The sequence below is a fragment of the Pseudochaenichthys georgianus genome, chromosome 21 (genome assembly GCF_902827115.2).
Source record: "Pseudochaenichthys georgianus chromosome 21, fPseGeo1.2, whole genome shotgun sequence".
Classification (NCBI taxonomy): Eukaryota; Metazoa; Chordata; class Actinopteri; order Perciformes; family Channichthyidae; genus Pseudochaenichthys; species Pseudochaenichthys georgianus.
The window spans coordinates 23726888-23871066 of record NC_047523.1 but is presented as its reverse complement, the minus strand read 5'-3'; the positions used below and the strand labels follow the sequence as shown (position 1 = coordinate 23871066).

At 40.1% G+C, this 144179-nt stretch overlaps 5 protein-coding genes and 1 pseudogene across 12 annotated transcripts in view; 2 read left to right on the top strand and 4 right to left on the bottom strand.

The window, feature by feature from the left end:
- Nucleotides 1-15215, top strand: part of tanc1b (tetratricopeptide repeat, ankyrin repeat and coiled-coil containing 1b) — a 105937-nt gene extending 90722 nt beyond the window's left edge. For all 3 annotated transcript variants that reach the window (XM_034109769.2, XM_034109770.2, XM_034109772.2), the window contains 11 exons: nucleotides 1-168; nucleotides 936-1121; nucleotides 1797-1875; nucleotides 6241-6374; nucleotides 7164-7287; nucleotides 7378-7553; nucleotides 8700-8832; nucleotides 9860-9951; nucleotides 10795-10941; nucleotides 12331-12431; nucleotides 12528-15215. The exon at nucleotides 1-168 is cut by the window's left edge and continues 69 nt beyond it. In XM_034109769.2, coding sequence (XP_033965660.1) covers nucleotides 1-168; nucleotides 936-1121; nucleotides 1797-1875; nucleotides 6241-6374; nucleotides 7164-7287; nucleotides 7378-7553; nucleotides 8700-8832; nucleotides 9860-9951; nucleotides 10795-10941; nucleotides 12331-12431; nucleotides 12528-14109 — 2922 coding nt within the window. In that variant the 3' untranslated portion in view covers nucleotides 14110-15215. The remainder of the gene's footprint in view (nucleotides 169-935; nucleotides 1122-1796; nucleotides 1876-6240; nucleotides 6375-7163; nucleotides 7288-7377; nucleotides 7554-8699; nucleotides 8833-9859; nucleotides 9952-10794; nucleotides 10942-12330; nucleotides 12432-12527) is intronic.
- Nucleotides 15216-35193: 19978 nt separating this feature from the next.
- LOC117466366 (WD repeat, SAM and U-box domain-containing protein 1-like) lies at nucleotides 35194-48042 on the bottom strand (annotated as a pseudogene).
- Nucleotides 48043-48697: 655 nt separating this feature from the next.
- Nucleotides 48698-94887, bottom strand: LOC117466481 (bromodomain adjacent to zinc finger domain protein 2B). 3 transcript variants are annotated; one of them, XM_034109741.2, is made up of 40 exons: nucleotides 94645-94887; nucleotides 88758-88801; nucleotides 85229-85342; nucleotides 71211-71372; nucleotides 69609-69794; nucleotides 69074-69205; nucleotides 68730-68914; nucleotides 68370-68582; nucleotides 67810-68099; nucleotides 67540-67687; nucleotides 66339-66930; nucleotides 65895-66173; nucleotides 65196-65256; nucleotides 63595-63703; nucleotides 63289-63390; nucleotides 62605-62815; nucleotides 61897-61989; nucleotides 61751-61812; nucleotides 61506-61571; nucleotides 60579-60644; nucleotides 60157-60201; nucleotides 59870-59896; nucleotides 58656-58721; nucleotides 58308-58448; nucleotides 57484-57738; nucleotides 56646-56869; nucleotides 56100-56174; nucleotides 55781-56012; nucleotides 55631-55693; nucleotides 55406-55544; nucleotides 54546-55165; nucleotides 53644-53914; nucleotides 53335-53490; nucleotides 52742-52896; nucleotides 52384-52589; nucleotides 51588-51723; nucleotides 50959-51105; nucleotides 50542-50831; nucleotides 50152-50295; nucleotides 48698-49924 (listed from the first exon to the last, which is right to left on the bottom strand). In XM_034109741.2, exons 4-40 carry the CDS (start codon nucleotides 71368-71370, stop codon nucleotides 49777-49779), a joined length of 6495 nt encoding a protein of 2164 aa, XP_033965632.1. In that variant the 5' UTR covers nucleotides 71371-71372; nucleotides 85229-85342; nucleotides 88758-88801; nucleotides 94645-94887; the 3' UTR covers nucleotides 48698-49776. The 3 variants fall into 3 exon arrangements, with proteins under 3 accessions (XP_033965632.1, XP_033965634.1, XP_033965633.1); XM_034109743.2 differs by having other exon boundaries at nucleotides 51588-51720; XM_034109742.2 differs by lacking the exon at nucleotides 85229-85342.
- Nucleotides 94888-100549: 5662 nt separating this feature from the next.
- On the bottom strand, nucleotides 100550-105834 carry cd302 (CD302 molecule). Its single transcript, XM_034110072.2, has 6 exons — nucleotides 105631-105834; nucleotides 104573-104698; nucleotides 104359-104469; nucleotides 103624-103806; nucleotides 101819-101839; nucleotides 100550-101715 (listed from the first exon to the last, which is right to left on the bottom strand). Exons 1-6 carry the CDS (start codon nucleotides 105719-105721, stop codon nucleotides 101516-101518), a joined length of 732 nt encoding a protein of 243 aa, XP_033965963.1. The 5' UTR covers nucleotides 105722-105834; the 3' UTR covers nucleotides 100550-101515.
- A 1776-nt stretch (nucleotides 105835-107610) lies between these two features.
- Nucleotides 107611-123401, bottom strand: LOC117466492 (RNA-binding motif, single-stranded-interacting protein 1). 2 transcript variants are annotated; one of them, XM_034109759.2, is made up of 13 exons: nucleotides 123100-123401; nucleotides 119524-119681; nucleotides 118001-118059; nucleotides 116577-116668; nucleotides 113393-113550; nucleotides 112488-112567; nucleotides 111828-111943; nucleotides 111475-111524; nucleotides 111291-111375; nucleotides 110972-111022; nucleotides 110294-110404; nucleotides 110051-110165; nucleotides 107611-109956 (listed from the first exon to the last, which is right to left on the bottom strand). In XM_034109759.2, coding segments are annotated over exons 1-13 (1128 nt in total). In that variant the 5' UTR covers nucleotides 123151-123401; the 3' UTR covers nucleotides 107611-109954. The 2 variants fall into 2 exon arrangements, with proteins under 2 accessions (XP_033965650.1, XP_033965649.1); XM_034109758.1 differs by having other exon boundaries at nucleotides 110085-110165.
- Nucleotides 123402-136750: 13349 nt separating this feature from the next.
- tank (TRAF family member-associated NFKB activator) lies at nucleotides 136751-142011 on the top strand. Of its 3 annotated transcripts, none has more exons than XM_071207070.1 (8): nucleotides 136751-137254; nucleotides 137769-137910; nucleotides 138135-138243; nucleotides 138382-138449; nucleotides 139577-139629; nucleotides 139715-139833; nucleotides 140345-140742; nucleotides 141378-142011. In XM_071207070.1, exons 2-8 carry the CDS (start codon nucleotides 137812-137814, stop codon nucleotides 141546-141548), a joined length of 1017 nt encoding a protein of 338 aa, XP_071063171.1. In that variant the 5' UTR covers nucleotides 136751-137254; nucleotides 137769-137811; the 3' UTR covers nucleotides 141549-142011. The 3 variants fall into 3 exon arrangements, with proteins under 3 accessions (XP_071063171.1, XP_071063170.1, XP_033966402.1); XM_071207069.1 differs by having other exon boundaries at nucleotides 136752-136919; nucleotides 139715-139839; XM_034110511.2 differs by having other exon boundaries at nucleotides 136752-137254; nucleotides 139715-139839.
- Nucleotides 142012-144179: the final 2168 nt, after the last annotated feature.

Below are 144179 nucleotides of genomic sequence, written 5' to 3'. Positions count from 1 at the left end.
GTTCTCTGCGTGCAGTGCCACCTCGGGCACCAGGAGATCGCCTCCCTGCTGCTGGAGTTTGGGGCCAGCGTGGACGTGGTGTCTGAGAACGGCATGAACCCACTCAGCTTCTCAGCCGCCGCAGGACACCTGGGAATAGTCATGCTGCTCTGCAAGAGGGGGGGCAAGGTGAGGAGTCACTAGTTTAAAGGGGACCTATCATGCCTATCACTTTGTTATGTCTTTTATACATCAACATGTGTCCCCTCTGTGTAAAGAGATTCTGAAAGTTTCAGGAAAAAAAGATTCGCTCACTGTTTGTCCGGATCCATTTATATAAAACCTGTCTGAAAATGAGCTGGTCAGATTTTGGCCACTTTATTATTATGATGATGTATTTATTTCAACAAGGACCATGCATACAAATACGTTCATTTCAGAAAAGAGAACATATGAATTATGCCAGATTATAGCTAATAGCTCATTTCCATCTGCTATCTGCCATCTGTTGTGATGTCATAACGATTGTTTGGCTTGTGTAACCATTAGCCAATAACCAACCAAGGTAACCCCCCCCCACCTTACCACCTGGATCTCCTCCTAGAGCACCATTGTGTTCTTTTTAACCAAATATCTCTCAGAGGGGCGTGGGGAGGGGCTCCTTATTTTCATCTAAAGTAACAGACAGAGAATCAGCACTTCTGAAACAGGGCTGAAACAGAGGGGATTATGGGATGCTACAATGATCTGTTTTGTGTTTGGAGCCAAACACAGAGACATGTTTTGTATATATCTCAGACCTATAATATATCAATGAAAAACAGTATAATTGGAGACCATTAAAAAATAAAGGAGTTGGTATTATCAAACTTGTGGTCCTTAAAACTGTCTTTCGGCGCAGACATGCTGCACTGTGTTTCGGTGCAATAAAACGAACCACGTTGTCTTCCCTCCAGGTTGATCACGTAGATAAGAGCGGGCAGTGTGCCCTGGTGCATGCGGCTCTGCGGGGCCACCCAGAGATCATCCAGTACCTGCTGGAGCTGGACTGGAGCGAGGAGGGGCCGCAGCAGGACTGCGCTCTGAAGAACAAAGCTCTGCAGCAGGCTTTGATAGCAGCATCGAGCATGGGGCACACACAGGTTCGACTCACACATGCACATGTTTTACTTTACACACAATTCATCCTCAACAGCTCACCAAACCTGGGAGTACAATAATAAAAAGGTACATGGAAAACACACTAAAGTCAGTTTGATACAATTTAGTATTCGAGGTTCACAGTACAATTATTAACCAGAAACGGCTTAGCACAACAACCATTCTTGCCTCTGTTTTTTTTACAACATTCTTCCTCAAAATATTCCAGATAGCAGAGAGTGCTTGAACCTGAGCACTTGTTGTTCTCAGTGATGAAGGCTGAAGGTTTGAAGTGTTCTTCAGCCTTGTATGTCTGCAGAATTCAGGGATGGATCTCAGCGCAGTGCCTTTGGAACGCCCAGGTGCGATTCAGGCTCAAGGTTTATTCTGTCTTCCTCATTAGTGGGAACCTGAAGCCCGGCTCAAGCTAAGCTGTCAACCCAAATGAGGAAGGAGACATTGTTAAAGTCAACGTATTAATCGGATTGGACTCACCTCACATGACCTCACGCACTAGTTCAGGGAGAAAGTGTTCTTGAAGTCTGCTGTAATTAAATTATAAGAATTTTCTCCGCGAGGAATGTATCCAAATGTGTTGTTACTCTGAAATGTGAAGGTTTATTTAATATCTTATGCTGACACAGTATGCCATTAATCTAAGTTTCTTTTTTTGGCAGGTTGTGAGAGGCTTGCTGGCATTGAATAATGAGCATGCTGTGCAAATTGATAGCCACGACACTCTGTGGGGAGAGACAGGTATGTTTCCATCCATCTTTTTGCATTACTTGGCTCCCTGGAATCCTCTCCGCTGTGCTTGCATGCTGCAGCGGAAGCTCTCGGGTCTCTCTTGTGCGCGGTAATGCTCTCTGTTTGATGTTTGTGGTTCATCCCAAATGTGTGTGCATTTGTACGGCTGGTCTCCTGCGCTGTACATTCTGGTAAAAGCATCACTTATTGTGGCTCATGTGGGTTTTTACTTACTTTAGTCAACACAGCATTTCCTCTGAACAACGATTTTCCAATATGCCGCAGGATTTCAGCCACATTTCCCCCTCTGTGCTGTTTGGACAGGATACTGGACATGTTGTAGTCACTCCACCATCTGTCGTATATATTGACAGCCACATGTAGGTTTACTAGGAATGTTGTGTCGAGTTACATTTAATCCACTTACATGTTGATGTCTACATGTTGATATCAGATGACCTTGTTTCTTAGGAGAAGTATTGGTAGCTAATGGTACGTTTGTGGTTCAGTCTTTATGATGATAGAAGAGAGAGACAGAGTTGGCTAATCAGTGGTTGTAGACGGTGAGTGTTGTTGATGGTCTGCTCAAAGCCATTTGAGATTGAAGAAATGGTGCAAAAGACAGAGAAAAATATACTGTTAAAAGCAGGAAATTGCTGTCAGGAAAACACTCCAGGCAACATCCTTTTTGCAGAGACGATAAATGTACTGTTTGTAATTGTAAAATATAGTAATTATCAAGCTATAAAGTACTACAAATAGTTTGAAAAAGCATTCTTATTTATATTGTGCGAGCGTCAGACACGCGTTTCTGAGCTGCTGCATTTCTTGTAAATGTTTTTGAAATGTTGGACCCTTTGGAAAGGTTTGCCTCTGATCTTCAATGTGAGCTTTTGTTGTGAGATGTAAGTGATCTACTGTAAAGCTTTAAATGTCCAAATCAAACCCTTTTTGTTTTGAGGAGGATATTTGATGGTTTTTGTGAACAATCATACTACGATTTTCTAAAAAAAGATTTAAAATAATAGTCTCTCTGTGTGTCAGTCTAAGCCAGCAGGATTTAGTGCTAAACGTGTGGTGCTACAGGAATGTAGGTCAGCCTATTAGTGGAGAGGCTGTCCACAGAGCGGCTAAATGACTGCAGGACTTCAGACCGTATTGCAGCCCTGGGACAAAGAGTCGTCCCTCGGAAATATTCCTTTGTGGAACCGCTGCTCCGTTTCCTCTGATATGAATCTGTGTTCAAGGACAAAAGAAACACCGGCCTTCTTGTTGTTTCAAACATATATTTGATCAAAGCTTTGAGTTATATCACTAAACCTGATCTGTAACCAGGACATGACTATTGCTGTGAATAATAATAATCATACTCCCATAAACTGTGTTCAGCTTTTACGGCTGTAGGACGTCCCTCTCAGCTCTATTGGATGTGAAACCATAGCGGCACCCTCTTGGCTAGCTGTCCAAAGTAAATGTAAGGTCACATGGAGCAATATAAAGGTGCCGTCCTGAAACAAAGTGACTCCAAAACCCTCGCAGAGACACTCATTTAAAACAAGATCCAAACTAATCTGCATTCAGGGAAATATGTCAGTAAACACAATTGCAAAGCGGCTTTTTCTGCAGAATGTGTATCCACTGGTGTTTTACAGTTACACACAGACAGTAAGTAACAATGCTCATGATGGTTCGATGCCAACAACTGAAATAATTAGCTCCGACTAAAATATGAAATCTCTGGTTCACCTGGAATCCCTTTTATTCAGCGTGTAGATTAAATATTCCAATCTGGTAACAGACGGCACGCTGATGAAACGATGCCGAAACTAGAGAAAAACGTCCTGCAATATCCATTTGAAAAGGCAGTCATTTATTGCTGTGTCTGAAACAACTCTCTGATAGCAACCTGTCTCTGTGCGGATGCATTCCATATTTACAATTCAATGGAATAATACATATCTATGCAAATAGGACAACTGAAATGCACTTCCGTGGAAGCTCCATCTTTTAAAATCCTCTCTTAGGATGCAAAACTCTTCCTACATTATGCAAAGAACGATAACTGAACAGCACAGAGTCACTCTCTTCGTTGTGAACACCCAGCAGTCGGGTTGGCTCGAGGCAAAGCCTGACAAATAGCGGTTTTGCAGAACTGTAATCCTACATGTTGTTATGTTGACCCTCTGGTATGTACAGATTAAATGTTATTAGGCATTGTTAAAGTAAATATATGAATGGCATCTTATGACAAATGAAGTAGCCAGTGGCTGCCCACAGCTCCTTTCTTAATAATGGTTTAAATATACGTGACTAAATGTTCTGTAAAAGGCTCTGCTGTTATTTTCTTCACAAGTATAATAAGAGCACAGCAGGAGCTAACCTGAGCAGCTATTTATGGCTTTGCCCAGGTCTCTAGGGGAAGGATGCTCTTTATTCTCGCATACAGTGACAAACACCTGCTTTGAAACCTACACACTTTACTATTTATCTCTGTTTTGTAAATAAGATTCTTCATTCAAACGCTTGTGCTTCATGACAAGAAGTCCAAACACGCATGCGCATTTCATTTCACTAATTCCTTTCTTTCAATGTGAAATATCTATTTGTTCACAAAGGTGAAGGCTACGTTTGCTTGTGTCAACAAAAATATATTTGTTCTATTGTGTGTCTGTGAAGGCAAGGAAAATGCTATTTTACTAAAAATAATATTTGTTTTCTTAGTGCTGCCTTCAATGAATTCCATTGAACCTTTTGAAATTCATACATTATAAAATTATACTCAATTAAGTTATCTATTTATTTTATTATAACATTAGCTAAAAAATATATAAACCTTATAATTAGCAAGAAAAAGATCCCAAACTCCTGGTAAAAAGTGTATTCACTACACTGTCAAATCAGCTTGAAAGGTGGGCTACAGGAGAAGGCGAATCGGAGTTGAGACGCTGCGAATAATAGGCTGATAACAACTTTTAATTAGATTTCAAAAAGGCAAGGTTTAGTTCATCATATTAAAGCAGCAAAAAAACAAAAATGACCACAGGTAGAAAAGGGCTCTCCATCTCTGAAAGGTATCCGCGTAAATAATGTTGACTTCGTGTGAGAATATGGGAATGGCACTTAACATGAAGAGCTTTTAAGAATACACTTGGTTACGTAGAAACAGGCGCCGCGTTCAAACATGCTCAATCTGCACAGCTGTTGAGAGTTTGTTCAGTGTAATCCGACTTCATGGGAGGTGTTGCTAATGCTGCTCCCTGGAGCCCTAGCTAAATAAGTTTAGCTGCTCCCTGCGCTGTGAGTGAGGATATATTCATATTTTGAGCAGATGGAGGGCGTGGTAGTGTGGCTTTGATGACTGTTCATCCAGATGGATGGTTTTAGTCTGATAAGGAGGCTCAACGGCACCTCAACTCTCTCCGAGGTGAATGTGAGAGCAGAGCTGTTCTGATTCGTACGCTGGATCTCACTCTGTTCTGACAAACGCCGCTGATTTAAGACCGGCCCATCTGCTGTCATACATCAGCAGCAGCCGTTGAATGAACATCAGTTATTTTACTCTTATTTTTACTCATCTCCTATTTTCATAGTCTTTTATTATTATTATCATTATTTCCTTGATTTTATGGTATTTCTTATTTATTTTAGATGTTATTGATCTGTGTGAATCTTTGCTGTACTGTTTTTGTTCACGCTTACCCTGTTGCTGCTTTGTACAACTGAATTTCCCCTCGGGATTAATAAAGGTTCATCTTATCTTATCTTAAGAATCTGTCTTTGTTTTCAGACAAGAACACAAGCACAACATATTAATTCCTTCTTCATATAAATAAATGATGCACAGTTAATTCCACTTAATCGGATTAGGCAACAGATACTAAATATAAAGAAGAATGGGTGTTTAACAGAACTGTTTGACTGTCTAATGTTTGTCTGGTGATGCATTAAATGACTGGATTCTCATCTGGCTGTAGAAAGCCCGGGGAGCTTTAGGCTGGAATTTAATGAGTTTAATAAGCATAACATTATTGTTATAAACTCAATTAGCACCAAATATAAGCCTGCTTTTCTCTGCTTGTCTTTGAGGAATAGAAGGCATTCTGGGGTTGCAAACTCTATTTTTATCCAAGCCTTTTCCTTTTCCACATACTTGGGTTTCTAAATACCCGCTGATAAACAGAATTAGTCTCGGTGTACTGCACATGTTATCACTTATCTTCTGTACAGTGTCCTGTTGTTAAGTGGGATGGTTTGATTTCCACTATTATCTTACCACTGTGCTCTATCCTTACCTTAATGTTGTTCTTTCCTCTGTTTAGATCTAGATAAGGAAGTATCTACATTAATCCTAACATTTCTTCCTCTCTTCTTCAGCTCTGACGGCAGCGGCAGGCCGGGGGAAGATGGAGGTGTCGGGCTTCCTGTTGGAGCAGGGGGCGGTGGTGCAACAGGTCAACCGGCGGGGGGTGTCTCCTCTTTTCTGCGCCGTCAGACAGGGACACTGGCAGGTGAGACACGCTGAGCATCTGTTTAGTTCAGGACAACCCACCCCCCTGTATCCACGGCGACCACACAATATACAATCATACCTTTCCTCTGAATCTTGTGTTGGTCAACAGTGTGTGTTATTTTATCGTTTGCACAGAGCAGTTTTAATGTCCTGCCCTTAGAGCTCTCTGGTAGGGCTGTACCGAAAAGGTTAAAGTTGTAACATTGACAACATTCAAATGCATTTTTTTGTAGGTTAGTTATCTTTGATGGATTGTTTACAACTAGTATGATCAAGACGTTTCCAATAACCCCAGAGCTTTGTAAAGTCTAAAATACTTAATTTGTAAAAAAAAAGTTTAAAAAAAATAAAACATTTTGGAGATTTAAATGTTTTTACGCTTCAAAACGTTTTTGTTGGAATGTGTCCTTTTTAAAATACAAAATGATCTCTTTGGTCAAAATGGTGCACTCTCCCACTTGCTGCACAGACACACACTGATGAGTCATATTCATTGATGAAAGTAGTTTTGATTTAAAAAAAAAAAAGACTACATTATTTAATCAAATGATTCACTCCAAATTAAGTATTTAGTTTGAGGTTTTTCATTTTTTTTAGAGCGATAACTTCATCAAATTGGCGAAAGACATTCAAAGCTTCCTTTATAAATATCAATAGAAGCTACCAATACAAAATACATGTTGTACATTCAGCCCTAAGCCCTGGGGCCTGCTTAATGAGCAGTTCAGTGTGCGCTCTGTTCACCTTGGTGTGATGTCTGTTCTCTGACCGCTCCTCTGTTTCCCAGATTGCAGAGCTGCTGTTGGAGCACGGTGCTGATATTAACATCAGCGACAAGCAGGGCAGGACCCTCCTCATGGTGGCAGCCTGCGAAGGTCACCTGAGCACCGTAGAGTTTCTGCTTTCTAAAGGTGAGCCGCAACAACCCCCCCGCCGCAGAGCAGTCAGTGCTGGATGTGTTCATCAGTGTGTTGATATAATGACCATTGTTCTTTTCGAAGGTGCATCTTTGACTTCGATGGACAAGGAGGGACTGACCCCCCTGAGCTGGGCATGTTTAAAAGGACATAAGAACGTAGTGCAGTTTTTGGTGGAGAAAGGGGCAGTCATCGACCACACGGACAAAAACGGGCGGACTCCTCTGGACCTCTCTGCCTTCTACGGAGACGCAGAGATTGTAAGTGAAGTTTGTTTTAGAGGTCACATATTGTGCAAAATCCACTTTTCCTCTCTTTTCAAACTCTCTCCATGTTTGCTTCAGTCATTTTCTAAATGTCCAGTCCATCTCAAATAGTCATTTCATTCCTCATTCTGTCTGAACACTGGAGGAGAACTAACAGGAATGGTCTCGGCACAGTTACACTCTGGAGTGAGCAGACAGGCTGGCACAGGCAGGATCTGAGATTGTTCCACAAGAAGATTTGAGGAGATTTGAGTGGACTGCCCAGTGCGCCTCCTTCCTGCTTCCATCTGAGCGCTAACAAGCTTCCCCTGCCCACACATGCTCTGATCATACCACATGCTACAGACCTAATCACACATGTATCTTTTCCTTTAAAACAATTGAGGATTGTTCCCAGGCGACGTCCATCCCTACCCAAATAACCATTTAATGGTGCCCTTTAATGTTCTGTAATCACTGACAAATAAAACTCCTGTTATTGAAACAGCTCATTTAAAACATTAAAAGGTCACCTATTATGCAAAATCCACTTCTTCATGTCTTCTATACATCAACATGTGTCCCCTCTGTGTAACGAGATTCTGAAAGTTTCATGAAAAAAGATTCTCTCTCTTTGTCCTGATCCATTTCTATAAAAACCTGTCTGAAAATGAGCTGATAAGATTTTGCCCACTTTATGAAGTCATAACGATTCTTTGGCTTGTGTAACCATCAGCCAATCAACAACCAAGGTATCACCCGCCACCTTATCACCTGAATCTCCTCAGATATGACTTATTTTTAACCAAATATCTCTCAGAGGGGCGTGGGGAGGGGCTCCTTATTTACATCTAAAGTAACAGACAGAGAATCAGCACTTTTGAAACAGGGCTGAAACAGAGGGGTTTGTGGGATGCTACAATGATCTGTTTGGTATTTGGAGCCAAACACTTCAGAGACATGTTTTGTATATATCTGAGACCTATAATAAAGTAATGAAAAACAGTATAATAGGAGACCTTTAAAAGAATGCAGCACCACCATTCATTGAGCCTTTAACTAAGAGCATCCCTTGGCCGTTATTGAACACACACCGTTCTGCGTTCGTCCAGCTCATGACTGTGGACCCAGTGAGTTTTAACTGTTGGTGCTCTCCTGCAGGTCCAGTATCTGGTGGAGAAAGGAGCAGTGATAGAGCATGTGGACTACAGCGGGATGAGGCCTCTGGACCGCGCCATTGGCTGTCGCAACACCTCGGTGGTGGTGACTCTGCTGAAGAAAGGAGCCAAGCTGGGTACGCACTGTGTTTGTATTCTCCTCTGACCTAGATATAGAAGCTACTGCATGCAGAAACGTATGGGTATGTACATGACGTGTTGTTTTCTTACACGCAGTCGTCAGCTGTTACTCCTGCGGTCTTTAGAAACTGTCCGTAGTGCGCCGAGTTCTTTCATGTCTCAGTTTAGTTTTGCCTCCACGATGCGCTTGTTTCAGCATCTCATGGTACTAAGAACAAGATCAGACTCATGTTCTGGAATGCTGTGGAAAAACCCTGTTTCCATTCCTGCTCCTCTCTCACTGCTTGTGTGTGTGTGTGTGTGTGTGTGTGTGTGTGTGTGTGTGTGTGTGTGTGTGTGTGTGTGTGTGTGTGTGTGTGTGTGTGTGTGTGTGTGGTGTGTGTGTGTGTGTGTGTGTGTGTGTGTGTGTGTGTGTGTGTGTGTGTGTGTGTGTGTGTGTGTGTGTGTGTGTGTGTGTGTGTGTGTGTGTGTGTGTGTGTGTGTGTGTGTGTGTGTGTGTGTGTGTGTGTGTGTGTGTGTGTGTGTGTGTGTGTGTGTGTGTGTGTGTGTGTGTGTGTGTCCTCTTCTCCCTCATGTGCTTGGCTAATTTAAGAATGTGACTCATCACCTAAATGACCTTCACAGCGCTATCTGGGTCTGCGGCTTCTCTCCAGCACTCTGCTAACATAAAGAGTAGTGGGCAGAACAGTTAACTCTCTGCATGCAGTTACTGCTGAAAACACAAGGCTATTTAAAGTAGAGTGACACACTGTTGACACGTTGTAACTCTTTTTCCTTTCACCACAAATGACTACTCTATTCTTTTGCATGACCTCTCTTCTCTTCACTCTTTCCCTCCTGACTCTTTCTTAACCGCCTTCAATAAACTAAGGCTACAGAACGTCACCTTACGATCGATCAGGTACAATCTTTAGGTAACTTTACCTTGTACCAATTTCCAGAGAATACAGTGTGCACCTGTTGCCGCCAGTATCAACAAAATAACTCTCTGGACTTCTCTCTCTCCCCCCTCTCCTCCCACAGGGAACGCCGCCTGGGCCATGGCTACTTCAAAGCCCGACATCCTGATCATCCTGCTCCAGAAGCTGATGGAGGAGGGAAACCTGCTCTACAAGGTACACATGGCAAAGATATCACTTTCTGTCAACAGTAAAGAGCACTCTCCTTTAATAATGATAATAATAATAATTCCTTATTATTATAGCGCTTTTCCAGATGCTCAAAGCGCTTCACAAATACACATTACACATACATGCAATGGTCATGTACTGTGGACAATACCCACAGGAGCAAGTTCAGGTGAAGTGTCTTGCCCAAGGACACACCGAAATGCTGTATGTTAAACAGACCAGCTGAACTGAGAGACGTGGATAGAGCCCGAGTTAGTATCAGATGATTTACGGTGTTCTTCCACTGGCAGTAAGGAAAGCTCTAAACAATATGATACTGCTCAGCCCAACAATGAAGTGATAACACTCGTGTTGTGGCTCAGTTAAGAGCAGAAGACAAATGATGTGTGTTCCACACCACTCACCAAAGGAGCGATGATCGATGTCCGACATTTAACAGAGTTTGTGGGGAAGGAGGACAAACCTGTCGTGTGTGTGTGTGTGTGTGTGTGTGTGTGTGTGTGTGTGTGTGTGTGTGTGTGTGTGTGTGTGTGTGTGTGTGTGTGTGTGTGTGTGTGTGTGTGTGTGTGTGTGTGTGTGTGTGTGTGTGTGTGTGTGTGTGTGTGTGTGTGTGTGTGTGTGTGTGTGTGTGTGTGTGTGTGTGTGTGTGTGTGTGTGTGTGTGTGTGTGTGTGTGTGTGTGTGTGTGTGTGAGATGAGGGCTCAGGCCTCAGAACAGTTATTGCTGGAGTATCTGCTGAATAACTTTGCCCTGCTTCTCTCCCCCACATGTTCCTTCCTGGTTGTGTCCTCTTCCTCACTGCATGTCTGCCCTCCATGTGTCCTCCAGAAAGGGAAGATGAAGGAGGCGGCGCAGCGGTACCAGTACGCCCTGAGGAAGTTTCCTAGAGAAGGCTTTGGTGATGACCTGAAGGCGTTTAAAGACCTGAGGGTCTCTCTGTACCTCAATCTCTCCCGGTGTCGCAGAAAAACCAATGTAAGTCCTTCACTCTCTGTTCCTCAGACAGTGCTGTGTTTTTAACGTTCTCCTTTAAAGGTCTCCTATTATTCTGTTTTTCATTACTTTATTATAGGTCTCAGATATATACAAAACATGTCTCTGAAGTGTTTGGCTCCAAATACCAAACAGATCATTGTAGCATCCCATAATCCCCTCTGTTTCAGCCCTGTTTCAAAAGTGCTGATTCTCTGTCTGTTACTTTAGATGTAAATAAGGAGCCCCTCCCCACGCCCCTCTGAGAGATATTTGGTTAAAAATAAGTCATATCTGAGGAGATTCAGGTGATAAGGTGGCGGGTGATACCTTGGTTTGTGATTGGCTGATGGTTACACAAGCCAAAGAATCGTTATGACATCATAAAGTGGGCAAAATCTTATCAGCTCATTTTCAGACAGGTTTTTATAGAAATGGATCAGGACAAAGAGAGAGAATCTTTTTTCATGAAACTTTCAGAATCTCGTTACACAGAGGGGACACATGTTGATGTATAGAAGACATGAAGAAGTGGATTTAGCACAATAGGTGACCTTTTAATGTTTTAAATGAGCTGTTTCAATAACTACTATATTTGGGTAGGGATGGACGTCGCCTGGGAACAATCCTCAATTGTTTTAAAGGAAAAGATACATGTGTGATTAGGTCTGTAGCATGTGGTATGATCAGAGCATGTGTGGGCAGGGGAAGCTTGTTAGCGCTCAGATGGAAGCAGGAAGGAGGCGCACTGGGCAGTCCACTCAAATCTCCTCAAATCTTCTTGTGGAACAATCTCAGATCCTGCCTGTGCCAGCCTGTCTGCTCACTCCAGAGTGTAACTGTGCCGAGACCATTCCTGTTAGTTCTCCTCCAGTGTTCAGACAGAATGAGGAATGAAATGACTGTTTGAGATGGACTGGACATTTAGAAAATGACTGAAGCAAACATGGAGAGAGTTCATTTCTAATATTTTCTCTCTTTATTTCTGGATAGTTGTTTCTACTGAAAAGCTCTTCATGAAAGTTTGGTTACATAAGTCTTACTTTTGACTCTTGTAGCGACCCTGCTGTGAGGTAATTACCTGCCGCAAGCCAGCAGGAGGTCCGAGCCAAAAGGCCACCATGAAGGTTATCTGTTGTGTGTTTCCAGAGGAACGGCACCTGGGGGCCTGCAGGTTATTTAATCACTTAACACACGGAGCAGAGATGTTGTGTTGGTCACATTCAGCCATCACTTAGGTTGAAAATACTGTCCTCAAAACAATACATAAGATATAACAAGCAACAAGGAAACATTGTGTAACCTGCATATTTCAAAAATGTTTATGTATGTGAAACAACCACATTGAATATCAACTGCTTAACAATTGTTTTGATGATGTTCCTTCTGTAGGACTTTGGGATGGCTGAGGAGTTTGCAACAAAAGCGCTGGAGCTGAAACCCAAATCCTACGAGGCCTACTACGCCCGCGCCAGAGCTAAAAGAAGCAGCAGGTAAATGTTGAGCTCCTGCGGTTGTTCGTGCTGCTGAATTATGCAGTCTGGATCTGGTGACAATGTTTCCCTCCGTTCTCTCTCTCCGGTCCACAGGCAGTTTGCGGCGGCCATGGCTGACCTTCACGAAGCAGCCAAGCTCTGCCCCAATAACCGGGAGATCCGCCGCCTGCTGGCCCGAGTGGAGGACGAGTGCAAACAGATGCGCACTCAGACTAAAGGGGGCCCCGCTGCAGCTTCAGGCCAGGCGTCGGGGGGCCACGAGTCGGACCAGGAGCAGGACGAGCGGCAGGAGGACCCCTCAGAGCACAGCCTCGCCAGGAGCGTGGAAGGACAAAGAAGCATCCTGGAAGAGGAGGAGGAAGAGGAGGAAGAGGAGGAGGAGGCCTCGCTGCACGACAGGACAGCTGAAGCCTGCTGGTCCCAGAACAGTTATTCCTACAACAGGGTCCTCCCCCCCGAGCCTGTCAGCAACAGTTTGGGGCACCAGAGTCAGAGCCCCAGCTCCCCCCCGGGCCCCGGCAGGCTCCCCCCCCACCGGTACCCCCGAGAGCACCGGGAGGCCCAGCAGGGTCTGGTGCTGCAGCCCACCAAGCAGGCCCAGATAGTGAAGACCAACCAGCACATGAGCTCCATGCAGGGAGCGGGAGGGGGTGTGGGGGGCCGGGTCCCAGGTGCCAAATCTCAGTACGGCCCCTCCAGTCCCTTACCGAGCAGACGCATGTCCAGCCTGCTGAAGCCGGGCCCGGGCATCGACATCAGCCCCCTGCCCCCCCCAGCTGAGGAGCCCGTGTACGGGAACAGAAAGTCGCTGGCGGCCGCCCACCCCTCCATGGGTCAGAGTTGTGAGATGGAGAGCGTCCACTCCTCCCAGGCGTCCTACTCGTCCTGCAGCAGTAGCTCCAGGGGTCCGGGGCAGGACCGCCTGTCCGCCCACTCTGCCTCCTCCCTGGAGGGGTTGGCCTGCTCTGGCCCCGCCCCCCAGGGAAACCACACAGATGTAGGAAAGGAAGGGATGTGTGGGGGAGGGGGGGGCATCAGCATGCGAGTGTCCAGCTCCACCAGCAGCCTGGCGTCCAGTAGCAGTCTGTCGGACAGCGGCAAACTGGGGCCTGACGTCCGAACGAAGACCTCGGAGAAAAGCAAGCACAGCCAGCAGGCCAGCTCCGCATCCAAACCCAGACCCTTCATGGGCGTCATGGACAAGAAGGCCCGCTTCCTGCAGCTCCAGCAGCAGCAGCAGCAGCAGCAGCAGTTTCAGCTCCAGCAGCAGCACAGCTTGCAGGGTCACCCCAGCCTGCAGTCGGTGGGCCGCAGCTGGCTCAACCACTCCTCCGACGGTCTGGTTTGTCACAACATGTCGGCGATGGGCCTTCTGCCCGTCGACTGTGATCCGCCTTACGCCAAAACAGTGAGCACTTACCAGGAGCAGCACAAACCTCCGCCACCTCAGGGGGCTATGGCAATGAGCAGCTTACAGAACGGCATGCACGCCAAGGAATTCACGGAGAAATTCTGCCAAGCCGCCAACTGTTACAAAGAGTCCAAGCCAGCGCTGGCGATGGCGCACACGTTCATGGACAGCAAGCCCAAGCAGCCGGGGCTCAACCGAGATAATCCTGCCATTCACGTAGCTTCAATGAAACCAAAGCGATCGTTTATAGAGTCGAACGTGTAGAGATGTTTGTTTTATCTCTCGTACAGCCCTGAACGCACACTAGCAAAAATCTAAAGTAAGGAGGTGTTGTTTTTTAACCAACCACCCAGCAGAATAGTCCCACTTTAAGAGTTGTAAGAAGAACAAGCTGTTTGTTTTCCTGTGTGAATACAGACTGCAGGCAGTGTACTAAATGCTCCAGATCCCCCCCCTCCCCAACCTGCCGCTTGTGGCTGTCAGCTTCTGTTACATGACAACATGTCTGCCGTCATTCAGCCAAGCTGGAGACATTGCACTGAAGGAAGTATTTGGACATGTGGTGGACAGTCCTCATCAACGCAACAGTGACAGTGAGCACTTTATACACACTTAGGCCACTCAACACTATTCAGTTACAGCTTAATGTTATTACAAAAGAGATTTGAGTGAGTTTAATGAGGTTTGATCTGTGTTCATTTCGTCCATGATGCTGAGGGAGAAGAAAAAAGAAGGAAGTCCTAAGTGACGGCGCCAGAAAGTGGAAAAGGACGGACATTCCTGTGTTTTACAAAGGATGTTTTAGATCCTCTTGTGTATATTATATAAATATGTATTTTTCCTTATTTTCAGTGAAGATCTATGTTAAGTGTATTGACGAGTTCAGAATTGTGTATTTTGAGTTTTATGCACAATGTTGTTTAAATGGTGTTCTAAAAAAGCATTTGTTAAATGTGTTTGTACATTATATAAATCACCATTAACATGGAAATCCTTTCTGTATCTGCTTGTTGTTGCTGTCTAGTTTAATTTATTTACAGCGCCAATGGCTTGGTTAATTGTAAAAGCAATATATTTTATATAGTTATTTTTGCACAGCTAATAATACATTTAATGATTCTCAATAATGTTGAGTTTAAGTGTATGCTACAATTGCAGTTTATATTACAGAGTAAAAAAAATCTATAAAAACAGAAGTGGTTTTGGGGCACAGTGCCATCAGCTCTATTTTAATATGTACGTTCAATGCAGTTGTTGCCATGTTTTCAGTATTGTGAGCTTTATTAGCTGTGATCACATACTGTTATAGAACATTACTGCCATAGCCACCATGGGAGAGAGAAATAAAGACTCACTGAGGAAAAAACCAACTGGTCTGCTGGCTGTTATTTTAAAACATGAGGCTGCCTAAGTTAATAGAACATTTAATTATCATCGCAAGCCTATACACATTGTACACTTATTAAATCACTGCCCAAAAGTTTCAGGTACTAAAGCTAACTTTTGTGAAAAGTCTCATTTCTTTTCAATAGCTTCCATGTCATGTGACCCATTCATTCAAATCAAGACAGAATTGTAATTACTCACGCTGGGCACCTTGCTTATTACTGGATTTTAGTGTTTCATAAAGCTCATGTTATGTGACCTTTTCAATCAATCAATGTTTATTTATATAGCCCAATATCACAAATGTTACATTTGTCTCAGTGGACTTCACAGTTTGCACAAAATATCAGTATGACAATACAACACCCTCTGTCCTTAGACCCTCACATCGTACAAGGCAAGGCAAGTTTATTTATATAGCACTTTTCAACACAAGGCAATTCAAAGTGCTTTACAAAAAATGAAAGACATTAAGAAAATGGCATTTAAAATCAGTCATTAAAAAGAAAAGCTAATAAAATAAACATTAAAAGAAAAAATACATTGATAAAAGTTACAGTGCAGTTTAAGATATGAATAGTTCAATTAAAAGCAGCGACAAAAAGAAAAGTCTTCAGCCTGGATTTAAAAGTAGTCAGAGTTGCAGCGGACCTGCAGGTTTCTGGGAGTTTGTTCCAGATATTTGGAGCATAATAACTGAACGCTGCTTTACCATGTTTAGTTCTGACTCTGGGGACAGAAAGCTGACCAGTCCCTGAAGACCTGAGAGATCTGGATGGTTCATAATTTAGCAGGAGGTCAGAAATTTATTTTGGGCCTAAACCATACAGAGTATTTTGAAATCTATTATTTGACACACAGGAAGCCAGTGTAAAGACTTCAGAACAGGAGTGATGTGATCCACTTTCTTAGTGTTAGTGAGGACTCGAGCAGCGGCGTTCTAAATCAGCTGCAGCTTCCTAATAGATTTTTTAGTGAGACCTGTGAAGACACCATTGCAGTAGTCGAGTCTACTGAAGATAAAAGCATGGACACGTTTTTCCAAATCCTGCTGTGATATTAGTCTTTTAATCCTAGATATATTCTTTAGGTGATGGTAGGCTGATTTAGTAACTGTTTTAATGTGACTGTTGAAACTCAGGTCAGAGTCCATGACTACACCTAGATTTCTGGCTTTATCTGTTGTTTTTAACATTGCAGACTGAAGCTCAGTGCTAACTTTTAAACGTTCTGCCTTGGCTCCAAAAACCATTACCTCAGTTTTATCTTTGTTTAATTGGAGAAAGTTCTGACACATCCAGTCATTGATTTGTTCAATGCACTTACTCAGTGTTTGAATTTGTGCATAGTCTCCTGGTGAAATTGTTACGTAAATGTGTGTGCATTTGCATAGCTATGGTAACTTATTTTGTTGTTTTTCATTATCTGAGCCAGTGGTAGCATGTAGATGTTAAAGAGAAGAGGCCCCAAGATGGAGCCTTGAGGAACCCCACATGTCATATTTGTCAACTCAGATGTGTATTTACCTATAGAAACAAAGTTGTTTCTGTCCTTTAAGTAGGATTCAAACCAATTTAGAACTGTTTCCGAAAGTCCCACCCAATTTTCCAGTCGGTCGAGTAATATATTGTGGTCAACAGTGTCAAACGCAGCACTGAGATCTAATAATACTAACACTGAAGTTCTGCCACTGTCTGTGTTTAAGTGGATGTCATTAAAGACCTTTACAAGAGCAGTCTCAGTGCTGTGGTTTGGACGAAAGCCTGACTGGAACACATCGAAACAACTATTTAAATGCAAGAAATTACTCAACTGTTGAAAAACAACTTTTTCAATGATTTTACCTAGAAATGGGAGGTTTGATATGGGCCTGTTCATTACTGAAGCATCTAGATTATTTTTTTTTAAGAGCAGTTTAATGACTGCAGTTTTCAGGGCCTGTGGAAAAATACCTGAGTGAAGAGATGTGTTTACTATATGAAGTAGATCTGAGGCCATGCAAGGCAAAACATCTTTGAAAAATCCTGTTGGAATAATATCAAGGCAGCAGGAGGAGGATTTCAGAAGTTGAATAATGTCCTCTAGGTTTTTATCATTAATCTGATGGAATTGTGTCATGGTGTTTGACTTGATGTTAAGTGGACACAGAGACAACACATTTGCTGTTCCTGATGCAGAGGCACTGACTGCTTGTCTGATTTTCTGAATTGTGTCAGTGAAGAATGAGGCAAAATCATTGCACGCCCTGGTGGATAGAAATTCAGAGGCTACTGACACTGGGGGGTTAGTTAGTCTGTTGACGGTAGCAAACAAGGCACGTGCGTTGTTTTTGTTAATGATGTCAGAGAAGACCGATTGTCGTGCATTTTTCAATTCCAAATTATAAAGGCCAAGTCTCTCTTTATAGATTTCAAAGTGAACCTGGAGATTTGCTTTTCGACATTCTCTTTTTTCTGTTTTCACCAACCCAGTCTCACAAAAAAACGTGTAATAACTACGTTGGTCCACAACGTAGGACGTAGTATTTCTACAAAAACGCCTCTGAAATTGTAAGATCCCTACGTTTTTTTTCACCATTCATTCCAATGGCTGGCGTCTATGTCACGTGATCTTCACATTTCTCCCTGCAGAAAAAAAAAACATGGCCGAACTTCGTTTTATTCTCGGTGTAAAATGCCTATTTAAAGTTACTTTGGCCATTAAAATGCGTTTTGATGTCATTTGATGCGAGAAATATTAGTTGTTATTTCAGATTATGTGTACAGTGGATGTACATGATCTTTAGTTTGCTAGTTATTACAAAGATTACTTCAGGAAATGTTGTCTATACAACGTTTTCATTGTTACCAAGGTGGTTGCTAGGGACGCTGCTATCGATATTATTTCTGTTATGTTGTGTAACTGTTTAATGGTGTTATCTTTATTGCTACCCCATTCCCCGTCAAAGTATAGTGTTGTTCCACAGCGCAAACGTATTAGTTTAACAAAATCCGCATCTAAAATGGTGCAGAAACGTTATTTTCCCCTGTGCAATTCCAGTCTCACATCTCACATCGTCATTAACAAATACCGGAAACAGACCGAAAACACTTTATTCCGAGTATGCTTGCTTTTCTCTTTGAAAGTCATCACATAACGACATTGTAATACACGGTTCGGCTGCTTTAAATGTTACATATCTGCCGTAGTTCTGTATTTATAGAGCCCTGATGAGAAGACTTCTAGACAAACATGAGGAACTGCCGCCAACACTGGAAACGTGACGTGGATCATAAATATATCAGCCATTAAACAACATCTTACATTTCTTTTCACACAATTTCATTTCATTTCAAACCTTTATTTATACAGATACAATCCCATTGAGATCATTGATCTCTTTTTCAAGGGAGACCTGTTCAAGTAGTTCCACATGAAACATAAAAGCATAAACAGAACAACAAAAGGACATCATACAGCATCATTTACAAAATTATCCACATAAACAGGTACCAATAGCTTCTGATTGACTAGCATCCAACCGAGCTTTAAAAACATTTAGTGGCACCAGATTGTTCAGTTTCCATTTAATTTGCAGACTATTCCAAGACAGAGGAGCTGCGCATCTAAAAGCTGTCTTCCCTAAGACAGTCCTAGCAGTTGGCACATTTAATAAAACCACAGCATTCGATCTCAGGCAGTAGCCACTTACAATTCTCCGTGAGATCAGGGAGCAGATATAAGATGGAAGTTTCCCGAGCATGGCTTTGTATATAAAAATGTACCAGTGACTGAGCCTCCGTACAGTTAGTGAAAGCAAACCAGCCCTTGCATACAGGGTACAGTGATGGGTTAATGCTTTACAGTTTGTCACAAATCTCCTTTGTGACCAGATCCCCATAGTCCAGCACAGGTAAAAAGGTCACAGTGACTAGCCTTTTCCTGGCCTCAAGCGAGAAACAGGACTTGTTTCTGAAAAAGAACCCTAGCCTAACCCTCAGTTTTTTTAGCAGGTTATTGACATGAAGTTTAAAAGAGAGACAATCATCAAGCCAGATAACAAGGTATTTGTAACAGGCAACAACTTCAAGTTTTGTTCCTTGCGTAGTTACAATATCTAAAACAGGCTCTGGTGTCTTTTTTGCTTTTGAAAAGAGCATTACCTTGGTTTTATCCACATTTAAAAGAAGCTTTAATTCAGAGAACTGAGTCTGAAAAATGTTAAAAACAGCCTGTAATTTAACAACAGCCTCTTTAATGGTGGGACCTGCACAATATATCACAGTATCATCCGCATAAAAATGTAAAGTAGCTTCATCCACATTATCATCTAAACTGTTAATATATATGGAGAATAAAAGTGGTCCTAAAACAGAACCTTGTGGTACACCATTAGAAATGTTTAACCACTCAGAAGACAGTCCATCAAAATGAACACATTGGGACCTTTCAGAGAGGTAGTTCACAAACCACCCCACTGCATGGCTGGATATGCCTATACTGGCTAGCCTCTGCTTTAAAATGTGATGATCAACGGTGTCAAACGCTTTGGAAAGGTCAATAAACAGAGCTGCACAACTCTGCTTATTATCTAAAATACTAGTAATGTCATTCACCACTTTCATTGTGGCAGTGATGGTGCTGTGTTTCTTTCTGAAGCCTGACTGATGTTTAGACAGGATGTCATTTGTACATAAAAACTCCTTTACCTGTTCACTCACTAGGCGTTCAAGAACCTTAGCCAGAACTGACAATTTAGAGATTGGCCTATAGTTATTTAAAATAGTTGCCTCCCCTCCTTTCAGTAAAGGCAAGACATAAGCAGACTTCCATACTTTTGGAATTGTATTTGTGCTGAGGGAGAGGTTAAAAAGAGAAGTAAGAGGTGGAGCAATAAAGTCTGCAGCTATCTTTAAAAAGAAAGGTTCTAAGTTGTCCGGGCCAGCCGGTTTCCTAGGATCTAGCTTAGATAAGGCTTCATGAACAACATCAACAGTAAAAGGGGTAAAACTGAAAGGGTTTTCCAGACCACGGTGAGATCATTACGGATCTCACCGGTTGATATCGATTGTATTGCTTTCCAAAATTTCCTAGGATTATTTAGGTTTTCTGTGGTAACTGACAAATAGTACTTCGATTTTGCACTTTTGACATTTGAAGTGAAGCTATTCCTTAGCTGCCTAAAGGCCCTGACACACCAAGCAGTCACCAGAGGACTAGCCGACGCTGAAGTAGGCTGTTGCTTGGCCGTGTTCTCCTGCGTTTTGGCCATGTGTCGCACGGGAACACACCGCACAGACTTCAGTGCATGAGTGGCAATAACTCTCCTTACCAGCAGGCGGCGGTAGTGTGTATTCGTCATTCAAAAGAGGCAACAACCGGAAGACAGAGAAGAAGAAGAGTATCTTTTCTCCGTAATATCATACAGAGCTGGCCTCTCCTGGATCAAGGTGATGAGCAGGTCTTCGTTTGCATCATTCCAGATCGCCATGATGAGATGAAAATGAATAGCAGTCTGTGTGTGCCTTCTTAAATCGTTTGTTTACGTCCCTCACTTCCGCTTCGCTTCTCATGCACTGATTTGCTAGCTGAACAGCCAATCAGAGTGATTATTTGGTCCGACTGCCAGACCCGATGCATGGCCGATTCAACATGTTGAATCGGCCATGCATCGGGTCTGGCAGTCCAAATAAGGCGTGTCACGGTCGACGGTGCGGGACACACCAACCTGACTACGGCGCCGCGAATGCCCGACAGCCTCTGACGGCCTCTGACTCCCAAAATCGGGTTGGTGTGTCAGGGCCTTAAAACGCAGCCATTCTATCTCTGAGCCTGATTTCCTAGCCTTTGCCCAGGCCTTGTTTCTCTCATGAAGGAGACTAGACAGCTCAGCAGAAAACCAAGGATTGTCTCGTCCCTTTACTCTAAATGTACGCAGGGGTGCATGTCTATCAATGATCTCCATAAAACCAAGATAAAAATAAGACCATGCGGTTTCAACATCAGCACACAGATCGATTTTACCCCAATCAAAATCAAACAGATCATGCACAAAACCCTGCTCCACAAAATGTTTTATGTCTCTCTTGATGATAATGCGAGGTTTAACCTTTTGGACCTTAGTGTCCCTAATTGTGGCTACAACACAGTGATCGCTCAGATCATTTGCAAATACTCCCACAGAAGAATATTTATGGGGAACATTAGTTAAAATGAGATCAATTAGGGAGGATTTATTAGGGGACTTAATATTTGGGCGAGTAGGACTGTCCACAATCTGAGTAACATTCAATGAGATACAAAGGTTTTTAAAATCCTCTGACACTGCAGTTAACCAGTACCAGTTAAAATCTCCAAGTAGCACTATTTCCTTATAGTCTAGTTGTGATAAAAGATTTGCTAGTGAAGACAAGGAGTCTTTGACAGCTGAGGGGGGTCTGTAGCAGCCCACCACCATGACCTGTTGACCCTTTGCCACTTCTATATTTAAGGCTAAAAATTCAAATGGCTTACTGATCGATTTGGAAACTAATGTGGTTACACTGAACTTATTCTTAACATAAATTGCAACGCCACCACCTTTATTAGGCCGGTCGGTACGATACACATTAAAACCATTTAAGGCAATGTCAGAGGCCAAAATAGACTTATTTAGCCATGTTTCAGATAAGACAATGACGTCAGCGTCAGTCGATTTTGCCCAGATACGGACAAAATCTAGTTTACCTAACAGACTGCGCACATTCAAGTGGATGAAACCCAACCCAGATCTAGCTTTAAAATCAGCAGGAGTAGCGATCTGACTATTATTACTGGGCGGACCAGGGTTAGGTTGTACATTTCCTGACAGTAATAACAACAAAAAAAACAGGCATCTTTTCCTCTTAAATGACACACATACATTGTCATCTAATTTAGAAACACCGGAAAAGTCTGCGAGAGTGTGATTAGAGCTTAAGAAGTAGTCCTGAAGAACCATCATTGCAGGAAAATAAAAAAGACAAACATATTTTGTCGAGCAGATTGACTGTGACAAGGCAACCGGTAATTGTTTGAGCAACACATCCGAACCTTTGCAGGGGATGCCCACTGCAGGTGGCAGAACAGACCTGAATCCAGTAGTCTTCTCAGAATGACTAGAGATCTTCTCACAGTCCAAAACAGTTAACAGGCACAGCAGAATCCCGATATGGGCCATTTTCCCAGACCAGCAGAGCATCCGGATAGGCGTGCAAGCAGGCCCGAAATGTGGAGGCGCTCCGTTCTCCTCGCGATATCCCCGGTGCAGAACCTCCTCAGTACAGCAGGATAGGCAAAGCAGGACCAGCTCGAGGCGTAGAGGCGCTCCGGTCTCTCAGCGATATCCCCGTGGTAAAACGTCCTCGGCACCGTAGAGCACGACAGGTGGAGCAGGTGGATACAGGCCTCCGCTACAGCAGGTGTAAAGCAGGCCGCAGCCCGAACACGAAGCCGCTCCGGTCTCTCCGTTACGCCCCCCGGGGTAAAATCTCGCCAGGACAGCAGCACACGACAAGTGGAAGCAGGTCCCTGCCACAGCACAACTGGGCAGGTGGAAAAAGGGGGCCCAAACAACAACGTGCAGCCGCTCCGTCTCTCCGCGACTTCCCGGGAAAAACCTCCCCACAACAGCACAGGTGCACAGGTAAACCTCCTATCCACGCCGACGGAAGAGAGGCAGCCCTGCCCCTCACTTTCCACGCTCCGTGAGGCGGATGAGAAAATGCGCTCCGCTCGCTCTGATCGACGAGTGTAGAGTGACAATACGTCTCCTTGCAGTATCAACACTAATTCGGCTGACTTTTTTATTCGATCCAATTGGTAGATAGGCTGTATTTATACCATAAAGGTGCACAGCTGATATAAAGGGACACCTAGTGGTTAAAGCATGTTATTGAATTTCATTATTTTTATTATTAGATATTAATAGAATCCCTATAAAGTATGTTCATTACTCGTTATTCTCTACTAATAGTTAATTAAAGACTGTATATAATGAATATTTTGCACATCCCTTTCAAGATTTTATAAGGTTTATTGACATATCATATTCACAAACGGTGTAGTTATGCAATGAATGTAAAACTTTGTGTATACTTCCAGCAATGTTAACTATGTTGAAGCACTTATTTTAACTGATATTATACTCTTATAAGATGTATGTAGATAGTATAAGAAATGTGCAGAATATGACAATTTAATGGTGGAGGTACACAAATATTGAAAGATGTCTTGTGATGCACTGTTGAGGAACCTGTGACCCACGTTTTTCATCTCCGGCCTTGTCAGGTATTGAACAATCAATAAATAAAGAACACAGAATTATTAAATATAAAACACAGAATTTGTGTGATTATATTAAATGATTTACAAATAAACACACATTTACAACTATACACATGCTGATGTAACGCAAATGTGTCTAACTTGGGATCAATAAAGTACATCTTATCTTAAGATGATTGATGGCTATGGCATATTTGCAAAATTTGCCTCTGAACCTTGACAAGTGCTTGTTTCAGGCTCATCAATGAACAACAGGAGGGGTCACAAACATAAGACCAGCTGTTAAAATAAATCTCTTATGACCTTAGCTGTCGTGTGGGTATATATTAATGCTGCCCATTATGGGCACAAGCAATTTTCACCCATTTATTAATTATATGTTTTAAATTTGAGTGTTTCCTATTCCCTAAACCTCCAGGGATGTACACAGTTTAATACTGGCAACTTTTTATTATGGGAAATATGAAAACTTCTTTTAAAACTACAATTCCCAGTAGAGACGTGCCATAGATAGAGAACATGTTGCGAAACACAATAGTCAGCATGTGCAGTTCTGGGGACGCGGTGGACCCGTTCAAATCCATTTTTGGACAGTCTGCCGTGGTTCCATCCCATTTCAAGTGCTGTTCGACGCTCTGCACACTCTCCAATCACAGAGCTTGAGGACTATCACGGATTCACGGGGTTTGTCAAGCGAAGCGGAGAGAATACTTACTTCCGGGTGTAATATTCTGTAAAGCAAATGAGCTGCTCCGACCCTCGGTCCTGACGGACTCCAACTTGTGTTTATTAATCAAAAAAATAAATAAACACAAGGATAATTATGTGTTATTGTTGAGTAAATTGAGAATTGCACAGGGGAAAATAACGTTATTGTGGTGATTGACATTATTCACCCACGGATCTATGGGTTAGGGTATTGTTCTGCACGGACATTTTAGTGAGCCGGACTTCCTGTCTCCGCCGGTCTTCGCTTCCTGGGCATGAAGCTGTTTACATGTGTTTTGAGATGCTAAATACAAGTCTAGCTTGTACCTTTGATACCCCGCCTCCGACTCCCATCTCTCGGCACCACACTATGCCACAATTTTAGATGCGGATTTTGTTAAACTAATACGTTTGCACTGTGGACCAACACTATACATTGACGGGGAAGGGGGTAGCAATAACGATAACACCATTAAACAGTTACACAACATCACAGAAATAATATTGATAGCAGCGTTCCTCGCAACCACCTTGGTAACAATGAAAACGTTGTATAGACACAATTTCTTGAAGTAATCTTCGTAATAACTAGCAAACTAAAGATCATGTACATCCACTGCACACATAATCTGAAATAACAACTCATTTCTCGCATCAAAAGGCATTTTAATCGCCAAACTAACCTTAAAATAGGCATTTTCCACCGAGAATAAAAGTCCATAGTTATCAAGAACACAAAACAGTTCTTTTGCCCCTCTGTCCTGGGGGTTCTCAACATGGATGTTAAAATCACCAACAATGACTAGACGGTCAAAGTCAATACACACTATAGACAGCAGTTCAGTAAAATCATCAAAAAAGCTTGCACAGTATTTGGGTGGTCTATAGATATTTAGGAAGAGAGCTCGAGAGGAGCATTTCAGCTGAAGGGCCACATATTCAAAAGAATCAAAGTTCCCATAAGATGTCTTCCTGCATTGAAGGGAATCATTGAACAGAATAGCAACTCCACCCCCTTTCTTATGCATTCTTTCCTGACTCATAAAACTAAAGTTGGGAGGGGTTGATTCGATAAGAACAGCCAACCCAGTCTCACGGCATTTCGTGTTCACCAACACGTATTTTAATCTATTGATTCGTGTTCACCAACACGATTTGCCCCTTTTTTTCGTGTTGCACAGCACGATTTTAAAAGCAATGTATTTCTACTGGTAACGTGTTTCGTGCCTGCAGGCTGCAGCACGTCTTGTTCTCCGGTCGGGTCGTGGAATACCGGAAGCTGTGTGGTTCATAAAAACATGTTCCTACTCAATATCAAGCCACAGTTATTGCTTTTATTTTAAATCGTATAATTTCGGACTTTTGTTGTCGTCTGTGAGGAAAATAAATGGGGCTCAGAGCCTCAGGATACTGAAATCTGTATTTTTAAATGTTTTTTTCCTTCTAATTTGTTATTCTTTTCAAAATAACACACTGTTATTTACTCACCAATAACACACAATTATCCTTGCTTTTATTTATTGGTTTAATTCCATAATCTCGGGCTTTTTCGGCATCCGTCAGGAACTGAATTTCAAAATAAATATAACCGGAAACAGACGTAGGCATTTCAAGCGATTACCCAAGATCCTCAGCTATGGTTTTAAGCTCGCTGATTGGATGTGTTAGCCGCAATGCATGCTGGGATTTGGTGTTTATATTATATGAAATCCGGAAAACATTTAAAAAGTATAAAATAATACTTAATTCCGAGTGCTCTTGTTTTTCTCTTTGAAAGTCATCACATAACGGCATTGTAATACACGGTTCGGCTGCATTACATATTACAGATCTGCCGTAGTTCTTTATTTAGAGAGCCCTGATGAGAAGACCTTTGGAAAAACTGGAAGAAATGGCGCCGAAACTGAATACTTGACGTGGATCATAAATATATCAACAATTAAACAACATCTTCAATTTCTCTTCACACAATACGTCTCCTTGCAGTATCAACACTAATTCGGCTGACTTTTACATTTGATCTAATTCATAGATAGGTTATATTTACACCATAACGGTGCACAGCTGATATAAAAGGACTGTAGTTTTTAAAGATATTACTGATTTTCTTTGAATGTAAGAATGTAAATACTGAGTCTGAAATAGTATAGCAATATGCTGTAAAATGATGTGAAAGCATGCATAAAACTATACATCTTCAGATGTTGTACATACACACTAATAATACAAAGTTATTATGGCTGTGTGCACTTCTCCTAGTGGTTAAAGCACGTTATTGAATTATTGTACAGAGTACATACTTTCATAGGGGGAAAGTATAAATATAGAAATATAGAATATAAAAAATCAAGAAGATACTATAAGTGATCTCTACAATAAAACAGTTTAGTGCAGGATGCACAGATATTACTAGGAGGAGGTGCAAAACAGAAAAACGGATTAACCTTTATTTAAACATGAAATATTAAGCCTGACAAAGTAATTAACGTCTAATATATTGCTTTCCTGCAATGTTAACTATGTTGAAGCACTTATTTTAACTGATATTATACACATTAATTATACTCTTATGTATGTAGATAGAATAAGAAATGTGCAGAATATGACAGTTTAATGGTGGAGGTACACACATATTGATAGATGTCTTGTAATGCACTGTTGAGGAACCTGTGACCCAAGTTTTTCATTCATTGCATAACTACACCGTAGTTGTGTATGATATGTCAATAAACCTTTGAAAATCTTGAAGGGGATGTGCAAAATAGCCATAATATACAGTCGTTAATTAACTATTAGTAGAGAATAACGAGTAATGAATATACTTTATGACTTGTTTCCATTCATGTCAATTGCAGATACATGTTTAGTCTTCTCAAGCACCAACTATCAAATATCTCTCCTGATTGTTGGCACTTGACAATCACCTTACCTGAATTTTACTCAGGTGTAACTAAAGTCTGATTTAAGGGTTGTTTATATTTCACATAATTAATCAGAATCTGCAAAGTAACTCAAATAAATGCAGTGGAGTAAAAATACCAGCTTAACCTCTGAATTGTAGTGGAGTAGAATTACAAAGTAGCAATGAGCTGTCATGTGGGTATATAGTAATGCTATATATTAATGCTGCGCATTATGGACAGCGATTTTCACCCATTTATTAATTATATGTTTTCAGGGGCGCCGTAAGGGGGTGAAAAGTTAGGACGATTCTAAGGGCCCGTGACTGATAGGGGCCCCAAAAATTGTAGAACATTAAGAAAACATTTTCAAGTAACCTTTCATCAATCATCAATAATTAACATTAATATAACATTATTGATAATATAATCACTAAACTTACGATTCATTTCACCTTTTTTGTTCGAAAAGTTAATTATCCAAAGCATCGAACACCCCCCTCTATTTACATGTAATGGTTTGGTCCTGTCTCCAAACGCTGTGCGGCACCACATTTTCTAGCAGAGTGAGAGCATGTGAGGCAGGGATGCGAGTACTTACGTGTGTATGATGTCTCAACGACTAACAAAGTCAGGCTTTCAAAAAAGAAAAGAAAGGAGAGAAAGACAAGAGAGTTTTGCTCTGATTTAGCACCACCATCAGGCCTTTTCATTTTCATTTCCATTTCCGTTATGTTGTCCATTTACACTTTAATACTCGCTTATTTTGTAGTTGGTATGTATATTTAATTAGAAAATCTGCTGCTTATGTTATGTTATAAATGATAATATTGGTGTTAATGTTCACTTTATTTTAATTTAAGAGGTCATGTATATTTAAGTTATACTTATTTGGATTTTTTAATCTTCCATTCAAAAATGTTATTAAAAAGGCATGTCCACCATAAAAGATGACTATTGAGGTCTATTGTCAGGAATGTTAGTGTTATATCAAATAGTGAATTCTACTGCAGCAGAATGTTGCAGTAGAATTTGCAGTCTGCACAGTGTTATATTTTCACAGCTCAGTGTCAGTAAATATTGTGCAGTTAGTATTGGACTAAGATAGATGCAAGCCTGTACAGATAGAGATATTTAAAGCATAAATGAGTCGGTTGGGTTCTGGAGGTGTGGTTACAGCAATTGTGCTTGGTTTGCGTGGCCTGTGCCTGGTGGTGGGGCCCAATGTGATATATTTTCATGGGGCCCAAAATCCCTGGCGGCGCCCCTGTATGTTTTACATTTGATAACACCAATGTGTTTACTAATGGCAACTTCTAATTGTGGGAAAAACGAAAACGTTCAGTAGAGACGTGACGTCCCATAGAACATCTTGCGAAACACAATAGCCAGCATGTGTAGTTCTGGGGGGGTGTTCGATTCCAGTTTTGGATAATCTGGCGTGGTTTCGTTCCATTTCACACAGCTGTTTGACGCTCTGCGTAACCTTACGGGAACTGTAGTCCTAAACGATAGCTGGGGATTATGGGTAGTGTAGTGTCTTCGGCCATCCTAAACTCAGAAATGTTGACAATCGCAATGATGCTCGAAATGTCCCTTACAGGCCTACGTCTGTTTCCGGTTATTTTTATTTTGAAAAAGGCTGAGATTATGGAATTAAACCAATAAATAAAAGCAAGGATAATTGTGTGTTATTGGTGAGTAAATAACAGTGTGTTATTTTGAAAAGAATAACAAATTAGAAGGAAAAAATATTTAAAAATACAGATTTCAGTATCCTGAGGCTCTGAGCCCCATTTATTTTCCTCACAGACGGCAACAAAAGTCCGAAATTATACGATTTAAAATAAAAGCAATAATTGTGGCTTCATATTGAGTAAGAACACGTTTTTATGAACCACACAGCTTCCGGTCTTCCACGACCCGACCGGAGAAAAAGACGTGCTGCAGCCTGCAGGCACGAAACACGTTACCAGTAGAAATACATTGCTTTTAAAATCGTGCTGTGCAACACGAAAAAAAGGGGCAAATCGTGATGGTGAACACGAATCAATAGATTAAAAATCGTGTTGGTGAACATGAAATGCCGTGAGACTGGGTTGTGCAGCCTGCAGGCACGAAACACGTTACCAGTAGAAATACATTGCTTTTAAAATCGTGCTGTGCAACACGAAAAAAAGGGACACATCGTGATGGTGAACACGAATCAATAGATTAAAAATCGTGTTGGTGAACACGAAATGCCGTGAGACTGGGTTGGAACAGCTGCACTGTTATTTTGTTCAATCCAAGTTTCTGTTAAAAACATAAAATCGAGATTGTGCTCAGTGATAAAATCATTGATTACAAATGTTTTTCCTGCCAAAGACCTGACATTTAATAAAGCTAGTTTAAGTTTGTTAAACACACTATCAGTCAGGTTTTTTGTAACAAGCTGTGGCTGACATGGAATCACTGCTAAATTAGATAAACTCACACAAACGAGCGCTTCCTGTATCTAAGATGATTCACCGCTCTTAATCTATTACCTATCAACACAGATATCGGCAAAGCTACAGGCAGGCAGGCAGGGCCCCGGCATGTCCTGGAAAGAGTTGAGTGCCATACGCCCTTGAGCCTGGACCCAGAAAATATCAGTTTGCAGCGTTTTGTACACACACATCCCTATCAGGCTTTGAAGGGGAGGGAGGACCCACCACCCTGCTCCTCTCATCATAGGAGGGCAGGGTGAGGGCTACACTGTAGAAAGGGGGGTTTGGAAATCTGCTTCCATCTTCCTTGTATTGTTTTGGTTTGGATGATTGTGGTAGGCATGGGGATGAAGCCGGGGGAGATGATGCGCGTCTCTGCTTCGGTGATTTTGGTGGGCGTCGTTGAGGGGCGGGGGTAAAGGACATGCTGCCAACCCTGCGTGTCGCCTTCATGCGGTCATCGAACTCCAGGGGGGAGGGCGAGGGTGAAAGGGTGAGCGGAGAGTAGAGAGCTGGGGGATGAATGAAGAGTATCCTCAACGGCGTTGACAGGGAGGGTGACCGGCAGTGGAGACTCCTCCATTTGTGTCATATAGGTCTCCCATAATCAGAACATTCCTCAGGCGGGTGCAGTGATACTTCTTCAGGGTTGTCTGCACAATGTGTTGTGTCTTTCTCCTGTTTTGATTCCTCTTGCCGCTTGTCCTTGGCAGAGGGAACAGATTGATGACGTAGGCAGTTGAATATGTTAGAGATAAACAATTTCACTCCGGACTTGTTCAGACAAACTCCATTTGCCTTGAAAAGATGTCTGCGATCCCAGAAAAAGTTAAAATTGTCAATACAATTGACAGAATGGTCAGTACAGACAGTTGAAAGCCACGTGTTCAGTGCAAACAATCTGCTGAATCTCTGCACTCCTCTTCTGACTGGCGGTAGAGGGCCACTGATGAACACCTCCACATTTAGAGAGCTGACAGTTTCCAACAAACATTTAAAGTCTTCTTTCAGCACTTCTGACTGTTGTTTCACAACATAATTTGTTCCAATGTGCAGTACCACATTTTTCACAGTCGGATGTTCAGCCCCAATATGCAGGATCTTCTCAGTCAAGTCAGAGACCATATCCTTGGGAAAACGGAGTACTTTGGTGTTGTTCTTACTACACAGACCTTTTACATCTCTTACAGCAGAGTCACCCACAATCAGAGTTTCAGGCCCAGTCGTTAGCTTTCCCTCTAGCCTTTTACTTTTGGAGTAGCTATTGGTCCTTACCCTGCTGTGTGAAGAGGACAGGTTATCCAGATCATCAGAAAGAGATCTCCGGCTCTCAGTCAGCGGAGCGTATCTGTTCTGGATTGGCACACTTGGTGGTTTAGGAGGATTGTTTGTAGTTCTCCCTTTAGCAGCTGTCCACTGCTGTTTCCTAGTAGGAACAGGGGTTGAAGAGGCGCTCTTCCTGGGTGATAACAATGCAGGCCAGCCGGTCGCATCACAGATTTCAGAGCGCTGGGCTCTGCCTGTTATCCGTCCTCCCAAATCCCATGAAAATGATTTACTCTTAGGCTTTGCACCCAGAGAGTTCCAGGGAGGACTACCACTTGTATATTTATTACCCAGTACACTGCCCTCCTGTTCCTTGCAATCCTTGTAGCTGCTAACTAGCTGTGAGTTAGCATACCCTTTTCCATTATTTTGCAACACTGGTAAAGTGGTGTCATTCCCACGACATAGTCCATTCACTTCCACGTTAACTTCCAACCGTTGCATTTTCATTTCCAACACAGCCATTTTCTGTAGAAGTTTGTGGAAGTCATCTGTAGAGAACGGAGGCATTTTGCTACCAACTAGCTTAAGCTAAATAGCATGCAGTAGCCTACCAGGCTTTAGCTGTTGCTAGGCCACGCTACTGTAAGACTGAGGTCGTCATAAAAATGTTGAAATATGGCTGAAACCCTCCCACTATTTACGAAGATGAACTGTCCCAGTGATAAGTTAAAGGTGGGGTAGGTACGTTTCAGAAACCGTCTCGAGATACACTTTTTGTTATATTCCATGGAATGCTCTTAACATCCCGATAGCAATGAATATCTCAAGTGCTTTGACAAAAAATCCATAAAAAAATTTCATCTGTAGAAGCCGTAATACTGCCGGGCCGTAATACTGCCAGGCCGGCTAAACGGATTGGATGGCCTACCTGCCTGTCAGGCTTCCATCGGGCACAAACCTATCTCGTGCCCTCATTGGTCATGTGCGCGTTCGTGTGTGTTGGAGGAGGGGCTCTATAAGGAAGTGGCAGATTTTCTCCGGTTGTGTATTTTCAAATTCTAGCGATCTCGAGCCGGTTTCTCAAACTTACCTACCCCACCTTTAATGTCCAGGAGCCGCTGCTCGAGGTTTTCAGAGAATAAGAATAGGAAAATCAGCATAAAAAGTAAGCAGAGGCAAGAGCAAGCAGAAAAGCGTCTGCACTGTAAGAAAGATAAGCAGAAGCCAAGGAAAAACTTCCGGAGAAAACCCACAGTTTTAAAGGGAAAAATGGGAGAAACCTCAGGGAGAGCAACAGAGGAGGGATCCCTCTCCCAGGACGGACAGACGTGCAATAGATGCCGTGTGTAAATTGAAAAGATAATACATTTGCAACATAGGTAGTCCAAATATTTGGAAATGCATGTGTGTATAATAGGAAGATGAATCCACGAGGATATCCATCCAGGACCTATGATCCAGGACCACAGCCACGACTCAAGATCCAGGGCTTGCGATGCAGGACACAGGATCATCCATGACTCCGGATCCTAGCGTATATAGACACCAAAAAGAAAGAAATGTTGGGAAGCTGGGTTAATCGGAACATGAGAGTACACAGGTATAGACAGAGAGAAGGAAGAAGTAAGATGTCCCCCGACAAACGAAGCCTATATCAGCAAAACTAGGGGCTGAATCTAATCAGCCCTAACTATAAGCTTTATCAAAAAGGAAGGTCTTAAGCGCACTCTTAAAAACGCATAGGGTGTCTGCCGCCCGAACACAAACTGGAAGCTGATTCCACAAATGTGGAGCTTGATAAGAAAAGGCTCTGGCTCCCATTGTACTTTTAGAGACTCTAGGAACAACCAACAACCCTGCATTCTTGGAACGCAATGCCTAGTAGGACAGTAGGGTATAATGAGTTATTTAAGGTAAGATGGCGCCTGCCCATTAAGGGCTTTGTAGGCGAGAAGAAGAATTTTAAATTCTATCCTGTGTTCTATAGGGAGCCATTGTAAGGCAGCCAGAACAGGAGTAATGTGGTCCCTTTTCCTAACTCTGGTTAGTATACGAGCTGCAGCATTTTGAATCAGCTGAAGCGACTTGACTGACTTCTTGGTAAACCCTGATAATAAAGAGTTACAATAATCCAGCCTTGAAATTAAAAAATGCATGGACTAGTTTCTCTGCATCGTTTTGAGGCAAGATATGCCTGATTTTTGCAATGTTACATAGATGGAAGTAGGCGGTCCTTGAAATTGATTTTATGTGGGCGTTAAAGGATAAATCCACGATCAAATATAACACCAAGATTCCTTACAGTCTCACTGGAGGCCAAATTAATGCCATCCTTAGTTAGTATATCTTTAGATAATTTGTTTCGTAGATTCTTCGGGAAGTCTTGAATTTTATTTAGATGATTAATTTCATCAGGCTTGATTGATAAATATAGTTGAGTATCATCCGCATAACAATGAAAATGTACAGAATGATTCCTTATAATATTGCCTAACGGAAGCATATATAATGTGAACAAAATAGGTCCGAGCACTGAGCCCTGTGGCACTCCATGGCTCCATGACTTTGGTTTGCGTGGAAGATTCATCATTGACACGTACAAACTGATTGCGTTCAGATAGATAGGACCTAAACCAGCCTAAAGCAGTTCCCTGTATGCCAACTAAGTGCTCTAATCTTTGCAATAAGATATCATGGTCGATAGTATCAAATGCAGCACTGAGATCGAGCAAAACAAGAATAGAGACATGTCCCTTGTCAGAGGCTATTAGAATGTCATTTGTGACTTTAACCAGAGCTGTCTCTGTGCTATGATGTGTTCTAAAGCCAGACTGAAAATCTTCAAATAAATCATTGTTTTTTAAGTAATCACACAACTGTTTTGTACGGAGCCCTGGAGGGTTCACAGAGAGAAAAATAAATAAAACGTGCGCACGAGTTACTAAAGCGTGCGCACGAGTTACTAAAGCGTGGCCTCGTTTTGTGTGTATGTGGGCATTTGTTTATGATAGTATCGTTCGTTCCGGTGCACTCCGGCAGGACTATAGCACATCGAGATTAAGATTCAACGAATTTCTTTCACTTGGGAATACACATATAACTATGGAGAACCAGATTTGTGTAAATTACTGTTCGTGGTAATTTGAAAACAAATGTCGGGGGTGTCGGACACACACAAACACACCGAACACACACACACACACACACACACACACACACACACACACACACACACACACACACACACACACACACACACACACACACACACACACACACACACACACACACACACACACACACACACACACACACACACACACACACACACACACACACACACACACACACACACACCCCGGTGACAGGACATATCCTTCATAAAACGAGGGGGAATACTCTGGTAGTTCGATGTGTGTAGAGGTGTGTGTGGTTGAACGTAGCAGCCTCGATCTCTATTCAGCGGTTCCAATGAAGGGCAACGCAGTGAAGTAAACAGTAAAAGGCACCGCTCTTTGCAGCTGGTGCTGCTCTTCTCAGATTCTGCTGAATTACACGTTACTGCCTCCAGTGCCCTGTACGACGAAGCCAGTTCAACTGACCCTGGATATGGTTGATTTACCCGGCTTAACTAACCCTAACAAACGCGATGTCGCTAAGCGGTCCTACGAAGCTGGTTATTAACTCAGCAAATCAACCAGGGTTTCTCTGTCCGGTTGAGAGCGCGTTCACGTGAAAGGGACGGGGTTACCAACATTTGACCAATCACAAACATGGAGACGCATGCTGACAGCGCAGCGTCATACTTCATGAATGAATAGTGTAAATAGCAAATCCTGCTTCGTAGTACAGGCCACTGGTGCCACAGAGATTTCATAAAGTGAAGGATGTTTTCCTTCTATAAAACAGCTGTGGGCAGCAGCATATTCTGTGAGTCATGGACAGGAATCCCTCAATATAAATAAAACGAGGCCATGCACGAGTTACTAAAGCGTGCGCACGAGTTACTAAAGCGTGGCCACGTTTTATTTATTTTTCTCTCAATGAACCCTCCAGGGCTCCGTAGTTTTGCGACCGCTTTCTCAAGAATTTTTGAGAGGAACGGAAGATTAGAAATAGGTCTATAATTGGCTTTTGACCATATATTAATGCAGCATTGAATTATTGAACATGTAGAACAAACCTCTTTTTAACGGATGTTAGTCTTTCATCTTAGGCACAACAAGAGATGATGCAACCGTCGAAATCGAAAATGATATAACTACTGAACGACTGCAGGAATGAGATCAAAGATTCAGATTATTTGTCAAATTTATAAAGATACCCAGAACAAAATCTTATTTGCAGTAATTACTTTTTCCAATTATAATAAGAGCACTTGTTATCAGATGAGCAGTGTAACGTTGGATTCTGACAAACAAGTTCAAAGGAGCTGCTGTCAGGGGTGAGGAGCAGCAGGTTCTTCATGGAGCTGGTTTTAATCACACCCATGATTCTCTATGGACTCGCGCTCATAGGAATATCTGTCTGTGGAATAGATAAACATTACATTACATGCCACTTGTTATACGCTTTACCCAAAGCGACTTAAATACTGAGCCACATCCTCCCTATCCATATAAACATTGTGACTTTATATACACACTTGGATATGACTGGTGAGTCTGTCTTCGACTCAGTTTGAGACAATGAACAGGTGTTGTAGTATTGTCTTCTCACCTGCAGCTATGACTGGATCTTTCTTCAGCTCTCTTGTGATTGGACACAGAAATGTATCAGGGGTGTCTTAACGACTCTTCTCCGACTTTCCTTAGGGAGACGGATGCCCATAGGTTCTGAGAAACCAACCAACTGTTCAGTAAGTATGACTCATAAATACAATAACATCTGACACATTGAACTTCTTATGATGTTTTTCAAACATAGTGAATAAGTGATTTGATTCTATCCATTTGTTCATCGTCAAATACTTCACATAAACCAGCTGAACTCTATTTTGTGTTTTTTCTGTGAGTCAGTGAGGCGACAGACAGACTTTGTCCTCTGATAAAACAAAGGCAGGAGTACATCTGGATCTCCACACGATCAATCTGTGGCGCGATACAAAGAGCCGAGCCAGACCCTCACTGTGAATGTCTGAGGTCTTGGTATTGGTTGGTAGTTCAAAAGGGACAATTTTTTCAATATTATACTAGAGAATAAAAACAGAAAAACAGCACAAAAGTGAAAAATAAATCACTCTGCACAAATCCGCTCATCTCTGCCCAATGACTGCACCGTGTGAATTGGTCATGAGCTGCAAATATCACCACCAGCTACAACTGAGGAAGACCTTTGGAGCCACTCATAAGTAAGGAGACGGTGTAGGAATCGATTCAGAGAGCAGCTGCAGGGACATTTGCAATTTCAATCCTGGAAATGTGTCTCAAATATTATGTTTTCAAAAAGACAAATGACATTATATCAATAGTAATAAGTCATTAGAACATGGGAACAGTGATCCTGCTCTATTCCATCCTGTTTCTGGTATTTCACTCTTATTTCAGATACTTTTAAATACCTGACATTAAAATTCTATTTCTTTTTTATAATTTGGATTCTTCTTTTATCATTGTATCATTGATTCTTTTAATTCGGCCAAAGAAAAAACAGAATTTCCTCAATACAAAAAACAACACTTTCATACTAATGTTTATCAGACTCTTTCAAAAATCACCCAATTTAGATTTTAAAACAATTCCACACAATACTCCTTTATTTAATAGCCGCAAATGAGTCAGAATTGAATATACCAGGTCTAGTAAAAGACTGGAATCATATTATAAAATATACTCTAGACCCTAGAGTATATTTTATAATATGATTCCAGTCTAGAGAACATACTGTATCTACCCCACGTTGCTGAACAAACTGACATTTCCCAGAGAGAGACACTACTGCTACAGACTTCCGATTCAATTGGCTGCGAATACTAAATAAAACATCTGGTTCTCGCACAGAGTTTATGACCTTGGCAATGCTGTCAGGAATATCAGAACAAAAAGGGATGCTTTTTGGAAGACGTGATATAACTGCAGTATAGGTTAGAGCTGCATCTGATGAATATGTTGACACACAAGAGTTGTGGATAGATTTGGTGCAGTTTTATTTTGAAATCATTGTGTAGGTGAATTGAATTAAATGCTATCATGGTGAACACTCCAAAGCTTCAACCTCATGATAAATAGGGGTACATAATGAAGAGATCTTTACATCAGCTACTGTTCGTTGAGGACCAGCTTGTTCTCTTACTGCGGCTTTGAATTTGTACTCTTGCACTTATTCATAATGGAGAAATGCAAGATAAAGGGATGAAAGCATTCAAGCACACCTTAAAAGACTGTCTTCCTCGCACTGTGAACTCTGTTCCTCGCCTGCATTCACAGTCTTTATCTTAAAGTAAAACAGGCAGATGCTGCTGTCGCCATCATAAATACATTGAATCCTACGAGGAAAGTGGCGTTGCTCAATCAAAATGTCTGCTCTCGATGAAACACGTTGAACCTATTAAGTCTTCCGATTCATCCAATAAATTTCTCTTGGATAGAAAAACGGCACTTAGCAGCTCAATGGGATTTAAGATTTCCATAAGCTCCAGCATTTTTCATGGGGGCACAAGCCATTAGTGCTATACAGTCCACTTTACATTTAGATTGATAATGTGATGAGACGCTACAAGGAAACTGCAGAATGAGGCTGTCTCCACAGAGATACAGCGAGCCATTTCCAACAGGAACTTTTTCCTTCCATGCCCTTACTCAAAGATTCATGAGTATTTCATTAAGTAAAGTGCGCTGGAATCTAATTTGGGTGTGTGTTCTATGTGGAAGTAAGTGTGTATCTATGCACGCACACTCTCATTTACACAAACAGCAAGCACGGGAAATGATTGTTGTTGGTACACAACTCAAATAGGACAGGAAATGTGGCAATCTGCTGTTTCCTGTGTCCTTGTTCTGTGGTAATGATGAGCAATCCTCCATACTAAACACATGGAGAGAGATGCTCACTCCTTAAGACACGCTTTGCATTGCTGAGCAGCATGCAGGGGAAGTTGGCTTTACCGTCGTTTTTTACAATGTCTACTGCTGTCCAATTAAAGCAAACTAAACCGCCAACAAGGCGTTTTACTGTGATTAAAGATGGGACAGTGATGCAGCTGCTTACATGATTACAGTCTGCACAATGTACTGTAATCAGAGTGAGGTCATTATGGCATTCATGTCAGCTGTCTGCTACTGTACATTCAAAACAGAATGAAAGATGTGCTTAACTTAAACTACATATCCAGCGATAAAAAATGAAAGTAAATTACAACTTTCTGTGCTAAACTTTTTGTAAAGTATAATGAAATCCAGAGATCAAATCTAATAATTCGACAATAATTGAGGTTTATAAAAATGTCACTAATTGTATCTCATCATTTTGGCTTGTACTTCTGCTGGTATGAATAAGTTGCCAATTACAGTTGAATTAATGAAATGGACTATAAGTCGTCACATGCACAGTTGTGGCACAAGTGTCTGTACAAACATGTACAAAAATGGATTGGCAGAAGAGCGTTCATTTTCAAAGCCCCAACAGACTGGAATACTTTACCTGCTGCTATTAGATCACTTGCATCATTGGGTATGTTTAAGCATGCATTGTTATCTCACTTTCAACTGGTCTGTACTTGTTAATAATGAAACTGATATTGATGAAACTGATTTGCTCGACTGTCTCAAATTGTAATGATTGTGTGCATTGCTTGAATTGTACTTAACAGACTGTATTTTGTCTTTTTGTTTATGTATGTCTGTAAGTTGTTGCTATTGTCGGGACCCCCTTGAAAACGAGATGGTGCATCTCAAGGGGGTTTATCACAATGAATAAAAATGTCTATATATATATATATATATGTCTCTTTGTAAATAGACTTTAAAGTGCTTTGTAAAAGTACAAAATGATGGTACCATCAGCACCAAAAAGGGAACTTATTTTGCCCAAGACCTCACTTTTTACTAAATGTAATGCATTACAATGTGCTCAATAAAGGAAAACTACTCACCAAACCCATACAGGCTCTCAAGGAAAAGTTTAGAGAAATATATTTGTTTACTTTTTTGCTGTGCGTTAGATGAGATGATTAATATCACAATGTGTCAAAATGTGTCAAAATCACTTGTTATAAAGAGTGGAACGTGGGAAACTAACTAACTTGGCTGTGTCTCTAGTTAAGAAAATGCACCTGCAAGCCCCTCTGAAGCTAACTAATTTACATCATATCTCATTAGTTTGATTTGTACAAAAACTGAAATAAAGAAAACGACTAAGCAAAGCTAGGCAAGCAGACAGACAACGTTGGTATGAATCAATCATTATGTTAAATGATGCCTTCAAAACATAACTTCCTTGGTTAAATATTGATTCTGACAGTACTTTGTTAGCGGCTGTACTATAGTGTAGCAGGGACAGATTGTGTTGTTTTCTGGCCGCAGTTTGTGCACTGGCTTTCCACGCAGACCTTGGACGACCCTGAATGGACTAATCTTATTTTCAGAGGGATTATCATTGTTTGTGACGTAAAGGTCGTCCCGTGGGGTTCTGTTCTCACAGCATGATTTGTGATTGTATGAGCAGATAGAAACACTGCGGCTTCACATCGCTAAATCAGATCACTGTTTGGGAAAGAGTTGTGGGACGGAATAATAAAGGTAGAGCATCGATAAAAAAAGAGGCTTATATCATACTATCCAATTGAAGCTTGTCATGTTTTTGGATCAAACAGTAAATCCTCACAAAAAACACTGAGTCCCAGTGTCCCTGTGATTGTGTGTGTACTGCACTAATGTACGTGACTGTGTTTCATATTTGATCCTCACCACTTCCTAGCTCTGCTGCTGTATCGCTCCGTCAATATTGTTAGTTTTAAAGATGCTGACATGCTCTTGTAGTCCTTCCCCACACACAGTCAGGTCTGCACATCCTCCTCTGGCCAATCAGCAGCCTGGACTGGAGTGACCCCTCAACTTCCTTCCTGCAAAATGCACAACAGGAAGGGAGGAAGGGGCTCTGCTATTACAGCCTCCTGATACAAACAAACAATCTCCCTCACACTCAACAGAAAAGGACACACTCCCTCTGTGCTGATAAAGGATTGACAATTACACACACACACACACACACACACACACACACACACACACACACACACACACACACACACACACACACACACACACACACACACACACACACACACACACACACACACACACACACACACACACACACACACACACACACACACACACACACACACACACACACACACACACACACACACACACACACACACACACACACACACACACACACAGAGATCCCTGACCTAGCAAACAAGCATGTGATCTATCATAGGGGAGAAAATTGAAGCTAGGGCTGTGCTACTTTAGATTGTGCCAGTGTGCAGCTCATCAACCTTCACAGGACACCATGTGAGTGAGCGGCCATCGTTTATCATACCAGGCCGAGACAAACCGCCCTGTGGTGCGCCGGCCCGTTAATGACACCTCGCAGCATCTTCCTGGAGCCCATCACCCATCAGCCGTGCGACTGGGAGGAGTTGCTCATTACCATGCTAAGTATCCACATGTAAGCCCCCCCATCCACTTATACTACCTTTGCTAGTCCAGACAATTCATAGTCAATGGGTATTATCCTCCACATTATATTGTATTTTTGAAAAAAAAAACTAAAACATGCCTGCAATTGGGGGGAAAAAAGGCATTCCTTATTCAAATTGTATCATGTCCTGTGGCTGCAATGCATTCTGGTCTAGAGGTTTTAATTAAGCTGGCATCGCTGCATGATTACTTTCTTTGTGTCAGATTGTTGACAGCACATCTAGAGGTTATGTTTATTTGTTTTTGGATACCTTTTATACCTAGCATGCTGATGTTTATCAGACATCTTGTACACCATCTTGGTTTTAGTGGGTTGGCATCTTTGGTTGGCATGCTAACATTAGCACTTAAGACTAAGTACGGTGTTGTCAAATGTGATTTTCCTTTTTTTTTGGCAATAGTAAAACTATGCAAATAGTCCTCAAGCAGTCATACGGATTGGATTTACCCACTTAGTAGCATATGCACGACAATGAGCAGAGAAACACCTCCTCTCTGCAGCCATGGCTAATATAGTGAGTGGAGTCTCTCAGTCTAGGAGGCTGAGTCATGGACTCACTGTGCCAAAGCATGAAAACCTCAGAGCCTCACTGCAGACTGGGATCGCTCAGACTGCTGTTTAATTACTTCAACGGATGCACATACAGTATGAAGATTGCCTCACTCCCTTATCAATCCATTTACTGCTTCTTATCTGGGTCTGAGTCCTGGAAGAGGAACCTGAGGCGTTCCCAAGCCAGACCAGATATGTAATCTCTCCAGCATGTTCCTGGTCTGTTCAGCATCCCGGTTATTTCCAGGAGAGGCTAGTTATATTGTCAACAAACTAAAGACGGATGTTGCTAACAAGTATTGTATTGTTCCTCTCTGTCACAGACCTCCACTGTTGTTCAAAATATACGTAACATCTTACTTCATAACCAGGTCAACTTCCTTTTGCCAAAAATGCTCACCAACATGCCTGATGTGTGTCAATCCAAGGCTGGAAATAGTCTCAAACTAATCCAATCCTTGCGTTTGTGTACAATTCAATTCCAAATGTAAGTTTATGAAGCACTGAGAGGTCAGTTCATCCTGCTCACAAACACAGGTGTTTCTAATCAGTCTGATTGAACTCTGTATACATCTGTGCCAACTCTGTCCAATAAGAAGACTGCCAACAGGGTTGGAGGTCCCGCCCTAACAGGTGCGTGAGCAGAGAGATCTCATAAACAATGTGAAGTGAAAACACCTTTAGTTATAAGGTCCTGGCATAAGGGGGGGAGGGGGAGTTAAAACGTTGAGGATAAAGTTGAACTTTCATGGTGAGTGACCCATTCTTATGGGCTTGAAAGTGTTGAGAGGAGGACACACATATTGCTGTTGGAATCCTTTCATGGGATTTGCTGGCATTAAGAAAAACGTTGAATAAGAATCTTTGTTCACCAAAGCACCTTTGTTCATATTATTTAGGTTCACCTATCAGAGTATACCATTTCAAATCCCTGGACGAAATCACAAGAAAAGCTTTTCATCACATGCATAAAAGACTCAAAAGACAAGATGTTTCCAGGACACAAAGACAAGAAATGATCCAAAACACCTTTGCAAGACTCTAACTATATATATGAACATAAAGAACGAAACACAGTAAAACAGCAGGGGTTTTAGTGCTGCGAATAACTTTCTAAAAGAAAACAGAGTGATAGATCTATTTACCTTGGCACACTGTCTGCCTTCATTTATCAGCTGCAGAGAAAGCTCAAAGGGAATAACTTCATGTGAATAGAGAGAACTCACCGAGATTAAAAGAGAGGAGGATAAAGAGAGGCAGATCTTCATTGAGGTGGAATCTGCTTCATCACATCAACCTGACTGACTGATGAAGCTTCGAGGCTTCCAGATGTCTAACGATTGCTAACTTTTCATTTAGTGTTTCCAATGTTTGCTTTCATGTTGGGTTGGGACTTTTTTTTAAGGAGGATTCACCTCCATAACATCAGCTCTCTGAGGCTTGGAGGTAGTTAGCCCTGCTGCCTCAATACACATGAATCATAACTCCTCCTCTAGACAACGACACTGCAGTCAGGCAGCAATACACATGCAATATGAGCTTCTCTGGCTGGACATCTTCCCAGATACTCTTCTGGGAGTCTTAAGCACTCACTCCTGGGCTTTGGACCAATGCTAACTGACTGTTGTTTGAAGAAAGGAGGAGTGATTGTGCATTTGTAGGCGCCACCTTAAACAATTCTCTGTCACGTATTTACCAGTTCTGTCGACTCCATTTCCTATTCTCCACACGTTTATGGTTCTGTCTATGGAGCCGGTTGCAATCCACGTCATAATGGGAGACAGCAACAGCAGTCACGTACCTGCAGGAAGCACAGAGATGTGAACGATGTGTATGACACTTACGTTTGCAGAGAAGAAGATATCTGCTTTTAAATGTAGCTTACCCTTAAAAATGAAATAAAAAATCGTAAGTATCTTAAATCCTTTCAAGCACTTCAAAGCGCTCTGCTGATGCCTACCTGCGGTGCCACTTCATTGACTGTCTGGATAGTAGCGCTGGAGAATAAAATATTGCATCACTGCACCGAGGGCTTCTGGGTAAAACTAATCAAGCAAAAATCACACATTTTGATGTGAACCCTTTGACTCCTGTTTTGCTGTTTGTCTCATAGCTGCAGAGATTGCTTAGCAGCGGGAGGTCAGGTCGTTTACATTTGGTGCGGTTTCAAAGTGTGGCGCAGGAGTCCCAGGTTCTGTAAACAAAGTACAAACAAACAGAACAGGATGTTTGTCATTTAAGTGTTTGCAGCGGCTGGGATTTAATGTTTAGAAAGTAGTGGACTGAGGCAGCATAGCTAAACAAGAAGTCTACATTTTGTATTTGTGCTTCAATTACTGCATCATAATATTGTAACACTTGTATCCAAAGAAATGTAGAATAATAGAGTAATGTGTGTTGGTAGAACTCAAATGCAACCTTCTCATTAAAGAATAATGAAATACAAAATTGGATTCAAACAAAAACACAGATGAACCTTCAGTGTGTTTGAAGTGAAGCCAGAGAACAGCAGAGCATGCAAACACAACACCACTCCTCCTGTGGCGGCTGAGAGAACAGCAGGATCCGTGCTCAGCAGTGGCATCTGCTGTTTACAGAACAAACGAGAGATCAGTTCAAACTACATTTGTCCCAAATGTGCATATGATTTTAACAAGTATAATACATCAAATTAAATTAGAAAAGATAAGTATGACAGGCACATAAGTCAATATTTAGTTGCCAAGGCAGGAGGCGTTTATCAGCACTGCCTACACACTGTTGTGTCTGTGTGTGAGTGATGAGTATGTGTCTTACCCCGAGATCAGCAGCTCTCGATCATAAGAGACACACACAAGACACAACTGGAGCTGAATGACAGGTGGGAGTGTGTAGCAGCTTCACATCACAGGCTGAGGGAGAACACACACACACGCAAGCACGCACACACGAATATGTATATATTAATATATATTAAATACACAAACTTTAGTCAGTTTTCCTCGTGTTGTGCCACCCGTGAAATATTCTCAGCTTAAGATACAAAAACACTGAGTAGTATGCAGTAATACTTCATCATACAATAATCCTACAGTATGTTACATCAATTGGTCTTCAGCTGCATTGAAATGATCTGTGTGTAAATACATGCGTTTCGAAATGTCCTCTCCATCATTGTAAAAAGCTGTTTTCGGGCTCGGCAGGAGCCTCATTTACTATTTGCCTGCATTCTCATTATTTGAAGTGAAGCACTCTCACATCTCAGTGAGGAAAAAACATATTATTAAAGCCGACGAAGTCAAAGAGTCTACACTTTTGAAATTAAACTAAATGTGAGGTGTGATTGAAAGGTAAATCACACCAGTAAATTAGAAAAAAGGCTGCAAATCTGACAACATGAAAGATGTGACCCTCGCTGCTGAAATCCTCTGGATATGGAGCATTAGAACATGGGGCTGCAAACACAGTCAGCCAGGATGAGGAACATGTTCCATACAGAGTGGCCACAGCTGCAGGAAGGGCACCTTGCTCCCCTGAATCATCTGCACTTAATAATAATAATAATTCCTTGCATTTATTATAGCGCTTTTCCAGTGCTCAAAGCGCTTTACAGATACACATTACACACATTTTATATACATGCAATGGTCACTGTGGACAATACCCACAGGAGCAAGTTCAGGTGAAGGGTCTTGCCCAAGGACACACCGGCTTTACAGACGCAGCAGCGGCGGGTTTCACCCCTTGATCTGATGATCATTGCACAGTGCACTGCGCCACACCGTCCATCTTTACGCCTCGAGGTCATCGAGGAGCTTTTACAAGTACACATTGATATTATACATGTACTGTGGACAATACCCACAGGAGCAAATCCGGGTGAAGTGTCTTGCCCAAGGACACAACGGCCTGACGCAGTGGCGGCGGGAGCGGGTTTCGAACTGGAGTTCCCCAGCAACCCCCCTTGATCTGATGATCAGATGCACAGACCACTGCGCCACCTGTCCCATTAGGGCACTTCAGTCTTTGTGCCCTAAAACAATGCAATAGGGGTTCAAGCACGCAATCCTCTTTCATAGACAAAAGAGAAATGCACATTTCAGTTAGGCGGAGTCCTTGAAACCTCCCAACAGTAAAAAACATTATGTGAAAAATACATTTAAACAAAACGAAACGAGGACCGGCCTTGTTCTGTGTGTTTATACAAGCTGCACAGAGATTAAAAAAGATCCCAGTGGACGCAGCGGGTCACCACGTGGGACACATCCAATCCTCCCCAGATACGGACGTTACCACGGCAACTCATCTTAAGCACTAACAACATGGAGTGTGTTCAAACGCTAACGAAAATCCAGTCTGCAGGCAGGTTACACAACGCATGAACATACACGACATGTTCTTGTTCTGCTGCGGCTCCTACAAGATATAAATGTCAAAGTGGATATACTGTGTGCACCTGACCTCTTCTCCAACTTCCACACACACACACACACACACACACACACACACACACACACACACACACACACACACACACACACACACACACACACACACACACACACACACACACACACACACACACACACACACACACACACACACACACACACACACACACACACACACACACACACACACACACACACACACACACACACACACACTTCTCCGCAGCTGCTGTATTTCAGCAGGATGTCTTAAAGTGATCCATTATTAATGATTCAGTCTGCAGCTGATTTATTCCACACACTAATACAAATCCTCTATTCTGCAGAGCGATTTCAAGGTTAAAGCAGTCGGCAGGTTCTCTCTATCTCTCTCTCTCTCATGGGAGATGGAGGGAGGCAGCTTTTAGTTGACGAAGCGGACAGAGGGGTCGTCCTACCTGCTCCTTCATTCTGGGAAACAACTCGGATGTTCAGCTGGCTGTCCTGTCCACAGGAGGCCAGTCGAAACTCCACACGGCATCCATCTGCAGAATGAAAAACAGCCACATTTCTCAATGTTCATGCTTGACGGATTTTAATATAAAAGGAAGACAAATACCCTCCAATGGCCTGTTTGTGAAGGGTGTCAACACTAGGCAAGCATCGTCTTGTATATGGGATATATATTGTGTTTGGATTAAAGGGATTTAAGGGCTTTTTATTCCCAAAACTGAAAAATAGCAAACACTGTCTGACTGTCATTTGGATTTGTGGGTAGAAATGCTAAAGGTTGCTTTTAACTGTCTGCTAACTGTGAAAGGATTATTTAATTTTCTGTTCAGAATGAATTTATGTTATGAACAATGAACTAGGGGAAGACGGAAAAATAAAACACTTTCTTTACAAACTGAAGGATAAGGGGACGCAAAAACCCAAAAGACTGAAGTACTTGTGTAGCTTTCTCTTCACTTAAGAAATACTGAAAATGTTCACCGTGAATATCTAAGATAGTGTTCCGTTTCAAGATACTGAAACTACTTTCATTTAATTTTCAATCTTTAAATTAGACTGTTTCTTATGATAAATCAATTCCATCTAGCTAATGAAAAGTCAGAAAAAAAGACAAAAAATGATGTTTGCCAGTTTACATGATAATGTCTTCAAATGATTTGATTAGTTTGTCCACAACACAATGATTTTTCAGTTAACAATGATTAACAGGAAAAGATAGCTATGAACACAAAGCTTTATTAGTAAAGCATGTTAAGACACCAATATGGATAGGTAAATAATAGGTGGAAAGGTATTTTTGGTGGCATGGGTAGACTGACCCTTTTAACACTGAAATATCTCACTGACTTTAAACTGTGGTGCAAATCTGCAGGTGACTCCGAGGTCATGGGCGTCCTTCTTGCAGGAGATCGATGTCCTGGTCCCACAGTTCGAGGTCTCCATGGGTGCAACCGGTCACTAACATCTGGCCACAGGGAGAGAAGCAGCAGGCCATAACACTGGCCTTGCACTGACTGGACCTGTAATAGTCACAAAAACACCACCATTTTCAAACTAAGGGATACAAGACAGCAGCCTCGGGGTTCCTGTAAAAGCTGTGATCTTCTGATAAAGACTTGTTAACACATCAGCATATACGTACTTGTCTCGCTGGTTGTGGTTACTCCCATGCTTCTGCATTGTTTAACCAGCGAGCTCTAATCTTTCTATCTAGAGCATTGAGTGAAGGCTGAATGTAGGACTAACCCAAACAAGTCTGAATTAAGTTGATGTTTGTGGGCTAGGCCTAATAAATGTTATTTAAACCACCTTTCATGCAAGATGCAGCCCAAAGTGCTTTTCTGAGTAAGACAAGATACAAAATAAAGAGTGAGGAGGAGCATAATTAAAAACAGTCTGTAAACAAACAGAAATAGTTTTTATCACAGAACCATAAAACAAATTAACATGAACACTGATAGCTAAGCCTACCGCTAAAATGGCCTATAGGTCTTTAATTTAGTTTTAAAAGTTCCAATGGAGTTTGTTGTTCTAAGATCCAATGGGACTACTAAGGACTTGCTCTAGTCTAAAGTTACCTCCAGTAGGCTACAGTATTCATGTTAATTGAAATAGGCCTACTTAAGATAGCAGCTTTAAAATGTTACTGTGAGGCTGGAACTAGGAAACAGGACCTTATTTGCTCTTTAGAGCAAATAAATAAAGAGCATATCTGTCTGATATGCAGCTTTAACTCTGTAGGCCTACGTGATTGTCTGGCCCACACTGTACCACCTCCAGTCCTCACCTGCCTGCGAGCCCCCCCATGGTGGATACGTCCATAAAGCAGCAGCTAAAGGCCGTAATAGTGTCCCGAAAGAGCAGAGAAACGAAGCTCCGAGAGGTGTGTGCTATAAACACGGAGTTTCATCTCCCGAGCAGGTCGCGAGGAGAGCGGGAGAAAGCTCCATAGCTGACTTCGGCTGTGTAGTGAAGAAGAGTGCGAAGTATTGACACCATCTTGTGACTGGTTGGCTCCGAGCGGTTCACTCACAAGGTGGCGCAAAATACCTAAATATCCGCTTGTAAAAGAGGAGAGTTGGCGGACTGAGTCAAACTGTTGCTCCTCATGTGGCCACAGTTTCAAGTATTTATTTCTTCTTCCAAGTTACAAGTCTTATTATCTGGCACTACTACTATCAGTCACGTGAGTAATTAGTTGCATAATGTTCATAGTCCATTCCTATTTTATTGAAAGCATTAGGCCTACTAAAGTATCTGCTAAATTCAAAAGGTAGCCTACTCATTATCCAGAATGTCTCTTTTTTGTGTTTAATTGGATTATAATTGACAGAAAAAACATGTGAAAACTGCTTTAATGTCGATGGAGGTGGTGCCAATGTTAAATACCTTTTACCTTGGGTAGTTTCATCCTAAACAATTCTCAATATGTTATTTGATGATCATGTTTTGTATGTTAATTTGACTCTTGAGGTTACTAGTGTGAAATGAAGGTAGGCCTATAGCTGTGAAATGCCTGTAGTGGATTACACGTATAATACTGTCTCCTTAAGTGGATTACAATTAAATACAATAAATAAAAAGGTGCCTAGTTTCAAATGAAGTCTTTTATTCATAAATACCAGATAAATAAATAGGGAATACAGTAAGGGCCTTGTTTTTGAAAAACAGGTTTATTTTTTCTGTGCCACACATCCACTATTGAAAAATAATACTCCCACAAAAGTTGCTACTCATTTCACAATATTCATAATAAAATACAGTTACTTCTTCAAGTCTCCTGACTTCAGCTGTCTGGAGACGTCTCCGATGGACTGTGACTCTGTCCGATTCCCAGCTGGATTAAAGCCCAGCGCAGGTTTCACGTCCGCCCTCGGGATGTCTGACAAGACTCCGGCTGAGGGGAATGCTTGGAGATGAAACACATTATATGCACCACATCAATTCATTTTAGAAGAGAAGTTCAGAAGTGTTTTACATTTTGGGTAAGGGCTCTATACAGTATACTGTGCAGGACACACATACAGTACACATAGAAAAACAACGCACCGCTCCATACACTGTTTAGAGGTCAGAGGTCAGGCACTACAATACTGAGGAGAGCAGTGTTGTGAGTGGGTATTCAGCACAGGCAGAGTACAGTATGAGACATATGAAGTGCTACAATCATCCTTATGCATTGACAATATTTTAACAAGACTGTACTGTATTTACACACTATCTAAGAAATAAGTCCTGTAGATAGTGACAGTGATACCTCCTTGTATATTACACAAATAACAGTAGAACTGCTGGCAACCTAAAGTCAAAAAGCTGTAAACATTTTTTTGATTGGCTTGTTTAAAGCTGTGTGCCATTTCCTGTTTTTTTCTTAGATGAGACTGACGGTAACATAAATACTTCAAAAAATAAATACACACATATACAATAAACTAAAGTACTGATGTTAAAAAAAAAAAGCCGAAGGCCTATCTACTATGGCCATCTTTAATTCCCAATGACAATATTGAGTCCAAGAGTCAGTGCATTTTGATGAAGAAAACTGTATTGCACTTTCAGATATTAATGCTTGAAGTTGTTTTCCCTTCAGGAGAATGTGTCCTTTCACATTGCAAATCAGTGTCATTTAAACCTGTTTATGGATTTAGTGTCTCAGGTGAAGAAAAAGGCCTCCCACACCAAAGATGAAGTTTAATATGTAGAGGAGCGTAGAAAGTCAACACTGAAACATTTTCAATCCAGCAGTTCAGTCCATCGTTTGTCAAAAAACCTCCTCATGCTGTGGCCACCTCGTCCAATTTCTGAATCATCTTCGTTGAATTTTTCACAGTTATCAAAAATCAGGTTCACATCAGCGATGAAAGTTTCCAGATTCAAGTACCTGTATCAGGAGAAAGGAATTTGTTTACTTATATGCACCATTGACATTTAAAAATGGGAAATATAGATTTTATACATATAATGTAAGACGGCATGATAAGCGCAGTATAGTTTAAAAAAAAAATGGAAGGGAAGGGGGTTACAATTTCAGAAAAAAAATCACACATTTATGATATACAGTAAGAAATACTTCAATTATATCACATGGTATGAGAGTAACACACATACTGGTTGTTGGTGAGCTTTTCTCTGATGGTGGAGAGGTCCATGGGCTTTTTGATGACCTTCCTGTATCCAGGGACGGCTTTCTGGGTGACGGGCGTGAGGAAGGGCCAGGCGTCCTGATGAGCCTCCAGCTCCGCCAGCAGCACTCTGGAGAGAACAAATGAAAGTTGAATGGAAAATCATTTAAATTGAGTGACACTAGTAAAAAGAAACATTTCGAAACATATTAGATATGATATAAAAGGACAGGATGAAATTGTCATGTTGGTTCATGACTGCCTGGGGAGATTCTTTCTTGAATATGTATCACAGGAGAATAGTTAAAAATAACTTCATTTCAAACAGTGATAAGAGGAAATGCTGCTATGCTTGCAATGAAGATGTGTGTCGTACCGGCACTTCGTCAGCCCATGTGTGTTGCTGTCTTTGGCCGTTTTGGCTTTCTTCACACAGGGGACAGGACTGTCATGTCTGGCCTGGGATCCGGGCGGGCTGTCGTCTCCTCTCCTCTTTTTGAACTCCTTGGTACCTTTCTTTGGCACGCTGTTGCTGCCGGCAGCCTCCTCTTTGATGAGCTCTCCCACCACAGATGGTTTACCGTTTCGTTTTACCTCACTGCCCTTCTTCCCTCCTCCAGCTGTTCGGCTCTGCTGCCTCCTACCTCGGGGGGATAGACCGCTCTCCTGAATGACAGAGCACACAGGAGACTGGTGAAGAGACACACTAAACATATCATATTATAATCACTCATGATACGGCTATATCATCATGTGTCAATTAGATGTACTGTTATAGTGGATTCTGGTGTACCTTCTCTACACATGTGGGACAGAACCAGTCACCGTCCGGTACCGTGGTGATCTTGGGTTTCTGGCAATAAGTGTGGCAGCCTTTGTCACAGCCATCACAGAGTAACAGCAGCTCTTCATTATCCCCCTTATGACAGAGCTGGCAGTGCTGGAAACACCAGATATATGTTCACGGGTGTGAGGTCAAACTACTAATGCATTTGAAATTTGCCTCATTGGATTTCATGTTCACCCTATTAAATTCGAACAATTTATTGTACTAATACTGGCTAGATGCCAAGGTAGTGAGAAATATTGTTAAGTCAATGGTGAAAAGTGAAATGATGTCAAACGGCATAGCATCTGTGGAATGCTGAAGTGAAAATGAATCATAATGTACAATTCTGTGCTGTCGGGTATATTGCATGATGTTGATTTGTTAATGATTGCCTATTATCTGATAATGGTAATGATGGAGTGTACAGATTTCTTGTGTTATCTTTAATTGCCTTCTAGAGGCTTATGTACTAGTATTTGTATTCGATATTAATATGAGATGTAATGAGACTTATGCTGTAAATTGGTGTCTGAATTTATATCTGATGAAAGGATTTAAACTCTTCTGTGATTATGAGAGCGAGTGACACTTACCACTTTCATGATGGATCGTTCCCAGGAAATGGATTTCTGCAGCTGCTGGACGCAGAGCGACAGCTGAGCCGAGCTGCGGACTTCACCGAGGGCTTTACGCCACAACCTCATCCCCGGGGCAACCTCCTCCTCTCTGCTTTGAGGTTACAGAAAGAGAGACTGCAGTCACTACAGTCTGGGACATTATCACACTAAAGGATGATAAGTGCTAACACAAGACCTTTGTCTACGAAGAATACTGTGAGATTAAAAATGTCTAAAACGAGTGTGGAAGAAAGCTACGACGATAAAACGCTTGACAGAAAAACAATCACTAACTATTTTGCTAATAATTATTCTTTAAAGTAATTTAATAATCCCAGATAAGGCTGGTTTGTTTAACCACTCAAATATTGAGTGTTCCTGCTTCGTTTGTTTTTTAATGTATAATATATCAAAGTTTATATTGTTAGGTGATGAACTGACAAAACAAGACATATAACAAATAAAATGAGACTTTGAGGAACTGGGGTGGGATGCTGCTGCGTTTATTGTATAACTCTGGCACAACAATTTCCTTCGGGATAAATAAAGTCCCATCTTATCTTATGGAAATTATTGAATTTTTTCTGACGTTTTATAGACCAAACAATTCATCTATGAATCTAGAGAAATAATCTGCAAATCATTTGAAAATGAAAATACTAGTTTGGTATGAACCTGCACTTCACCGATGCACCACAGTGAGGAGCAGGTAGAGTGACCTTATCCCATCTGAAGGTTGTTCTTAAAGAGCTGTTTTTTTTTTTCTCCGTACCTTCGCTCGATGTTCCTCTCCAGCTCTGCCAGCCTGATGACAGCTATATCAAGAGGATTGTCGTGCCGTCGCACTACACTGCCAGGAAGTTCCTCCTGGCTGCTTTCTCTCTGTCCTTTCCTTTCTGCAGCCGGGGAAGATAAGAGCTTGTGCTCATGATAGACCAGATCCTCCCTGTCGGACTGCCGCTCAGGATGCATCCAACACTGAGAGAGACATCATCACATTTGATGACACAGTAATTAATATGAAGACAAAGTGAAGGAACCGGACAGGGACAAGCATATATTGAATAATTACTCATGAAATCTAATTTGGATATGAGCCTAACAAAGATAAGAGAGTAGGGTACAGGTACCTTAACCTGCAGGCTGGCAGAGACCACCCTCCTCTCCAGACCCTCCACCTGCTGCAGTAGGCTGATGTCCTCCTCCATGGCCTGCTCCTCCACACACCAACTCTCCACCGCCTCCTCGCTCACCTCCTGCTCCTCCAGCTCAGACACATCTATCGCTGCCACCACAGCATACATAAAACTAATTACTGTCTACTGTAAGCAACTGTATGATATTTAATGTAAATCATAAAAGATCTGATATCATTTAAATGTCACTGCATATCGTTTGATATTTTTTCTATCATTTATTAACAGCACACAATGACTGTTTTTAAATGTCATTTTCTTAATGTCTTTCATTTTGAATTGCCTTGTGTTGAAAGGTGCTGTATAAATAAACTTGCCTTGCCACACTTATGTATGTGAAACCTTGTCAAATGTAAATTGAAAATGTACTGGCACAATTTAACCTGTTGTTTTCCTTATAGTGTGTTTTATTATATAATCCTTAACACCTTTCTTTCTTCAATGGGATTTCTATTTATATGTGTAAAACAACCAAATAAATAAACCAATAAATAAAAAAAAAGAGAGCAGAGAAAATGTGCACCAACCATCTTTGCTGTTGGCACAGAGCTGGGTCCTGTACTCGATATGTTTTTGGATCTGTTTTTGCAGGGCCTTCTCTCTGATTCCTCGGCTATGGAGGGCCTTGACCAGACTTTGCAGTTCCTCCATGTCTGCCACCCTCCACCAGCCACACAGCATCTCTGCCAACACACACATTAAAAAAACTATTCTCACAAAATGGTTTATTTTTTCTTTTGAGCAAGATAGAAACGTTAAACTGAGTGACAGTCTGTCTGGGCAGTGAACAGACCACCATATTTGACTTGTGCGTACTGGCAGTGAGCCGTTCTTACCCTCGGGGACCGGCTGAGGACGAGGGTAGTCCTGGGTCTTGGCCACTTCCTCAGCAGGGGACGAGGCACACTCGGGCCTGTCACTCAGGGGCTCTGGGGTCTCGCTCTTGTTGACAGAGCTGGTGTTTGCCAGGGAGAAGACCCTGTTGCCATTACCCTCGGCATGCTGGGAGGACAGATCTAGCAGGAGGGGTAGAGAAGACCCCGAGGAGGGCAGGATGGGACTCGCTGCTGTGGACACGTTGCACCTTCTGCTTTGATGAAGGCCAGACTGTATTTGTTGAGGGGGAGAATACACACACTTTAAATGACCATCAGATCAACACATAACGTATAAGGATGTTGTAGTTAAACAGTCCAACAAGTGTATTAAAGGTCACCTATTACGCAACATTCACTTCTTCATGTGTTTTATCCATAAACATGTGTCCCCTCTGTGTAAAGAGATTCGGAAGGTTTCAGGAAAAAAGATTCGCTCACTTTTTGTCCTAATCCATTTATATAAAAACCTGTCTGAAAATGAGCTGATCAGATTTTGGCCACTTTATGATGTCATAACGATTTTTGGCTTGTGTAACCATTAGCCAATCACCAACCAAGGTAACCCCTGCCCACCTTATCACCTGAATCTCCTCCACGGGCACCATTGAGTGGCACCTCATTTTCATCTAAAGTAACAGACCCAGAATCAGCACTTTTGCTGAACAGGGCTGAAACAGAGGGGATTATGGGAGGCTGCAATGCACGATCTGTTTGGTATTTTGAGCCAAACACTTCAGAGACATGTTTTGTATACTTATAATATATTGATGAAAAACCATATAATAGGGGACCTTTAATAAAAAGCACAGCGTGATCTAAAATAATCGTTACTGGGATTATTGTTGAAAAAAAAAACCGACCTGAAGGACAGACATGTTATTAATCCCAGCAGAAGCACTGAAACTGGCTGCAGCTAGGGGATTAGGGGAGAGGGAGGGGGGGGATTTGGTGCTGACGGTCTGCAGTGGAGAGGCGGAGGCTGATGGGCTGGAGCCGGGGGTGGAGGAGGAGGACTCGTCGCAGGAGGAGCGAGGCAAAAGGCTGAACCACTGGTTGCGCTGCTCCATCAGCATCTTGGAGAGCTGGTCCTCGTGAAGCATAGACTGAGGGCTGCAGGTCATCCAGGGACTGTTTATGAGCAGAGATGGCACTGAAGTATCGGTTTTATCTATCAGTCCCTGCTGAAAAGTGGGATATGAGGGATAAAATGCAGTTGTAGGGATTTTAGAAGAATGACCGTTGTGAGAATTGATGTCCGAGTCTTGAGCCATTTTGGCGACTTCCAGGAATTTGCTGAGTTTAGAGAAGGAGCCGGGTTTCTGGAGGAAGAGATTGAGACTGTCCTGCTGGCTCTCCTTTGTGGGGGTGTCACACTCTCTGCTCTGTGCTGGGCTCTTTGTCTCTTCCTGCTCCTCTTCTTTTACCCTGGCTGTCTGAGCAGTTCTCAGTTGTTTCTCCTCTTGCTCTTCCTCTTCAGAACCTGAGTGACAGGAAAAGGTAGCTCAGGCAACGTACAACAATGTCATTATATCTCCTAACTCACATTTGTAAACATTTTCTCGTACATGTATACAGTTCATTTGCTCGAGGTTATATCACTTTTAGATTGACATGTAAATCATATTTCTCGTTGTTTGAAAAGTGGCAAATAAATTGTTAATTATTATCACAATAATTAAAGGCTAAAACGAAAAAATGAAATAAAGGTTTGCTCCTTCACCGCTCTCCATGCCTTCCACAAAGAGGCCACTGCACTGCGGAAGGACCCAGTAACGTCTCTTGTAGCGGTCCTGCCCAATCGTCATGGAGCGCAGTAGGTGGGAGGAGTCAAATAGCTTCTGTCTGATCTGACTTTGTTGCTAAAGAAACACAAAAAACAGGTTAAATTATACTTTAGAAATTCCTCGGATGACGTGATATGAGGGGAAAAAAGTATTCAACTCACTTTGTATGTTTTCTCTATCTGCTTCTCCAGCTCCTCCATGCTGGCTGACTGTACGCTGTCGTCCTGATGGAGAGATGTCATTAGTGAGAGGCCAGTGTCGCGGCTGACATTCACTATAACAAACACTATGAGCATCATGCTGTCACTGACCTCCTCTTCACATATTTCAGATTTCTTCCCCTTCTTCCCACCCGATTCTTCTTCATCATCGTCATCTTCGTCTCCTTGGTCCTCACTGTCGTCCTCCTCGTCCTCTTCCTCCTCGCTGTCCCCTTCTTTCCTCTTGCATTTGTTTCTGGCAGTGGGGGTGACAGAGGTGTGGCTGTCCTCTCCTCCCACACTGTCTTTCTTCCCGCTCTTCTTGGCGTGGATGCTCCTCAGTCTTTGAAGTCAAAATGGACAGTCAGTTTCATGTGCTACATTTTTTTCCTTCTTCTGATAATAGCTTATATAGGATGCATATACTCACTTGCGAAGTTTTCCCTCGACAGCCCACTTATCCTTCCTCAGGTTGGTCATGTGATCAATGTTTTTGTCGATCTCACTGCAATACATCGGACAATATTTAGACAGAGGTTTCTGTGACCGAGAAGACGATTTCTTTACGCTCAAAGTGTAAGCAGTGATACTAAAACATGTATGACAAGATTTGATGCAACACTGTGAAACTGTCCATCAGACCCCGATTTGCGTTATTCCTTTTAGTACTTCTGTTAATACATCAAATGTTAAGCCACCATGAATAAAACAAGCCAATTTGTTTGATCTCCCAGGCAGAGATTAACTTGTTTGCTTGAGGCACAGAAGGAATACTTGTCAATCAATCAATCAATGTTTATTTATATAGCCCAATATCACAAATGTTACATTTGTCTCAGTGGACTTCACAGTTTGTACAGAACATCTTACTTGTTCATTAAGAATCCCCAGGATTACTCTCCATTTAGTTCACTGAGACTACAGCCCTACCAAACGGAGAGTCTGCCTGAGGTTCAGAAGGAGGCAGGACCCTCACCTGATCACTGCCTTACTGCAGCAGAGCTCATTGACCAGGAACGCCAGCATGGAGGCCTTCTGTGAGGGGCTGTGGGCCTGGAAGGCTTTGGTCCTGAGGCTGAGGGCCAGAGCAGCCAGCTGCGTCTGCTCACAGTGAGCCTCCATGTAGATGTGCAGGATCTCAGACACGTTGTCTCTGTTGATCCCCACATTAGTCAGGTTCTCCCCCAAGGCGGTCTTATTCTGATAAAAATAGGGTGTTTCAAAAAGAAAGAGTTAAGTGGTTTTTCACAAACAAATGCTCTCCACATTTAAAAACAGATGTTCTTTATTTACTGTGGCACCTGAGATCAGGGCTTAGGTTGTAGCCCATGAGAGTGCAATGGGAGTAAAACACCAACATTTTGAGCAATTATCTCTTCAAGCAATCTTAAGTGCTTAAATGACCCCTGGGATGTGTGCGGATTATTATTAAAAAAAAAAAAAAAAAAATCATGTTTTAGTTGACAGCCATCTTTTGCCTGAGAAAGCCTCTTCATTTGAAGGGGTTTAATAATGCAATGTAATGTTAAATAATGTAAAGACATAATGACACCGACAGCACATCATGGACAAATGAATGGTAGGTATATGTGTCCAGTAATAATTGTTAATTATTCAGTAAATATTATTCATTGTAATGTCATTGTTTGTTAAAACAGAACTTAACTATTAACTAGAGTTTAATTACCATTAAGTAATGAAGGTTATTCCAAAGTGTCACCCAGGTCAGTGCTTGTTAGTGGATGTATACACACACACACACACATGTAGAATTCAGAGCAGGAATATTTTATAATTCAACAACACACTCTCACCTTGTGCCCTGCAGGTATGCCGGGATCAGACACAGCTGCGGACAGCATGCTCACCAGCAGGTCCTGCACTTTGCCCAAACTGTCCCCAGTGTTGAGCAGCCCCTTCTGGAGGTCATTGAGGTTGAGCATGTTTGGGTTTAGGTCCAACCTCAGCACCTTCCCAAAGCTGCACAGAAACTGCAGTACCACCAGACAGTCAGAGAAGGTACTTCCCGGTAAAACTAGACCAGGGATTCGGGACAACTTTGGAAGTGGCTGTAGACAAGATACAAACAAGATTTAAAAATGAGGTTAATAATAAATATCGTCTCTGAATTATTTGCATTTGATTCCTATATACAAGGATCCATTTATATACAATTTCAAAATAAATGTTTCTTACAGTTTCAGACTACTTTTTTTTTTAAATGTATTTTTAAGTCTAGTTATCTTGAAATCTCAAAAAGGATAACCTGATTTGTGTTAATTCTAAGTATCTGATCAGTAATACTCTGGTCTGTGTTACGGCGTGAGTAACCACTTGGTGGCAGTATTTGTACCTACCCCTGCTTCCATTTTAATCAATTGAAGATGCTTTCAGTGATATTACAAGTCTATTTTGGTAAATCTGATAGTGAACAAATGAAACCATAAAATATGTGTCAAAAGCATGTCAAATCTTTATGTGCATAGCTCCTACAGTGATTAAACGGATTGATTTCCGTGTCAAAAAATCCTCATGCTAGTGGGAAAACCTTCCCCTCACATCTACTCCACAGAAGGAGACTATACACGCTCACATGTACTCTTGTTCTCATCTGCCAGCAGTACCAGTGTGTGAATACCTCATGATCTGCTAAACACAAGTCTTCATTTGGTTTCTTCAGCTCCTTTGCTTTTTCCACTTCAAGTCTCCTGAGCCTTCGTTTTCTCTCCCTGTTCAACAATTTCTCATCCTTCTTCTCCTTCTTCAGACGCTCTTTCTCCTATAGCAGAGAAAGTGTTATTGTCATCGATGCAAAAATATTATGCTTAGAGGGTGGAGAACACATACTGTGACCTCAATTAGCACAGTGTTGAAACATAATAAATGTAATTATTATGGCAAGGAAAACAGAATATAAAATGTAGAACAACACAGGCACAGTAATGAGCAGGAAAAAAGGGATATTAAAAGATCAAGTGTCACTCACCTCTGCCTTCTTACGGGCGTCCACAGCCTTCATGAGCATCATGTGCTGCCTGCGTCTTTCCCTCTCCTGGCAGAGCACACACACAGTTTATTTTCTATTCACAGTTCCTAACATTTTCTGATAAGAAAAAAGGAGCTCATATTTATGCAATTCACAGTATGAACATGCATAGATGAAGAAACACAGATCACCATTTGTCACACAATCAAAGTGTTGCACTGTACTGTAGTTAAAGAGTTACAAACAGTTAAGGCAAACGGAACAATGATTGACGAAAAGCCACATTGCGGGTAGTGATGCACACACAAAGCACAAGCTCACAGTTAGAACAGCCATTATTAATCTGAGTGTGTCGGCAGGAAGGCACACTGAAAGTGGCCAAGAGGAACTATAAGCAGTACATACAGTATTACAAGAAAAACACATAATTAATTATCGACTGATTTATAATATCTCCTGGAACTCACTGGATATTGAATGGAAATGATAATATCTGAACTCTTACTGGTTTACTTTTTGTCTTTATTTGTATTCAATTATTACTAATGTGTGCTTTTCTTCCCTATTTTTTTTTTACTGCTATGCCACTTTTTGCTGTAACACCGAAATGTATTTCCCCACTCATAAGGGAATTCTGATTCTGATGTACAGTTAAACCTAAACAATGAAATCCATCATTGCTTCTCTTACAATTAAGATGTATTAAGTGAGACTGATAATGCAACGGAAAAAAATGATGATAAAATATTTAAATCTCTAGTGAGGAAAAACAGGAAATGTGTTTGCTATAACGCAGTGGTTTAAATAACTATCAAGAACACAAACTGCAAATATGGACTTCTCTCAGGTATTAAAAAGTCTGCTCACACGCTTTAGAGTAAAAGGATCTTGAGCCGCTACATTTAAATCAATACAAAGACAAAAACATTGTAGTGTGTAGTTTGTTGTTTTTCATTTTTCACTGCTTTGCATCCTGTTATATGTTCTGTGGAGTTCAGGCGTTCTCTTGATCGGATTGGCCAGATAATGGATGTGTTTTTCTTTGGAAGACAAATAGCGCAGACGAATGCAGTGCACTGTTGTGGAAAGCCATGCAGAAGGATGTAGTATGAGTGCAGCCGATGCTACACTTTACGCTTTGCTATGATGGCAACCATTTATCACAACACGTTCACAATATGCTGTTAGATGTACAGAAACAAACATACCCATACCATATCTAGTCTATGTCTCTCCAACTCCTGGTAGAAATTGTTGGCAAAGTTAAGAAATAGAAAATCACACGGGAAAATCAATGCAAGAATGATCCAACCTGTGGAAAGCTCAATTAAAAATACACCAAAGAGAACCCCAAAGCATCATTTGACAGGGTAAAGTGGACAAAATAATTCCATTAGGGCACCTAAAATGCTCATTACTTAGAGACACAGAGTAATGGCTTTAATCAAATGTGGTTGTGGATAATAATAATAATAATAATAATAATAAAGAAACAACATACCTGGTGCTTTAGAAAGACAGCTTGCATTCTTCGTATCTCCTTATCCTTTAATATTAAAGTCAATCAGAAACTAGATTTAAGATTCTCTCACATGAGTCACACACATGAAATATACTGTAGAGAATGACGTGTTCACACTCAGGGAATGCAGAGCAAAGGTAGAGAATATATAAAAACAAAACAAAAATGGACTATAATCATAATTTGTCAATTAGACTCAAATTGACTAGATTAGATTACTTTATTGTCATTACATAATGCAAGCAGAGTGTAATGAAATAGGAGGGTCTAACCAGAGTGCAAACAGTCAGTTATATACACATATATCAGCAGTCTGTACAAAATAAATGCAAATAAAAGGTAAATAGATGTAAAATGTATAAATAAGAAGACTATAATCAGAGTTTGTCATTTACACTCACCTTTGTTCGCCTCTCAGCCTCCATCATTTTGGCATTGACTGCTTGTTCTTTCCGCTTTCTTTTTGCCTGTAAAACAGGTGGTAAAAGGTAATGCTAAGGAAGTAATAGACTCACTAAAACAAACAGTAGAGCACATTGACCACAGGAAATGCTATTTTATAAATTGACATTTGATTGAGACATAAAACTCTAATTACTGAAAATCTAATGGAAATACTTTTCATAATTAAAACATGAAGCGAAAAAAATAAAACAATAAAATGATCTCTAATATAATAAACAAACATCTGGTTTAAAAGAAAAAACGATTAGTTAAGTGTTGCACTTGATGTTATGTATTCCACAAAGAAAAAGCTAAATAGAGCCAGCGGCTTACTGATAAAGTTACATCTAACATATTGAAACAACATATTAAGCAATGAGATGATTATTTACCCCCATTAACATTGAAAGACAAAATGGCTGCAGTTATAATGAAACACCAGCAGGCAGAGAGAATAAATTAAGCTACATTTCTATCAGTAATTATAGCCACAACCAAATCCTGTTAAGAGCTGCTTGCCAAGCGTGTCAACTGAAATTTGATTTATAAAAGCTAAAATACTTTACAGCCTCTATTAGTGAGAGAATGCAAAATAGGTGTTTCACCTAGCCATGGTAAACTCTGAGCCACCTCTTACTTAATGAAATACTGTCGGGTGTTTTTTTTGTTTTTAATAAGCTCCATCACGGTCTGAAGAGATTTTCATATTCAATGGCACTTTTGCAGAAAACCAATTAGGCATTAGTCACATGTACTCACTAGATGTGACTTAAAGTGGGAGCACATCATTTAGGAATAGCCTTTGGTTGGGTTTTTAAAAAAATCCCATCAACAGCAGAAAGGAAGTGTTTTAGAATGTTTCTGCAATAACTTTTAGGACGAACCTCGACAATTTGCTGTGCACGGACTTCTTTCTCCATACGAATTTGCTGAATGCGCTTGATCTTCTCCTGGTAAAAGGATGAGTGCAAGATCAAATGAATTAACTGTTAAGTCATGCATGTTATAGAGTGTGGGGGGGGGGGGTGAAGAAGTACAGTGGGTCTATGCAGATGGAGAAGGTGCAGGATTTAAAGGATAGCATCTTCCTTGTAGAAATTCGAAAGCAATTCAACAGAAAAGTCCTTACTTGCTGTTTTACCAACTTCATCTGCTCCCTCTTCTTCCTCCTCTCCTCGGCAGCCATTATTGCTGAGACACAAAAAGAAATCAGGCTTGCACACGGCGTCATGATGCAGTGTTAGAGAAGAGTGAGATTAGAGAGGAGCTGTTTACCTTGTTGCCTCCTCGCCTCTTTGACTGCTTGTGCCATGGCCTGCTTCTCAAGTTTCCTCATCATTTTAATCTGAGCTGCCTGTCGAGCTATTTCTGCAACATGATGCAATAAGTTACTGAGATCACAAGCATCATTAGAAACAACAAGGTGACCCACAGATCTTTTTACAATCCCTAAATCTCTTTTTGTGTGTATTTCAAATTCAAAGTAGCTGGCCCTTCTGTGATTATAGAGCCTTTTACAAATGGTTCTGCAAAGGTCTTGTGATATATTGGTATTGACGTAACCATGATACTTATGAAAATGAAATAGATATCATATTAATAACATACATATGAAGATATAACAGTGATTATTTAAATCATCAATCATTTTACTTTTAGTTTGCTTTTATACAGTCTCTCTCTTCATCCCTTTATTCAATTTTGATTGCATTTCGGCAACATTTAATTTGCCGAAAAGGAAATAAAATTTCCAACAAACAAAGTGAATGACTCCTTTGACTGATAGCACATTCATTATTTTCTATTATATATTTGTTTTCAAATTTTCCAGCGGGAAATATACTTAAGTGTTAATTTAATCATCAATCATTCCACAAAGATAAATGCCAAAACAACTGATAAAATACATAGGCAGCAGTTGATGGTGTTTAGTGGTTAATTTGCCACTAGACTAGGTGTCTGACGCTCCAAAAGTGAACTGACCTTGAGCCTCCAGTTTCCGCAGCAGCTTTGTATCACTGACATCTTGGAAGTTATTTTCCCCAACATTCAGAGGGTAGGGTTTCCACTGCCTGGCTGCGGGGCCGTCACCTAGCGACCCTCGCTCAGACTGAGGGCAGCGGCTGCGCCTCCCGTCCATCGCTATGATACTGGGAGCGACCTCCTCCTCTGCCAGCAAGAACCACTGCAGACCCTGGGTCATCAGATGGAGAAGACAGGCAGATTAGGACAAATATAGAAACTAAATAAATTGCTTATCTACTTATTGATTTAATGTATGGATTTTTATATACAGTAGAAGCATAACTACTTAAAGCTCCAGTAAAGCTGTGTAGGGAGTAAACAATATGCACCAGAATGCATGTTTTGTGCTTTTCCTGTATGGATACCTGCAAACTAATCTTTCTTAAAAGATATTTTGAAAAATCGTGTCATTTTATCAAAGTGTTTAATCTCTTTTTAGCTTTCAAAACAAAGATGTGCAGGATTTGTTAGGCTGTTAAATCAATAACAAATAGTAGCTTTAACGTGCACATTGGACACATGGCAAAACTATTACACTGAAATGTACGTGAGAATAATTTAAGATGTAAAAGTAAAACAATTTCATAATGCATGTTGACATCCTACAGTGATTAATCACAAATAAGAAGTAGCAACATTTACCTCTTGTCCTTCTCTGGCTTCATAGAAGTCACCAACTTTAATTTTTGTACTGAAGCTAAAATTATCCCGCGAGATTTCAGTTATTCCATTCCGGAGTAAGTACTGCAGACAAAAGAATAATACATATGAATTAAAGTAATTCATTTGATCCATTGAAATCAGTCAGTCACCACACACTTCATCATGTCTTACCTGAGGGCAATTACTTAATGCTAACAGAATGCAGTGAGCAATGTGTAAACCTTTAAGGCTTTACATCTATTAGCCAATTTACCAAAGAAATGAAGCTACACAATGTAGAGTTACCTTCATTATATCAGGGTACTGACGCAGCTTCTTCCCACATGGTGCAAAGTAAGCCACCTCTCCCTGCAGACGACCTGCCACAGTCCTGATTCTGGTTTCTCTCTGCCACCTGAGAAACAAAAATGTAAAAAATAAACTAAAGCATACTGAACATGGTATCATTTACATGGAAAGATGGCGCCGGTGATGATGGCTGCCGTGTCTTTGGCTCCTCTCCAAATCTTTGTATCGTTATATTTCAGTGTTGTTTACATTTCGTTGTGTGCTTTTATATACTTGCACATCAAAACATTCTCTTGCACTATTGTATCCGTTTTATGTCCTATATATATTCTCTTGCACTATTGTATCTGTGTTATGTCTTGTTATTGTTATTGTTGGAGGTGCCTGTGACTTCAGTTTTTCATTGCCATATCTACACTGTAGCTAATGTGCCCATGACAATAAAGCCTTGAATTGATTTGTTATATCATCTGTACAGCTGTATTCAATCCTCATCAATCTATATACATCATTTAAAGCTTGTTTCTCTCACATAAGTTCCCTCTAATAACATTGTAGGGTCAATGTTGTCACAACAGCAAGCAAGGAGATAAGCTATGTAAATGGCGCCTGTACAGTGGAGTCGTCTGTGGCCTTGTCGTCCTCTGACCCTTCGTCAATCACACTCCTAAATGGCCAGGCGCCAACTCGGGCTACCCCCCAGTTCCCATGAGCTCCGCTGGAGAGCAGCCATGGCTTTCACACAGGACGTACAGGCTGTTATCCCACACAGAGCAGGGGCTGACATACAGTCTGATGGCCTCTGTTTCCTGCAAACACGCTGATGAAAAACATCCCTAGGAGATGAAAGGCACTCTGATCCAAGGCTGCACAATTTGTGGGCAGGGAGCTGCAAATGTTGCATGTCTGTGTTGAGGCTGGATGCAATTAACCCATTGATGCTGAAGTGCTGGGCCTCATTTCATTTCCTGCCTACTGTTCAAGACGAGGTTTAAGGACTCTAAAAGGGAGGTAAGGGTTTTTTTGTTGTGGTCTTTTCATATTAAGCTCTTTGTGAAGACCTCACTGTTCTTACATAAATAAATAAATAAATAAATAACTCTAGTGGTGCCTTTTAAGGTCAAATGTACAGTATTTACCCTGGGGAAATTGTCAAAGCATGATTAGCGCATTCTTGCCTGGTTTGATTTTTATAGTTACCCACTTTTATATGTCCATCTGCCAAGACCGCAGATAGAAATCGTGCTTTTAGTGCCTTGATAACAGCACTTGTTGAGAGAATGCTTTTTTTCCCATTTTCAATCTGGCGTGATTGTGTCCTATTCAATGTTCTTAATCCCAAATAAAGTTTCTAAAATGCACCGTCTGTTGTATGTGGCTAAGCCTGAGATATGATAACGTTAAACATTCACAAAGTTAGGTAACCTTTTAGGAAAGGTCACTCGTTAGCCCACAGTGAGTTGACATTTGACTACAACACCAATTGTATAAACACAAACACTGCAGGAAGTATAACAGTGAAGACGATTGGAACATGGTCAGACTGTCAAACCTTAACGTTTGTCTTTTAATATGAAGTGCATGCACCAATATCTCACCCGAACTCAAGAGGCATCCGCAGAACTCTCTCATCCGTTACTCTCCTCCTTTTCCCTGATCCTAGAAAAACAGGGGAAATGACTCAGCGCTTTTCACGCCTCCAGAGGGACTTTAGCAAATCAACAAACCTGCCAAGTTTACAGATATTTCCACTACACAAAACAAGGAGGGGGGCCATTATCACAAAAAGGAGACCCTGTTAGACACATAAGAGAAGTGCTTAGAAATGTTTCATTAAGATCAGCCAAAGTAATTCATGGCATATCACAGAGACATGACTCTTCAAGTGCCATTAAATAGAAGAACACATTTTCCATTAAGGCAAGGCAGAATCTCTGTTGGTAGCGTACTATGCTCCATGACTCATCCAGTATCAGATATGTCAGCAGTTGTCTGAGTTATTAAAGCAAAAGCACCTGGGGACCATCAAAACGAAAACGCATCAGATTTCTTCCAGAGAGCTTACTTAAACCTAGAACTATTGAGACGATCATGTATTGGTAATGGAAAGAACGTTTATTTTTTATTTTTCCACTGATGGTTGTATAATCTGTATAAGCAAAGTGAGTGCTGGAAAAATAAAGACCATGCTGACTTCACTGATGATCTAACTTTGTGATCCGAGTGAGTAACACTTTCCTGAGCCCTGGATCACACATGTAAGTATCCAAGTAAAGTGTTAGCTGAAGCGCTGTTACCTGGCAGTGTGGCAAACGTGTAGGATGGCGATGGAGTGCCATGGTTACTCAGTGCTCCTGAGCTAGTGGAGGTGAGCAGGCTACTGGGTAAGCTAGGAGGCTTGATGATCTTCAGGTTAAGCAGTTTGCCGTTTGCCGAGAGCTTCGAGGAGGACTTGTGAGTAGACAAGGTCACTTTGGTGAGTTTCACGGGAGTCCTCTCTGCATCGCTGTCTGCTTCCGTCTCGCCGCGCTCCTTCACATCATCCTCAGAGTCGCTATCAAGATTGCTCTCCGACTCTGCAGGGATCCCAGCGTGACACAAGTAAACAGAGAGAGGGCAAGAATTATAACCTCATTAGCATTCTACTCACATCCAAACCCCATCTCGCATCTTACATCTGCAATAACATGTTGTCAATGGCATTCATTTATTCAATTAAGGAAAGGTCCGTTTAATCTTACCTGACAGGCTACTGCCAGAATCTTCATCCTCAACATCATCATCATCATCATCATCATCATCATCAAAGTCATCTCCTAAAGAGTCGTCCGAGTCCCTGCTGCTGCTGTGGATATCAGACTCACTGCCTCTGACCAAGTCTGCAGGTGGACAGGAAGTGCTGCTTTTAGAGAGGCTCTTTCCTGGGAGGAACTTGGGAGTGTTAGACTTCCTCTGTCTGTGAACTCGGCCGGGTGAGGCTGACGAGTTAGGGGTTGAATCTGAGCTGCCGGTGCTCAGGTTGATGGGCATGAGACAGGGAGGGCTGGTGGCTACTAGTGGGGGTTTGCTACAGGGGGTGCTGCTCTGGCTGCGGGGTTTAGTGATGAGGGCCAAAGGAGCATCTTGCACTGCGCCGTGGATCATTCCGTTCAGGTGATGGCTCAGGAACAGATTGGTGTCATTGATGTGTGGGAGAGACATTAAGTGACTGCTCAACGTATCCGACGAATGTTTATGTTGAGTCAGCGATGATGAGGCTGAACTTTTGAGACGTTTATAGGAGTTCTGGCTCTTAGGTTGCAGAGACAATGCCTGCTTGATGGAATCCTTGGACTTCACGAGTAAAATGTAAAAGAAAGGGAAACAAAGGGAAAGAAAGAGAAAGTAATTACACAAACTGTCACTCACATTGCATTACTGTGGGCTGTGGATGATGAAATGTAAGGTGCAATAAGAGGCAGGGACAATGAAGAGCAGTCTCATGCCTGTCAGCCACAGGAAAAACAAAAAGGCTGCGGTGGAAAATGTTTTCAAATTATTTGGCTTGCTGCCATTGTGCGACTCTAGCTGTCATCTTGTATTTGTTGCCATTGTCATACTCAAAAAGAAAGCCTGTATTTAATGTACCACCATCATATGAATTAAAACACTCTTGTTACAGACTGTTATTGTCATTATTTGGAAAAAGAGGAAAAATAAAGCAGAGTCCTTTAAAAAGAGACAGATTTCTCCTCTCCTGATAACAAACATCCCAAAGCGTAACAGAGCTAATTGCTTGTCAATTTTCTGAAGTATTCCCAATAGAGCTAAATGCATTGTCCCTTCTCGTAGGACTACATGTAGTATAATAAAAGCCCGAAATGTGTGTGAATTGTTTTTTGAACCTCAGGCAGGATTCTGATAAAAAATAACCTCAGCAATGTGAATAACAATATAACTCACCGTTTTTAATTTAAAACTTTGTAACAGTCTTTCATCTGGGACGTTTGCACTGCTCTCCTTCGCGCCATCAAGCAGCTGGGCATGATTCAGAGAGGGCATCAGAAACCTAGGTTTATGTCGAGGCTTTGAAGATAACAGAGTTGGTGGTCTGAGTAAAGAAAAGATGGAGAGGCTTTGGTGAGAAACACAGAGACAGAGGCTTCGACAGAAATGAGGTAGGAGAATATAAGTGTTTCGGTGAGTTAGAGAGGGAGAAGGTTGGGCGAGGACCTGGAGGGCAGAGGTGACGCCTCCCTGTGGGATGGTGCCAGGGGACCGTTGCCGCCTGCCAACCCTGTGGCCTGGATAACGCTGATGTGCTGCTGGCCTTCCTCCTCCGCAGTCCTGGAGCTGTGGAGGAACAGCGCTGCAGACTGTGACAGGCCAGCGGGATGAAGAGAGGACTGCAGGTGGTACGGGGAAGTCAAGGGAACAGTGTCACCATGTCTGTCTCCAGTTGGATCCCCATCAGCAGAGTGAGGTCTCTTCTTTTTACCCTCAGAAATGTTCTGTGTCAGCCGCTGAGTAGGAGGATGAGGAAAAGACAGCATGTCATGTCAGCTCCTACTGGGAGAGCCTCACAGTGGCAGCTCTGTCAGCTAGCACATACATCCAGTCTGCCGCCCACCACCATGGCTGCTTCTAACAGTCCAACTAACATTTACTGAATAGAGAGCAAATGGTCAGACAAAGCCTAGACAAATACATTATTTACCATTGAATTAACGCACATTTTTCAAAAAGCAACACAAAAAAAGGAAAATCTTTGTCAAGTCAATGTTATTACTCACCTTGACTTTTCTTTCAACTTGAATGTATTTTTCTGAATCAAAGTCCTCACTGTCATTGCTCTGGTCATCTTCATCTTCATCAATATCCTCCTCTTCCTCCATGTCGTCGGGATCACTGCTGCTCTCCTCACCATCGCTGGAGGAGCAATCTGACAATGATCCCGATTGGCTGCCACTCATGCTAGAGCTCTCAAGTGGTCTTTTGTTGGGTTTCTAAAATCATAATAAAAGTCCACATTTTTTAATCAAGTTAAATGAGAGAAAGGGTGCCAGGAACAAAGGGATGGTGAACAATAGAACAGTTAGGGCGTTTTCATGCAGCGTATTGTACTCAAGTGCTTGAGCAAAAACAGCGTTAACCTTGTCTTTTGTTTTCAGGGTGATCTTCTGCTGCAGCTGGCCCAGTTCCTGGCTGCTCTTTTCAATCCGACTATTGTTGGCTTTAGTTTTTCCCGAGTTTCCCTTTGTTGGTAATGAACTGGTGTTCCCAGCAGAGTTCTCGCTTGGAGAAGAAGCGCTTCTACCATTTACTGCTCCATTAACGCCTACAGAAACACACATTGTGCATTTTGTTAGATGGATATTCATGAGAACAAGCAAGACAATAGGTCTCATAATTGATGGCATCTTTTATTTTAGAGTGCATTACTTTGAACTATTATGTATGACCCATTGCAGGAGCGGGATCTTTTTTTTTTTTTTACCTGAGGTACGTGACTGTAAGAGAATTTGATTGTGGCTTTTGAAGGCTGACGCAAATACAGGATGCAGACCAAGAAGAGGAGGAAAGAAGGCTGCTGGTCCTATGGTTTGTGTCTCGGAGTGCCGCCACCAGTCTGGAGTGGGGGAGCAAAAATACAATCCACAGTTAGCCACACACAGCTAGCTGTTCAACCTGTCAACAGCACACATCAATTAGTAGAGTAACTAGTAGCTATGGGTATAGTTATAGTTTTGCATTGGTAACGAGGGCATTCCAATGACTGTGATTTGTTCTCTTTTGGCTAGTTACTACCAGACACTTCACAGCTGCGACCGTTTCTCAAGAGTAGCATTCTTCTGAAACACCATCTGCTATCTTCAACCTCCATTTGCTTTGTGCTGAGTGTCAGGATATCACGTTTAAAAGCATGCAATCCGATACCATTGAGAATTTCTTTGATCCTTTTTGACATTAAAGTATGTATATCTCAATCTTTTATTAGTGTTGCTGCGGAGTTTCCTCATTGCATTGCCTACCTGGAAATGCACCAAACTGTGAGTGAGCAGCCAGGGCAGACAAACCCAGACTTCCTAGGCCTCCGAACTCAGAGCGACCTGAACTGGACGCGAAGAGCCCGAAAGCCGGATGGCTAACCAAAGGAAAACCATTGGAGCTGCCAGACATACTTAAACGCTCTTCTCCGGCGACCCGGAGCAGATTTCCTGCAGAACAAAAAGGACACAGTTCAAACACTCCTTAAAATATAATCTATTGATTTACATATCTATCATTCGGGTATTCTCACTATCTACAAAGACCAGAGGGGTCCAAAAAGCATGTCAGAATGAGTGGGCAGATATACAAATAATGCTTTACTGTTGTTAAGATTGCAATAAAGTCTTTGGATATGGGACATTTGGCAAATGTCTGCATCCTCCCGAGAGCCCTCATAGTTCTAAGAGTCTGTAAATGTTTTAGCGTTGGCTTCATAGAAAATACTCCTGCTCTACTGGAACTGTGACATCAATCACCAATTCTTTAAACTAACCAGGTTATGCTTTTTCTTGGGTGACAAAATGGAATTAGACGTGCAGTGCTGAATAACCATGTTTTTTAGAAACATTATACACTCACCCAGTTGGAGCAATTACAAAGCTTTCGAGAGGTTGAAAGCTTGAGTATAATGTGTTACCATCGCTGGTTTGTGATATCATTCCCAACAAGGTATAAGAAATCTCTCGTAAGTACTCCATTTCCTCGATAATCATAGGAACGATGTGACTACACAGGTGCCAATGTGTTTTCAGTATTTAGTGTTCAGTCCAAACTAAATGATCTAGGACATTTCTGTGCACGTTTGGTGTGGGGGTATGAAAATGAATAATTTATGAGAACGTCTCTAATGTGTTTGTGAAAGCACGACAAAAAAATACTACTTTTTGGGGCATCTTATCATGAAGGAAAAAGAATAATCACAAACCACAGTATGTAAATGTGCACATTATTTTGTGGTCAGGGGTAATCTGACAGCTTATGCATCACCGCTTCTCGATGCATAATGGCTCTGACCACAATTAGTATTCAGAGAAAACAAGAGGATGTTGGCGCTGACAGACATGTCAAATCACACGGGATAAACTGGAGCTAAAGGTTGTCAAAAGATATTCACAAGGGTGTACAAAGCCTTTTAATTGTGGACATTCATTAAATCAACAGCCTTTCCATTCCTATCAAAATCGTCTGTAACATGTTAAGACTGGGAGAGGGTGACTTAAGCCCCCCTTTTGTTGCACAATTTTAATTCAATGTTTCCCACAAAATCTACTTGGACGTCTCCTCTAAATCGATTTGCTTCTTCTTAATGAATATTTCTTTTAAAAGTATGTGTGGAAGTGTGGTTATAAAGTGCATACTGATTTTAAAGTCAGTCGGAATGGTGCATTCATTAATAGCTTGTGACTTTAATGCTGTTTTTTATGCATCTACTAATGCAGTTTGCACACACGAACCTACCTAGAATAAATCAACCTTCTTCAATATCAGTCCAAATGATACTAAATATCCACTTGAAACAAAAAAAGGAAATCTTAACGATTAACTTTGAGGCTTTTTTGCACATCTAATTAGTGGGTACATACCACAGCTGGTGAGGGGGGAGCTGCCCACGGGGCTGGGGGCCGGGCTAAACTTTGTGGAGGGGGTCTGGGGTGGAGCAGGGGAGGAGCTGGCTGAAGAGGAGGCCATGTGGAGGGAGGACAGGGCTGAAGATGGGCAGGCCAGCCGCTCTCCAAACTCCATATCTGTCAAACACAATCCATCCAACACTTAGAGATGCATGAGGAGAAAAGAAGGGGAGCAACAACAAAAAAGCCACACACCCCACTGAGACTTAGTTTCTCTCCGACACACATCTGGATTACTTCTCAATGTGTACGAGTCCTTTGAGGCTGATCATTTATTGGTATTTTTTAATGACTTTGAGAGGTATTGTTTTGTGATGGTATGATTAGGGGCAAAATGATTTGTCGACTAAACCAACCAACCGAAAACTATTTTTCCTTCAAACATATTTACAATCGAGTAGAAATCCCTATGCTGCCGAGAGGTTCTTTAATGTTATGATGTGCTTATTTCTCTGTTCAATTTCAAGACGTCCCCATCCAACTTGTTATTGAGTAAATGGTCAATCAATTCATTGTAAAATGAAATGATCAACAATAACCTTTAGTTACAGCCCTAGATCAATGAATACTGTGTTATCGTTGAATTTCTTGTTATTTGGAGGTTTCCTTGTAGATATTTGAAGAGTTTTCTTTAATTATTCTTAGTTCATTATAATACAAATCAACATAAAGATTTAAAATGGGATTCAGTTGCACTTATATGCAGGATGATATAGTTTAAAGTGACTCTCACACCCACAACACATCTAATCCACCACATGCACAGACACACAGACGCAGAACAGTGACGTGCACACGGTGCTTTGACTGCTTGGTCATATCAAAGAGCTTCACAGCCCTTTCATGTAAAACTATCTAAAGAAGCAGGCAGCCTATCTTCAGTGTCCCAGGAACACATTTTCTTTATCCTTCCACAATCTTTACATCAAGTCCATACGGATGAACAAACAAGAGCTGTAATCACACAGTCTGCGCCATTTTCTCTGATGACTCTCTGTTGTTCTGCCCATCGTCCAAATCACGCCACAGAGAGAGTACTACTGTGCTCCTTAATCAGCCCATTTCCCATTATTCATGCCACTTCACATCCCTCTGATCACAAAAGCCCACATCTCAAATCCTCCTTGACCCACGTTCCCAGATTGTGTTTTACAGCCTGCCTTTGTTATGGTATTGAACATCACACCAACACTTTCTAGATCTCCCAGGTGATTCTCCCCTGCACAAGAAAAAACAGCAGCAGCTGATTAATTTGAGGAGACAAAGCTAGCGTCTGAATATCAAGTATCATCCCTCACCAGGAACAGCCCTGACGAGACGTAAATGACATGAAAGCTGCAGCCATGCTTCGCTGGAAAGGCCACTGATTCCTGCCGTAGTGGGAGTGGGGTTTTGTGCAGAGAAAAGAACAAAGGTGCTTTCATATTTATAAGGCTACATTAAAAAAGAAAGAGAAAAAATAACACATTTGGTGTCAATTTGACATTGCACCATCACGCTTCACCTGTCATTCAAAGATGTCCACTATGCTAATGGTCCACTCAAAAACCTTTTTCTGTGAATCACTTACAGTATGAATCTGTTTTAATTGAATTAAACATTTAACAAAGTGGCAATCATTTTTGGAAGGATTAAAGCATAAATGGTGTCAAGAATAGATTCTGCACATTTTTGGGCCCTAATGTTAATTGACATCTTCATTTTACAACATTATGTGCAGATATGATCTTCTCGAATTGTTTCTTTAAAATACTGCATATTTAAATATGAGATTAATCTGATACCTGTATAATGATTAAGGTTGTCTTTCCTTTGTTAATGTAAAAATCAGATCTATAGTGGATTATTAAGTCAAATCGCAAATACAAAAAGATATATGAGCAAACCACAAAGGATGGGAAATACTGTTTTACAGCATTTACAAAGCTGATATTCAGATATTACCAGAATTGAGCAAATCTGGGTGTTTTATAATCTACATTACCCTTTCAAATGCATTTAATGAATGTATGTACACCACCTCGAGCTAATGTAAGCATGTGAGGTAAAGATAAACAGTGCATACATCCCAAACAGCAGGATACACTTCTTAGAAAAGCATGTATATGCTAATAGCATAGGCTGAAACACCAGATAGGATTTACAGAACAAATGACTCTGATTGAATCCTTTCACAGATATGAAGCATGCCGCAGCTTCTCTGGAAAGAACAGAATGGCATTCTAATGAGACAAAGTGCAAAATGCAATCAATCATTTTATTGTAAGCTTATAACTTTGTAAATACGCCAACAAATAATATGATTAAAGCAAGACACTATGCAAGGGTTGTGATGACGCAGTATCTCAGCCTGAATCCTCGTCTCTGGGCCCAGATTCACATTTCTTTCATGGTAGATTTTATATTTGTCTGTGTATAAATTGCAATAATGTTTTCTTGACATTTTGTGTACACAAACTGGCGTGTATAATAAAGTTAGGTGAACAAAAAAAAAGATGTATGTTAACAGGCAAAACTAGCCTGTACCCAAAATGTTGGACCGGATACAAAAATGGCTATACATAAAACATAGGGCTTAATGCATATAAAGTGAGCAAAGTGTTGTTGTTTTTACTTTTTTCCATTGTCTACAATTACCGGTTTTATTTGGACCTTTAAAACAAAAGCCCAGCATCCTCTTTTATTTGGTCCCTCGCTGAACTGGCTCTTGTAGTGAAACGCATCATATCAAATGAAAGCTTTCAGTTAGTTGTATTATTATCTTAAATGAACCATTTCACATTCCAGAAATTATGATTTGCTCATAAAGGTCTTTAATTAAGAATGATTTTAATCTGCTGATAATTTTGTCAATTAATGGTTTATCATTTAATCTACTTATCGTTGCCCACCTACTTATCATAAAGACTGGAACCGGGGTGTAACAGCTAGCCTGGCTCGGTGAGAAAAAGACTGTCTAACCAAAAGGATTAACAAACGAGGCAACATCGTTCATTAGAGAGCTTTAAATGGTTCTGGTAGACGGATTTGATTACGTATTGACGGAGCCAGGCTAGCTGTTTCTAAAGAGTCTTTCTCATAATGTAAATGGATGTATTTCCTGTTAAGTATTTACTCTTTCCTGTTAAGTATTTGTGTGTGTGATGGATCTGTGGATAGATCTGACGAGTAGCTTAGGCATTTGTTTTCTGTTGTGTGTTCCTCCTTGGCCATGTTATCTTCTTGCAAAATAACAGATGGCTGATGCTAACAATGATAATCCAGTAACAGAGTCATCAGCATGGATCAGCAGTATTCTGACTGCAAACACAGAGCGAGATGCACACCTCAAAATCTGTTCTCTGGAGATCTGTGATGAACTGACTGAAGATTTCATTGTCTTTAAAAAATATGTCAGGTTCTGACTGTAATTGCCATGCACGCTGGGTGGCCAATAATTAGCATTACATCACAATGATAAATCCACCTCCTCCGTCCTCCTCAGACACGAACGTCTTTCTGATTGATTCTATAAATGATGGTTTTGAAACCAACTTCAGACTCCCAAGCCTCACAAAACCCTGCTGGTGTCCATCATCCCACTAAACCATCCCTTCTGCTACAATGGGGAAAATAGCAATGCCACTCAGTGCCTGGCCTCAGTGGTTTTCTAGCTGGTTGGAAATAGGATGTAAAAAGCAGAGGGACTAAAACCTTCCCAGTGGATGACATCACCAAAGCACATTTATAAAAGCCATTCACCCACTTGCCGTTCTCTCTTTAAGGTCACCCAGCAGACCAGCTTAGAGTCAATTATTTGTGAAGGCTCCCCCGACCCCCCCCCCATCCTCCTATTTGTGGACGTGCAGGATGAGAGCTCACTGTGGGGCAGGCTTTTATGGTCCACGACCGACAGAAAATGGAGTTAGTTAGGTGGCAGTACACAGTAGGTGGAATGGTACACCCGCAGTTAGACTAGAGTACCATGGTCATACAGTAGATGCAGGGCTATGAGTTTCCATCAGTGCTTCATTCTGCCCAGGTCTTCTCATGACATGTTATTGTCCCTGGCCTTGACACCTTCACTACCTGGGAGGTGATGAAGTGTTCCGTCTCACCCATCCCACCAGCTGAGGAAGGGAACTGCAGACTGACCTGCATCAGAGACAACACTGCAGTAACACACAGCATTACTCAGAGAAGGCAGAAGGGGGGTTTGAAGGCCAACTCATGCCTTTTACATTGAATGATGACGCGGAAGGGGATTTATGTAACTTTGAAAACATTTTCTTTTTTTGTTCCTATGGAAGTACTTTTAGAAAAACAAACTTTCTGCAAAAAGGTCAAAGGAAACGGATATTTAACGAGGTGAGACTACATCATTTTTAAAAAAAGGCACATGATTGCATCCTAGCATAAACAGAACATCTATGTGTCTCTGCTTTCTATAACGTTATAAACTTAAATGTCTTCCTTATTTTATGATGTTCCTACACATACTGTAGGAACACATCGGCTTTAGATCGAAGGCGTTCAAGTACTGTACACTAAGCATGCTGTCATGAGAACAGAGCACAGTGATTATAAAGGAAAACATGGCATTACTAAACAATCAATACTCTGCATCAAGGGCTGATTTACCATTCATCTCATGTTTGTTCTCAGCAGCGAGGGCCCCTTTTTTTTTTAGGGATGCCAGCGATTATTCGAATATTCGTTACAGTCTCCATAATCGAATATTATTTTTAAAAATCGATTTTATTTATATATATATTTTTTATTATTTTTTTTATTATTTATGTATTTTTTTTTTTTCTGGCTTAGTTTCAACCAAAATATATATATATAAATATATATATGCTAATAATAGTAATAGTATTAATAATTGTAAATGGCCATTGGTCACACCACCAGTTTGTTTTACTGTAAACTTGGAGGAAGCCTGCGTGCAGAGCAGACTGCTGCTGCAGCACGCTACACACCGACCCCACCCCCCCTCTCCCTCACACGTGCGACTAAAGATGAACAAAGCGGCAGCCGGCAGGTAAAAAGAGTTCCTCGTGGAACTACTTCGAACATACAAGTCCAAAGGAAGTTAAATGCAAGCTCTGCGAAAAGACGTTGGTCTATCACAGCTCAACCTCAACAATGCGTTCGCATTTGAGTGCGAAGCATGCCAAAGAGGTTACAGAGAAAGACGCAGCACAGCCGGCCATTACCAACTTCACTTCAAGGCCACGTTGTTGTGATGACATGCTTGTTTGTTGTTTGTACTGTTAAACATGTTTCAGTAAAGAAGTTTTTTTTTTTTTTTTTTCTTCTCCCCTGGGGGGGGGGTCGAATAATCGATTATTATTCGCCAGGGCTGCCGAATAATCGATTTTGATCATGGTCAGTTTCTGGCAACCCTACTTTTTTTATGAGCATGCTGGGAGAAAAACGAAACCATCTGCTTTCCAGAGGTTGTGTTCATGAGTGCACGTAAAGAATGGCTGTCATCAAGGAGGAAAGGGTCAGATGAATCTACTGAATGTTGCTTGTAAATAATAAATCTATGGAGCAACTGATCGACTGACTATTACTTTTGGGTGGCTGATGGCAGAGACTGGAGAGCCTATAGGACGCTCTATGACACTGATACAGTCCTAGTGTCAGCTAATGTGTTCAATAGCAAAGCCGAGTGTTACTAAACACTTTTGAACACCATCTATTCACTCATTTACCCGTCTCAGCCAAAGTCTTTTATGCATCTTTGTAATCACATCTTTGACCTCCTATGCAAATGTGCCAATAGCCGGGCATAGAGCCGTACCTGCGCTCGTACTGCCAGGATAATAATCATTTTCTGCTCTTGAGAATTACCAGCAAAACACAAAGCGTAGGCATTCTGTTATCATCATTCTTCCAGGCTCATCCATCTTTTAGGGAGACCTTCACGGCAAAAAACGAATTTGTGTTTGCATCGACCGCTTCAAACACGTATTGAAAGCTACCCGGAATATAGTGAGTGGAAAGGCTGGTAGTTAAGGAGGAAAATGGACTGATGAATGGGGTGAGGCTTCAGTATGACAAATGTTTCAAGAAATGCATTTGTCCTTCATAGTAGTGTTGGCACAGTTTTCCGTTTGCATGTGGATCATTTTCATGAGGAGTGATCTGGGGGTGGGAGTCCCACATGTTCTGCACAGACTGACATCCATCATGAACACATTCCTCGAGCTCCTGCCTACTGCTGCCCCATCGGCAGCGAGCATTAGCCATAAATTGTGTAGCTCAGCCTCCAGTTTTAATTAGACACATACAGAGAAGGAGGAAGAGAGGGGGTAGAGAGAGTGAAAAGGACAAGTCATTTCATGCACATCCCAATCAGCTGCTATTAATCTGTTGTTGTTGGCTGAGAAATGCAGGTGGTACAGGGGGAATGGAATCCCCTGAATGTCATTTTCATTGTTAATGTGTTGCTATAGCAGTATATTTTCCAATGGAATGCAACGCTCAATATACGTGGCATACATTATATAAATGAACCATAACTGAGAGCTATGGTATACCTGGTAATGGCTTTACAATACACACAGCCAGTTTCCTTGTATTAGCAATGAAGGACGCGGCAAGGCAAGCAGATAATCACACGTACACCATATTATCACCGCACATTACAACATTCCAACATTCCAACAAAGCCTCCTTGTTTACTCCTGCATTACTGGTCACCATCGCTGAAAGCATCTTGTTGGACCGAAGGTTATGTCCATGCTGATGTTCCATTGTTTAATAAATAAAGGTATTTCTAGTGTTGCTGATGTAGAATTCTTGCACACTTTCATAACAATGATTATAATGAACTGGAGAGAAGCAAAAAAAAAAAGGTTTTGCCTTTCGGTGAAGAAGCAAAAAAAAGGTTTCTGCTTTTTGGTGGGAACAATGTGCACTTGACTTTAAAATAGTATACAAAGAGAGGCAAACATGCGTTGGTTTCCTTTGCCACTTCAGTCATTCTCTTTAGATCAGGGGTGTCAAAGTCAAGGCCCGGGGGCCAAATCCGGCCCGCGACTTCATTTCATGCGGCCCCACAAGATCAAAGAATATAATGTGTTTATTATACGGTTACATGCTGCTTTACAGAAGCACATTGCCCATAAACTACATGTCCCACAATGCATCTCAAATATGACTTTTTTCAAAATGTTACTTTTTTTTCAGAATTTCACTTTTTTGTTTTGTTTTTCCAGAATTTGGCTTTTCTTTTTAAATCATTTTGTGACATTCTCACTGAAGAGACTTGCAATTGTTTGCCCTAGACTTCTGCTTTCAGACGTAGTTAATTATGAAGTGATTAACCTATCCGATAATAATCCAATGCATATAATGTTATATAATAAATGATTTTACATATATTAAATATTTATATATTTATTGTTATATAGTCTTATATATAAAACTGGCCCTTTGAGTGCAACCATGATGCTGATGTGGCCCGAGTTGAAATTGAGTTTGACACCCCTGCTTTAGATGAATGAAAACCTTGGCTATTTAAAAACACACTGATAAGAACCAGAGTTATGTGTGTTAACTTAGTGGACACTTGTTTTTTTTTCAAATACTTCCTGACACAAACAAAGTGTTCATGTGTATGATAAAATGTCAATTTCAGGAAAACATTGGTCGCATTTTGCAGTTGGTCGTGTGACTGAAAATGTTACACAAATTCAGCAGGTGAATGGGTCAGCTCATGGTTATTGGGTTGTGAAAGATGTGTTTTTCATGTAAACAAGAAAAACAGCCTAAAATCAGGTACAAGCATCTGACAGGAAACATAGCTACAAATTAAACACCAAGGTAGGGTGCAAAGGTTATCCGTCATTCTGCACAGCTAAATAACAAGCAGCAGAGCAAAGGACACCTTCTGCTATTTTAGATCCTTGTGACAACAAGAGTGTTGCTTATTTTCTTGTTAGCCAGTTGTCCAACCCAGCACCCTTTTGTTGTTTGTATAGGCGGCAGGTGGGGTGGTTAAATCTGACGGCATGATGGATCATGCCAGAGACAGTGAAGATGAAAAGTCCAAGGTTTTGTCAGTCTTGGAGGATAAACAATGCCATTCCAATAACACTAATGCTTTAGATGATCAAAAAGGAAATGTACAGGAAAACATGGGGCCTCACAGGGCTTTTAACCCATTTCTCCCCACTGTCAATGTCCAAGATGAAAAAAAGGCAGCCAGGATCAAGGCAAACATCCCCATCACGGCTCTTTCATTCCCGCCTCCTCTCTCTCACTCTCCAAAGAGCACAACATAAATCACATGGCAACCATAATGGGAAGTGGGACTGCGGTGTGCCAAATGAAGCAATAAAACAGATCCCGAGTGTCCCTTTCAAAGCATTAGTCACACAGTGTCCATATGTCCACTGCTTTATTGAAGCAGGGCAATGCTGGTTACATTGAAACAAACACCTGTGCACATGCTGAATGTCCTAAATGAAGGTCAATGATCGAGAAAGAACAGGAATATAAACCTCATAATTTGGCGCTGCACCCATACAGCTAAAAAACACTAACGTTTTTGATAGCTGGACTCTTGCATCAGCCATCTAATGGAGACGCATAGGAACCGACACATCTCATCTCTACACTTTGATGTGGGCATCCATGGGACTATAATCCCATAACAGATTCTTGGAACAGAAAGAAACAGGAAGGGCCCTCAACACTCCAGACAGGAAGGAGCAGGCAATGATTAAGACAACACAGAGGAACATGAAGAAGCAAGAGACCTTTCAGCTTGCATACCCTTTACACTGTAGGAGAACAAAAACACTTTGTAGAGTCTACAGAGTGTTTCTGTAGTCAGTAACCCATCTTTACACTATTGTGTCTTTAGTAACAGTAAGCGTGGTAAGTGATTATTTCAACCATCTGCAAGTGTGTTGCGAGTAGGAAAGCTAAGCACCTCACAGGCTACTGTATTTTTCACCTTTGCTGTATGTCATTTAAACCCTCAAAATATCATTAGCAGTGGAAGTGGCAGTGATATAACTATAGCCTGTAGAAAAAGGAGGAAATGAAGTGAATACATTAAAAAAGGTGTACTTTATAGGTCACACCTCTAGACGAGCTGTCATCGGTTGACATGCTTTCCAGGCATTTGGAAGCCATATAACCCAATATAGAGACAATGAATTCATAAAAGGAGCACAATGCAACAACGTTTTTAGACTGCAAAATGTATTTCATAGTTTAATTCAGTTCCATTGCCGACACCAATGATTTACTTTGAAACCATTGGCAGAGGAGTTGCAAAAACGTGCCTGTGATGAAGCCCGCTGCTACATTTCCTGTTACAGCAACCTTACACCAACACAAAAGGAGAACAATCAAAGGAAATAACCCTCGAAGAAAATGTACCGTTTAACCAGCTTCCCCATTTGGGACAAATATTATTATTATTTAAAAGATTTCTTACTTATTATATGAATAATGACATTTTAGTTGGGCCAAATTAATATGTATTTTTGGCATTTGCTGCATATTTCAGGCTTTATAATTGTGACGCACATCAAAGCGATATTACCGACTCCATCCATAATGCTCTGGCAAGTTGCTAGACAAGAGGCACAAACTGAATTTGGCACAGAGGCAGTCCCTGTAGGCACTGTGATGTTTCTAAGGTTATCAGGAAGTGTGAAAGGCAAATGTCTTACAGTGTTGCCATCCAGAATTCTTTGTTCTTGCCAGGATGCAACTTTATTTCATTTCATAAGAAATGGTCATAAAATGAAATGGGGCAAATCATTATTTTAATTTGTATAGGATAAAGCACAGGACAATGGCTTTGAGATGAGGAAGACGAAACAAATAAGTGCTCAAAAACACCTGAAATTCATAGGAGAGTTCATACAAAGCGCATGCAGCTGTGGCTTCAATAGATGTGGGAGAGTCACTTGGGATACTCAGACTATTTTTATTTTTGATGAATGTGTGGTGAAAATAACTAATTTCCTGTCTGCCTCTGAGCCATCTTCACAAAAAGAGCTGCTAAATGAATATTTCCATCACCTGCTGCCTAGCTCTACTTCATTCTGTTACTCTCCAGTCAAATGGAGTGCTATCGATGACTATATAAAAAAGGTACTGACACCACTAACCACTTAAAGTAACCATGATGATAGGTGGACCATAGCCGTGTTATATTATTATACTGGTATAGCTACAACCACCATCAAAACGTTGGGCCTCCTTTTTAAAAACTAAAAGAATTGTAGCGGCTTCCCCGTTATTTGCAGACATCTTACCACGAACCTAATCTTTAGACCTACATTTTCAAATTAAACACACTAGTGTTGGACTATATTTTTTAGAATGATATAATACAATTAGATGACAACACTTTTCCACGGAACTGATGAACCTTTTTGAATGCCAAAAAAACATTTTGCTTCCAGTACTCAGGGTACTGAGGGAAGAAAAAGGCATCCAATGTATTAACATTTTTGTTTTCAATAATTGTCGACAGCCTTGCCTTCAGGACAGTATGAGATAAGTCTTATAGGCCAAACTGTCATACATTATTTGAGTTAAATGGCCTCCACCTGTTAGTCCAACGAGCAGCAGAGCAGCAAATGTCCTTGATAATATTGTCACCGCAGGACAGTTTCTGAAAATGACCACACAGAGCCTTACTAATAGACGTTTTTTCACACAGTACCCGTTAGTGAAACTTGACAAGCACTGCTCTACTATTCTAAAAGCTATGAGCAGCCAGGCCTGAAAGAGGGGAGGGAGCTTAAGATGAAACTCCTTACAGATAGGAAAACAGCTTGCTTGTGGGGGCGCTATTTTATTACTACGCTATCAAGCTTATAGGATGCTTACATTAAAACGCACGTAACGTGATGATCTGAATTTTGCACCACTGACATGTGAACCATACTGTTAAGTATATGAATAGAGAAGTCGTATGCCCACAGGGAGGTGACTGGCCAACATGCACACGGCTAGCATGCTAAAGATATTTCTTCCGCTTTGAACTAAATACCTAATTGACAGATTCCTGCCAGTTAGCCATACAATTTACATACATATTTAGATTTATTGTAAACTAAACATTAATTCAATTTCACTTGATACACAACATTTTGGTTGTAAGAACAAAAATATCAAAACAATGAATGAAGATCAACATGTTGTTCAACCATCAACATGATGAATATTCAGGATCTGGTTGAGAAGGCAACACTGTTACTGAAGGACACTACTCAAATCCAAACATTTCCTCCTGAATATTCAGGCTACGTGAATACAATATCCATTTTACTGCAGGGGGACAGTCGGTGCATAACAATGAGACCTGCTAATGAAATCAACATTCAAGCTGAAAAACATACATATTAAACTGGGGTCTCAATGTCATTTGCATCGTTTGTTCCTTTTCATCATTTTTACCCGGGTTTATTAAATATATTCAATTTTGACTTAAACTTGTTTACAGCTAAAATGATTGACCGCATATCACAGTTGTATTCTGTGTGCCTGTGTTTTCTGTGTAATGAGAAGAGCAATTACCAAATGAACATTGTTTGCATAAACATTTTCACCTTAGCAAATGATCTATTGCGAGTGAGACAATGCTAATGAAACCCACTTGTTAATATATATCTGTACGCCCGAGGAAGGTCTTCTATTAAAAAGTGCTGTTTAAGGAAAATCAGTAACAAGATTTCTGGAGCTATAAACAGCTGCCATGGATTGGATTTAAAATGCGTCAATCTTACATTGATTTTATTGTTTAAGTTTTCAAAACACAAACTACATTGAGCATGTTAATGGTGCACCAACAATAACATATCAGTTTCATGATTACATATGCAATCTTTCGCCACAAAAAATGACATTCAAGTCCTTTTCCACTAGCTTTGTAAACAATGGAGGTGAGATCATTGATCATGTGAGAGGGGATCTCTTTGAGCAGCAGAAGGTCACCGCCCGCCAGACGAGCTGATAGGGGAAATGGCGTTGATGCTCCCGAGCTGCCATTTTTCTTCCCTGACAAAGACTCCATCTGCCACCAAGCCATTTGCAGCCTCCGAGTCAGAATATCAATGATTTCTAACCATTCTACAACTCGCCGTTCACCTTGGCGTCACCTACACACCCGTCTGAACGCTGACACTGCAGATCCTCTCTGCTCTATAGGCTGCCAACAACACTGTCATCCAGCTAAGTGACATTTGTGCCGCTCAAGATTGGTGAGCATCTTATTAGCATTGATAACATTTGAGTGTTTTGAGATTTCAAGAAGCTGCAAGGTTTCAGATTGTCTAGGTTATAATCGAAACAACACATCTGTGCTCATAAAAGACTTTGGAAGGTTTTTTACAATACACACTGCAGGAACTTTATTATGTGATGCATAATGTTGCTGTACTAATGAAGTCAGGAAGGGACTAAGGATCCCTGAAGACTTAATGCCATCAGAAAAGAAGGAACAGCAGGCAGCTGGCCATGCCACCCAAGAAAATTCAATTTTCTTCAATACCATCTGCACACCTCGGTGACGCTCTCGCAGGCCTACAGTCTTCAACAAGCTCTCTTGTAGATTATGTTATGGTTGTACTTAAACCCAGCATGTCTAACCTCTCACCACCGAATAGAAGCTTAAATTATGTAATTATTCCACTTTATTGACAACAAACTAGCCTCTGTGTCTGCATCTGTCTAGAACTTGAACAATTATTTTCATATGACATTCCTTTCAGCGGCCTTATCCCATTTGAGCACAAGTTCTCCACATAAATCCACATGGCTGCCTCCATTGTGTTCATGTCCTAAATATTAAAATTACTTTCTTAAAACTGGCAGGCTATACTGATCTGAGAAACCCAAATAAAACATAAAGGAATGAGCTTCAGCCAGTATACACAAGTCACACACACATTCGCCACTTATGGGTTGGATTGGTGTACATATACACTGAACAAAAATATAAACGCAACACTTTTGTTTTTGCTCCCATTTTTCATGAGATGAACTCAAAGATCTAAAACATTTTCTATATACACAAAATAACCATTTCTCTCAATTATTGTTCACAAATCTGAAAAAATCTGTGATAGTGAGCACTTCTCCTTTGCCGAGATAATCCATCCCACCTCACAGGTGTGGCATATCAAGATGCTGATTTGACAGCATGATTATTGCATAGGTGTGCCTTAGGCTGGCCACAATAAAAGGCCACTCTGAAACGTGCATTTTTGCTTTATTGGGGGGGTCTGGGGGGGTCCGAAAACCAGTCAGTATCTGGTGTGAGGGGTAGGGTTAGGGTTAGGGTAATGTTGTGAATAGAGTGGCCTGTGTTCGTCGTCCATAACATACGCGTGCCCATACCATAACCCCACCACCACCATGGGCCACTCGATTCACAACATTACCCTAACCCTAACCCTACACCTCACATCAGATACTGAGTGGTTTTCGGACCCCCCCAGACCCCCCCAATAAAGCAAAACTGCACGTTTCAGAGTGGCCTTTTATTGTGGCCAGCCTAAGGCATACCTGTGCAATAATCATGCTGTCTAACAAGCATCTTGATATGCCACACCTGTGAGGTGGGATGGATTATCTCGGCAAAGGAGAAGTGCTCACTATCACAGATTTTTTCAGATTTGTGAACAATAATTGAGAGAAATGGTTATTTTGTGTATATAGAAAATGTTTTAGATCTTTGAGTTCATCTGATGAAAAATGGGAGCAAAAACAAAAGTGTTGCGTTTATATTTTTGTTCAGTGTAAGAAGTTGTTTGGTGCTTTCATTTATCAATTTATTATGCTAAAGGTTCATTCTTTAAGTTCCTTTGCTGCTAAATAAAGTGGTCTTACATATATCATCTAAACATGCACACTTTCAACTGCCAACCAATCCCCAAAACCCTCTAGAAGACAATACTATTTAGTACTTTAGAACTATTCTACAAATCAATATTACAAAGACTAACCTTGAAATGTGTTATTTCCACAGATGACTCACTGCGATGTGTTGCTGAATTTTGGATCTGCTCTGGTCTCTCTTTGTTCTGCCTTGACTCAATCCTTCATGACTTTATCAATCACTAAAGTTATGTTGTAAAGAAGAGGGAACCATGGTAAACATTCAAAAGGAATAATGACTGAACAAAGCTAACAATATAAATATGCTAATAAGTACAAATTGTAATGCAGCAACAAATACCTGGATTTTGCACTCGTTTTTTCATTGGAGAACTTAAAGATCTCATGGTATCTTTATGTTGTTGTAAATACATAATTCTAAAAAATGTGCCATCTTAATAAACTGAGGAGTGGTCATCTGAACTTTCTAGTTTAATCCAGGATTTGGTAATGTAAAGATCAGCAATCTCCTAATGCCACATTAATTAACCAGTGGTTCTGGATTAGTAACATAACATTACACACTTGGGCGGCTCGATTATGGCAAAAATCATAATCTCGATTATTTAAATGTAATTGTAATTATTAAATGCGATTATTCATTGACTTTGAAAACATCAATTTATTGGAGAAAAAACATTTGAACAGTATGTTTTTAACAGTTGATTACCCTGAACTTTAAGTATAATTCAACTGAAAAAAAAAAAAAAACATTTAAAAAAAAAAAAAAAAAAAGTAATAATAACAAAATAATAGTTTTATTTCGATTATTAATTGAGCAGCCCTATTACACACAATGCTGCCATTATTGGAACCTAAATAAGTCTCAGTATTAATTGAATGTCTTAACACTGTCAGTGGGAAAGAAGTATCCATACAGCATAAACAAAACATCTTACAGTTTAGATTTGCCATAGACAGAGACCTTTCATCACTTCAGCTTTCTGTCCTGCATGTAGGTGCTCCTTTGGGCAGAGATATGCAGAGACCAAAAGAAAAGTGGGCCCTGATAAGTAATACCTCATCATAATATACAGCCACAGCGATGGCCTCTTTTGGTCACAAAATATAGCCTATACTCAATAAAGCTACACTATTAACTACAGCACAAGCACATACATATATTAAAAAGAGGGGGGGGAACTGAAGTAGCTCAACCTCTTACACATACAAAATACACTTTATAATGATGCATATAAAAACACACATGACCATAAAACTAGCCTCCCTCTCATTTAAGACTGAAGAATCAGCATTTTCCGAATAGCACTACTTTTTATGTGGTATGGAAAAATATAATATGACTGGCAAGTGGCAACACACTACCAACTCATGTCCACCTTCTTTAAAGTACTTTAACATAAAAAAGAGGAAATTGTATCATTCCAATATTCAAGCAAATCTAATTATTCATAAAATAAAAACTGTAACACTTATTTGTTTATTGGATTCGAATTAACTTGACATTTGAACAGTGCAAGGAAAATGTCCTGCTTCACTTTGTCTCTTATTAAAATATTGTTTGAAAACAACCACGTCTGCTTTGTCCGGGGCCAGACATGCCCTTTGTGTGCTTTGCATCTCCATTGTGTTGAAGTGGTATAGAAATGAATGGCAGCACGGCCTGGCTCTTGCTCTAAAGCAGCTGCCGGCACGAGGTACAATAAAGCACTGATTTAAATGTATTTTCTTGTTATTAAAGTTAGTCTCGCCCTCTCTGTATATGTGTGTCCTGTCTCTCTTTTGTGGTTCAGTTGAAAACATTGCTCGGGAGAGTTGAACTAAGAAAAACGGATCATTGTGTTTAGAAGAAATCAGGTAGGGACATATTGTTGGAATCATAACACTCACATGTTACCAGCTAGTTCTGTTACTTTTGTCACCAATTCTTTCTTTACCTTTTTAAAGAAATCCTTTGTACTTGATGTGATTTGAAGTGTTGTCTTTACCGAGAATAAAGGCTACATTACAGTAAAGGGATTTCAACTTCCAAGACGACTAAAGCTGTTCTATTATTAGCTTTCATCAACTTATACATTATATACACACGACTGACAACTATTTTTCAAAAGTATCATTGAGTAAATATGTTTGTAAAAGCACCAAGAGTGAACTCTCCAATATTTTTGTTGTATACATATTGAAGTATTTGGACACAAATTATTGAATTGATATTTGATTTTGTCTAAATAGCCCATCTCTTGTTGAAGTAAACTTAAACACAGTATCAATAATCATAGTTTTGTGAGAGCAAGGTAATGATATGTTAAATATCCTTGTGTCATCTTTTGGCAACCAAAACAATTGCTGACTAAAAACTTGCCAACGTTTCTGAAACTTTCTGTTTGAGTGTGCAGGTAAGCTGAAGGTTATTCATAACTGCAATAATAAATCCTTGAGGGCTTTTACTACACACAGATAAAAGGTGGGTACTCAGGTTTAGAGATGATGGGATTCCTGTGGCCAGGCTCATTTTGCCATTGCCATTTCGACTCGGTTTGTCTGCAGCGCTACAGATGACCTGTCTCTTTCCAGGGTCAGTCACATAAACAGTAGGAGACATTTTCCTCTAGATCATGAGGTGGCCGTGTTCATGCCATCAATTTCATGGCACATTTTCAGCATTCTTTGCTTCATAAAAAGTGTAAGTGGCCAGTTTCACTCATCTTTAGGATTTCACTTGATGTTAAAAAGAGCTGAGAAGTACAAAAGGAGTAATGACGATGCAATGAGGAAGTATTAGAATTCCATCGTAGGTAAATGTGAGCACACATCCTTCTAGAAACTATAGCATTGTTCACTAAACTACATCTGATTTTCCATAAACACAATTAATAAAATGATTACTTTGCTTGCAGCACAGATGATTTAATCTCAAGTGTGTCTGCTGTACACCTGTGTTGATTTAGTGTGAACTAAATTAAAGTGTAATTATCTTCATATAGTCAAACAGTTTCATGATAAATACCTCTCATTAATTAACACCGACTCCACAATGGAGCATGTACAACAGAGAAAGATTAGCTGCACTTGCAAGACTGCAAATTAACACTCTCGTAATTTGGCAGCAAGTTTGGCAGTCGGAGAAAAACACGTCGCACTTCCTGGTAGAGCTCATTTGATATACTCAACATCTCTGTCCTAAGGCCATTTTAAAACAAAGCCAAACAAAAGCTCCAGCCCCACCAATTACCCCTGTTTGGCTCAGTCATTTATCTTAATGCACCACTAAGCCAAAAAAGTTTTATTTTTTCCTCCCAAGAGATTTAAATATGTTATGAAGCGTTGACACTCCAATTCTAAGAAAGACAGGAATTAATTAGATACACACAAAATGAGAGCACAGCGTAATGCAGCACAAACTAATTTCATAAAAGAGGACTTTGTTAAATCTCAACCTAATTGGAAATTCTAATCCTATGCCCAAAACATGTTTTAAAATGAAGTGTTCTGCTTAGTCCTGTATTACCATTCATGAGTTACTTTTCCAATGTAACAAATCAAACTGTTTTTCCCCTTGCAATATCAAAAAAAGGCACTTCAAAGAGCACGGAGGCAGAGATGGACAATGGGCAGCTGATGTAACAAAACACTTACTTTTATAAGACTGTCTTCAGTTCCGTGACATCACTGGTCTGCACCTGAAACACGAGACAACAGCAGTCAGATTTATGGCTTGATTTTATCGATTTACTCATTCAGCATCGTTCCTATCTGAAAGCTCTGTGAAAATAAAATAAAAATGGTAATATGCACCCCGAGGGGGGATGAGTTATCCATTCTAAACATCAGCAGAAAATCAAACGGCTGCTCAGAGAAAACCATAGGGCAATGGGACATAGACAAAACACTTTGAGGAAATTGGATTATGGTTAAGTAAGTATAACAAAGGTAGCTATTTGATTTTGCAGAAATCCGATGACCTTAGGAAAGTGTATCAAAAAATGTCTAAAAGAAACATTCATATCCAAAATATACTTACTTACCCTTCTACTGAAATGTCTGTTTTAAATTCTGTGTACACAAAGCAACGTTCATTCTTAATGTTCATACTTTGACAACGCTGCTCTCGTGTTCAAGATATTTTATAACGTAACACACAATGTGGGTCAGAAATGACACTGCAAACATTTCTGACCCACATGTAAACTCTTTATGAATTTCCATCTGGGTTGTTTGGAATGTAAAGGAGATGGAGACTGAATCTTTTTGATCCTTTCAAGTCTTCTCCATACAATATCACTCGAATAAACTGACTAAAAAGGTGTCTCTACAAACATACAGTATGAGTGTTGAAGTCATGGTCCTGTATTTTGCTAAAAAGCCATACCACTGAATTATAGCACCACAAACTAACAAAAACATGAGTTATTGCCAGGCCGAACTTTGTGGTTTTATTTTGAAAAGGAATTTCAAATCAAACTAAGTCTCATACTTATGACAATAAAACACCAACCTTGTACTCACTTTGTCAACACTGTTTTGGTTCTAGATTCCACCTGATAAGACTAAAGGGATGGAGTGGTGTGCAAAAGGACAGCAGTGTGCACGATTTTGGTTTTTGTCACAGTTACAAAAGCAATTTTCAAATAGCAAGAAGGTTGTCAATTCCCACTAACCAGAAGCAAGACACTAATTGAATTAAAAAGCTATTTGTTAAAAGCTTTTTTTTAAGCCCATATCAGTCAGGTTTTAGGAAGCAATCACACACGCAAATGCAAATGCAACCGAGTGACTATTGCCTGCTGAGACATGGTGTTGCTGATGTCTCTCCAACTCTTCAGCTTGTGGACTCAAGTCAATCACCTTGCCTTGAGATGTATAAGCTGTAATGTCCATGGCAAACATCATTGTATTTGCTGGTCTCCTAGAAAGACATACATACTCAATAGTATTTTTATATTTATTTGCCCTTACTGAAATACAAATTGCTTTGTCACTCAGATGGGCTCAGACTGACTGGCTTGTGCTTCATGTTCCACAAGATAAGTCTGATTTGAAGAACTGCTTTTAATATAAGTGCACCCGTCTCCTGGAACAAAATACAGAACTTTCCTAAAATAAATTCACTTATACCTAATCAAAAACGGGGGTTTTCGATGATCAAAAGATCTTCCAAGACAGATGCAATGAACAAAATGTTTCCATTAATGTCTCGACACAACTCGAAAAAAGGTCAAAAGTATTACAAAACATGTATTTTCTGACAGAAATATAGAAATATGTTTACTCACTCTATGCTTTGTTAATTAGCTGTACACATATGAACAGAAAACACTGGATCTCTCCCAACTTGAGTAAGACCTCCATGCGGTAATACAGCAGGAGCAGCAACACTTGTTGTGCGTCATCTAGACGCGGGTCACCTTACAGTTCCATCTGTTTCATGTTGTAGTGTGAATACCAGTGTCAAAGAGATTACTGTCTTCTGCACTTGCATGTTTCATACAGTATCAAGAGGAGAGAAGGTCACTCTCTAGTTTCAAATAATTGGTTGTTGCAACGAGCCTTTGAACTACTACAAGGCTCTCAGGTTACTCCGCTGTACATCTATCTGGCAGATAGCAATGACAAAGCTGTTGGTTATGACGAGGAATATCCAACAGTCAGTTGGGTACCAAAAGTAGCTCGTTTATGGTCTATTTGACAGTCTTTGCATTAAATGATTTGAAGGTCTCAAGCTCGCGTGCCATTGAGGTCAGGGTGAACATTGTGTTTGTTATGACTCTTACATCTTAATATTCCCTCTTTAAGTTTGAATCTCAACCTCTCAGCTCTGACAAACTAACAAACTATATTTGGAGCATTTTTCTTTTGTAACAATATAAAATTAAATATTGAATAACAAGTCTTCAGCACTTTCTGGCCATTACAATATTAAAACCAATGGGATCAACATGGAGAGTGCCATATGTTCATGTGGTACCTTATACAGATTATTTACGCATAACCTAGACATGTGGATAATATTCAACCATTCAGCTAAAACACTTTATAGCATTTCAATAAAAAAAGAGTTTGTAAAAGGTTAAAATCACATTATGATAACCAAAAACGCTCGCCCACTGACTGTGCAATGTCTCACTTTGGCGCGTAGAATTTACTCAATTAGGGTCACTAAAAACTCGATTTTGGGCTTTGCTGATTCAAACATTTTACGGGGGAATGATTTTTCTCTCGTCTTTAAGACCTGCCAATGTTGAGTGAAAATGTATTATTTAAAATGAGGCTGCAGCAGCCTGCCTAGCGCAGTTCAAGTGGGAAGTGTTTGGGGCAGCAGTGACCAGATTTTAAATGGACAAGGATCAATAAATAGGAGGCTGCTAAGGCACAGTCTTTGTTTTAGAGGGAAATGGTTTATAACAAAAACTGGATGAAAGGTTTGTATTAGTCCTGTAACTATCTGACTGAAAATATGGAGCCGAATCATTCATTCTCCACTGGCCTGGAAGGAGGAGAAATACTAAAACAAACAAGCAAATAGACTTCACTAGACCACTTGCATTTTAAACATCAGCCCCATCTACACAGCAGGGAGACCTCAATCTCAACATCATTGGTTTAAATAAAGCACTACGAAAAGCATCTCCAGGCGGAGAGAAAATAGATCAGGAAGATGAGTGAAAAAGAGTAATCTCCCTGACATATTCCTAATAATCCACCTCCCTCGTGCCGGTCCCCCCAAGCTCACCCAATCATAAAGTGTCAACACTGACCTACAAAAAGGGACTCCCGTCAAGCCTTACATGTTTAAAAACATCAATCACAGCAGACAAAGAGGGTACATTGAATTATACAGCATTAACCTTCAGGGTTTGCATATAAAGACCATAGATTTATTTATGCTTGTGTGTTAAGGTCCGTGGCACTGTTCCTTACAGCAAGCTGGCTGCCAAATTGATGAACCTGCCCAGCCCTCAGCAGGAGGCCACAATCTTTGATTAATGAGTGCAAACTTGTGGAAAGGGTAAGAATAGGAGACAAAAAAAATAAATGGGAGAAAACACAATTATTAGCAGTCCTTTTTTTTCCCCCTTTCAAAAAGGCCAACGGAAAAAGGGGCACTTTTAAAAGACCCAAGGACGGGGAGCCCCTCATATTATGTAACAACAAGAGGGGCTACAGAAATTGTTTTTGTGATCCCCACTCAAAATGTTGAGCACTGTTCAGCAAAGCACAACCAATTGCACATTTCACAGCTTCTCTTAAAACTGGGAAAATATTTAAAACCACTTAATCCACACTACTGTTTAGACCTCACACACAAAACTTTACCCAATATATGTGATGTATTGCTATGAGAATTAAGATGATGTTTATAGTATCTATTTGAAGTTAAAGAATAAATAGTTTCTAATCAATTAAACACAACTTGAATGAATAATTTAGCAATTATAGTTTGAAAGCAGAAAGAACAAAATCATTTAATATCGTTTTAACATTCAAAGCTGCTGACTCTTGAGTTTTTTTATGTTAAAATTGCATATTAAAATCCAAGTATACAGCATCACAACATTGTTCTCTCTGCAGAGGTTTTCAAGGACATGTGCTCTGAATAAATATGAGGCAAATTTAGTGACCTTCTACCTGTGTTTTGATTCATTGGCAGTTACTGGATGCATGCATAACACATCAAGGATGTGATCTGATTTATCTCGCTGCCTTGGCTACTGAGGCCATTTAAATGATGGACTTTACCAGGAAAATGTTTACTGCCATTTCACTTAGGACTGTGTGTGCAAAGGGCACACTGGATTTTATTACTATCAATTATATCTGAAAAGGCATGTCAGTTCAACTGCGAAAACAAAAAATGTCTGCCAAAACAGTCAGACATGGTAAATGTACAGCAACAAAACACGATTGTATGAGCCCAAATTGTTCACAACATCACACACCGTGTAAAAAATCCCAGGTTCTAGATAAGCTTTAACGCTCTTATTGTAAATGCTGGCTGACTGTCATTTGGACACCTGCATGCAACAAAGCCATCGTTAACGCCATTAGTAACACCTGTGCTTTACTAACTGACAAGTAAAGATGAATGCAGTGAAAATATGTTTACCTTTTCAAGCATGATTTTAATTCATTTAAGGTAGAATAGGTTGTAACATGTAACACAGTTGTCTTTAATGTTGCAATTTTAATGTAGTAACATGTTGTCATGTATTTGCTTCGTGGCCTGTGTGTTTAGAATTGACGAGGTACTTTTTGTTATTCAAATATACTGTATGTTTTTCATTTAGAGCAAGTGAAGTAGGCTCAGCAATAAGAAAGTGTTTTGATGATTATTTGTCTACTGTCACTACAAGGGTTACAAGCTGAATTACTTAAACTAAGCCAAACATGTGAGTGACATGTCATCACAGGAAAAGGAAAGTGGTTGGATTGGAGTTTCATAACATACTCTATCAGTTTTGAAATCTTAAAACTCCAAACCCTATTTATTAAAATTGTTTGATTAAAACACTTCTTTCACTTTCAACTCGACATAAATAGAGGTTGTATTATTCATACGTTTCCTCCTCCAAAGTTTCATAACTTTGTTACAGATAAACAGAGTTTAAATAGACAGCGCTAATCTAATTTAAATACCCCAAAATGGCGAATGCCTTGTTGTTAATATGAAAGCAGAAAAATGGAGGGTATTGTCATAATCTCAAAGGGTAAATTTCAGCCCACACCGCAGCTGCAGCATTAGCTGCGCTCTCCATATAGGAAGAAACAACAAAAAGAGAAGATAAAGAGGAGACTACCACGGCGGGCAGCCCCCTTTAAAACACTCACAACAAATGATTTAATGTTAAGATAAAACATTTAAAAAGCCCACCTGTGTTATATCCAGTTATTTGCCCTTTTTTTAAAATGTTGTCACGCGAAGCGTCCACAACAAGCATTAGCCAAAACCATACACTACTTTATGATGCACTCCTACGTGAGGCGTACTTTGAGATTTAAAACACATTTATATGTGCGAGAATCAAACTTATAGACATGTTTTTATCACCCTGTCCTGTTAACGTTTTCGGACAGACGGTGGATCCGCAGAGTGGACTAGCTGGCAACAAAGACAAGATCCATGCTGCAAGGTAATGACAAGACTGAGCAGCCTGAGCCAAGTACCGGTGACATGTTAACGTTAGTTTCTCTATGTCCGAACACTCTTCTTGTGACCAGGGTAAAAGTGCAGCATGACAACAGTTACATTCCGAACAAAGTTTGAATCAGAAACATCCGTAAACTGTGTATCTACTTTGACGCGAACTTTCTTTTTCTTCTTAAATAGCCGCGTTGAACTCACGGAGTCGATAACGCTTCAATGAGACAAGTGTATGAACCTATGGTATGAACAGATGCTACTGGTATAGCTAACAAAAAACGTTAGCTTAGCTGTTAGCCCAGGCGACCGAAATCTGTGAAATAACACATTAACTGAACGTACGTTGGTGACAAACACCTAGCAAAAACAGACAATTAAACTCACCTCATCTCTGAAATTGGATGTAATCCTTTGGAGAAAAAAAAGCGAAACAAGGTGATGATTTACTTCCCAGTTGTGTGCAGTTTTTGGGATGTTTAAACAACAGACATGAACGGAGAGATTGGTCAGTGTTTAGTTGGCTCCGGGTGTCAGTGTGACTAAGTGTGTTGCTCTCTGGTCGCAGATTGAAGAGACTCTGCTCCGCTTCACTCGGAGCAACGGAGCAACTCAAGACAAGTGACGTCAGCTCCACGCTCCGACAATGCAAACTTTTGTTTCCCAAAAACTGCAGCCAGCAAGTGCACAAACTGTCAACATCAGCAAATATACTCCTCACATCTGTATGAGGCGTGCATCTGATGCCCTGCAAATGTAAACAATAAATGAAATCATAGCTCACTGATGACGATGCATCCATTGTCAAAACGGTATTGAATATTGATATATTAATAATAATAATAATAATAATACTACACTGCTCACCAGTCTTTAGCAGTAATGGACGAAGTAGTTAGATCTTTGAGTATGGTAATACTAAAGTTTAAACAACTATTACAAGTCAAGAGTTTAAAATCTTGTTTAAGTAGGCTAACAAAATATAAGCTTCAAAATGTACTTAAAGTATCCGAAGCAAGTAGTCAATATGCAGAATGGCCTATTTCAGAATACACATTTGTATAGTATTTGATTATAGTTATTGTTGGATGCATGTGTTCAACACTTTATCTAAATATGTAACTTGTAACTTGAGTTGTCAAATAATTGTAGTGTAAATAGTGATATGAATAATAATAAACTATATTTTACATTTTCAAATGCTACACATTTTCAGGGTTTATTTAGAACTCTTCAGAAGGGTTAAATTAAAGCCAAAGTTTAAGGTTATGGTTTTTGTTTATCAATATAAAGGCGAAATAAGGTTTAGGGATGGACTGTATTGCATGGGATAATACATTATTGTGCAGACATTCTAATAGTCTGTTTTGTTATTAATGACCTAAGGAGGCTGGGTGAGTGGCATTGTCTTTCTGACTAAGGCATGGAGAAGATACTGTAGAGTAGAGTATCATCTGAAAGAGAAACTGACAGACAAATAACTAAATAATGTCTTTATTTTTTTAAGTTTTAATGGTGCTTTAGTTGGTATCCCTTCAGTGCAGGCATCAGTTCAGGTCAGTCTTATTGTTCCCAGGCAACATTTAGATTGCAACATTACAAAAACAGACACATCAAAACACTGACAAAGCTCTGTGAAGATAAGTCTTGCTATGTAAGGCTACGTCAAAGCAAACTCATCCAACATCAAATGCAGTAAAATGTCAAAAGTATAAGATGAACATGCAATAGCAGTAAGAATAAAAGGTGTGTGCATAAGTAAATATAATCTAAAAAAGGAAAACCACTAAATAAGAGCAATTTAAAAAAAATGAAAACAGTAGATCTGTGACAGTCTCAAAGGGAGCAGCGTAAACTATTTGTTCCTTTTTTAAGGCATAGTAGTTTGCTAAAAAGTGTGAACTGCTTAGATTAAGTAACCAATCAAACCAAATGTTTAAAAACCCATAGAGAATCCATTAACAAGGCATTGCAATACATCCTGTTCTTCCAAAAAGTGACATCAGTTTCGCAACCATCTGCCTTTTTTCCTCATCGTTAAGCAAGCATACAATCTGCAACAGGAAATGAGGTGCATTTTATCATTAATCTCACCGACAAACATCTACAGCACATTGTAATTAAACATGTAACAGTATGAAACTGTAACACTTATGTGGACTGATTTAATTGTGTAGATCCAGTGTTTAAATAACACCAAATATGATACAGCTTTTGTAAGGAATTGTTATAGAATGAGACATTTGCGTTGTGGGAGGTAAGGATTAAGGTAATGAGATTTCTGTGTTTATTTCTGGATGAATAAAACAATGTCACTTGTAATAAGAGTATCTTGCATTACATTGTTCTGTTTGAAATATGTGTTTGTTTTAGTGGATGGAGCGGATTTAAATGTATGCCATCTTTAGCCAAAGCACATTGGACATGACGTTTAGCTAATTAGATACAGTAATTAAGGCAAGCATATAAAGCAGTGGGGGATAAAAACATTTGACAAATAACAATTTTAAAAGGGTGCTTGTTCACCATCCCTTGTGTTCATTGATTTTTCTCCATCCCCCCTCCTCTATTCTGTCATTTTAGATGCTGCAGTCACAGTCAAAGGAGCTACTGACTGGACTGAGTGAAACATGCATGGCTGGAAGAACACACATGGTGAAATGGGGGTAAAAAAACTGTTAGATAAATGTGTCAGCCGAGCCACAGGATACCTGTCTTTTTAATTGTATTGGACACATTTTCATCAGAGTGAATGAGCGATGAGAGAGATCAGGCAGCGCCACTTCCAAAAGCCTTTTCCGACCATGGTTTTTCACATTGCACACTCAAAATGTCAGCCTACCTTGGTCATTTGTAACATACTAAATCGCAGTCGATGGCTGCAATGCAGCAGCATGCTGGGGGAAGGGCAAACAGTCTGTCTCCCTTTTAAAAGGATTTTTAAAGAGTCTTGATTAGAAAGTATAATGAGATACCAAAGTCACAGCAAAGATGATCTCTCTAGAGACTGATGGAAAACAAATTAAGATGGTGCTTTTGTTTTTAATTATTATTTTTCTATCAGTCCAAAGAAAGCTCAGTGTACCCGTAAGGCACAGGAGTTGGACTCCATGTCATTGATTTTTTTTTCCCCCTGACATATTTGAATAATGTAGATTTTAATCGTGTCAGCACACAATGCTCTGATCCCTTTAACACCAAAGCCTTCCAGCACTGTACATGCATTTGATTTAGAAAATGGCACAGTGTCTGAGCTAAAAGCTAGGTGCTTTGGTCACGTAAGTTTGCATCTGTGTGCCAGTCTGTGTGTGTGTGTGTGTGTGTGTGTGTGTGTGTGTGTGTGTGTGTGTGTGTGTGTGTGTGTGTGTGTGTGTGTGTGTGTGTGTGTGTGTGTGTGTGTGTGTGTGTGTCACACACCATGTGATTTGATAGATATCATATCTATGACCTTTGTTTTTGGGTGTGCATTCATAGGGTGATTCATGGATTGCAATGATTTTTTTTAAATATCATATCAAATACAAATGTGGAATTACAAATTGTGAACACAGTCAGTTTTAGGTATTAATTTTAAGCGAACAAATAGGATAGTTCATAATAAAGATGCAGACCTGTATGAGGTAAAGAATTGAAGAATACTTCGTGTTTACATAATTTATTTGATTATACTACTGCTTTTCTAGAATGACCTGGGTTGAGTGCAGTCATCTAAATACTGGCCTTTATTTTGCTCTGTTAATTGGAGCATGTTCCAGGATAGTGAATGGGGGAGAAACATGAGACTTCCAGGACATGAGAAACAGATGCTCTACAATACTGTGGACACTGATACCTTTCCTGGGAAAGACATGAATGAGCTGAAGAGAATTAACTGATATGTGGAGAAATAAAAAAGAGACGTGAGATTGCGGTGAAACCGGAAAGATTGAGTCTGGCCTTCTGCATTTACACAAAGGCCTGATTTAGTACAATTTCTTAAGAATTAAAACACTTTGAAGTGTGTACTTTATTGACACATAGCTATTCCACAGGCTTGGTACACTTGTTCATATCCAGTGTGCCTCTCATTTCATTCCATCAGTCGTGCTACTGTATGTCATATCTTATTCATGCATACCAATGTCCATTTTAATTAGTCATTCTGGGTCAATGTAGACCTCTCCCTGCTTTAAGCAGCGGTGTGACAGATGTGTGAATGAAATCACGAGCTGTTCTGTGAGTTAAAATGGACCATTAGAGCCATTGTGATGAGACAACAGCTCCTCTATGGTTATAAAATGCATACAGCCCAGTTCACGGAAAAGATGGTTTTAGCGATGTTACAGCATTAATTACTTTAGTTACAATCCGCTTGCAAAAAATAAAAGGTTATGCCTAAAAAGGTTCATCCCAAATTAAATTCAAACCCATTATTTCTCAAAAAATCTAATGAGGCATTTCAGTATATTAGCATTACAATTCATTATCATAATTATGCCCGTGCATGAAAACACATTTAATAAACCCATCCTTTTGCATGTCAATACACATTTTCTCTGTTGCAGCTGACAAACACTCTTTTCCGAAGCATTATAACAAATTACAAATCTGCGTAGGTTCAGCAGATCTTGCTCAGCCTGATAATCAGATTCATTTGCCATTTTGTTTTCATGTCATTATTCATTCTCAACTAATTCTATTTGAATTGCTAAAATAGAATGTGAGATGAGGGCAGACATTCAGAGACCAGACTAGAATATGTATACTGCAATCCCACTCCAAGCTTTCCAAATGTGTCATACAGCGTGCCATTCAAAAGCTCACAGCATCTGCTATGGAATCTACATGATACTCTGTTGGAGTAATGAGTGTGAATCACTCTTTGGCCTTTGAAAATCTGCTACATTTGAGTTTTGATGAAAACTGTATAATTAAGTTATTTTTAAACTATGTGGATTTGAGTTAATACATAATGGATGTAATGGATGTTGGAGTGATGAATGTTTCAGTTACATTAGAGGGTTCCTCAACCACCATTATTGATTATTGTATGCCCATTTTACAATAGCTTTTAAAATGACTGTATACAATCATATTTATAATAAATAACATATAATAATAAAAAACCCTAAAATCAGATTATATTGAGACCTGTCAATCAATTCCAGAATGACAGCAGGGTCCGATATTTGATCAGGCTTTTGTTCACATATTTAGATATAGGATGTTAAGGCTTTTGTTGACATCTAAAGAAGGAAATGATTCCTCAAAGTCTATTCACGCAATCATCCTTTTAAACATGTTTTTAAATAGTTGTTTTTTGTGGAAGAATACTTTTTAGAAGCAATAGTTTAATATCTCCATTCGACCACACTTGTGCAGTTTTAGACCTTCGTCTTGCATACCATGTTAATTATTTGCCACCACAGCAAGATTTAAGACTTTCTTAATCATCAAAAGGACTTTCACCTCAGCCTGAAGAAAAGATAAGCCTTCTATAACTATAACATCAGATCTTGTATTACATCTATTATAATTACTTCCCATTATAAATATATTTATGGTCTATAAATGAACAGATGTTTTTTTTAGTGTTCCGATAAATTAATGTTCAACAAAACTCCTTGCACAAACATACCAAAACAAATGTATTCAATGATTCTGGACCTCATTAGTAAAGAGAATCCCTTCACAGCAATGTCAGGAGTGGGACTTGTGAATCACTGTCCCACCTTGTGGCCAAACCTAGAATGACCTGTAAAGCAGGGACGAAAAGGTTATTGTTATGGCTATCTCTTAGTGTTTCACATGAATTAATGTACACAGAAATGCTTTGGATAGTTCATAACAAGATTTTACAAACATTGAGAGAAAGTACACAATACAATAGTCATACATACTGGGGATTTCTTTAGGTGAGACTTCTTGAAAGGTGTACAATTAAATGTACGATTGAACAGGAAAACAACAAAGATTCCCTGCCGACTTCTCTCAACTTTTAATCCCGGCCCACGTCAACAGAGCTACTGGACATTTGAAGGGAGTGGCGCTTTACACATGACAGTGATTTAGACATCCTTTCAGAACTAATGAATCTCTATTTCAGTGTCCTTCTTCATCCTTCTGCTCATGCAGTGACATGTTTATTTAGTAGAAACATTCTAAATAGATCCCAAAGAAGTCTTTATTTCTTCTCACTTTGCTAGCTTTCAACACTGCTGGACAATACACATCTGGGAAGCCTGGTAACTACTGGTACCTAGCGGCATACTAGCAACACTCAGATCAATTTAACAAAGTCAACAACAAACACTTCTAATAGTCAAACATACTTTATTATGAAAAGCACAAAGGGGCTCAGATACAAACAAATTATCCTCAAGTATTGCAAAAAAAGAATAATCAACTGTATTAAGAAGCCTATTTTACATAATGTAATACAGTGGCATCATTCTGGAGTATACCCGTCACACAGCCAAGTATTGATTGTCATTAATGTTCACAGGAAGAGTTACTTTTTCCACTAATAAAATCATCAGGGCACTCCTAAGAAATAAAGCACAGATAATTCAATAATTGGATTTCATGTGGCAGGAAGTATTTATATAGTATATATATTGCATCTTTCAACAGGGTAAACAGTGCATAAAGGACTGGCAATGTAGATTATTAATATATATATATATATATTTATATAAACTCTGGAATAAATGAAGACTTCTTCAGTGTTGTGATTTTTACTGGCTATATTTGTTTTAGTCTTGTCACAATATAAACTCAAGCACAGGATAAAATGCAAGGAAATGACAAAGGACATTCTCTGGCAGTATTGGCTTAGGACAGCTTTCCATTACAAAAAATATATTTTTATAAAGAATCTGCTTTACGCACTGTGCAAAACAACATTTACATGCGTGGAGTAACGTGGCAATTGCTCAAGCAATAGCAAGGCTTTTGTTTGGATCAAGCTATTTACATGTGTCCCTGATAGCTTGTGATTGAGAATTCCTGTTTCTCTGACTGCTGCTTTAACCGGGACAGACATGAAGGAAAACTGTAATGGATGGCATTGTGTCGCTGCATCAGTTGACCCTAGTAGTACAATAATAATAGTGCAATCTCCATCTTGTTAGTCTCACTAACTCACAAAAAATGTATATTGTGAGTTTGTGACTCATGATATTGATATGTGTTAACTAAACACTACTTCATTAACTGTTTTTTAGATTGAACTTCATTAGGTAGGTGCTTCCTTTTGTGAAACAGAGAGTAAGTTCTCCTATGGCACGTTGTCATTCTCCTCTGCCTCCACCAGACAGGACTGGTCTGAGTCCAGGACTAACGGAGGGTGGTATTCAAAGGGCGTGAAGATAGAGGTACCTAGATTGCGCTTCTGGTGAAGGAACCAAATAACTGAGGAGACTCCCATGATGGCCACCACGCTGAGAATGACCAGAGCAGACAGCAGCGCACTGGGTTCTGAGGAGAACAAGAAACAATGCAAGGAAGGTCACTACAATAAACACTAAATCACTGAGGAATAAGTAAAGAAACAACTAAATCAGCTCAAAGGTTGACTTACTCTGCTTGACTTCCTCTGCCTCTGAAGAAACAAAAAACACATTGTGAGGCCAGTGGAAAACAATTTTGACTATATCTCCTGAAGTCACATGACCTCAAACGTTTGCTACATGGACTTAACCCTTGTGTTATGTTCACATTTCGCACCCTTTGGTAATGTTCGGGTCAAATTGACCTGGGACATATTTGAGGGTTTAAAAAAAATACAGAACTAAATTCAACATGCACAATTCCTTATATATATTGTCTTTAACTCATTCCCCAACAATATAAATGAAATATGATTAGTTTTTGAAAATACTCTTTGCTAGATCAAATTTAACAATGGAAGTGTCCATCGTTTTTTATGTTAAAAAAAATACACTGTAATAAAAACTAAGTTTACATTTTGCTCATGCTTTTCTAGGACTAATGTAAATGAAATTTTTTTTCATTAATGTTTATTATTTTTAATCTGTTATATAATAATCAAAGCCCTGAAGGAAATAAAGCAATTTATCAGCAATTGGAACACAAGAACCACACTTCCAAAAGTATTTGGCTGTGAAATATAGAGAGAATGATACATCCATATACATTACATAGAACAGATATAAACACAAAGCAAATAAAAACAATTAACAGTCACTATTCATAAAATACAGTATATCCGAAAAACATATTGATGAAGTGACGCTGCAGAACATCATGTGAGTCAATGGGCAAGTCCGTTTAGGAAACACATGATGTACAGAACTTCTTTGTGTGTATAGCACAGATGTACTTGTTGCAGTTGCTGCATGTAGTCTGTGTCTTGGAGTCCTTTGAGGGTCCACAGTCTTCCAGAAGCTGACTGTGGGGGTCTTCTTGCGGCTGGCTGTGGGGGTCTTCCAGCAGCTGGCTCTGAGTCAAGTTCATCTTCCAATTTGCTGTCAAATTCTGAGTTTACCTCCACATTATCCTCATCTTCAGAAATGTCTTCCTGTTCCACTTCACCGTGTTCTTCTAATGCATTCCACTCACTCTCATCCATTATTAGCTCCAAGGCTCTCTGAGCAGAATATCTTTTGGCCATTTTGTTGGTAGATAATTGTAGTTCTGCACTACACTGTTACTACAGAGGTTATGTCTCTGTTTAGTCCCTCCTCCGGCGTGCAGGTGCGAGGGGGGACAGTGCGAGAAAATGTAAAATGTTTATACATTTCTGGAAGATCTAAAATGTTTATAATGTTCTAGGATAGTTTTGTGTACACACTACAAAGGGTAAATATCAAGGGAAAACAGGATCAAACAGCTTCTCTATGCATACAATTGTGTGTGTGTCTTTAGTTTGTGTGTTTCTGTGTGTGTTTCTCTGTCTGTCTGTCCTGGTATTGTATCCGGGTCAAGAGGTTCGGGTCAGGATTGACCCGAATCTCTTATGAAGGACATAAATGCGGATGGGCATTTTTTCATAAGTGGAAAAAAATAAAAACAATTCCACATGTCCTTCACAATAAATAAGCCCCGGCCATTGAGTTTCAGGTTGAACGAAAATATCCTTATATTTTTTTTTATTCATTGAAAATGGAAATCGGGTCAATTTGACCCGAACACCACACAAGGGTTAAGATTTAAAAAAGACTCAGGAAGTTTATGAACATAACAAAAGGTCTAATAGACATTGTGACTTACATGTTGCATATCAAAAATTCTAATTCAAAGGAGCTTTATCGACATGACCATACTGTAGTATTGCCAAAGCATGTTGTATTATGTGTAACGAGGTAAAAAACGATACATGTGGCACAACAGCAAAAACATACATGCAACAAATATCAATCTTACTTTGATCTGTTTCGCAGACTACTCCATTCTCTGCTTGTTCCAGGCAACTGACATTTTCCCATTTTCCTGTGTTGGTGTGCAGGGCCACACATGTATCCAAGGGCATAAGGTTTGATGGGGAAGAGCTGTCCTCCCAGTTACTGAATCCTACAGGTTTCTCACCAAACCACTTCATGTTGTCACCTGACAGGACACAACAACATTAACAACATTAATCCACCACGACAAGAAGCAATAATACAGCCACTAACTTAATAATGTGAACCATTCATGTTTGTGGTAGCTTAACATCATTTACTAAAGTTGTGCTAGATTTGAATACAATGAGTGTTTTTATACAGCATTTAAAAAAAGTAGACATTGTGTCATGTTCTCTAAAATAAAGGAATAACTTAAACATGGAGCTGACACAAATCTAAAAACATCTGCAATAATTTTTGAGTTAAGACCAGTTAAGATTTATTTGTCAAACTACTGTCTCTTTTGTAGAATTAACAACATATAATACCCAAACAAATAGACACCTTTCCAATTATGATCAATTGACTTTAAGACAAAACACTTTATGATAAATAAAAACATCCCCTTTGAGATACAGAGTTGGTCTTCCACCTAGTCACCTCCAAACAATTGTTAAAAGTTGAATAACCTTACTGATTGTTATAGAGAATCAAATTCTATCTCATGGAAGTCAGCCAGCATGTCTTCACAGTCCTCCGGTCACATGGCACTTACTGTTTGTGTCATAATACATCCCCAGCCAAATGTTGACATTGTTTTTCCAGACCTCTGGGCTATATTTAAAGACAAAGTCATTCTCCTCAGCACTCTGGATGGTCAAAAGCTCTAGAAAAAGAACAGCAATGTATGACAAGAGCATAAACATTGAGAATACACACAATCCATTTGCCATTAACAAAATAGTTTAAAAAGTAAAAGTCGTTGGTACCAAACCCTTGGCAGAGAGTTTTTGCTCTATCAAAAGTGTAGCTTTTGATTTTGTCTTCTGCTCCGTGGACAAAGTGGTAACACCCGTCTCCAAATGGCACCCAGGTGCGTCCATCTGCAGGGCAGTCTGAGGAAAAACATGGGACAAACTATGTATTTATTCGTAGCTGTTAATGATGACTTAAAAGCTACAGGATGAAACATTTACAAGAACACCATGTTAATTATAACTGACTTAAACTAACTTCAGGTTTCCGTAACAGAGGTGAAACTTTATGTACAGTTGAAATAACCCTTGTGATTAGTTTTAACTTGTGACCACTGTTCCTCTTTATCAATGCAGTTGTGTCATGTTTGGCAACTGGTGTCTTGTTTTTCTAGACTTTTATACGCGTACTGTTTTCTGCTTTGTTACTAATGCACCTGTTAATTGATAAAATGGTTGTCCCCTCAATGGAGCTCTTACTGAAGTTACTATAAAAACACAATATGTCATAAATGTTGCCAGTTTATTTAAGAAGTCTCATCGTTGTAGCAAGGTTTAAGGTGGTCATTTATTTACTCCATGGTTATTACGCTTCCAGTTGTACTCGTTGAAATGTCAACACAGCCAGTAATTCCTGTAGCCTACATAATAGGTTACTGCCTAAATTAGCCATGAGGCGAGTTAAAAGCAAAATAGAAACAAATAAGATGTCCTTGAATACACCCACTTCTAACGGGAAACACGGGTTTATAATTTGCTTAAAAAAACCTGTATCGCAACCATAGACTGTATATATAAAGATCGCAACCCAGGAAAGCACAACACTTTGAACGCAGTTACTAATGCTAACCCTGATTCAAAAGTTATGTTGCCATTTGCTCAACAACAGTGTCGACATTTGGGAAATGTGCTAACATGACAAGCTGACATGACATGCTGACATGCCTTATCGAGAGAAATTGAACAAAAAGCAAACATAAGTACAAAGAGCAAACAGTTGCTGCAACGTAGGCCTACACAATGCTAAATTCAAGATAGCACGTTCATTTAGCTTAGAGTGAATAAACTCTTACCTCCCGTCAAACCCAACCGCAGCTGAAGAAACAACACAAGGACACCGCATGTAAATGATAGGGAACGCTGATGTTTCTCCGTTGACTCCATGACAGAAAAGGTAATATTATATAATAATGTTGTAGCACAAACTAGTTCTCTGACTGTTTCCAACCCTTCTCTGTACTCTGTTTGACTATATAGTGCCTGTCTGAAGCAACAACGTGAGCGAGATCCCACCCACACACCACCACCACCCACACGCACGCACACACACACACACACACACACACACACACACACACACACACACACACACACACACACACACACACACACACACACACACACACACACACACACACACACACACACACACACACACACACACACACACACACACACACACACACACACACACACACACACACACACACACACACACACACACACACACACACACACAAGGATAAGCTGTAATACAGTAATACAGCCCACAAAAAGGGCCACAACACTACTAATAAATACTGTGTACACTCACAAGCCTGCACTGATATATAATACCCTCAAGGTTTACTGTTGATTCATGTACATTGCTTAACATAGGCTTAACGTATGCTTAACATACTGTCAACAAAAAAGGCAATTTAAACAGTTGGGATGTTATAACAATCTAACATATCTAGCAAGTAGAAAATGTATGCAAACAGCGTAGAGCTAATGGAAAAGCAGTGTTTTTTTGTAAACAATAAAAAAAAAACAGACCTCCAGTATCAGACTATTTATATTTTATTTATTTATTTCTATATTTATAGTTATAACACACACAACAAGCTCTTGGTGGTGCTGCAAGCACAGTGTCATATTGTCCCACAAATCATAATAAGGAAGAAATATAATAAATAGAATGTTTATACAAATCCAGACTTTGTCTAAGAGAGTCAATTTTAAAATGGTCTAAAAATAACAAAGTTGTACTGTTAAATATTTTCCCAAGTACCAGATATTTAAACCAATCAGAACACGTTTTTTTCTTCTTCTATGATTCTAAATATAGTGTCTTGGCCCAAATGTATTGAGAATGGTTTTGATTCAGGGTGTTTCCTATCTGAGCAGGTGAGGAGGGCGGGGGCAGCAGAGAGGCTCAGGGGGGGGAAGGGGTTTCATCTTCATTGCTTGCAGGCGCAGGTGGCACAAACACAGACAGCTGGGGGGTTAGTTTTGCTCCTCGTCTGGAGCTGGTGGCTTCCCGTAGGGTGGCACAACACTCTGCAGGAGACCGTGTGGACCCATCTGCCATGGCAAGGCCTGCTCACAGATGCCCCCTCCTCCCACCACAACGTACCTCCTGATACCCAGAACTCACCCTGCCCAGGCCACACATATTGTCCACAATACCATGCGACAGTGTTTATACAGTTCAAAATCAGAAATATTGGTTCATGTATGGGTATGAGATGGTCACTGTCACAATAATGGTGTCTGCTATAGGGGAGGAAAATGTCATCAAAGTGGCCTCTGTCAGCTGCTACGTTCATTGGGGAACAAAACAGATGTCTATCTATATGTTCTTGAACATTTGTCAATGAAAACCGACTCATGTATCTTTTTCCACTGTGTTTAAAAATAAAAACGATAAATGCAGAGATATACATGATACTTTCCATCTCCGAGGTGTTGGGATACCTCTGTATCTATCTTTTTTAAAGATACATTACTTTCAAAATGTTATTTATTAACACTTGCATATTATAAATTCTAATAAGACCAGATTGCTTATTAACAACAATCAAAATGTGAGAGACATAGTCAGAGACTGTGTTTGGACGCAGCCCTTGCAAGCTTAAAGTATATTTTACTGGCAGACTATACCAATAAAGCATTTATTTAATTGTATTGTCTATACTCAATTATAGGTGAGCTCCCGTTTATTCTCAATCAAATGTGAAAACACATACTCAGGGTTCAGGATGAAGAAAAAAGACTCGACTTATAATCAGTTAAAAGTTGAAAATTTTAAAAGGTTTTATTCAAAAATGTCAAAGAAAGGAAAATAATAAACTTTAGGCAACATTCTACTGAAAAACAAAAGTCTTTGGCTTTAACAAACACCACAAAAATATTCCTTTAAACTGTACATACAAGTTACCACTGGCAATTGTGTGGCACAAGTTTAAAAAAAATAATAAAACACTAAACTTTCATATAGCTCTATGAAAATCTCTTATTTTCTCAAGCTGTCTGTACAACAATCTTCATAAATTAGAACTTTTTTCATATAACTTAATGACTGTTCAACATGGTGGTAACTTATATGAGCATGTTTTCTTATGTGCACTTCTGCAACTCTTGACCCAGATACTATGGCATTTGGTTCAGACGCCACTAGCAGCATTCACCTCACAAGACAGTATTACTTCTCAGTCTTAGGCATTACACAGAAATCTCAAGTATAATCACAGCAGCCCTTTACATTTGTTGCACATCCAAGTTAACTATAGAGGAAATGCTGCTGTGAGTTTGTCTAGACCCTCGACAAAGCAACAAACATGTTGGAGACAAGGAGAACAGATCCAGTTAACCCCATGCTTTGTTGTCATTGTTTAAACCATTTTCAGCCTCTGGTATTTATTGTCATAAAAGCAGCTTAAACTATGAAACTGGATGTTTGAACATGAGTAGGAACATGTAGTTGCCTACTCAAAGGATTACACTAACACATCATTACAAAAAATAGGTTTGAAGGAAATCAAAAAGTATTCAAAATGACCTATAAGGAAACAACTGTATGTGGCCAGCTCCTGAGCGTGGCATTTGGTCTGGAAGGTGGGGCTGGACCTGCTAACCCGACCTACTACAGAGGAGAAAGAAAACTCTGAGGTAGATAACTGCTCTCACTGACCACCAGGTCGAATCACAGGCTTACTGGAGGATACCATAATGAAATATAAGCCTACTTTAATCCACTAAGATCAAAACATTATCTGAATTGTTCTTTTAAGAAGGTTGTAACGCTCACCTATAATAGTTTAAATGTTCTTTCTTTTCAACGTATTCATACCCATGATGCATTTTTATGTGTGAAATTAATTTGTTGCACTTCATGCTTGTGTGTGTCCGTACTGTTCTATTATGAAAACTGAACCTTATTGTACAAAAAAGGCACAAACTGTCCAAACTGCAATCTGGTTTGCAGAGCCACTTGTGTCCTGGGTTAAAGAGATACATGATTTCAACAATGTACTATTTCACAATCTTTGGTGAAGTAAATTACAATTGAAAGTGCCCAGGTTGTTTCCTTTCAAAGAGCGAGGTGCAAACACACACACGTAGTCATCTTATTTTACACCCCCAACTCGCTGAACTTTTGCCTACGTTCTTTTACAAGGCTGCAATTCGTTTTTTTGCACAATCATAAGTCTATGTTTTTTCTGTTTGTTTATCAAATGTGAAAAAGACACACCCCATCAAAAAAAACATAAACATCACCCAAAAAGACAAAAACACGAACGACAAACAAAACACGTTCCCCTTCTCATTCCCCCACCCTACCAAGTTCAATTTCATCTACAATACCAAGTAATTAAAAAGGCAAGATTCAAAAAGGTAACACAGTCCAACATCCAGAAACATGAAAAGTCTTCTTACTAAATAAATATTACACTGAATTAAATCTCAGATGTGGACTCATTAAAAACGGTTTCTCTAAAATGTCATGTACTTTTCTATTAGTTTTGTAGGGGAAAGCAATAACACATTGATTTAAAAGATTCACTAATTTCCAAGGCAAAAGCTCTCAACATTTTGTTTTGCTTATTGCTGCTCTCTGTGGTCAGTGTATCATAACTATGAAGGCAAATTTGAATCCGACAGCAAGATCAATCTAAAGTACTAAGAGAAATCACTTTACAAGAAAACAACACGTAACACTTCACCAGAGCAACACTCACACAGCAATCACAAAACATCATTTTCAAAATGTCAAAAAAGAAGTCTGGAAATATCAACAAAAACATATTTACTATCATGCACCTTGAACAACTAGTCCCATGATTCTTCTGTGTCTCCTGTGGCAATCCTCGGTAAAAAATAAACGTTTTCTAGTATGAAAATAAAACTTTTTCAAAACATTTTTTTTTATATATATTGATGAAGTCAACATGATACCAAAAATAGTCTCACTTAAACATTTGCAGAACCTGTGCAAAACAGTGAAAAGATCCTCAGCATCTGTAGACATGATTGTTTCAGCTGTTCCAAATGTTACCTCAGAACTACTTGGTTTGTTGGTAGGAATATGGGGAATGATTGCCGGAAGAGTCCACTTGTGACTGCGCACCATTGTCCTGGAACATAGAGTAAAATAAAAATGAACTTCTGTTTTAAATAGCGATCATTCTTTACATTGCATTACATGGCATTTAATCAAAAGTGACCTACATTCATCAGGCTGCAGTGATGTTGTTGCACGTACCTCTAAAGGAACATTTGATGTCTGCATATGTGCATACTGTGGAATATATGCTCCTTGCATAGCTGAGTTGGCCGCCATGAACTGCACAATAAAGGAAAGAGAGTCATGTTGCATGTTCATTTACATTTGAATGAAGTGCTTCAAACACCGTGTTCCCAAATAGGTATGATCTGTGGGCTCATATGTGATCCCATGCAGAGTTCCCTTACCGTTCCTGCGTTGCCCATCGAGAGGTGACTCATCTGCTGCGCAAGAGGGGCCATCATGGAAGTAGGCTGTAGTGACATAGATGGGTCCATAGAGGGCGATAACACAGTACCCTGGAAGAGGAGTGTGAGAGGATGAGAGGAAGATTTGCAGCAAAGTCATTGAAGGAATATTCCCCTCGAAAACTGAAATACTACTAAAAAAACGAATAAATCAAAAATAAAATGCTAGAATGACGAAAAGGATGCAGAATATCTAGGATTTAAATGTATATTGCAGGATTGGATTTCAGAGAAGGGAAGCAGAGTAATCTCAGACTTAACATGTAATGCCCACACCAGAAGGGGAGTAGACTCAAGCAAGTTGTCTATAAGCATCTTGGCTGGCCTGATGCAGCTTGTAATGTTTTCTACTGTGACTCAACGCAAGAAAATACTCTTCGCTCTCATTTCAAACCCATCTGTTGTAAGATATTCGTCATCTGTCATCAAATACACAGCTTAATTTAGTCTCTCCAAAGCAGTCGTTTTTACACTCCACCCCAGTACTGTAAATCCTCAAGGATCCGTGGCACCTTATGTGTAACTACTTCTCTCCCATATTGTGTCCAGTCTGTTTACGGAAAAAGGTTACGCTCGTGTTACAACCACAGTGATGAAATAGAAAAAAAGGACGCTTACTGGGTGGGGCAAGATGTAGGGTTGATGAGCCATCCAGGATGGGTTCTGCATCTGGAACATCACACAAGTCAGAAAACACACTGGAATTGCACAGCTGCTATTTGCAGAGATCACATGCTCACTGGCAACTGTCATGAAAGGGCCACTGTGCCCTTTGTCACATATTTAACCCACACCTCCAAAAGCCCAGAGGACAGGTTCCTGAATCCTGATGACACATGGCTTACAAACACGAATGCTGAGTTGCTATGCGTGAAATGATGAATGGAAAGTTGTATCTTAAAGTAAAGCTACATACAATCTTTGAACATATTCAAACCTGGTATGCTGAAACAGGAGACATGTAAGGAGACATGGATTGAGCAATCATCCTGTTTGAAATACTGTATGCTTGTTGGAAAAATCTGGGGACACAGAATAAAAGAGCCATTTAGTGAAGTTTAGGAAATAATAATATGTATACTGACTGCTACAGGGGAATATAATCTGTTGTTGGAGTTTACCCATTTTGCAAAGCAGCTGCACTGGGATCATATGTGAGTGTCATTCCAGCCTGGGAACAAAAGAAAGCACAGGTTTGGCAACTAAGCACAACATGCAACACGACACACAGCATCATCCTGCATGCAACAACCTATTGTGCTCAAACCTGAAAGCAGGTGCCTGAGACTACAGGGTGCATAACCAGGATTACAATATAGGAGTGACAGATACAAGCAATTTATTCCGTAGGATATTTTTATTTATTTGTTATCACTGGTTGTAATATTAGTTATACTCTCTGCTGTTAAATCATTGTAGATACACCTCATTTATTATAATTCCTCATTATGAATTGTTCCACATCACAACCTACCAGTCTTGAGTCACCGTCTCTTCCCCAGCCGCGACCATTCAGGACAAATCTATTCTGATTTTGACGCTTTTTCTGTCCACCATCAGCAAACTTGCACAGCAAAGGTTCAGATGATACTAAAGAGGGAGAAGGGACAGGAGAACAATGTAAAATGTTCGTCTCAGAGTAACATAATCACACACACTCCTGTCTCTTATTGCTTGCCATACAGACACCGACTCCCCCGAGTCAGGGGAGTGCACATTTACTCGGCGGCCTGGGAACGCAGACATCTAATTTGGCAGCTGTGGAGCTGTAATCCCCTCCCCTTCCTAAAGGAGGCAAGGCCAGCAGAGACTATTTCAGTCTAATAATCCAATTTAAAAGCTTAGAGAGGGAGTGGATGCCACACAGAGCAGCCCCCCCACTCTGGTTTTCTTTGTCTGTGCTCTGCCACTTAGTGCTGAATGTATGTGAGCAGCAGACTCACTGACTCCTGTTGGAGGAAGGAATCAGTCGGCAGTCCACTTCGCTCTGCCGATACACGGCAGCCATTAACAGTGTGCACATTATAGTCATCACATATGACTTCCATGGCATGGCAGTTAAACGAAGTATGTTTTCATTACATTTCTGCAGTTCGCTCCTAGGAATGTTCGATGAGTTATACTGTGTTCTTACCTGGAACACCTGCAGGTGTTTTAATAAACTTTCCATTGAAGTGAGAAATGACTGCATCACATTTTTCAGTTGACTCCATCCTGAAAACATAGAAGACATACAGTATAATTATATCTGTGACAACTGCAGAAACAAAGATTGTGCAGGTGCTTTCCAAAACCGACTTCCTTTCTGGGAAGGTGGGAGAGGTGGATCATTATGAAAGATTGTAAGCTCAAAGTGTACATTCTGTCGATTGCAATCAACGTGTAAACCTTTCACCATTGTGTCCCCACAGACCTATTAACGCATTAACATGTTTGTGATGTCACACATGAGCCTGGCCTCGCCTGTCAGGTATTTCAGTCAAATTAAACCACCCAGTCATAGCGAAACTATTTCTTAAAGGAGTTTCCATTTGTCTATACATATCTGCTCTCTCCGCCTTGTTCTTGACAACATAGCTATGTGTCTTTAGGTATTCATTTTAGAAATTAAGCTCTTTCTATATTACACTAAGAGGGATATTCATAGAGAAAATCTGAAAAAAATGATGATTTTATTACATTTGAAAGCTGTCCTATGGAAATGTTTTAAGCAATATCCTATCATGGGTAGTGGATATTACCTCCTATAGCATGGATTTTAACCCTTTGGTATTGTTAGCAATATTCTATTAGACATTTAAAATACATATTTACGTTGCCGCCTAATGTTATGAAGGCAATACTGCAACGAGTCCCCCTTTCTATGTCGTAACGTAATTTTCATGTCACCATGTAAAGAGGTCTCTTTATTCTATTTAATCACATCAATGTATCATATTCTATGTCCTCTAGTTTGGCTATTTTGTTGTTAAAATGTTATGTGTGGCACCAGTATAAAAATACGTCAGGACCATGAGTCATTGACAATAAAAGACTGACCTTGCAAAGCCCACCCCTCTGCTGCGTCCACTGGAGTCCCTCAGGATGCGCGTGGATATGACCTGGCCGAAGTGCTTCAGCATGTTCTCCAGTTCCTGCTCATCCATGGACATGGGCAAGTTGGAGATGTAAAGGTTTGTCGGGTCTTGTTCTTGTTGCTGCACAAGGAAAAGAAGGGGAAACAGGAAACCAGAGGTAATGAAATTATTCGGGAAATGCTTGAAAAACGCCCGGGAACACATAAAACATTCGTCTGTAGTATCAATTTCACACTGGCTTTGGTTACAAGGAGGAAGAGGGGAGCGGCGGAGATTTCTCTTGCAATGTCATATGCTTTCTCCCTGGAAATGGCTAAACGTTTAATAGTCTCTAATAAGGTCTTCAGTAATGGGGTTAACATGCCTCTGCTTATCTCTGCTTCTCCCTGTCTGTCTCTGTTGGGGCTTTTAGGTGGTAAAGGGTCACTATATGAGCAGTGATAAATAAGAGATTTGCATGCAGCCCACGGCGGCTTGAGGCTCACATCAGCTGATTTCTCGCTGTATTTTAATAGCATCAGCAGAAACATAAGACACGGCTACGACTCCCAGGGGAGCGGCCCCTCACCATTAATATTCATCAGCGATGTGTTATACAGAGTCGGCTACAGGGACAGCTTGGATTACTAAAAGTAATACACTGACAGAGAAATCTACATTTCAGAATTAAAGGACAAAGATGGAGCCACCGCCTGCTCTGCAACCAAACCCAGCTTTACCTTGAAGGCCTTTGGTGGGGGGGATGAGCAGCAATATGGCTAAGTGTCCCCTAGATGACCTCCCGCTTAGGCACTTGATGAATTGTTAATAACAGGAAGCTGCTTTCTTTCTTTTCAGCCATAGCAGCTCCTCTGTTTTAACACAGACTCTCTTGCCATGTTAAAGACATTTTGGAGAAAGAAAATCACATATGTGAAAAACAGCTAAGAGAAATGCAAGGACAATAATGATTGCAGTGAGATAAGACCTCTCGTTGTCCTTTGGATGGGTCACAAACCATCAGTCAGTGATGAACTGTGACTGATGCATGTCTGTGGAAGAAGAGCTGATGAAGATAGGTGTGGCTGATACAGGGAAGTTACTCTTCACCCTCACATTCACCTGGTAGATGCCTGGTCCAGCCTCAGTCTTATTCTGTTGCTACTGAGCAGCTCCACTGAAGCAGTTGGGCCTTTAAGCTGAAGGGTATAACAATGGTGGTAATGGGGAACGGGGATGTGCTGCTCCTTCACTTCCTCTGGCAACATGTAGCCTGCTGATCCAGAGATTTCTCCTCCCTCACCAAGTTTCATGAATATTGGCCAGTTTCTTTTTCACAATCTGACTGTTTGACAAAAACGAAACCAACAACTGAACCAAAAACATAACCTCCATGAGTGAGGTAAGAATGTCCCTTAATTAATGGCATTCCCACTGCTTAATAATACATTCTAAAATAATGTAATGGTATATTGTTGCCTATATTAATAACATTCTATACAAGTCTAAATGAGTCCCTTATATGCATACAGAGAAAGGAAAGCACATAGTCAAGTATCACTAGATATTCATTGAAGTAGCATATGGTAAAAAGCAGGGAAACTCTTATCTGGCAACTTCCCACCACCTGCCGATGAAATAATAATGAGAGAAAGCCCATTGAGGGCTGATAAAATAACAGGAAAAGGGACCTTTGTCAGAGTGTTCATTAAGTCCAAACAAGCTTCAGCAATAGTGAGAATAAAGCTAGAGTGAAAGGCTCACACTTTATAATGGCATTTACCTTCCACAATACAAAGATTAAACTTCAGCATGGCCCTTGGACCTGCTCTATTTTAATTAAAAATATAAAATGGGTGCACAGAGGCGTGTCAAGAAGCTCTACAGATCCCCAGACAGGGAAATGAGGCCATGGGTTCTTGCTCAGTGCTGTATGGGAACAAACTTTCCCCTGACTGGCTCCTGTTACCATAACAACACACAATTATTTACTTCCTTTCCTGCTGTCAAAGAGTTTAGGTGACTTAAGTAAAAGCCCACCATTCGAAAATCTCCTATACTATTCTGTGGACAAATAAAGCTGGATCTGTGTTGAATTACAACTGTCCACACCGTTACAAGTCATAGTTTCAACTATTTCCATTAAAGCAAGATTTTGAACCATTTCAATTTAAGTAATAGTTTAAAATGAAAACTATTTATTTATAATGACAATTTATTATAACTATTTTTTTCGTTTATTTGTATTCCCTGCAAACTTTACAGTTGTTTGAACCATATTTGCTGCATGTTCATTTTTGAAGTAGAGATACTAAATATAATCATATGTTTGTTTGGAGGAGACAAAAAGACTAGTCTCCTAGTCTCAGCACGAGTACTGTATGTCCATATGGTGGATCATTTGACTGCTACATTATCCAGCTGTCAGCAGCTCCAATCTCTACACCCTAAAGTCTAGCAATTGGCACCAATCAGTCTGCACCCCTTCTTAAGCATGACGCCTGGCCGGAAGCTGTAGGCTAACAGAATACCTTTGCTAACTTTCAATCGGTGACATATTTAATAAGAAAGTGGTGGAGCACAGATGTTAAATGTATTCAAACTATATTTACAATACTATTAATGCAATTATAGGAGTCAAACTCAATTTAGAAAAAGAAACGGACATGGGACAGGGTAGAGAATTAAACCAATAAGACGAAGGCTCAGAGTGCAGCAGGTGGAGGGTAGAGATACTATTGATAGAGCAAACAACTCACTCGAACAACACATGCATTCAAGTGATCTTTTTGATGGTAAAACAAATAAGTTACGGACATTGTGACGTCACAGGGCATTTCAAATCAAATAGACACACACACTATTTAAGGCCAAACTTACGCCTCATTAAATCTGTTGGTAAATTGTGCAAATGCATAAAATCAAATAAAGTTCCACCCACACTTATGCACAAATACCCACTTGTTTCAACACATGATTCAACTCTCAGACTCACTACCGACCAATGGCTGGGCAGCATACACCCCGCATTCACGGATTCCAGCCCTGTTATTTAATACCACGTAGATTAGGTTTAGCTCGCCTCCCCAGCCAGATGGAGGAGAAACCGTGTTACCGGGTGACTTGCATGTGCGTGATATACGGATTAGACTGTAATGAATCCTCACCTTTGCCATCTGAGCTTGGACACCAGTGGTCTTCAGGGCAGCCACAGCTTTCTGAGCTGCAGTGGGGTTGTCAAAGTCCACAAAGCCATATCCTGAGGAGACAAGCAGCACAGTTATAGCACGATATTCCAAAGCAAGCACAAAGAAACGACTAAGCATGCACTGACCTTCAACTCTCTGCGGTGGATGGTTAATGGTGTGTGTTCATTTGTGGGTGTATCATTTTAGTCAAATAAAGCTTTACATACAGTGCGTTACTATTTAAAATGTACAGTATGTATGTATGTTTATACTTTTGCACTATAGGCATATCTAAGTATGTGTATTTTAGGCATGCAAATAACGATTATTTTAATTATGAATAATTTTCTTTCGCCTATCTAATGTTAGCCAATAGCACAATTTCCATAGATAACCTTAATTACCCAGAGCAAATTGTGATGCTATCCCTAGCCTGGTTATGTCTGACAGGGACTCAAACAAAACCCCAAATGACTAACTTTTGGGAAAAGTGGAACCAGAGAAAGATATGATAAATTAATTATTAAAATACACTTTCTGTTAGACAATCAATTCGTTTGTGTGCTTTTGAAACTAGAGGTAGAATAGCGCTGATGATGCAGATACCAGCGTGACGTTCATGGCTCAGGTCAGCCTTTTGTCCTGGGGGGAGGGGGGGGGGGACGACGACGACAAGCAGGGTGAACCTGTAGTCCATAACCTCAACTACAGCTGCTATATTTAACAAGCTTAACTATGGTGTACATGTCAGGGCTCTTTCAGCTGAGAAATGGGTCACTTTGGTCACAAAAGTTTCATGTAAATCTTTGTCCAAGTAATTAATATAAATTCAGAATAGTTAAAATACAATGTTGAGAAACTCAAGGTCGCACAAAGTTTTTGGAGAAGCCGTCTGAAATTCAGTGAGAGCTCTGTTAAGGTCTTTAACAGTGTCCTTTTCCCCATTCACTGAGAGACATCGATTAACTGGCATCTGTATAATCCAGAGGAGAGTGACAAAGCATTCTCTTAATCCGATCAGCACAAGAGAGAATCAGTAAATCCCTCTTTAGTCAGATGGGCAGTCTACTAGAAATGAACCAAGGCCAACACTGTCACTCAGCAGAAGGAGGAGGAGTCGGACACTTTTTCCCCAGGAAGCACCCTCGGCAGTGACACATTAACAGACAAGGGCTGAGGCTTAAAATAACATGAGCTGGGAGGCAGCTTTAAGCAGCCGAGCCGTTTCCTGACATATCATCTGACACAACTGCATTGCTGCTGAATGACTTTCATAAAATCACCGGCTGTCTACCATTCTATAGGAAGTTTAGACGTGAAATCCTACAGGGAACGTCATTGGTTTAATGAGAGGTAAGAAAAAAGTGGGACCGTGACGTAAAGAGAAAAACAACTTTACACACCTTTACATTTGTTTGTAGTCTTGTCCAGGATGGCCTTTGTTGACACAATTTTGCCATACCTAGGGGAGGAGTAGAAAGGCGAGGCAATTGGTAGCTGGATTATGTATGAACCAGACAGAGCCAGTTATAAAACACACAGAGAGGGAGGGTTGAGCAACAACCGATGACATCACTGTACAAATATGAGAAACAGGAAGCGGTTTTCATGTGGTGCAGAAAATCCCCACCATGTGAGTGCGAAGCCAAACAGTCCCTTTTGAACTAAACCACTATCTTAAACTTCATAAAGACACGCCGAAGGCACGATAGCTTTTTTTTTTAGTTTAAAGGCACACCCTATCACTCACATATGCTTGTACGTATGTGCAAACCTCAGCCTAACCAAACACGGCGGTTATGAATTAAAAAGGAGAAAAAAAGTAATGTTGTCGGGTAATAGGCAAAAAAAAAACACTCTTTCTCCCTTTTTTTTTTCTTACACAAAAAGTCTCAAAAGCTTCACTCCTTTAACCGTGATCTTGTTGGTGATTCAGTTTATACATGAGAAAACAGTCAAAGTTAATAATATGTGAGTATTGTTTTTTATAATCTATCTGAATGTTCTATAAGTTAAAATAAAGAAGAATACAATGACGACACTTATGAGGCCAAAATGAATACGTGAGATATGTCGAACACCCAGAGAATGAATTGGCAGCTTTGTGTCGCAAAGTCAGTATCGTGTAAGAAAGGGCAAATCAAATCTCTGAGGCACCAGGGTGGTTCCTCTGCTTGGCAAATATAAAGCATTCAGCGCACAAAGAGAGCTGTGGCCCGAGCCCAGTGCCGACAGTATCTCTCCTTTATCTACACACGACATATGAAGCCTCTGCTGCTGCGCCCAACAGGTGTGGTTTTCAAGATACATGTCTTTGGTCATATTCAAAAGGATCCTCTAATATGGCAGAATGTTAGAATGTCCAACATTCACATATGAATCCATCGGTGTCTCACTATGCTCTTGCACGGTCCAAAACTACTCGATTCTTTAGAAAAAGAGGATTTCATATGAAATCATTTTCAACAGACATGAAGGGTTCCATTTCTTATTCAAAGACATAATATTAGAAAATAATAATAATACATTTCATTTATATAGCACACTTTAAAAACAACGTCATCTCAAGGTGCTTCACAATGCTATAAAGGAGAAAATAATAAAAACAAATAAAATAAAAAGTTATCTAAGGAGCATATTGAATAAAATAGGTAATATATATATATATATATATATATAAAAAGGTTAAGAGCAAGGAAGGAAAGGAAGAACATGCACAAAAGTAAATGATAAAAAAGACAACACCCTATAACAAAATGGCATATTTAAGACTAACCTGTAACTTTTCAACGCCTATTTTGTATTCTAACCAATATAAAGCAGCGGTTACTGCCACTGCAAATTCAAACTAGATTCTAAAATGTAAAAAAAAAGTCAATAAGCAGCATCAATAGCAGATATTGATGAGAGGAAGTGTGGTACTCACGGCTGACAGAGCTTGACCAGGTCATGGTCTGTGGTAGAGGGGGACAAGCCTCGGATGTAGAGGTTGGTTTTGCTGAGCTGGTCCCAGCCTGCAGTGCTGCTGCTGCTGCTGCTCGGGCTGGGGGGAGCCATGGGGTGGGACGACGGGGCAACAAGTGGCTGGAATAGGTGAAGAAAACACAGGAAAATGTAGTTACATGTTAAGTTCAGGCAGAGTGGTAATCAAACAATATTGTGTATCATCATGGCACCAAATGATCAAGTCCACAGTGTAGTAAAAGACCTTGGGAGTACACTTGTACAATACATTTTCCAGCAAGGCGAGAAGTGCAACCATGGTCTAGCAGCGTTTATCTACTTAACAAATCTTCAATAACTAATTTTGCAGCACTTTGGAGCAGCAGAAAAAAGCAATCAACACGATTTGAACATATTATCAGTGTGCATTTACACTTGTGTTTCCAGCCATTTTACAGTTGTATCAAGGCTGAAGAAAGCTTACGGCATCTGGAAATGACGCTGATGCGGTAAGAGTTAACCAAAAGGCTATAAAACCAAAACAGTTCAATAAAAGATGCTGAAACTCTAGCTGAGGGGAAATGCAGAGTTGGGTGATGACGTTGGGTATGTCACTACAGATGACCCCTTACAAATGCACATTGTCATTTGGTCCAGTGTTAAAGCAGATTTAAGTTAGTCTTATCCTTGTCCATGTCCAAGAGAAGTTGCTTGAAGATGTTGGAAAAAATAAGTAGGGAGAAATAGCCTATAAACCATGAATGGCATGGATGTGTGCCCTCACCAAGTCACTTAAATATAATGACTGTCTGTACACTCCATTATTAGTATATGGTTGGTTTTCTGACCGGTGTGAGGATTAATGTTTTACAGAGCACTGATCCGTATCTGTAGAACAATCTTCATCACACCCTGGCAGTCAGCACATTAAGGGTCTACAGGGGCTTGTAGCTCTGACATCAGTGTCACACCAATGTCACCGTCTAAGAGGTGTACCAAATGAGCTATTCGCAGGTCAACATAAACAATCATCTCTGGATCTTAACTATAACTCTTATTGATGTGTCCCTGTATTGCTCAGAAGGGTTTGAGTTACTTCTTGTATGACTGTATCTTTTCCCTATTTGACTTCAACAACTGGCACTGCGATTTTCACTAAGTATTAATATTTCATATTTATTTCATTTTAAATATAATATATTTTTTAAATTGTGTATTCCGTTTATCTAGGCCCTTTTTGTTTGTTTTATGTATATGTCACACTGTGGGATGGCGGGAAACGATATCTCAAGATGTTCTGGATGTATAACACATGTAGTAATTTTGACAATAAAGCTGACTGGCTTTGTTTCTTATAATAGCTGGAACTCAGGCCTGTTGTTGTGTGAAAGGAGAAGAAGTGAAAATCCTTAAGCGATTGGGCAATTTTGTGCTGTATGTTTACAATACACAGATGTCGTAGTCTGAGAGCTCTCCCCTCCAGGAGTCTGTCTTTTTGTTTCCTATCCTACACTGAATACCCCCCCCAACCCCCTTCTCTTGATGGAATCCCAAGCATGAAGTGCTGACAGGATTGAGCAACCCAAGTCTGGCCGAGAGGATCTTCTCTTGTGACGGGCAGCCTCACATAACTTCTCACTGAAACCAGTTTGACTTTTTCCCGAATGATTGGTGGCACGAGTCCCTTTTGCTTCCACCATAACAACACAGTAGGCTATCTGTCTAAAGCATAGTCTGCGTTATAACGTTATTATTAACATGGCTTCAGTGTATGCTGCAAGCAAAATTGTTCCACAGATTAAAAGGTAAAGGGATTATCTTTGGTGATCTGACAAAACCGCTCTTTAGTATTCGCCATAGAGACAACAGCAATAATGTTGCTACTTTTGTTACATATGTGTGACGGGAGTATTCAGAAATGTTTTTACAATTCTCGGAAAGCGTGATAAAAGAAGGCTGGACTATAATAATTGTGCAATATGTCACAGTTACTCTCGTGACTAGCCTTCAATTACAAACTACTTATGAGTATCTAAATGGATTTCCCTGATGTTTGTAAGACAAGGAAACATGACACACATATCATAAAATAGGCCAGGAATTAGAAGACACAGGAATGACTTCCTAAATGACGCTGAATAGAACTTCTAATACACGTTTCTCCCCAAATTTGAACTAGTGATTTCAAGATGACTGTGAAGGTGAAGAGGGGCTAAAACAATGCTGGCAAGTACTGTTTCATTATTATACTATACAGTCAAAGTCTTCATACTGCACTTCATTTAACAAACAAAGTAGGCTATGGCTCATAATCAAATTGTTTGCCCCTTATCACAATAAAGTGATACTACAACTTATTTCTCAGCATCTAAGAGAGACTGGTTCTTTCATTCTTAACAGTCAATTACGAACAGGCCTGAACAAAAGAGTGGGGTCAATACTGTATATTTCATATTTCATATATTAATGTTAGAACTTTACGACAGGAAATGAGAAAAACCAACAATGAAATGTTGGGAATCAATGGGGCTTAAGATAAAAGCTTTAAGATCTAAAAAAAACAATTGGAATGTAACTTTATAATTACGTCTTACACTCACTCAACCATATGAAACACTGAAGACAAGTTAGTATTTACAGAGAATTCCTGTCAAAGAGCCCTAAACTCCATGTCCTTAAAATGGGCTTCAGGTGAGTGCAACTTCCTTTTTATTCTCAGGGACTGGAAGTGAGTTCAGTTGTCACACATTTCCCTGTCTTCTCAGATGCAGGACTGTGAGAGGCTGTGATGGGAGTGGACGGCATCTTATCAGCCAGCTCCAGACCAACAGAGCCCGTCATATCCGAAGTGGAAATACGCAGGGCTTTCAGTAACAAGCCTCGCCCATGGCGCTCGAGCCACAGGATAACAGCATAGCACAGTGGATATGCTTATTCAAATCTTTTGGCTAAAGGGAGTTTTAAAAATCCATATGTAACTGGGACAAAGTGAATGCATCAATGGACAAGCAGTCATCCATACTTTATAATTGTGTACAACATAGAGAATCCTACTGAAAGAGAATGTGGTGTGTTTAAGGTAACCTGGGGTTCATCATTGAAAGCGAGTTTGACAAAATAGAAGCCATCCAATGGTAGGCCTACAAACTAAGAAAGGATATATATGGACATCTAAAACTTCCATTTGGTCGAGTTTCAGTGAAGTGTTGTTCAATGCCAGCCCATGTGTATCTTTATAATCTAAGATGTGTAAAAAGTGATGCTCTTATATGGGAGAGCAGACTGTTTTGCCATGTCTCTCCGGCAGGGTCGGACCTGGCTGGACCACAGCCCGAACAGTAGGCTGTTCTCTTTATGCATTATCTGATGGTTCATCACACACAGCAACACCACACGGACAATTTAACTGACGTAACCCAAAGTAAGTTTTCTTTCTGTTTAAGCGTCAGTTATTCAGCCTGTGAGCTGCTGTTGAATAGACATTTTCAGCAACGTTCATGAAGTCACCTTTGTGTTTTATGTAAGTAGCCTTTGATAAATATGAGCGTATTTACGTTACCTGTTTGCGATACGGAGTCCTTAGTGGGTTTCCAGTATTGGCAAAAATCATCCTCAGTTCGAATAGGGGCTGTTTTTCTTTAGTTAAACTACAATTTTCAAGCGAAATATATCAAACTCCTCGTATAAGTAGAAATGTTTTTGACATGGAAATCCTCCTTACTCCGATAATGGACACAGAAATGAAATGCTATACATATTAGCTGTATACATATCCTTGTTGTCGTCGACTATCCGGCAACAGAAACCTCCGTAAATTGTCCCAACTTCGATTGCCCAGCCCCGTTTGACTGGCTTCATTGATTTGCAGTCAGCGCTGCGCAGGAGGACTGACGCTGCCACGGAGGGAGAAACCATCTGAGCTTTGGGGTAGGGGCGTTCCCCAAACAATGTTCCCGAAACAGACTTCGATTATAATCAAGTCGCTCTTACTGAGATAATAGAGTATGATATTTCTTATTTAAAAAATACATGTTAGCATTAATTAATCATACAAGTTAGTGTTGTATTCAAACACATAATAGATAAACATTGTTTTCCCCTCTGTTTTTGTTCGTGTATTAAAGGTGCATACCAAACATTCCACCGTGCAGCTTGTCCTGTATCTGATAGTCTGACAAGTTTCTCGGTGTTTTTGCGTTTAACCAGAACAAACTAAGCAGAATATATGCAACAAATGGCAAACAAAATCTACTTCTAAGTCTAGGTTTAAACATAATTATTATTGGCAGTAAGGTATTCCATTTAGTAGGCAGCAATACGATGATCAATATGAGCTTCAATAATGACCATGATAAATTGGTTTGGTTTATGAAGTCCTGAATATTGGTTTTATTGTTATTCATAGAAATGTTGTAGTAAAACGCATCAATTTCCCGTACAACAAAGTTCAACACCCAGAAATAATAGAATATAACTAGATTCTTCGTAATACAAAAAAGCATTTAACCATCACTTGCACAAATTACACAAAACAATAAAACATTCAAAAGTTATATTGCCTTAATATATATGTATTTGTTATACATAATTTTGCTCCATTATGTTGAGTAAATTGGACAAATGTTTTTTTCACAATTTGAGTAAATGGTCAGTGGACAATTCCAAACCTCTGAAGAAAAAATATCTGCATGACTAGAAGAAAGAAAGGAAATGTGGAAAGTTTGCTTAAGATTATGGAGATGAGTTGATAATAAAGGATCAGGTCTTGCAGCAGAATAGTATTTTGTTAAAAGAGATGGCTTCTATTATGGACTGTGTGTAGAAGGACCCTCTTAATGTGAGTGACAGGTGGTCATGGTGAATTGTGTTTGTGTGTGGGGGAGGTCTTTATTGAAGCAGGTAAGAGGGACAAGCTGGGCTATAAATCAAAAGCAATCTACCCAGCACTGTCACCTGCTGATTGGAAAACCACACTGGTGGCAGAAAATGTGAATTAATGGTGACCTTCAACGAGGTACAAGCACCATGCTGTGGGCCTATCCGCTGTTTTCTTCTGCCTTTATAGCCCCTCTAAACTGTTGAACCTTCATGGTCTCCCTGATTTAGTTAGTCGTCGGTAGCAGAGGTTTTGCCTCACCACTGTCAGCAACAACAAATAAGACAGAAACGATGCAAATCAAATTTCATCTGCATGGTTAAAGACTTGTTTTCTTCGACCTGAACGTGCACTGGTGTAATGTCATAGAGAGTATGTGGTTCCAATTTAGCTGCATGAAAAATGGGGTCCTCAAAGCAGACTAATCACTGACATTATCCTTGAGAAACCACTATGACATCAGTGGCCTTTTATTGAAGGCATTGACACAATGTGTATACATATGTGTGTGTTATGTGAGATGCCATTCCTACATGAAAGCAAAGGTCATCAGTGGAGCATGGAAAGGAGTTCACCGGGCCAACTGGAGTCAATGGGTCAGCATTAGAGGAAAGGGAGGTCGGATTCAGCACTCTGCTCTCAGAGTACTAAAGGGGGTGGGGGTACATAGAGAGGTAATTGAACCATTGTCTTTTATGAAATTGTAAAAGGAAGGGTTATCTCTGCGTGTATATATACCTAAGCACATGCACTATTACTGGACACGGATGTTAGTATCACAGGTAGAATCTCAAAATAATTTAAATGTAAACACTTAAAAAAGTCAACAGTATATAAAATATGCATGTAAATCATGTGAATTGCGTTGATTTGTTATGAAAAGTCAGCCATTTTTGAATTGATATGAAAGGCGTTGGTAGTTACCCAAAGAGCATGCCTCTGAAGGAGATCTACTTTTATTATAGATGCCGGTTTAGATTGCACACACACTCACCCAAACAGGCAGAAACATGCATAGATGCAAAGATGTGAAGATCACATAGCATTCACTCACACACACTCACACACACTCACACACACTGGGTATTTCCAAGGGAAATAAGAAGGTGAGGTTATTTTAGACATTGTGCTGTTCTCACTCCTACCTGAGCTAAATAAAACGGTCTCTATATCAGCCAACAAAGTCTGATGTATATGAAGAAAGCGTTGCTCCCTGTTTTGTCACTTGCAAATCATAACAGCTTTTACAGTCTCACAGCTCATTTGCAAAGGTCTAAAAGACGTGCTTCCTCTCTGTGTTAGATTCCTCAGAAGTGTTCGAGCAGCTTCAGGAAGCTTTTAGTAACAGCCTCGGTACCTTCCTGCCTGGATGGATGGGAGTATTTAGGTTGGGCTGTGCAACCCCTTTATGGCAGCAGCAGATTTATTTCCTCTGACTCTTGACTGTAAATTAGCCACAAAAGAGAGCTGTGAGTGCCAGTGTGATTGTTTCACAGAGAAAAAAGGCCCACATTCACAGCTCTGGTCTGTAATTGAAGTGCTGATGTGGGGGAGGTGTTCATGACACCCTGCTCGGTTATTCAGAAAAAAATTAGTCACTTTACTGGTTCCATGTGATCATGAACAATTAAGGATTATTAATATAAGATACAATGTATGAATAAATTGTATATCAAGGTTAGATGTTTGAAATTAGAAGGTCTATCTCTATTGTGGAACCCCTCACCATGTTTGACGTAATAGTGTTTTATGTCCTGCAAAATATAATTTATCATCACACTGGTGGGAGCAGCTGAGTAATCCTTTGCTCTTTTCTTTATTTATTATGAATAGTTTTTTTGTAAAGATCAGTAAATCCCAAACAGAATAAAGAACTCCATTGATATATATCAAAAAGACAACTTAAAGTATCATGCTATATTTGAATAATATATTGTAGAGCCATACCTATATAAAACATGTCTGTGAAGTTTTTTTTTCAAAATACCAAACAGATCATGCATTTTAGCCATGCCTCATTTCGCTCTATTTGCTCTATTCCAGCCCTGTTTTTGCAAGGGCTGATTCTGTGGCAAATGAGCTGCAGCTGACCTCGCCCCCCTGCAAAGGAGGGGGGCGAGGCACGAGCGTCATGTTACCATGCTGTTACCATGTCACGGCAACCTCTCATTCCCCTGATAGGCGGAGAGTTGCCCATATAGGCGGAGCACCCCGTTTCTGACGTCAGAACATTACATTACATTACATGTCACTTGTTAGACGCTTTTATCCAAAGCGACTTACATACTCAATACTGTGGGCAATCCCCACAGGAGCAATCTGGGGTGAAGTGTCTTGCCCAGGGACACAACGACATGCTGACTGCAGCGGGGTTTGAACCTGTGACCCCCTGATCCGAACACCTACGGACAACCCACTACGCCACACGCCTCCGAACAATTTCAAATCTGTATCAGTCTGTATCAGATCCGTTGCAGCCCCGTTTTTAGAGATTTGGGTATGGAGGAAAAGAGAGAGGGTTGTGTTTTCTGACACTTGGTGAGTTCCCTGACACACCGGGGACACATATTCATGTATAAAAGACATACAAAAGTGCATTTTGCATGATAGGTCCCCTTTAATGTAAGCACCATGCAGCTGAAGGATAATATGGAAATACTACATAAAAGGCTATTTAGGAGTCAAGAAAAAGGAAATGAAGGAGTCCCTGCACCATCTGATGTGAAATGTTAATTATGACATCAAATAATATGAGTTATTGCTTTGTTGAACAATAAGTGCTAAATCTTTGTTGTTAAATGACAATTGTATTGATCACTGACATCGTTTCAGAATTGATGTAAAACATCATGCACACAGGGTTACAAGGGTCTATATAACACAATGTGTCTTATTTGAAAGTGTCCTCATATACAGAGGTTTGTATGATAATGTGGTTTTTATTAATAATTCTCACTGACATTTTCACGCATATTTCAGGCTTCTCTGATTTGTTGTCTAATATAAGGGAGGACATACTTGGCAGCCACAGGAAGGGTTTTATTGTGGAGCCTGGCCCTCATTTTGCTCCCGTCAAATGTCCCGAGAATGAGAAGCAGATGTATACAAAAGCTGTTCTTTCAGGCCTGACACTGACATAAAGAGCAGCGCAGTTTCATTGTGTACATTCTGCTGCCAGGCAACTCTCCAAACTTTATTGTAAACATCGTATTGTTGTATGTTCAGGCTCAGCATAATGCCATTGTCCACATTCTCACCATGGCAGTTAATGCATTCACATTGTCAATTTGAAGTTTACTTTGTTGGCGGCAACTTGCCATCAACTATTGGAAACATATTACTAAATAATCACTGCTTTGCTTCGAGTTATTAGCTACTAAAATGTGTATCAAAAGTATTCCTAACTTAAAAAATGGTCCAGACAGAGATCATAACAATACAATCAGCACAGTCCAGAGACAGCATGTAGGCTATGCCTCAATATGCGCTTGATTTGAGAAAGAAGATCACACATCCTGCAAAATATCAACAATTCTGCTAACCTCAAACTTCTTTCATTGCCTTTTTTTCATTTTCAGTTGATACAAAGACACTTTGTTTGGTAACCTGGTAACCAGTCGAATAATCATCAGATAGATCCTACCATCCCTTATAACGATAAGAGACACCATGAATGACTGGCCCCATTCTATAAAGTCCATTGACTGAGAACCCACAAGGAAGTGTGTTTAGGGATACACTAATAGACCAAAAAGTATGATTTCCTCTTCTTTTAATGAAGGATAACTGAAAGTGTGAACCCATGCTTTGTGTTTCCTGTTGCTCGTATAAATTCTATCTGGAGCCTTAAGTCTCCAGCTGATAATTCTTTCATGAGCTTAAGTAATAAAGAGCACTATGGGCTCTTTATGTGAGGTCGGCTAGGGACTTTCTTCTTAACCTCATATGCCCTTTCACTTCTTCAGTTGTGTTCCGTCTCTGGTGACATGTTGTACTATTTTACCCAACAAAGTGAAATATCTGACTTGACGTCTGCTTTACTTTTTCAGTGTCAGGTGCTATATTAATTTCAATTCTGTAAATAATTGAAAACATTAGACACATCAACAGATGCCAACTTGTTCTTAGTGTTTAGTAAGGGCACGTTCTGAAGAGCAAATACAACAGCATAATCTGTGAAGCTTTTAGAGATCTATATGCATTCAGCCACTTGTGTTTATCCCACAGGCCCCATCAAGTCCAGCACACCCTCAAGAAGAAATGCAACCCAACACACTGTACGATGTTCTGCAGGAATTGGGAGCAGTACGATTATTCATTAAGAATGGTCACATCCATATCTGTTTAACTTTAACCTCACCCTCTTTGAAACACACACACACACACACACACACACACACACACACACACACACACACACACACACACACACACACACACACACACACACACACACACACACACACACACACACACACACACACACACACACACACACACACACACACACACACACACACACACACACACACACACACACGGATAAGCTGAATTATGCCGGTAAAGGACCACCGCATTTCCCCAGAGATAATTTCGGCTGCAATTTATGAGGCTCTGCATCTCTGATGCGCACACCTCTATGACCGTCCCTTTACACATGACTATTGATTTTGGACGACTGAAATGCCTTATCTTTGTAATGACAAATTAGAAATCAATGCACATGTTTGAGGACGACCAGGAATATATTGCTGGCTCACTTAAGGGGCTTTTGGATGGTTGACATTGGTCAAACATAATGAGCATTTACGCACAATTAAATCAGCTAAAATAGATTGACATTTGACCAAAAGTGAAGGTTTTATGTTTCCAATAGGGCTTTTAAAATCTGACGACAAAGAGAAAACTAAAAAAAAGATACTAATGAAAGCAACAGGATATGCTCATCAACATGAGAGGTTTGTGGTGAAGCACTTGTGTAACAAGGAAAGGAAGAAAACTTCCTCTTGCTATCAATCAGGAAATTCAATAAGCTTGCAGAAAAGTGTTCTTGCTGTATTTGTCCATGGCACAGTTACAGTAAGGTCATCTTATTTATCATCAAGGTACACGTGTGATGGTGCTTTAACACAGCTGCATGTTTTAGATACTTCCTGTAATTTTGCATTGCCAGAAAGAACCAATAGGAGGAAAGATCATATGACGATCATAAAATTCCCCTTAAAGATAAAGAAGATAGAAGAAACTACTAATTGTGTATAACCCTCAGAAGTGCAGAATCTTCTTTTATTTTCTCAACACATTCATCCCCATCCTCATCAAATAGCAGGAAGCCCCTGAGGCCAGAGCCTCAACCAAAAGAATATTGTGTATACAGCTTTAGCCTGTGGAAACCACAGCGGATCACTCTGCTCTGACACACCTACTTTCACATATTCCAGAAAAGAACACACATTGTACCTCTTCACAGACGTTGTTGTTAGCACCACCATTCAGATTACTATATTACAGAAAACATTTTAACGATTTTCTTTGCAAAAAGACAAAGAAATATTGGATTTATTATTTTCCCTTTCATTTAGTTTCTTGGTTTCTTGACAGCGAGCTCTCTCTTGACTCTCCTCCACCTCTCTCTGGGGCTCCTGAAATCTGATATGTGCTTCCCCCTGCATTCCTCCTCTCCCCCTTCTCCCCCGGCATGCCTGAGTCCTCTGCTCTGCCCTCTGTCTGATCTCGCGTTTCTGCGGACCCACAGCAGATTGTTTATTTTGCTAGACACGGAGGAAACATGGACGGACCCTTACATTGGCTCAAGATTTACTGCTGAGCTCCAGGCAGGCTCCAGTGTGATGTGTATCTGGAACAGGGACCCCTATATCAGCAAGCTTAGTCTCCTTTCACCAGTGACACATCACAAAGGACAATGGGATTGCCTGCCTAGGGAATGCAACGTTAAATGATCACATCAGTGGAAACATGGTCTTGTGCATGCAAATACTCCACTCATCCTGCTAATTGTGGTTATTAAGGGCACAGATCATTCAATAAACCAAATACACCAACGTCCTATAATAGACAAAGGGCAACACTCCCACACACACACACACACACACACACACACACACACACACACACACACACACACACACACACACACACACACACACACACACACACACACACACACACACACACACACACACACACACACACACACACACACACACACACACACACACACACACACACACACACACACACACACACACACACACACACACACACACACACACACACACACACACACACACACACAGATAAGCTGAATGATGCCGGTAAAGGACACCACATTTCCCCAGAGATAATTTCGGCTGCAATTTATGAGGCTCTGCATCTCTGATGTACGCTTGTAAGTGGTGAGGTCAGGGTAGTGGACTAAAATTGCTTTGGGACACTCATTTTTCAAGAGGAAAACATCTATCTGCTCACTTTATTGTCTACTTGTGTATATATGTAAGTTTTAAGTGGCTGCATGTAACAGAGATTGATTACTGGTCTAAAAGCAACAATGGTTTCTAATGAACGCAAAAAACCCAGTCTATTCTTCTTCTTCTTCTTCTTCTTCTTCTTCTTCTTCTTCTTCTTCTTCTTCTTCTTCTTCTTCTTCTTCTTCTTCTTCTTCTTCTTCTTCTTCTTCTTCTTCTTCTTCTTCTTCTTCTTCTTCTTCTTCTTCTTCTTCTTCTTCTTCTTCTTGTGGAGTGCTAATACAATGTGGTCCCACAATGCAGACAAATACACATATTGTTGTTGAAAATGCTACTTTGCCTTCCAACCTAAGTGAGTGTAGCAGCTGATGGTAATACATGGAGCTTTGTGGAGACAATTATGATTTATGAGTCATATGAGAGAGATTGAAGTCAGAATATTCAGTACGTTTAAAGAAAGTGAGAGAGATCAAACAGAGCACAGTGCCACATGAAAGGGAACTGAGTATTCATAAGTCTGTCCTATCATCTTTGTACTTCTCCCATCTTTAGTGTTTACTCTCATATGGCACTTAACATTGATAAAGAGTGTATTGCGGAAATATTTCTGATTTTCTTCTCTTTTTGTGGTAATGTATTACTATCCTGTGCAGCCAGCTGGGTAATATAATTTCCTCCACAGGAAGGATGAACAAAGAGAGGATTAAGGACTGAACAGAAAGAGAACTTGAGGTGAATGATTCTGTTGTCATTGAAATATTCCTCAACCAATAATAAATCAATCAGTGCTTATCAGTATACCGCAGTCTACAATGACCTTCTTCTTTACCAGACCCACAAGACACACTTTATGTCCATACATTCAGATTTCAAAGCAACCATGGAAAATGAACAACACCCTTAAGATGACCTGCTGCTCCCTTCCTTAAAGGAATTCCTGGAGTTTTTCTTTTATTGAAATCGGGGTTGTTGGTGGCACTCTGGGAGTGTAAGTCATTCTCAGGAGAAGCAGAGGTTGAGGTTGGAATGCCAGCAAGGGTCGCAGACGACAACCTCTTGGGCCGGACTCCAGAAGACGCTCTATGGAGCGACCAAGCCACCGGAAATGGAAATGCTATTCCTGCTTTGTCGGACATATTTGGATACAATCAGTTATAGAGATAGACAAAACGTTGTTGGCTCATTTGATCTAAACCTACATATACAACAATTTAAAGACTAAAAGAAAGGGTTTGTAAGTTTAAGAAATGAATGTAGTTGGGTTCCAATTATTAAGATGGCTGAACACTGTCTCTTTCTTAACAGAAAATTGATATAGATAACCTATTTTCTTTTTCATTGTCAGAAACGACTTTTTAAGAAATGTAGCATCTATGTCTTCTGACCACAAGGAGGACACAGACAGAATAGGTTGTGCCATGTTTACAAATATCACTTTTGATAAATTGTCACCATCTGAAATACATTATTAGATTGTAAAAGTATTAACTTGTGACCGATTATTAATATTCCCAGGCAGGATTAGTTAATATATCACTAAAAGTGCTTTATGATATCAGTACAGGTGTTTTATTTTAAAAAGCTAATTTAGTGCACCTTTACTGGCAACATATTTATGTTTGGAAAATATTACATGGAAGTTGTGGATTTTAGCAATTGTAGGGTTGCTTTTTTAATTGACATTGCTACCCCATTAAGATCTAGTATTCAAATGAAACTGAGAATAAAAAAGACCTGTTTCATTGCTTCAGTCCATCATAGATACTATTACTACTACATTTAAGCTCTGTGAATCTTCAACAATATAAAGTTAAAAAACTGTAATGGAGTTAAAAACCTCATACATCTCAACAAGTCACTCTAAGCTGCCATCTACTGGTTGCTCTTGTTTGTGCTGCTGGTATTTCTTGGGTTGCTGTTTTTCTAGGGAGGGAGTTTACTCAATGCAGTCTGGTACATGGGGCGAAATTATAAACCCTAAATCATGTGCAGAAATATCTCTAGATAAAACAAATACGGTTTGATCAGCTGCAAAGCACTGGTTGTAAAGAACCGGGAAGGGGATTACCAGTGTGTCACCAGAGTATTGCATAATAAATGGCTCACTGTAGGTTCATGCTGACAGAGAGAATTACAAATGAAATTCCAAGGTATCCCGATAGTAAGATAGTCAGCATTTCTTTAGGATTATGAGGTTTAAAAATAAGTGTAAATAATGAACTAAAACCGAAACTGTAATCCCTTTTGCTTCAGGGACTGGGTAAATCAAGCCACTGCCGTATTTTGGTTTGTAATGTTACCGTAGGAACAGTGAAATTGTAAATAATAGTCTTGTCAATTTGTAAATAAGGTTAAAATTATATATCAATGCCAAATGAAGCTCAACCATGTATAGTCATGTGATCTAAGTGTCAAGTGGTGCTTGTGGCACAATATTTCCAAACAACAGTATATTCTATATTCATAATCATCATCCAACATGTATTCTTCCTCAGGAATTTCATACATTTGACTCAGAACAGGTTTTCGGAGGTGGATCAGAGGTAACATAACAAGCCTTAATGAAGTATTGTGAGTCTTGGCCACAACAAGGGAACTTCATCTCTCGTGGTATAAATCATGACCACAAAACCTAAAATATCACCAGAGGGCACCAAAGTTCAGCAAAGCACACCACCATAAAAACTGGTAATGTAGTGTTCAAGTATATTGTGGAACAGATTAACAGAACTTGCCTTGACTATTGTTATTTCAGGGTATTGGAAAACAGTCAAGTCTTTGTACTGAGAAAGTATATTTATTTGAGTGAGGCATCTTCTCTCATTAATGAATAAGTACATTTTTGCCATATACTCAAGACTAACTTGTTTTTGCTGACCTCTGGTGATAGTTCTCACCTTGCATTATTCTACAAATGTTGAAGTGAACATTCAGTGCATGTAGATTTCATTGTTGGCTGTGGTTAAGTTATTAATATTTTCACGTGCCTATTTCTTTCACAGATGGTCAGCGATGGAACAGGTACTAAGAGTATATTTGGGCTTTAAACTATGCTGCACATGGTAATGAATACAGATTAGGATTTGGATTAGTTAAAGAGCCTGTGACACGGTTTTCCCCCATCATCCAAACCCATCAATTTGAGTACATATTGTCCCCTTGAAAACCGTTACTGAACTGATTTTGGATATTTGTACTTTGATAACCATTAATCTGCCTTCAATGTTGACAATTTTCTGGATCTTCTCGCGGATTCTTCAAGTCCCGCCAAATGATGGGTGACGTCATTGCGGGCACAGCGCTCCAGCTGCACCGTCCAGGATCCCAGCATCTGCATGTAAACCTTTAGATATATACAGTCAGATGTAAACGCACGATGGTGCACACAGCAGCAAGCTCAGACAGCGATGACAGGTTAATGTTGAACGTGTCTGAGAGCTCATATGAGGCTGAAGGATCGGTTTATGTTGTATCTGTTAGAAGTTTAGGAATGAGGTCTGTGTCTTTGACATTAGCGCTGCTAGCCACCTGTGCCCTGTACTACGAAGCCAGTTCAACAGACTCTGGATATGTTTGAGTAACAAACAAACTAACAACAAACTAACAAACGAGATCTCGCTAAGCGGTCCTACGACGCTGGTTATCAACTCGGTAAATCAAGCCAGGGTTTCTCTCTCCAGCTGAGAGCGCGTTCACGTCTAAGACACGAGTGGATCTGACTTTAATTACATTTGTCTCGAGTGTTTCGTCAACATAATGTGTTAAATAATACTTCTGCATACAGTCTGTGACACTGTAAGTGTTGCACGGCCAGATGAGGCTGGAGAAGCTGACTCAGATAAGGAAATATATGATATATTATGATTATTATATGATCGATGATCTGATTGATGATGTAATATGAATGATAAGTGCGACACGTCGGCGTCTTCTCTGCATACGGCAGTTTAAACTGTATTTTCTTTATCCTGTAATATGACTTGAGAGATTTAAACTCCGCACACTGAGTTAATCTCTTTTCTATAGACGCCGGAGGCGGGCAGCGTCAGGTAAAATAAGTTATTTAGCCTTCTCAAACCTGAGCCTCACGCGCCGCCTATGGGGGATGTGCTAGTTACTTATCCGACCGGCCCACTTCGGTACCGGCCCATCGGGATTCGTCCCGAATCTGGCCAGTCCGCCACTGCACCCAGCCCACGTAAACTGTCAACGGGGGGAGCCTCGCTGCGGGGAAACGGTGGACCTAGTGTCCCGATCGGAGTGGGAATAATAATAATAATCCGTGCATTTTATCCATTAATTTCCCCAACATTGTGGTAAAAAAAACACACGTTTAATGCATGTTGTTGGTGTACTACAACTACAAAAAGCATCGGTGTGTTTTCTCATCAGTAAATGCAGACCGGCTCAAACAAACGATTTTTAATCATCATCCTCACTCATCATTTAATGTGTTCATATGTTCGCCGAATTGACATGAAAGCACTAATACATGTAGTTTCATCCACTTGAGTTTATAACCACAAAAATAATCGATTTGTTTTTATATCACATCCGACGGGAGGAAATTCAGCAGCTCTCACTCCCGATTTTTAATCCTAATGTAATCATCATCTTCACCACGATCATTTATGTTTATGTCGCCGAATTGACATGAAAGCACTGACAAATATGAATATACTGTAGTCAACTTCATTAAAACGTTATTAACGTGCCTAAACTCAGTAATTCACCATTTCTACGCATGACACAACACACTTTGTCCGTGTTTGGCTCTCGAAGCGTTCCCGCATTGACGTCACTTCCGGCTTCCCCCAAAACTTCAAAATGAGTGAAGGAATTTCCCCGCGATGTTCGAAATTATTGATATTTAACGAAACGGTATCGCTTTTTCTTTTTTAAACTGACGGTTCGAGATTACTAGTAGCCCAATATTTCATTGCACAACAGTTGTTGGGATGGTGTCACAGGCTCTTTAAGGCACTAAAAAGTAAAAGTTCTCAATTTGCACAACCCCCAATCCAAAAAGTACATATTATTAAATAATGATTACTGTTGCATTACTGTAAGGTATCACTTAAGTGTTGCAGATAATAAAATAATTTTTATTTGTTACTATATACTGTCGGTCGCTTGTTACATTTACCAAGGGATCAACAAATACCTTTGTTGACATATAATAATGTATGGTACATTAATGGTTGATTTATTTACTAATACTTTTCATTATTAATCTGAGTCTTTAAAGTAAGGGTATAGATCTGAAGCAGCAGGAAATTGAAATGCTAAAGCAACATACAAGTACCTCAAAATTGTTATGCAAATGTACGTTCCTGTCCATCACTGCTTGAAAGGTGCTATAGGGTGCTATACAAATAGTGTTCTAGCTACCAAATGGTGCAAACCCCTCAAAAGCCATAAACTCACGGCATGTTAATAATTTGTTTCAATGTAAATAAGTGCAAAGTTGTTATGAAATGTTGAAATACTTAAGTGCAATGCCAACTAAGGTGAGCCCAAAATATAAGCCTTTTGTGCTAACACATTCATTTCTAAATAGGGCCCAACAGCTAGGTAATGGTTTGCCTAACAGGTTAATCTGGCCATGCTTGTCACAGCTACATTTTACAATAATGCAGGCTCAATACTTTTCACAAAACTTGTTGATCGTTCAATAATGTAAGACATCGAGTAAAATGAGAACAGTGTACTCTAGTTTTGGACAATTTTCACATGCACGCAACAACAGTGGGTCGGTTTGCAGACGCGCAGGCTGGAAGAACCCTCAACCAGCTAACCACCCAGAGCTGCGCGCTGATTGGCCAGGACCAAGTAAAGGCGGAAGTCTACAGAACAGGGGGATTCCCCGAGGGAAGTTCCCAACTCAAACTAGGCTATGTAAAACATACATAGCCATATCCTCTCCGGCGCTTCGTAACTTTGCATTTGAAGATTAGGCGACGACTCTGCGGTGGTGTCAACACAATAAATTCGACTTTAGCAGCTACATGAATGAAGGTAAGAGGACGCTCACCGTGGAGTCGCTGCTCCTTCGCTTTATCCCCGCCACCGGTTGAATGAGCTACAGCTAACCGGTCACTGTTTAAGAAATACGGAACTGTGTGGACTAGGGTTTGCATGACACTTAAAAGTGCTTCCCTACTGTGCCTCGGTAGGCTCCAACGTTAGTGTTAATGTAGGGTACTTCCTCCAGGAGCCGTTGGTCTGACAGCTACTCTGTCCTTTTATAATGAGGATTGCTTAATAATTGAAGAGCAGATCTGGGTGACGGTGACATCAGACTGTTGTTTTTTTTGCATCATCTCAAAACGTCCCCGAAAACTTTTATCACAGTAAGTACGGTGCTGCAATTTTCAAAGTGTGAAAATGTGCTTAAAAGTTGTTAAAAGTCAGTTCTGACAGATGACAACAACATGTAGACCTGTTTAGGTCAGGGTTGTTAAATGTTATTTCCAAAGAATTGCAAAGTAATTAAATTAATTGTTTTGTTGCTGTGTTTTATTTGCTCAGCAACATCCTCATCATTTGTCACAGACTTCAAACAGGGCATTGATTGTTGAGATGTTAATACTATTCTGCTTTTGCACGTTCAATTATATGGAACCGGAACTGCCAACAATATTTTGTAATGAACAGAAATTAGGAAATATATTTACTCAGTTTCTCAATTCCTCAGTGGCTTACATACATTTAACACACTTATTTGACATCACTTTAAGGAGTCATTACTTTTTACTTACATTGTGTCTGACAACATAAAGGAAATTAAAAGGGTAACGAGCTCCATATGTTCCTTGTTCGGAAAAGTGCTTTTATCATTTTGTGTGGTGTTTTTTGAATCACCAGGGCTCATGTCTGCTGTGTCAGGGATGATTGTGGAGCACACGGCATGGAAAGGAACATTGGAGACCAGCTCAATAAAGCTTATGAAGCTTATCGCCAGGTCTCCATTGAAAAGGACAATGCTAAAATGGAACTGCAACAAATGGTAACGTTGTGATGAGAAAAATAAGTCAAATGTTGCCAATATAATAGTTTACAGAGTATCTTGCCAAGTGTGTTTATTAGTTGTATTTGTGTAACCAGTCTAATAGAAAGAAATGTGTTTTGAAAACATGATTAATATTTATCTTTGTATTAAAAAATACGACTAGTTAAAGACCAGATTGCAGATATTGATGCGCAACAATAACAGAAACCTCATTTTTGCAGAGTGTGTATTATGAGAGTTTCACTCAAAAACTTCAAAAGCAGATAGAGGACCAGCAGCAGTTGATTTCCAAACTTGAAGCTAAGTTATCTTCAACAAGGCAACCACCAGGTTAGTGAGACGTGCCACATGATCTCTACTTATTCTTATGCCGACATTATCCTTCTCTGCATCGCAACCTATGTACTGATATTGGATTATCTTACATTGCCTCCTCTTCAAACTGTTCTTTTTCTCTGTGTTTTATAGAGATGAAATGTGAGCCTATCTACCATCTCCTCGATGGGGCCAGCGCCTATAAAAAAATGCAGTACCCGGTATGTTTGCTATGCTACAGTGTGGTTTCCCTAAGTCTACGCTTTGTGAACAATTGCAATATAATGGCTCTGAAAATGTTTTTTCTACATTGTCATTGTTGAAATTACACCGAACATACATGCAGCTTCCTTTTGTCGCACATAATTACACGTTGATAGTACTTCTGCTTGATGATGTTGTTGCACTTGTGCCAACAAGGATGTTAAAGGTAGGGTAGGTAATTCACTTCAGAAACGCTTTTTGTTATATTCCATGGAATGCTCTTAACATCCCGATAGCAATGAATAAATGAAATGCTATAAATATATACAAATATGTCATCTGTGGAAGCCATGGCGCTGTAAAAAGCAAGTGGCCTACCTGCCTGTCAGCCTTCCATCTCGTGCACAAACTTATCTTGTGCCCTCATTGGTCATGTGCGCGTTCGTGTGTGTTGGAGGAGGGGCTCTGTGAGGAAGTCTGAAGGAAGGGGCAGATTTTTTTCGGTTGTGTACTTTCAAATTCTAGAGCACTCGAGCTGGTTTCTCCATTCTTACCTACCCTACCTTTAAGAGAACACAATATATCAGTGAGAAATTAATAAAGCATTGACTGCCCCATATGCATTTTTTTATAATCTCTTACCATTTTTTAACACTGCTTTTGTGACTCTGTCAGTCTGCAAATATTGAATTCATTGTAGCATTTCTGGCCTTTTGTTACACAGCTCTAAACCAGTTTGCAGATAAATACATGATAGTCAAGAGACATTATATCCTTGTTCAGTCGTTCATGCTTATCAGAGATGAATATCCATATACTTTTAGAGTTGTATAATGCTTCCAATTGTTTTTACAAAGGTTCAAGCTAAAAGGAAACCTCAGATTACATTGCTGCTGTTACAATATCCAGCCACTATTTCACTCCTCACAAGGTGTATCTGCTCTTACTTCACCAGATGGTGCTAGAGGATAATATCACTTGCACAGTTCAGCAGCTTGAGCTTTGTTCAATATTTAACAGGCCAGGAAACAAGCTCCACCAGTAAATGTAAATGTTTGATGTGTAAACTGCAGAGACATTAACAATATGCCTTTGGATAATTGTTGCTAACGATCTCTATGAATGTAATGTCATTTTTTCACAGGACAACATGGGCACTGTTGCTCCTATTATGCCAGTCAACAGCAGCGTTGACTAGTATGTGTCTCTTACATTTTCATTTATATATCATGAACATTTCGGTTAAAGAATGGATTTTTTTTCACTATTTTTTCTTTTTCAGTCAGGACATGTTGGAAGCATTTGAAGCAATTCAAGGGAAATTCCGGCAGATTCGCTCTCTTACCAGAAGACAAAAAGATCACCTAAAAAGATTCCATGCAGGAAATGATGCATCAAACGGTAATGGTAATATACACCAAAACAATTCCTTTTCTTTATGGCCTTTAACCTAAGTTTTGTTTTCTATATTTAATTACTTAAAGGAAAATTTGCTGAAATTGAAAAAGGTTCACTTATAAGTTAGCTTGCTTTTGATAAAGATACATATATAGAAACACCTTCACTAAGACTGTTCACAAATGCCTCTGTGCCCTTTGGAACAATAGCTGGCAACCTTTGTTTAGAAAATGTATTATACTTATTCATACAAAATTTAACAAAAAGGGTAATATAAATATTGTTTCTAACAAATAAATAGGTGTATATAGCTATGTATTCAGCTAATTTGTGTGTATACAGTACATGTATTCAGTATACTGTTTTTTTAAAGGACCAGGATTATATCTCAATGCAACTTTTCAAATCGTTGCCAAGTTAAAATGTCATTAAAGCCAGCGCAGGAATACGGCGTCAAACACGGCGAGCGAGACAGAAAAACTGTACAATCTTGTGTTTTTCTGCCGTCTGACAGATCAGCGGTTTTCCATGCCCATCCAGTGCACAGACCGTACAGCAGAGGCACAGAGACCCTTCTCTGCAGTGCTCAGGTCAGCGGTGGATATTCCACTCCTGCCTACGTCTCTGGCATCCCGCGGCACCAGCCCCGAGGACAAGGACTTAGTAGACTCTCTCACTAAACTCAGTGTCAAATTTCCGCCCTCTGCGGACAGTGAATATGACTTCCTGAACAGTGCACCAGAGAGACACATTGGTCTTACCATGCCCACCAAGCGGCCTCTCAGTACTGTTCCCTCCACGTTGTCAGAAGAGGAGCCCGTGGAACTACCCATGCCTTTTGTCTACCCCCCATCCCCCTCCCACTCAACATCATCTTCGCTCTCCCATGAGAGCGTGCGGGGACCCCAGCAGGTGAGAATCACAGGAGAAGGTCGGAGAAAACTAGTAGCACATTATCAGTGTCTGATTGGTATTTGCTAATGGAGGAGTGAAAGAGTGTGAAGTCCTAAAAAGAAAATCCCCTTGGCTTTATTTGAAACATATTACTGTGTAATGTGTTCTGATTCTTTTTGTATTCAAGCATGGATGCTCAGGTTACATTTGGCATCTTAGCTAGAATATGTGAGCCAGATGGAAGCACATTACAGAGTCTGAATTGAGTGGTATTTTATTTGCTGATGTGTGCAAATGTCTAATAAAAACAAAATTGTGAATGACATGCAGTCAGATCTTAAAGTTGCTCCAGTTTTCCATGTTGAGATTCTTTCCCTGGATTACACCAACATGGACTTTTATAATAGGCGGGTTTCCTTGTGCGGTTAAACACATAAAGAGTGAAATAATTAAACACTTGAGAATAGCCTTTTGCCTTCACTGTTGCTGAGCGTTTGTGTAGACTTTTGGGTCGACATATACTTGTTTTTCTTAAAGCAACAGATACTTCAACTTGAAGGCCAAGCGGTCCAACATGCTTTAATAGAGTGAGTGTAAGGATTGTTAAGAGCATAAATAATATATTGTTTTCTTTGGTTCCTCCTGCCCTGCAGCCCCTCTGGAGCCCTGAGCTGTGTGATGCAGCTGATGTGGGGACAGAGCTGGAGACGCCTCCGAGCAGCAGTCCTGATAAATGTGCTTTCTGCCACGCTGTGGTGCCTCAGGAGCGAATGAACAGCCACCTCTACTTACATTTCTCTCCTAAAAACGAAGCCGACAATTGACAGTGGAAGCAGAGACTGGCAAGGCTACTCTGAGACTTGTTGTTATCATGGTGTAGTCCTACCCGCCATGAACAACATGCGCTGTACTGGATTTGAAATGACACTGCAATAGGACTTGAATCCATTTATTTAATATAGAAGAATTGAATGGTACACTTTCTTGTCCATTATATTTTTCTAATATCACGCTGAGATTTTACTCTAGTACTAAGTGACAATGATACGGTAATAATATGATATATATGAGCAAATAAAGCTGACAATTACTCTTTACATTTTATATCATTGGATTGGTTTTCAATATGTAAATATAAATGGGGTGCTCATAAGTTTATCCATACATTAAGCGTTAAAATGGACAAGATTTTCATTCTTTCTGCAAGATGTTTATAAATTATTATGCCAAAACCTAATTTGCATTATTAATATGTAGTTACCTTTTAAAGAAATTATTTGCTTTGTACATTTGCAATATTTTTTGTTGAATTAAGACACTTTTACCTCTTTTTGTTGGCAGCAAGATGTGATATCTCAGAACAACCAGCGCTACACCAGGCTACATTTTTGCTGGACTCATCAATGAGAGCCAACATATAGAGGAGGTACCTGCACACTTAGATATGTGCAACATTTTCCCCTTTCAGTTTGAGCTTTCGGTCTAACAGCCCTTCATTAGAGTATACCTCGTATATATCATATCTCAGAACAGATCTTTAGAATAACAATACCCATCAAATCACTCAAACGTTAATCAATCTTTTCCAAAACATGACGTATTGATTAGCACTCTTTAGACTGGCACTACATTCCCATCGTTCTTTCGTGTTGTTTACTTCAACCAGGATAATTAGAAGCAGATGTATGTCATTACTGGTGCGGGGCGATGGGAACATTTCCAACTTAGAAATTATTTTAAAAGGTAGTAAACCATGTACTCATTAAGAGTCTCCACAGATGGCAACATCTAACATTAGGCGCAAGCTTGTTGTTAAATCACATGGCCATTACATACAGTGTTTATGTAGGCGTAATCATTTTAATTGACAAATGAACATTAATACTCCAGAGTTATAATATAAGACATTCCAGGTGTGCCAGTTTAATGTTTAATTTAAGCTAATATTAACAAAATAATAGTTGTGGAAAAACATATAGAAAATTGATACATAAGAAGATTACGGCCATATGTGGAGAATGTATTTCGGCATACTGTATGTCAGCTATACTGAAACATCATCTGTTCTATTTCCAAATGACAATGTATTTTACTGAAGAGAATTAGGGTTCATGTGAAACATTTATTTCAGTTAGTTTAGAGTCAGAATACTCTCTTTAAACTGGAATACATTGTCTTATATGGCCTTACTCTTTCCATAAAATACATTGTGATTTGGAACAGATAATTTTTAAGTCTGTCACATTTCCCAGTGTGCACACAACCATCTTTTCTGAACAGCAGCATCGGCTTATTGCATGCAGCTGTATTTATTCACACCTTTGCAAACAATTTCAGTGATTTTCACCATTGGGCGTGATGATGTTTGAGGAAACGAAACACTGTGTGAGTGTGTTGGAACACTGTGTTGTGCAGAGAGGACCTTGCAGCCCTCAGCTATGGGCTGCTAACACTTGCTGGGTAGATGAGCTAAGTGTGAAGACTGCAAACAACCTTTTTTAAATCTCTTTAAGTGTTTGGTATTCTAACTATATACCACTTATCAAATACTGCTTAACAGACTGATTGATTTGTTATATCAACCTTAAACTGATATTTTTGTTGCACATTTCACTGTGTTTCATTAATAGCTCTGAAGGGTGTAAAAATATGCAGAGTAGTAATGCAATAAACCATTCTAGTGAGTCATTGAACATAGAGAAGAGCCTTCCTAAGATACAACATGCCCACCATGGATACGTAGGAAAGAATTTATTCAGATTTGATTTTTTTTGGCAAAAGCATATCCCTAATGATCCTCTCTGGTTAATCTGTGAAGAGTCGAACATTGTGCAGCCTGCATGCTTTTCTCTCTGGGATCATGAACAGCTGCTTGCTCATAATTATGTTGTCATTCATTGTTATTTGGAAGAGGGTACTCATACTGACAGCTAGGATTTTTTTCTATGCTTCCGTACATTGTACATTTACACTGCTTGTGTGTGCAGTTGTGTGAACTGTTTTAGAAAAGTCCACTTCAGCTTTTTTTTTGTCACTTCCAGATGAATATAAGATGTGCCATATTTCCCCCTTGGACATTTGCTACCAAAAGGCAGTACATTTTAGATGGATTTAAGAGCTGTTAAAAAAAAAATTAAAGGGGACAAAAAAAAGGAGAAGGATATGGATTGAGACGGAGAAGTAGCAGGCTGATTAAAAGGTGTCAACATTGCCAGGAGCAAGAAGGTGAAAGCAATCAGGGGTGAGAAGAGTGCAGCATTCGTGAGGGGCAACTAATTATCCATCTCATTTGAGGAGAGAAGCATTTGAGGCAGCTCTAGCCCACTGAATGGTGACAGATTGGTGCGGAGGAGAGGGGAGGTGTTAGAACAATGGAGCCCAGCTCACCATCATTACTGCATGCTAATCAGCAGTGCTTCTGCACTACCAATCGGTGCTGCGGAGAGTTCGGGCCG

Excerpts from the sequence above, each read along its gene's own strand:
- LOC117466481 (XM_034109741.2), bottom strand. The coding sequence starts at position 71,370 with ATGGAGTTTGGAGAGCGGCTGGCCTGCCCATCTTCAGCCCTGTCCTCC. Across the intron at positions 65,257-65,894 it reads CACGTTTGCCACACTGCCAG|GATCAGGGAAAAGGAGGAGA; the intron begins GTAACAGCGCTT and ends CTGTTTTTCTAG. Across the intron at positions 49,925-50,151 it reads GAAAAGCTCACCAACAACCA|GTACTTGAATCTGGAAACTT; the intron begins GTATGTGTGTTA and ends CTCCTGATACAG.
- cd302 (XM_034110072.2), bottom strand. The coding sequence starts at position 105,721 with ATGGAGTCAACGGAGAAACATCAGCGTTCCCTATCATTTACATGCGGT. Across the intron at positions 104,470-104,572 it reads AACTCTCTGCCAAGGGTTTG|AGCTTTTGACCATCCAGAGT; the intron begins GTACCAACGACT and ends TTCTTTTTCTAG. Across the intron at positions 103,807-104,358 it reads GATGTATTATGACACAAACA|GTGACAACATGAAGTGGTTT; the intron begins GTAAGTGCCATG and ends GTGTCCTGTCAG.
- LOC117466492 (XM_034109758.1), bottom strand. The coding sequence starts at position 123,150 with ATGATTTTTGCCAATACTGGAAACCCACTAAGGACTCCGTATCGCAAA. Across the intron at positions 111,376-111,474 it reads GCAGCTGCTTTGCAAAATGG|ATTTTTCCAACAAGCATACA; the intron begins GTAAACTCCAAC and ends CTGTGTCCCCAG. Across the intron at positions 111,023-111,290 it reads CTCCTGTTTCAGCATACCAG|ATGCAGAACCCATCCTGGAT; the intron begins GTTTGAATATGT and ends GTGATGTTCCAG.
- tank (XM_071207069.1), top strand. The coding sequence starts at position 137,812 with ATGGAAAGGAACATTGGAGACCAGCTCAATAAAGCTTATGAAGCTTAT. Across the intron at positions 138,450-139,576 it reads ATAAAAAAATGCAGTACCCG|GACAACATGGGCACTGTTGC; the intron begins GTATGTTTGCTA and ends ATTTTTTCACAG. Across the intron at positions 139,630-139,714 it reads GTCAACAGCAGCGTTGACTA|TCAGGACATGTTGGAAGCAT; the intron begins GTATGTGTCTCT and ends TTTCTTTTTCAG.